Source organism: Trachinotus anak, unplaced genomic scaffold (genome assembly GCF_046630095.1).
Source record: "Trachinotus anak isolate AG129_WGS33_773 ecotype Australia unplaced genomic scaffold, CSIRO_AGI_Tana_v1 ptg000024l, whole genome shotgun sequence".
In the NCBI taxonomy this organism is placed as follows: domain Eukaryota; kingdom Metazoa; phylum Chordata; class Actinopteri; order Carangiformes; family Carangidae; genus Trachinotus; species Trachinotus anak.
The window spans coordinates 3,530,054-3,672,442 of NW_027273875.1; the positions used below are offsets into that span (position 1 = coordinate 3,530,054).

Below are 142,389 nucleotides of genomic sequence, written 5' to 3' on the forward strand. Positions count from 1 at the left end.
AACACTGGTCACAACAGTTCTTGTTACTACTATAACGAGTTTTAGCACTATTTTAATGAGCGCAAATACTCCTATCACTGCATCTCTATTATTGTTTCAGTGATGCCCATGAATATCCCTATATTAAAGGGTAAAGCATGTTTCTCATCACAGGGCTCATCTGGAGGCACATCAACCGTTTTCCAATAATTTTAGAGACCTGGTCCTGCTGCTCAACAGAGAGAGAGTGAAACAATAGCCTCAATCATATTAAGCAGTCATTATTATGCAGAAGGAAATAAAGTTGGCCAAATAAACCTCTTTAGTTAGAGGGTTCAATGTGAAGTGGTGAGAGTAATGTGAGCATTTCTGAAGAATGTTGTGTTTTTTTGAGGATTTTTTTTTAACTCCACCAAGGAGGTCATGTTTTCACTCATGTCTGTTTATTTGTCAGCAGGATTATACAAAAAGTCCCGATCCAATCTGCAGCGATTTTGGTGGAGGGATGGGATGGGGCAGATCTGGCTCATTTACTATGAATGTGAATTTCTTTCTCTGAAGTCTGGTGGCTGTTGTTTGACACTAGCCTTGGCTTTTAAGTTTATGAATGTGTTTTGAACTTACTGGAGGCTGCCAGGTCTCAAAGCACATTGAATACTTATTTGTGGCTAATTTAGTGCCTGATGGGTTCACCTTATTATATTTGAGTCGAGTTTGGTCATTTACGTACATGAATCTTTGGACACAGGACAAATATTTTTTTACTCCAGCTGCCATAACTGTACCTAATGCTATTAGCACTACTTCCTCTACTATTAGAACTGCAACTAATATGACTATTACCTTTACTACGCTACTGCCACCACTACTACAAACAGTGGTCTATAAGATTATGGCTTCCACTAACCTTTGAAACAAAGGTAGATGTGCATATTTCTGTGTAAATATTTCATGTACTGTACCTGGTAAATCCTCTTTTTCTGATTAGTATTAGTGCTACTACAACTATAAGTACTACTGCAACTTCTGCTACTACTGTAGTACAAGCTGTTCTGACATTTTGATTTTATGAGCTGAAATTACTTTTGCATTTCCATTCCTGAAATAAATTGGCAGTGGTGGGAACTAATATCACTACACTGGGGTGAAAATGTGCAGTGAAAAAAAAAAGTTTGTTTCCATTGAGCCAAGCTGCAGCTTTGTGGTTCATCAGTGTGTGAGTATGTTTAGATTTGAATCAGCCAACACTAATGTATGAAGCTTTAAATAGCAGGCACACTGCCTCAACTTAGGGAGACTACAGTCTTTTCAGCATTTTCTTTTTTGCAAAAGTGTGTGTTTCACACGTTCTGTGGTAGAAAGCTGCATGTGCATATTTGCGTTCACAAGTGTGTGTGTGTGTGTGTGTATGTGTGTGTGTGTGTGTGAGGAGCGAGGAGTGAATGGCTTGGCTCCACATCAAAGGCCCCTGCGAGTCTCTGCATTAACGAGGCCCTTTGTTTCCTGCCTCCCAGATTACAGCACGTCTGTGTGTGTGTGTGTGTGTGTGTGTGTGTGTGTGTGTGTGCGTGCGTGCGTGCGTGCGTGCGTGCGCGCGTGCATATGTGTGTGTATGTGTGTGTGTGTGTGTGTGTGTGTGTGTGTGTGTGCGCGCGCACGTATGTGTGTGAGTGTGTGTAGGGCACAGTAACCTGTAGACCAAAGGCCAAAGCCTGATCCTCCTCCTCTACATCTTCTTCATCTAATGTAACCAAAACCCAGCTGATCCAAGGTCAGTGTAACAGTTCTCAGAAAAGGGACCCAAGAGCTAAACTCAGGAGGCAGATGTAGAAGTAAAGGGTTTTACTTAGAGGGAAAAAAAACAAGGATACAAAACTCCAAGCAGTCAGGACATGTATGCATAAACAACTGGAATGAATGAATGAAAGAATGAATGTGCTGACTAAAACTTGAAAACGTGACAGAACCTCCCCCTCAAGGGATGTCTCCTAGCAACAATTGCTTGGCCAAGGAAGAAGGAGCATGAGAGGCAACGGCAACCATCTTAAAACGCATCTCTTTTGCTACATTTTCACCAACCGTCCATGTTATTCTGGAGTTTTTGAGTCACAAAAATAGAGTGTTTTGGAGACACTGCTGGCCCTGTTTTAGTTTGAAAACTTCAGGGTTGTATTGTAATTTGGACGCGCAAAATGGAGACCTTTGGAAACAATGACATAGTTGCACCCATCACTGGCTGATAGGGTCTTATCAGCCTTGACTACCAGTGGTGAAGGAAACATGAGCAACAAATTACGTGTTACTGACCTTGTTGTCTTGGCTAGCAGCTGGTGTGCATTGACGTTTTGCATGTTAACACTACAACGGCCTTTGCTATTCCTCATCTGTAGTATTTTCTGCAACTAATCAGCTGAGTACACCTGAGAGTAGACAATCTGCTTCCTATTTACACCAGCTCGTGCATACCCGGTGTACATGAATGGTCACGTAGGTATGCATTTTCAGGTGTGTTAGTATGGACGCAGATCATTTCTGATATGGAGCTATAATGGTCGTATGGATGGAGAGCATTTTGATTTTAAAATGCTGTTTTAAAATGAAAATGTAGAAGTGAGGATGTAGCCTCATGGTTCTTCCGTACAGTCTGGCCATTGGACTGTGGAGGAACAGAGGGGGGCAGACCAGTGACAAAGTCTACAGATATATGGGATCAAGGTCGATGAGGTACTGGTAGGGTCGGAGAAGACTCGAGGGCTTTGGTGGGAAAACTAGTAAAGAGTGCCTCCACTGGAGGACCTGGGAGTGGAGATGATCTGGGACAAAGAGGTAGTCATCTCAACAGTTTATGGATGCAGTAAAATCAGATCAAGACTGTTTGACCTTACCCTCAAAGTCCCGAAGCTTCAACCAAACAGGACATAGGAAGAATCTCCTCTGTCTCCGCTGAACTCTTCTCCCTCTGAAATTTGCAAGAAAGGGCATCAGGTTTGACATATTTGGAACCTGGGTGGTAGAAGAGAGTGAAATGAAAGCAGTTAAAAAAAACAAAGCCCACCAGCCTTGGTGGGAGTTTGTGCTGTTCAAGCCAGTGTCCCCATTCCTCCAATGCCAACTTGACAGCCAGAAACTCCTGGTGGCCTATGTCATAATTCTCTCTTGCAGATGACAACTTCCAGGAAAAGAAGGTACAGGGGTTGTGCCTTCTCTGCTGAGTGTTGGGAGAGAACGGCCCCACCCCTTTATCAGACCACCACAAACTGCCTGGACAGATCATAGAGAGTGAAAATGGGGGCAAGGGTGAAGCCTCTGTATCAGGTGAGCTCCTGATACACTATCTCTGCAGAGGGAGAACAGGAGAAGGGATATGGTGCTGTTATTCCAGATGAAGCATCTGTAGAAGCTGACAAATCCTAGTAAATGCTGAAGTTGTTTGCAGGATATGGACATGACAGCTTGGACTTTGGCTGGATCCATCTGGATGCTTCACTTTCTGAGCACATACCCCAAGAATTAAACTTCTGGGACATGAAATTCACAATTTCAGAGTGCAGAGAGCTAGTTCTCAGCAGTCTCTGTAGGACATTCCTGAGGTGTCTCACATGCTCCAGCAGGGATCTGTAAAAGACAAAATCACTGTCACTGTAAATTTGTTTAGCATGTACCTGAGTACATTGATCACTGGGGCTTGGTAGAATGTGGGGGCACTGGTCAGGCCATAGGGCATGACAAAGTATTTATAGTGGCCACTGGTAGTGTTTTCTCATTTCTAAGGTTCAGTTTTTCACTCTGATGTTATGTCCTTCATAATCAATGCAGGGACAGAGGGTCTTATCCCACATGTTCAATAAAAAGATCCCTGCTCCTTCTGAGGACAAAGAAGGATGAATAATGCCAGTTGATGTATTTTTGCTTGGCCTGCATCTCTGGAGCTGATAGAGAGAACAACCAACCCTTGGTGGAGAGGTGCCAGGGAGAAGGTCTACTGCGCATTTTTAGGGTTGGTGAGGAGACATGGATGTGGCAAGTATTTGGTCTAGAGCGGTCTGGGGACTCGGATGGGGAGGGAGAAGTAGGGACAGGAGACATGGCATTTCTCAGATAACATGACAGTGATCACCCAAGCCTAAAATCACCCCCGTGGTGATGGGGGTTGTGTTTAACTAGCCAGGGGTAACCAAGAATTACTGGACTGGAATTGATGGGCATGAAAGAAGTGAAATGACAGAGTCTTATGATGGTTACCTGACATCCTGCAGTGCACTAGAGCTGTGTGGTTGGTGACTGAGAGGAGGAGGTACTGTCAAGCAGAGTCAGCAGAGCACACCGGTGATGGCCTTTCCCTCTTGACAGTTCCTCACAGTTTGACTCACCCAGAGAGCAGGGAGATAATGGTGGCTACCATGGAGCATTCAGTGGGGAAGGTAGATGGCTGGATTTCAAAGGCCAAGCAGCAGCGAATCATAAAAGGCTAGCAACCACCGGTCTGACCGGAGTAGCGTTCTAGGCAAGAGACACGAGGCTCTGGAGAAGCGACATGGTGCAGCGAGAGAGGAGCCAGAGCCCATGGAGATGGTTGAGGCTGAAGTGGAGAAATCATCTGCTGAGCCCACTCCTAGGGCCAGTCATGTCAGATGCTGAAGTCCTGTATCTTTCCCATTGCCGAGGTGAGGTGCTGCAATGAAGGGCCTGAGCCAACAGCTCCATGCTGAGCGAGGACAAGTCCAAGTCCCAGCCAGATTGAAATGTCACAGTCAGAAAAGAGACTCTAGCACGACTCAGAAGGCAGATGTAAAAGTAAAGAGTCTTTACTCAGAGAAAAAATTATAATACAATACAAAATACAAAAATACCAACAGGCAAAACATAGGTAAAGTCAAAAACACCATCAGGATCAAGACAGAAACACAAAGAACCAAGCAGTGGAAAGTGAAGGTGTATATATACTGGGGAGCTGATGAGGGAACAGGGAACAAGTGAGCAGGCGAGTGAGGAGGAGCAGGTCAGGTGATTCTACTGGCAGGAACAGCGGGCAGGTGGGAGTGGTAGGTTCTGAAATGACAGCAGGATTACAGGATGTATACAGAAACAACTGGATGAATGAGCAGACTGAAACTCAAAGCCATGACAGTAAATTTTTCAGTCAGATTGACAAATTACATTTCTAAACACTTAAATTCAAATTTGTTGTATTGTCATATTTCACATATAATATACTGTATTATATAATTCGCCTTAATCTATGTATCTCACTGGCCACTTCCTCATTTTAGCTACAGAGACAAACTTATTCATTTTATAAGTAATGGTAAATTAATTGTCTATATCTGCTTTCCAGTAGAAAATGCCCTTGTGGTTCTTATGCAATACACAAAAAATTACATAAACTATTACAGCATGAAAAAGTTTCTTCAGAAAAGTAGATGTATGAAATAAAGACAGTAGCATTACGCATATGTAAACTGTCTTATTTTGGACAATCTATCTGTCGAATCCTGACTTTGATGTTGGAAAAAGAGGGGATAAACGAGAAGCAGTGTGACACTGGGTTTGTTTTAGGTATGATAGATATTCAGTAAAAAAAAAAAAAAGATAGAATCTGTTTATACTGTAGATACATTCAAAAACAGTTTCTATTTTATGTTTTCTGGATGACTCAGAGACATGTTGGAAAGAATGTATAAGTATAATCTTACATGCCCTAAAACGAGGAAAAAAGGAAATATTTATGACTTCAAAGCTACCCTCCTCTCTTGGTAACCGTTATTTCATTTCAGTCTTATATGATCATTCCAGGGTTACATGAATATTTCATATTTCAGGATAATCACTGGCTTGTCAGTGTGAAAACAGTCCCGTACAGTTTATTTGTGATTCTACTTGAAACTGTTAAGACATTTTAAGCAAGTTACCAGAAACCTATCGCGGAGTAAATTTCAAAAATAACCTTCCGACCTCCAGATCTGCCTGATGCTTCAACCTGCAAATCACCTCACTTCACCTCACCTCAATCAACTCATCAACACACTAAGACAAACCTTGTGGTGTGTGTGTGTCTTTGTGTGTATGTGTGTGCGCATGTGTGCGGTGACAGAGCGTGACGCAGACGCTCTTTTGCTGCTATTTCCAGTCACTATCAGACCTGTTTTTCATAAGCTGGAGCATGATTTGTTAATGCACGTCTTTAAAAAGTTCATGAACTGAGGCAGGCCTGAGCGAAGATGGAGCTGTTCCAACCACAGTTCGCTTGCTCTTTCCTCTGCATGCAGGCATCTTAAGGGTTTTGCTCCACGTAGAGCTAAAGATGGTTCAAAATAAAATTTAAAAAAAAAAGGGGTATCTCCCCTTACACAGTGACGGATAGCACAAAATGAAGAAAACGAAGCCCTTTCAGAGGAGGATCCTTGGAACAGACTCAGTGAAACACAGGAATCGAGTCCTCAGTTGCCCAAAGGAAACACGTTTTATAGTTTGGATGTCATTTATTTATTTATTTTCAATTTATGCTTTAAATTTAGAAAAATCTGCCATCCATTACATGAGCAATGTTCTTTAAAAAGACTCTCCCATTTCTTCATAATAAATGTATCAGAAACTGATCCTTAGTTTTTTGGGGGGTTTTTTGTTACATGATCTAGATTAACAACATTACATTATCAAACAACCTCATTTATGTATTATTAACTATACTTGTGAGATTTCTGCAGTAGTTGCTGAACTTACTGCTGGATATGTTTCAAGTTGCTCAGGATAAAATAAAATGTACATTAATTACATTTCAGATCTTGTGCTAGACACAAAGTCATAAATAAAGTGTTTGCTACTTCGTCCACTGATCCTCCACTGAAGACCAGCGATGTGTTTTCAAAGCTTTTTTCCTTCACTGTTTATGTTTGTTGATTTCACCCCCTTCACAGATCTGTGATATCAATTCATAAATGTTTGATAAGGAGCTAACGAAGAGGTAAAGGGACTGCAGTCTGCTAAATCAAACGAGACAGACACATTCAAATCAGCAAACATTCAGCAAACTAGAACTTGAACAAGCCTCATTATCTGGCACCAGATATCAAGTTCTTGCCCTCTTTTTTAATTTTTTTTATTTGGGCTTATTTTGCTGAGCCAGTATATTTCCTTTTCAGCACATTCATCCACATAAGAGCTGAAACCGGTGCTGTATTGTTGGCCAGTGAGTGCTTTCAGAGGAAAAGGTGAGGGTTGAGTGTTTTGGACATCTTAATGGTAGCTGCTGGAGAAAAGGACCACACTTCCCCGTTCCTTCACTTTCAAAGTGATCAGCTCCTAGTCTCAAGATGACTTCTGTAACCTTTATTTTTGGTGGTAAACCGTGTTACTGGTGCTACTCGTGTTTCCGCCTCTGTGTACCACTTCTTAAATAAGTGTTTGAAATCCTGAAATGATTCAAAGGTTATTCAGCCTCCTACACATATCAAACCCACCTTCACAGGTGCTTTGTGGCATCCCATCAGTTTCCTGCTTCAGTCAAACCATTTGCTCAAATGAAAAACCTTTGTACAAATTCTAAATGTCCCTTCATTTCAAATACAGTCTGTTGCTAAAGACATAACTAAAATAATAGCTGATGAAGGCAACCCTGATTCTACTGCACACAACCTAATCAACACAACATAATCCTCTGTAACTTATTAGTTTTTCTTGCATGCAGATTGGTGGTTATCTTGGACCACTTAATATTCAAAAACAATTAAACACAAGTCAGTCATAATCTTTAATCCCACTGAAACCACACTTTTGTTGAATATTTTATGTTTTAGATTGTCGTTAGATTAGTTCAGTTTCAGAGCAGAACCTTATACACAAAATAAAACTGTTGAAAAGATTTGTCGAGGTTCCACATTGCTGGCTGGATGCTGCCTTGAAGGACATGGTTTTGATTGTAGGAAAACTACCAATAAAAAGCACACAAGTGGTTCCAGTTAAGAGCTGTTCGCTTGGATGTGGCTTAACCCCAATGAAAGGACATGATTTAATTACTCTGCAGCTTTAATGCGCCTGATGTTGCTTTAGAAAGCACAGTATATAATCTTTTTTTGAACCGACTGTGATTCATCTTTGTAAAAAAAAAAAAAAAAAAAACATGTTATAGAAACGTTTCGCCCACTAATGATTAAGCAATGGAAAAGGACTCATTGGAATTATCTTCACATATTAAATAAGTTCTTTACACACTGACAGTGAAGTAAAGCGAAGTAAAGTGAATTTTGCACTGAGTAGCATTACTCATTTGCACTGTTAATCTTTCTTTAAAAACACATTTGGGTTCAGGCAAAAGGACAAGATGTTTTCCTGTTTCCCCTTTTATTTCCTATCAGCACTGTGTGTTCACTAAAACAGCAGTTCTCAACCTTTTTGGCTTGTGACCCCTCAAACTGAGGCAAGACCTGCCAGGGACTCAGCGCATGTGTCTTCCAGTTGTGACCATTTCAACCAAAGACTGTGCTTTTTTTCCTTGTTTTATTTGAATACTTTTTCGAGGCTTGAAGAGATTAAAAAAATATCAAGTAGTTCACAAGGAACAGAGCAAAAACGTGTTGGAAGTCTGAAAAAATAAACAAGTTTGTATGGCATAACAAAAAAATTTTATTTTGTCCTCCTCAAAGTCATTGACCTTCAGATTTATCCTGCAGCCCCCTGTGGGGGTCCAGACCCGAAAGCTGGAAACTGATCTAATAGAATGCAATATTAGCATATCTTCAATACTTTTTTAATTGCAATGCAGTGTTTGCATTTTGAGTAGTATGTTGTAATAAATATTTTTAGCTGGAACATGTATATATACCAACACTAGCTCATTTGTTTTCTGATGTAATTATGTCTTCAAAGTTTAGATAGATAGAGTCAGGTGTGTTTTGCTCCTCTACTTCTCTATGAGCTTTTAATGGCTGACAACATACACATCTTTACATCAAACGTGTTTCCATTATCAGAACAACCACACTCTTTGTCATGTGCAGATATAGAACTCATATCTGTGTCTGAGTGTGAGAGGCTCGCCTTCTTGGGTCACAGCAGCGATGCATCTTTTCGTTTTCTGTGTGGGCTGCTTATCTCTTCGATCTGCTCATGTTTCCTTATTTGGCCTTTCCTGCCAAACAGATGATGTCTAATGTCACAACAGTCATTAGAGCTCAAGATAAAAGATAATGAGAAAGGATGCACAAAGTGTGTGTGAGTCACAAAACCTGGTCTGGTACGGCAGAGTGGTGTGAACTTAAAATACAACTCTGATCTAACAAGAATAATCAAACGGGTCATAGCAAAGAGAGAGAGAGAGAGAGTGTGTGAGAGAGAAAGAGAGAGACAGACAGATATAAAGAGAAGGAGTGTGTTTGTAGGTCAGAGCGCCTCAAAGTATTTCAAGAGGAGAAAGCATGTGTAGAGCAAGTGTGTTCATTGCTGTATTTGTTTTGTGTATCCGTCTGTGAGAGAGACAGACAGGCTGAACACAGCTTATTGCCTGAGGTGAACCTGTGAACCCATGTGATGAATGTGTGTAAGTATCATCACAGATATTCAAGGGGATCTGTTAAGATCAGAGTGTGGCAAGCTCATGAGGCACTAGCCCACGTAGAGAGGTGCTGTCTCTCTGGAAAAACAGCTGTCTATATTTAATCAAGGCGAATAAACAAGGAGTTTAAACAACTCATTTATAATTTAGATTTGCATACATTAAAACTGCTCATTTTAATCTTTTTATTAATATGCATCAACGATATTGTATAAATATGCAGTTTTATGCAAATACCAGGCCCATTTTCTGTTTGTATTTAATTCTGTTCCCCAGCTGTGGATCATCATTTTCATTCAAGGCAACCGACTCAGATTAAGTCAAATATTAAGTCACTGCATGGGAGTGTATAAATATTTCTCAATTAAAAACTCTGAAGAACAGCTATGCTACTGTATCAGCATTAAAAATGCATTGGCATTGGGAGGAAAATAGGGGAAGTTTGAGTTTGATAAGACATCAGAACTTTAAGTCTACATCTTTGAACTATGTTTTTTTTTTCCTTCTTTCCCTCCTCCAATCAAGTAGTTGCAATAGCTAGCACTTTTTGCTGTTTTGGAGACTGTTACAAAATCTGGGGGATGTAAGGACCAGCCAAAAACATGCTGTGCCTCCGTTATTGATGAGCATGCCGTGCCTTCTGATGTTTTTCACAGAATGTCCTACATTTTGCTGTTTCTTGTGCGAGCTGCCATTTCTCTGTCGATGCAAATGAGGAGTTTTGTTCCAAAATGTGAAAATTACCAACTGAACAGTGCGACAGCAGCCACTACAAAAGGACTGCTGGGATAGAAGTAAACCCTACAACATATAATTGCCAAAGTTATCAACTGACTTGATGATGATGATACTCCCAAAGTACAAGACTGTGTATATCCAGTCACTCAACACACACAATCAAGACAGTGAAAATATGATCGATAAAAACAATAAAATGAAGCAATAACATATGGCTTCATGTTTTCCGATAGAGCTATATGACTGTTATGAATTACTAAAATGACGACCTCACATATCTTATGTACAGCACTCACAGGAAAGAGAGGGCGGAGCTTCAGGTAAAAGAGGTAGCTGATAGGATCTCCTGTTTCCGTCATCAGGCCGTCATCTCTTCTGTAAAACAAAGAACCCAAAAGTGAAAGTAATTTTGTGTGTGTGTGTGTGTGTGTGTGTGTCTCTGTGTGTCTGTGTGTGTGTGTGTCTTTTGTTATGAGTTTATTTTCATCAGTTTTGTAAAGTGACCAAAATGATGCATATTGTCAACAGCTGAAAACATTTGATTTGAGTATGGAAGTGAAAACACAGCATAGATTTATGATGTATTGTCCCACATGTTTATTTATTCATTTATTCAAATAATCAACTTATTCAATTAGGGTTGCCACTGACTTTATTCATTCTTATTGCCATTTTAAAAAAAATATAAATTTCAAACATTTGTTCTATTCAGTATCATAAAACATTGAATTCTCATATTTGAGAAGCTGAAACCATCGATTGTTTGTCTGATTAATGGATTATCAAAATAGGTGTAGATTAACTTGATTGGCTAATCAACTAATCCGGTAATTATTGTTCAATATTTAATATTAATATATAATGCAGATAATATTCAGTTACAAAAAATATCATACAATAATAAAAAGTATTTGGGATGAAGGATATGAAGATCAAAACAAGGTTCCATTTTTCTTTCTTATTTATTTAATGTTTATTTTATAGGAACAGACATGGACCACATGCCACGGTTTTTATGCCCTGTTTGCAAAGCCTCTGCCTAGATGAGCCTCACCAGTGAGCTGCAGCTGATAAAAAGCTACAACTATTTGTAAATTTCATGATTCCACTCTTGTGACTTTCAGTATTATGGGGTACTTTCCATTAAAATCCTGGTAAATCTACAATAACATCACCAAAACTAAAGTTCAGTTGGAGAAGAATGCAAAGAAACCTCAAAAAGAGCAATATAATGAACTGGCTCCACATTAAAGAAGAAAATCCTTTTCCCCGCATTTGAATGTAAAAATGGGTTTTAGCTCCTTAATGTGGATCATTATCATTTGGAGATAATTTGATTTTAAACCAGCTGACAAAAAAAGTGCAGATTCTGTGCAAACTTTGATTTAGGATTAAGGCTGAGCTGCAAGCTAATTAGGTAGTGATTACCATTTCAATATTGTAAATAGAAAAAAATATCTGAGTAATGTGAAATGAATGAAAAAGAAACTAACAATCTGTATTCATTTATTTTATTTATGCAATATCATGCTGTAAAATACTCAATTTAAAGTAAAAGATCTGCATTTAAAATGCTCTTGAAATAGAGAAGCATCTTTAGCACAGAATATTAGTATTAAAGTATTAAATTCAGAAAAATGTCCCCTGTGAGTGCTATAATATTATATATTTTTAGACTATTATGGATGCTTTAATCCATTGTGTAATTTTCATTATTTTTCTATCCTTTTGAGTAACAATGCATCATATTTTATTTCCCCCTCCATATACTTTCTTTTAAAGCAAACTTCTACTTTAGCATGTTACTATAGCTGCCAGATAAATGTAATGGAGTAATAGTATAATGTTGCATGAAAGGAATAGTGAAGTAAAGTACCAGTACCTCAAATGTGTATTTAAGTGCAGTGCTTGAGTAAATGTACTTAGTTACATTCCACTACTGGAAACAATGAAGAAAGGGTGCATCAGATGCATAATAAAATAAATCTGTTGCCTGAAACCAGAACACATGATCAGCAATCCTGACCACAATACTGAACTAAAGCATCGGGGTTAACATTTTTGCCCGCAGCCACTGTGTCTACCATTCCCTCAGAGAATATTTGTTTGTCTTTAGTGAAGGTTTGGTGGCAAAATGCAGCAGCAGACTCTTGCAGCCAGGGGACCGTGGATGGTGTGAACACGCCCCTGGAAGTCATGAATAATGCCCGTTCAGCTGAGCTCAGGGAGGTGATGTCTCTTTAAGAACTGCCTCTCCCGAAACAATCGTACAACCCCCCAACAAGTCATCGGACCTGTCAATCATCCGGTCGGCGCCCTTTGATGCCTAGTGTCTTGGGCTCAAATGAGCTGTTTGCTGTTGTAGGGAAACATTAGTCCTCTACCAACCAACCAGCCGGGGGACGCCACATCTCAACTTTTTTTTCTGCATGCGGTGGGGGTTTCTGCACTTTGGAGGCGCCCCACACTGAGGAGACTTAACAGAAAAGTCCCCCGATTCTTTTCTTTATTTATACTTTATTGTTGTTATTATATTTTTTCCTCCCCCCTCTTTTTTTTTTTTTTAAAAAAGTGTGAAATATCGCAAGGGGGGAAGTAGACATGCCTCAGCTCAGCAGCGGCGGCGGGGACGACCTGGGAGCGAATGATGAGATGATATCGTTCAAAGACGAAGGAGAGCAAGAGGAGAAAATTCAGGAAAACGCGTTCACGGAGAGAGACCTGGCCGACCTCAAGTCCTCCCTGGTGAACGAGTCGGAAATAAATCAAAGTCCGAACGCAGCGGTAGGTGGCACAGAGTGTGTGTGTGTGTGTGTGAGAGAGACGGAGAGAGAGAGTGTGTGTGTGTGTGTGTGTGGATATACACACGCAGAGAGAGAGAGTGTGTAAAGTGTGTATAAAAAGCTTGTTTTATTTTACACGCTGCTGACAAGCGTGAATGAATTACCTTCAGGGTTACAGTGGCGAGACTTCCAGGCTGCAGGACAGGGATGCTATAGCTCGTCAGAGGTGAACAAAAAGAAACACAACATAAAGTGTGCCTAAGTCAAAGTCACTATAGAGTCACCGCCGCTCTCTCTGGCACTCTGCAGCACTTTTGTGGTTGTTTTTCTTCGGGGTAAATCGCCCCTTTTTTCCCCTGTACTTGTGTCCTGGGGTTCTCTGAGCCTGTTTGTTGTCGGTCCCTTGCAGACGGTCAGACGGGGACAGCAGGGCGAGCAGAGGGGCTTCGCAGAGAAGCACCGGGAGCACCTTGACGGCGGTAAGAACAAAAGCAAAAACACGTACACGCTCGCTCTCATCCGGTTTGAGTAGCCACTACACTACCTCAGAAAACAGCTGAGAAGCGATGAACAGCCCCCCCACCCCCACCCCCACCCCCCAACCCGCACTGTGTCAGAGTAAGGGGTATTTTGGTCACAGGGACACGTGTTTCTGGATTAAAGCTACCTGCAGAGAGTTTGTTCTCAGGTGCGCACTGCAAAAAGACGTCCGTCACGTCTTCAGCTCCCCGCTTTATCTCTCAAATCTATCACTTGGTGGTGAGATTTCCTCTCTTTCTCTTTCAAAGTAGCTCGACCCAAGAGAGGTTCACGCAGAAACGAACTGCTTTAAATGTCCCACAACAAGTTATTTGTTGAAACAACATGGACTCTGGGAGTCTCCTGGCCTTAAAACAGTCACTGAGAGGAGCTCTCCTGCAGGTTATAGAAATTTCTAATAAATATTTTTAAGATGCTGTCTTTGTTCTGATACTGTGATCTTCCCTACATCCACCTATTTAAACACATTTTAGATGTACAGGCTTTTTTTTTTTCAACTCTTGACATTTTTTGCAGTGTAGCTTTTGCCAGACTTGCCCAAAAGTGGTGTCAGTCAGGGTCCTTGAGAGATTTATTTGAGCTTTTTTTCTCTTGAGGGTTACCACCCAACAGAACAGAGTAATTCCACTTTAACATGGCAGTTTAATCACAGGCCTCAATGTAAGTTGTAGTCAGTTCAGAAAATCATTTCAGTCATTTCTAAAAGGAAAAAAAAAAAGAAGTTCTCAAGTTGTTCCTTTGAACAAAATCCTCATCATACGTGGATTTGTGGTTGCAAATGCACCTATTTGAGGGGGTCTTGAAGAAAAAGTGAAACCCGCAGAAAAAAAAATTTGCTGCCCTGAATGATGCTGATGGCGTGATTGCATTATATCATTCTCTGTCACGCTGGTTCCAGCCGCGTCAAAGCTTTTCGCACCTTTGGAAGAGCTCAGCAGTGACAGGTGACCAGACTGGAAGAGGGGGAAAAAAAAAGTTTTGTGTTTCTCTGTGTTTCATACAGACCAGGTGTAACCTGGTTATAGCTTACCCACAGAGAGGCCCCTGACGCTTAATATGGGTGGTGGGGAGAGGTAAATTAACACATAGGCTACAGGAGTTCACGCCTCTCAGGCTAGGTGACGCTTGTAACGCTTTTGTCTCAAGTATTGTAGTCTGTGCTCATACAAGGATATAACATGTAGTAACTAGAACACTTGTAAATGGTTGACCTACTTTGTATGCAGGCTTATTTTGGATGTCAGGTTTATCTTTTTGTTCTGAGGCACAACAGCTAAATCTTTTCACAACATTATAGGAGTAAGTATCAGATTTTACTTTATTCTAATCCTTATATGTTTCGTCAGTAGCGCCTGTTATTCCCTAATTAACTTTTACTTTTATACCAGTTAAAATCAAAAGATGCCATACTGATAGCTGCCCTCCCAGAGACATTAGAATAAAGGAAAACTTGTACAAACTGGAATTAATAATGGTCCCATTTAAACATTTTTGAAGTTTTTGAGTTTCTAACTCTTGTTTGTTTTTGTTTTTTTGTTTTTTTGTCTGACCTCAGTGTCGAAGCAGCAAGATGGAGGCATGTACAAGACACCGTCGTATCCTGGGTATCCATTCCTGATGCTGCCTGACCCCTACCTCCCCAACAGCTCAGTTTCTCCATCTGTAAGTCCACTTCTGTTTGAAGTCCTCTGCTGGCTGCAGTGCACTGGTCACTGTTTTATCTCCGAATAATTTCTTGTGTTAGTAGCTGTGGGCAGTCTGAGGTCCTAGTCTGCTCCTATGTGTGTCCTACTTTAGGCTCCAGTGCAAGTTGGTGCTCTTCAGCTACTATTTGTATTCTCTGGTATCACGTCCAAACACTCAAGACAAGGGTTTTGTGCTTCAAGGAGGAAACAAACTTTATTTGATGAAGTTTTTTTAATATTATTCAGTGTTGGTGGTGATGCTCTTGCCATAGTAGCTCACCACTAGTGAGGAAATAAGAAAGAAACATTACATTTAGGGGTGGAAATGTCTCGAGCCAGAGTCCACTGGCTGTTTTTTTTTTTTTTCATTTTTGGCTGAAGCAAATACCATAATTCAGTAGTAACAAACAGAGACGGTGTAGACATAACAGACAATACAGTGATTTTTCTGGTCTTTTTGGATAAGGGCATGGACATTTCCTCTGGGTATTTCTGCTTTTTCCTCATATTTTTTTTTTGTGCATGTGATGTTGCAGATTAGTAAACTTCGACTCAAATCGGCCCAAAAATCAGCAAGATCCTCCCTGTTAGATTCTGTCAGCATACTCTGTCCTCAGCTACTGTCTCTCTAATACTTTACCTCTCACAGAAATAGTGTTTGAATCACTTAATACAGGGAATTCTTTTGTTGATAAATACGATTTGATAGATAAAAGTGTTTTGAAATAGCAGATTCATCTCAGTTACCTGCCTGGAAACAGATACTGAATGATTCTTTTTAAAATATTGATTGCGAGCAAGAGTTTCCTTGCAGCTGTGCTTCCTTTTGATATAGTTATGTGATTGAGATCTCCAGTGATTACACCTCCCTCACCACTTCAAATCGCTAAGCAGAAACATTCAATGTACAGTAAATCAGCCTGTCTGTAGGTTAACACAGTGAAGGTTAATTCAGGTTCCAAAGAGGCTCTGTCAGTGTGAGATCACGGTCGCACTGCAAAGTCAGTCACAAACTCGACATGTGTTCTAATTTGGCTTTGAACTGTGCTGTTTCCCCCTTAACTGCCTTATAAAATAACGCAGTCTTAAAAACAGAGGGAAATGAAATCAAAGCGCCGCAGCCTCTCGAGGGAGCAGCAGAAGAAGAGCCTGTTTTTGTTTACGCCTTTGCTGAAGTTGGAATATGATTGATGTCGTCATCACGAACCGTTTCACATGACGTGTTCCATCTGTTTGTGCCCGAGTGAATGACAAGACGTTTGTCGCTGCCTTAATAGCTGTTCTAAGTGTTAAACCTCTAAAAGAAACATCAGAAAGACTCGTGGAAGGATTTCAAGTATGCAGTATCGCTCGCCCAGCCAGACAGCCCTAAAAAATTAATCATAAAATCCCTTCAAGTCACCCATAAGAACCAATATCCATGGTTAGGCTGACTAATTGCACCAAACATGAGCGGTTGTGCCCAATTCATTTTTCACGTGCTGTGTAATCCTGTTGCCTGAATTAACCCCCTGCTCTAGTCGACAAGACGTTGCTAAACAGCAGAGACACCTGTTTGTGAAATCACATTGACTGTAGGCTGGTCTAACATGAGGCACAGTGAATGAGGAATCGGCTTTATGGCTGTGTGATTTTTTTTTTTTTTTTTTTTTTTTAAATGATACCTTGAAGTTCCTGAGCGTGTTTTGCACCACTTGTCTTCCTCATCGTCTGGGTTAAGACCCAGCAGTTAGTCATGGGACATTTTGAATGGGTCGTTGAAGGGTCAAAAAAAAAAAGAAGCTGATTGTTGTTACAGACACTCTCTCAATAAAATCCTCCCCCTAAAAATAGCTCAAGCTCCCCAGATTTATTTTTTTAAATAAAGATTTCAAGCTCTTTCTTTAGGAAATAAACTTTTATTTCAATATCATGTTACTTGTGAATCCACTTCTCCACCACACTTGGACAGTATAAATAATAAATAACGTATTATGAAACAGAGCTTGAAAGTAAACATAGGCAGTCCTCTCTAAGCCCTAGATTAGACTATAAGATACTATTTCTTTAATAATATATTTGTTCTTTGTATAGTTAAAACTTAAAACCCCCAGATTTGATCTTTTAGAAAAAAACTGTAACCTGAAAAAGGGTTAGGTAGTCTTTTTAGGATGTGTCTGTTTTTGATTGGAAAGAAAATCTGACAGAACAGTAGCTGCGCTTGTTCGGGCCTTAGTTTTACAGCTGAAAGCATGAAAGAGGAGAATACACATACAACATTTACGTTCGCATTCTCCCCTAAGCCTGTTATTCATAAACCTTCACACAGATTGAGAATATAATTGAATGAACCAGTAGTACGAGCGAGTGTACTCGTATTTCCTTAAACATACTTCTACTCGTCGTTGCATAACACAGTACATCCGGCATCGTGTTAGACAAACACGGTGAGCAAGAGTGATGGTATTTGTCGCTCATCAATGTGTCTCCACCTCTTTCATCTCTGTCTCACAGTCTTCTCTTCTCTTCTCTTCTCTTCTCTTCTCTTCTCTTCTCTTCTCTTCTCTTCTCTTCTCTTCTCTTCTCTTCTCTTCGCCAACCATGGAGTGCCAACCGCAAAGCCTCTCAGAGACTGTGTTTGTTGAGGGTGGGATGGTGGGGGGTAGGGGGTGGGGAGTTAGCGGTGGCAAGATAAAGAGCACTTTCTTTCCCTGTGTGTCTTCGAGACTCCACACAATGCTCACTTGTTGCTGCTTCCCTTGTAATTAGCCCGCTGGTTGTGAAGCGGTAGCGACGTATCGGGCCCCGTCTACCTGCCACTTGAAAGGGCTGAGAATAGTGGTTAAGGAGTTTTGGGGATGGTGGGGTGGGGGGTGGAGAGGGGGTGATGATTATGGATGGAAGAGATGGATCAGAAACTATAGGTCTGGGAGGCTGACAGAAAAAAGGGCTGTTTGGTGTTTTTCCTAGCGTTGTGGTGTTAATATGGGACACGACGATGCTTGTCACATCTCTGTGTGGCTGCTGTCCTTCAGTCTTGGCATTGTGAGCTTGAAAGTTTCACTCTGTGCGACTAGTTTTCTTATCACAGTGTTGGTAATTCTTGGAAGTGAAGAAGCCCCTCTATTATATTTTTGAGTAATCATTTAGTTTTTGAATATATATATATATATATATATATATATATATATATATATATATATATATATATATATATATATATATATATATATATAAATAAATGTGTATATATATATATATATATAAATGTGTATATATATATATATATAAATATCCAATGTAACCGTGACACAAAAAGCAGCAGATACTGACATTCAAGGAACATATTTATCATAATTGTTGATGATTTCTCTCCAGTTGATTAATTGACTAATTGTTTCCGCTTTAATAATTTTACGGGGCCTTTCCAGTGATGAGAGCGTAGACAGTAAATCATCCGTCTGTCCCTGGCAGATGATTTCCTCCTGTGCGTCATGCTGAAATCTTATCAATAATGAGTTTTATTTAAAAATGAAATATCAATATCAAATATAAATTAAATATCAATTAAATTTGGCCAAACTTGTCCCAGTGCAGAGAGATTGTTATTCAGTTTTGAGTTTAAATAATTACTCAGTAAATTGCTTCATCGATCTAGTGTAAATTGATCGGTAACCACATAGATAGTTGATTAATCGTTAAGGTGGTTTTTTTGGGTTTGTTTTTTTTACATTCTCTGGTTTCAGCTGATGAAATGTGAAGATCTTTAGACTGTTAGTCAGACAAAACATGACATTTGAAGACATTGCCGTTGGCTCTTGGAAATTGTGAGGGACAGTTTTCTGATGTTTAAATATGCCAAACAGTTATTCAGGAAAATAATATGTAGATTAATTGAAAATGAGAATAATCATTAATTCTGTTTATTATGTTGTTATCTGCTATTTTTTTCATCCAGTTTGTTGAGAGGCAGTGATGCTGATCTCATTTAAATCTGTGGGAGACCAAATGTTGTCAGCATTTACCAGCTAAGTCAAATGAACAGGAGTTTCTCAAAACCTTTGCATGTTCCCATAAATTGCTGTAAACTGCTAAACTCATTGTGAGAGCATCAGCTGAATGACTGTAAGACAGATATTAATTGTTATATTTGCCTGTGTGTGTCTCCGTCCACGGGTAAACCATGTGGGTTTATCGTTCATTGTATAAGTGCGTGGTTTTTTTATATGTGGTTATTCATGACATTTGAATAGTAGCCTGTTTGAATGAGAATCTGTCTGAAGACGCACGACCACGACCATCTGGGGTCAGATTGCATTTCATACAACAGGAGCAAAAAAAAAGTATTCTAAGAGCTGCTGTTGTTCTGAAAAGATTAACATGTTATTTTCCATGTTCAGCCAAACCAGATTTTCTGAAATGGACAAAAAGATGGATAAATTACACCCCTTATTTTTCTGGTGTTATTGTTAACACCGCATGTGGGGGGGGCTACTGTTCTCTGTTGAGAAGTCATTTTTACAAAGCGGCTGCACACTGGAGAGGCTCCTTCTCCCATTCAGCGATAAAACTGGTATTACAGCATTTCATGGGACATTTCACTGTTGTTATATTAATGGAGATATCAGCCATTCTCTCGGCGGAAGTGGCCAAAGAAGGAGATTTGTGGGATTCAGAGATAAGACTAAACTCCCTCAACTTGTTGTCTTTGGATAAAGCTTTATCCGGCGTGTGTAAGGCAGTGCATATTGTGTTTGTGTGTGTGCGTGGTTGCTGTTTAAGTTCATTACACTAAGTAATTTGTATGTATCTAAGGTTTTGGCATGCTTTGTTCGTGTGTGTGTGTGTGTGTGTGTGTGTGTGTGTCTGTGTCTTCATCTGCATGTTTTCTCCTCAAGTTTGTTGCCTTAAGCTTGTGTTTGTATCCAGGGTTCATGGTGTGTTTTGTGTGCTAATGTTTTGTGTGTGTGTATGTGTGTGAGTGTGTGTGTGTGCATGTAGCCAGACTTTGGGGATGCAGCATGTGTGTCAGACCTTCACTGGCTGTGCGTATAATGCTGTGGATTACCAGAAGACAGTGTTTTTGAAGGGATCATCAGTCTTTGTCGTCTCAAGGAGTCAAACCCCAGCAGAGGGGAGATTGTCAATAAAAATAACAGAGTGTTTCTCTCTCTTCAGCATCCACCCATCTTTCTCCAACTCCCTTTGCTGTTTGCCTTCTCCACCTATCCATCTCTTTTTTGTCATCTGTGCTGTTTCCTTCATCCTAGCTGGATCTAAGCATCCGTTTCCTCCAGTTCAGCTTTCTTTCTTCATTTATTTTTTTTTCACTCACACAAAGCTCCAGAATCCGCATTAATCTGGAGTTACAGGGAGGCATAATAAGTACAGGAACATCACCCTCAACCTGGAGGACCTGGCTGTCAGAAGGCAACCACCCCGCTGAAATGTTTTTAAGCAACTTGCTGAGTCTTTACCAGCTCAGGGAGTTCTGCAGTGCAGCTGAGCAAACACACATTTCACTTTGCTGATCTGTAATGTTATCATGGCTATAGTAGCTGCTGTTGTTCGTTGCTTGATTATGGTTTGTTCAAGAGTTTTCATAGAAGGTGGACAGAGAATGAGTGGACAGAAGGACCAGAGAGGAGCCAGGAGGAACAGAGGTTGATGGCTCGCATGCGGTTTTGGCCATCAGTTCAGTTTCTATGTTGTGGTCCGTTTGCATTCATTTTAGCTCACTATTAATCTTATGACCATACCTTTAAATAAAGATCTTTGCTCATACACAGATGAGTAAGAGCAGTGTTTCCCCTTAAAGTTCAGATATTAGTGCACAGTGTTGGTTATTAATAGGGATGGAGGAGAAACAAATGTTTTTAGTTATTAATAGACCAAACCTCATGCAGCAACTCACCTGTTCTTCTGTCCAGTCTAATATTTCAGAAGTGGTTGGTCAATAAATAATAATAGCCATAACTGAAGCTGCACTTCCTGCAGCTGCTTCACAATAAAGGCGTTTTAATGTTATTCTAGTCAATGTTACTCTTGCTTTGTTGCGCTTGACCTCAGCTCTGCTAGAACAAATGACAGCAAATCAGAAAATGTCAAGACTCCTCCATATGAGATCAAAGTGAGAACAGAAATAACGTAGTAGAAGAAGTCATGTTGCCTGATTCTTGTTGAAGATTGGTGGGTGCTTGGTCAAAGTTGGTGGTTATATTTTAATTAGGTATTTAGTCTGACCATCTTTTTATATGTTTGTCATGGGTATTGTGCAAATTGCTTAGTTTGAAAAAAAGCATTTTAGAGCAGCTTTGACTTGTTTTAATCAAGTCAGATTTTGTTTCTGAAAGCCTAATAAAATACATTTAAACGCATTAATCCATGAGGACCTTTTGGCAGGTTATTGTCTGAAAATTGAGAAGCAATGAAATGACTGATATTCAGCAGCAAGCAGTTTTATTCATTGTCAGAGAGGCTGTGAAACTCCCTGTGATGTGGAAGCTGTGGTCACAAGAAGACGTCAACAAGCTCAGAAGACAACACGCCGCTCTGAAACACTTTCCCGCTCACTGTGCCTGGACATTGACTGTAAAAGGCTTACTGTAAATTTGGGAAAACAGTAAAGTGTTTGTTTACAATGCTTTTTGACAGCATGTAAACTTAGTCACTGGAATTTACAAGTCAGAATTTAACAGCTCAGTGTGCAAAGAGCAGTATCTTCCTATCATTTGGGGGAATTTCCTGCTCATTTGACATCTCATTTCACAGACTAATATTGAAAATTGACAGGAAGGCTGCTAAGAGACAGTTTACATGTTTGGGAAAGGTAGGGGTAAAACTTCGTCATTTCTAAGAGTCTCAAGGCTCAATTGAAAATTTGAAGTATCTCAGCTGTCATAGTGTCAAAGTTTTTAGCAAACCAAACCAGTGATGTTAGAATTTCCAACTGATGGAAGGAAACAGCAGTTTAACTGTGTTTCCAGCTTCAACTGACAGCTTGTTTGCGTTTTCTTTTCTTTTTTTTTTTTTTTTTTTTTTATTATGTTGGGGGAACTTAAAGTCTCATGTTCTTAGCACATAAACTTTTTCATAGGCCTCCACCTCTTGCTTGCATCCATTCAGAAATAAGCCGCTGTTGCTAACAAGCTCCCCTCCCTGTCCCCTTTTCCGCCTCCTTGTATCTTCCAAATAATACCAGGTCGATCCTCCAAGATCAAGGGAATGGCATGTGTGTGTGCAAGTCTCTAGGATCTTGCCACTTCCTTGTTTCCCATTGTACTGTGGTGTTGACAGGGGGGTTATTCAGCCAGCCCCTAGTCCCTCGGTAAACAATGGCAGCAACACAGGCTGAGGCCTCCCTAATCCCCCCTTCACACAGACCCAGGGGCTGGGATGAGCGGCACTGGGGCCTCCCTGCCTCTGACTGGCTACGATAAGGACCCTGTCGCTTGGATTTAAGAGGCCTAAAAGAAAAGCAGCTTTCACGATAAGGCAGCAAAAGCTGGGCTTGGATGGAAACCTCGCATCTCCAAATGTTGTTTTAAGTACTGTATTTTTATTTGTTTTTTAAAATGCATATACACAGGTATATATATATATATGTATATATAAATCAAGACAAGTTTAAATTAACATTGATTTTACTTCTCATCCACATTGTCCAAATAAAAAAGTTTGCAGTTTGCAGTATGTAAGAGAGCTGTGGGATGGAGGAACTGGCAGAGTCTTAACTTGCCATTGTTGCAATGTATGTAAGTGCGAGATTATGGTTGTTTAGAGTCTCAGATTATTGTGTGAAACGAAGTTGACGATAGGGCAGCAAATCTCCGTTGTTGCTCTTTGGCAAACATGCAAAAATCCTTGTTTTTCTTTCCTCTCCTCATTCACATCAAATATAATGTTGTATGTTCTTTTCTCATTTATTATACATTAATTGCAAGATACTAGACCCCAGTGGGCATTTAAGCCTTGAAAATGCCCTGCAGAAGAATAGAAAAACACAGGTTTGAACAAGGTTATCATTATCACATTCCCATTATCCTTGACATTACTTGAAAGTTAGTAACTCTGAGAGAAATAAAATGCGTTTAGCCTTTGAAAAGCAGGTTCAGTGGTTTCCTGACCTGATGAGATTGGGAGTAGGGCTATAACAGAGGATAGTTCTTATTGTCAATTTTTATCAAAATTTGTGCCCATTAACTCTTTCTGAACAACTAATTGGTTAATGGACAAATTGCTTCAGTGATAATCTGGAGTAAAAAGCCAGTGAAGCCTCTGATGTCTAAATTTAACCAGTATCATGTGTCAATGAAGGACATAAAAAAACAATGAAAAGTCATGATATTTCTTGTAGAGAAATCCTAAATCAGGGCCTTCTCCTGGATCACAGAGATGCATTTAATGACAAAATATCTGTGTGTGTGTGTGTGTGTGTGTGTGTGTGTGTGTGGACTTGTTTGTCTCTGGTTGGCATGATCAGTCAGTCTCAGGGAGACTGGGGCCCCCGCTGCTTTGAAGAGGGACAGGAAATATGAGCATAAATAGCAAAAGATCAAAATAAATTTGGATGTAGACAGATAAATAGACCATAAAGAGAGAGTTTAAAGATGGAGGGCTGGAGAGGTAAAGGGAGCATTATAGAGGGAAGGGAAAGGGAGGGGGGGAGATTAAAATACAAATGACCATAAGAGCTTCCTCATCGCCCTGCCGACTTTGAAGTAGCGGGCTGTGAAGGCACCTAAAGAGAAACTGTTCAGAAGACTATTTCAAGAGGCGGAAATGTTTAAAAGAATATCAGAAGAGGAAAAAACCCCCTTGGATGGCCCCGAGGTGTTTACACCTGTAATTATTCATCCACTTATTTCTTTCTCACACATAGGGAAGGTGGGACAGGGGAAATGGTGGAGCCGTAAAAGACAGGTGTTGGCAAAGGAAGTGTGGGTTTGTTAGATTGATATTATTAACTGTTTTTTTTCCTTTTTATACATTCAGACACGTCAGTACAGACAGAATCTTATATGTTCACACAAACCATCTCTGTGCAGAACATCAAGTTCATTTTGATACCATGTTGTAGTTAGTATAGGGAAAAAATAAGACCAACAAGTGGAGACGGTTGGTAACCTCATGTGGTGTTGTTAGTGCTTGTGTTTCTCTAAAGTAAGACCACATTTCCCATAATTCCTCCCACGCTTCCTGTCACCAAGAGGATGCTAGAGGTCAAACATGTTGGAGGACATTTTTTTTTTTCCATGAGCCATTCACTTTTGCCGGCATCAGCCACTGAAACAAAAAGTGAGAGCTTCAGCTTCAGTGTAGTGGCCACCTTCCACTGCCATGCTGTAAAGTAATCTCCAGCCGTGCTGTAAAGCAACACATTGCACTAACTCTGACCCGGTGGTGTGGAGCGTGCAGTTCCTGCTCCAGGGAGTCTGATAGGAGTTTTTTTATGTGCTCACTTTCTTTTGGCCTCTGTCTTGATTCAATAAGGTGTGTGTGTGTGTATGTGTATGTATGTATGTATATATATATATATAATATATATGCAAGTCATTCTCTGCTTGGATTCGAGGGAGGGTGTACAAGAATTGAGTGATGAGTTGAGGAGTCACCTTTTGTTTCATAAGTCTGTTCATTGTTTGAGACCGTGTGAGAAGGGCAGTGAAAGGGAGAGGAAGAGGGACGATGAAGCCACTGTTTAACTGTTGCTTTTTTCCAATGTGAATTGATTCCTACAACTCTAAGCACTTGCAGTTCATTTGAGATATGGGGGTCACATATTTCATAAAAGAGGAAGTGAGAGGCAGAAATGGAGACAGAAGAAGACAAAAGAACGAGTTTCAAGAAGGAACTTATTGTTTTGGCCCCTGTATTTGTCTGTGAGGTCTTCAGGGTGTGTTTGTCTGTGTGAATGTGTGTGTGTGTATGTGTGTGTGCGTGTGTGTGTGTGTGTGTGTGTGTGTGTGTGAGAGAGTGAGAGAGAGAGTTGCGGGATGTTTCACCAAGGTGAGTCATTGGCCGGTGGAGCGAAACCATGCAGAGTTTCCCCTGTGTTGTTGTTTACAGAGTGAGCTGTCCAGGCCTCCCAGATGTGTGTTCTCAGCGTGCAGTTAATCAGTGACAGCATTGTCTCTCTCACACACGAGTAGATATCAAAGTAGTCACAACTACCGAATCATGCTGCACACCTAGTTTGTGTGAAGATTGTTGATCCTTTAAAAAAAAAAGATATGAAAACAACAGCAAAGTGTGCACAATTTCTAGCATCATGAAATCACTCTGAGACCTTCAGGTTGTGGATCGTAAACATGTTGCAGATTTCTGAAGCTTTAAAAATGTGGTTAAGCAGTGATGCAACGACACATAATCAGACTGTGACACTGTTAGACCTCGACATTCAGGATGTCCTCAGTGATAGTGATAATGCCCTTTAAACAGTTTTGTTTATCTGGTTGCTTAAATTAGACTTGTGAACACACACCCATATCACAAAGTTAGTGGGTTAGTGGGCCACGCTCACAACCTGCAGTGTTGAAACCCTCCTCCCTCCCATGTCCCAGGTCAGTGAGGAGTTTCAAAGTACACAAATAAATCTCTGCCTTTTAGCCAGCGTGTGTCATGTGACATTTGAAGTGGAAATACTGGTTTTTGTTATTACGCGCGTGCATGTGTTCAAATAAACAGTCAAAAAGCTTTAGGGAACATTTATGGAGCATTTAGCTGTAAAAACACAAAGGCCTTTTAATTTGTGTACATCCAGATGAAAAAAATAGACATTCCGACAATATCAAGCAGTTGTAATCCCGTGCATTGATCAGTCTGTAATGAGCACGTGTCTCCATCCACTTGAGTAAATCCATGCATCTGCCTTTTCTTTATTACTCACAGCAAGTTTATTTTGCATAAATAAAGTACAAAGTTTATATCTGTTTAATCCAATTTTGAAGCTGCACCACAGTCATTAGAAACCTGCAGCATCCAGTTTTGTCTTTTTAAAAACACTTTTGTTCTAGCTCTGTTTATATGAGAAGATATAAACTTTGGATTCAATGAGAAATCAGATTCCTGACATGTTTGCAGCTGTTTTGTAAGAAATCAAATGATATTCAGGTGATAATACTCTGCGGGTTTCTGTGAGATTAAGAGAAGTTTTTTTAAGAAATCACATGACCTGTGGGAATTAAAGTCTTGTTTCATTTCCTTTTCATTACTGTCAATAATCAGCCTGTTAAACACTCTGACATAGCCTTCAGTACCTCTCTAGATTAGTAGAGCTTTACACTCCACACATAGCAATGCTCACTCACACATGTAAACACCCTGTACTTTACATAAAAATGAAACCAAATAAAACCAGAGTATTTCAATGACATCACAAGAATTAACCTTGGGTGCATGTCCTTAACCAGGAATTTTCCTTGATGAGCTGTATGTCAGATAATTTCAACCAATTTGACTATAGGAGGTGGAATGAAATGATTGTGCAAAGTCTAATCAATAAAAAGACCCCGCTCAAGATCAAGACGGAAACTTAAGATCAGATTCAGCTTCATACTGAGGTCACATCTCACGTCTTGTACATGCAGCAAACAAGCGTGACTTTCACAGCAGCACTGCAGAAAGTTCAGTTGTTAAAACTTTTGAGTCGACAGAGAAGCTAAAAATATCCAACAAAAAAAATCTTATTTCTGAAATGAAATGTAGGAGTTAGTCAGTTACCTTCACTCATGTTGACTCTGACATTATATAAACCTGCAGTCTCTGCCACACATGGTGTGTTTGCCTGTGTGCTGGGGATTTTACTGTTTGCAAACAGAGTCAGTGTGACGTCCTTATGTTATCATAGATGACAATTTACCATGTGATCGGCCTCTTTCATCTATCCCTGTAAGGAAATTTACAACCTGTTTACTCTCTACCGCTGAGGGGTGTGTGCATGTATGTGTGCATGCGCGTGCGTGTGTGACTGTGTGTGCGTTTCTGGAGTGATTGTAACTAACTTCATGTCTTAATTTGACTGTGGGTGGGATGGTACTTTGATTCTTGTAGGTGCATGTCAGCGTGTGTTGTTCAGCTTTTCTCGTTCTTGATTCTTGATTATTACTTGTTGATGAAGGAGTTAGGGGAGTGTTTTGTTTATGCAGCAAATAACAATGGAGTCATTGTTTAGTGCTTAAAATGTCATGAAATATTAAAAAGATTCCCATTAGAGTTTTCAAGAGCCCAAGCTCACATGTTCAGGTTGCTTGTTTTGTATGACCAACACTCCAAAACCTAAAGATATATTATATAACATTATAATGTTATCTTATAATGGCTAAAACTATGATTTTTTGATTTTTCTTTTTTTTAACCTTTTTTCTAAAATAATGACTGATATGAATAATTCACTTTTTTTTCCTGTTAATCAATTAATTGATTAATTGACTAATTGCTACAATTATTCCAAAAATCTTACCTCTCTTGTTATGTGCACCTGTTGTAGTGATAATAAGGATACAATGGTTTGTCAGTCTTAGGGTCAACGCACAATTTGTTAATGTTTAGTAATATTAATAGAAATAGCGGGAAATTGTTTTTTTATTTCCATAAAAAATCATCTGGACATCCCTCTATGATTTTGCAAATAGAAAGTCTAAGCACCCAAAATCATGTCATAACCCTAAAGCTGGATGATAAAGTGAAGTTTATGAATTAATAATATTGTTACCTACATTTAATCTTACAGTTCTAAGCAGCTCACCAACCAGCATGCACACAACAGCTTACACGGGGTTATGTGCCAAACTTTTTCTTGGCTAGCCATTCCTCCCTGTTTCCTGTGCTAAGCTAAGCTAACTGGCCGCTGGTGGTCGCCTTATATTTAACAGACAGATGTTAGAGTGGTATTGATCTTCACATCTAATTCTCTGCCAGAAGGTGAATAAGCCTGTTTCTCAACAGCTCAAACTATTCCTTTCATCGATACAAACATAAAAACTCATCACATACTTAATTACTTCATTACATTAATCATTTCTCAGATGAATCTTTCAGGACATATCATCCAACCGTACGGTGAATGTACAGTTCCTCTGCTGTACTTGTGGATCTTGTTGGTTGACTCTTAACTGTCTTATCTCACAGCCTTATTAGTTAATGATCTGAGCGTCATGGTAACTGATTGGGCGGTCCACCTGATCCGTGACTCAAAAACAGACTGGAGGATTATTTGGTAGATCATCATGTTCTTTTCAGTGTGAATAAATGATGTTGCTAATTGATAACATCCCACAATGATCTTTTTCCCCCTCCTCCACTCAACTCACCCTCCAAACCTCAGCCTCCGTACCCGCCCTTTATCATCGTTTTAATATGCACTTTATTAAAATAGTGTTCATAAAAATAGTCGACTGAATGAAACTCAAACCCCATCCTCCTCCGCCCCTCTCCACCCCATGCCCGTGGCTCTGCCCAGACCAGCTGGAGCCTCCACAGCCGCATGAAGCAGCCCAGCACACATGGCTGTCATCTGAAGCACACACATGCACACACATGCACACACATGCACACACATGCACACACAGGAGCAGAAGTCTAATCCTCCCTCATATGATACTCATCTGCTGAGGGAAGGAAGCAGTCTCTGCTTTTATACGCTGTACATACACACACACACACACACACACACACACACACACACACACACACACACACACACACACACACACACACACACACACACACACACACACACACACACACACACACACAAAACACAAAACACAAAACACATAAATATACATACAAAAGTCCAACACACTCCAGTTTACACACGTTTACTGAAATCACACACACATTTACCACACGAAGAAACACACATAAGTACACCCCCCGTCCTCACACACACTAGTAGTAGTGTAAGCTGTACGTCTTCACTTCCGTCTTTCTCTCCATGCACCCTGACACACTAACATATATCATACACACACACACACATACACACAATACAGAATCAGTTTAACACACTGTGTGCATTGTTTGACAAGAACAGCCTACCGATCTTCTTATTGTTATTATTCTTATTTCCCAAGTGAAGTAAATTGATCTTTCAGATGTAATTGTTTAACTTGTGCACATGTAAAACACACTATATGTACAGCTTAACTATCAAATGACTTATGATGACTTGTTTTAAGAACCCTAACAAGATATTCAGTAATCTGATATATGCAGACGGGTGACAAATTTAGTAGTGGGAGAGTAGAACCAACAAATGCAGCTGTTTCCATACAGTAATTTCAAGATAAGACCTAGTGATGCATTTCTACGCATCTGCTGTCTGACAGAGTCGTCTCTGTAGAGGTGCTGGGAGGAAACATGCAGGACTCGAGGGGGTCACTGAATGCTTTGATGAGTATGAAAATGATGTGAATGATTCGCTCTGGCCTCCACAGTCACCATATCTCAACCCAGATCATCACTTATGGGGGATTTTGAGCAACTTGTTCATCTTCTTCCAAGCACCATATGAGGAAATATCTTATTGGATCATCCCTCCAGTAGAGTTTAAGGTGATGGTGGAGTAACATCTTCTACCACCCACTAAGATACTTTCAGTGTTTTACATTATCTGGAATTTTATAGATGAAATGATTCATTGTGTATTACACATTGAAAAAGTAATAACATTACTTTTCGAGTTACTCATCAGGAAAAGAAATAAGTCATTATTCATTAAATTTGCTGTACCTTACTCAGCTCAGTCAAAAGCAACCATTAAAGAACTCCAGCCCACACGTCCAAAACTGTATTTAATATGTGTGGAGATAGAAAACGTGACAGTTTAACATCAGTCTGTCTACATTCTACATTCTAGCTACCAGAGCCCTACGACTGCATTGAAGCAAGGGCATTTTTACCACATCAGGCCTATGGTGTCATTTCATCTCAGTACAAAATCAACTCACAGAGACTTGAAACTTGCTCAGCATAACTAATGCATTGTAATGAAACATAAGTCCACACTGTTTTTTTGTTTTTTTTGTTGGAATACTCATCAGACATGAGTGTTGTTAAACCTTGTCATGATACAGACAGTTAGTTGTACTGATGATGTAAGAAAGTTAATTTGTGGAGTGGAGCACAGTTTTAGCTTCACGATAGCACATAAATGCACCATTCCTCTACGCTGAACTCTGATGTGCGCTTTTATTGGGCAATCAGAGCTGAGGGGGCAGCACACTATTTATTTAGCAAACAGCAGTCTGCAAAAGAGCAATGCTTTCAAAAGAAAATGTCAGGCAGTGAATGATGACTAGGAGATGGTGACACTTTCTACAGAACAACAGTTTTCTTGTGCTCAACATGGCTGCTGTGTCAGCTGAGGAGCTGCCGTTTTCAGTAAGTTTCCAAGGACTTTACTCCTCAGGGTATTCTGAATACTGGATTGCAATGAGCCATAATCTGCGCTGGTCGACAATAGTTGGGAAAACAGTGAAAGTGGATGTGTTCAAGTGTGCAGCAGAGCATCCACATCGTTTTTCACAACGTCAGGAACCATGGTTCATTTCATGGTTTCAGCACCAGAATGTGTGCTCATAACTGTTAACCTCCTAACTGATCCACCGCAGCCAAATGCGAACGCATGTTTTGTAAGGCACAGAACTGAATTTTAAGGTTACCCGCTAAAATATGGCTGTATGTTTTTAGAAATGACTGGCACTGACAGAAAGTGTAAGTGGTAGCTCGGTACAAGGAAATCGTTTAGAAATCTTTCGTCTCTTTATAAATATTCAGTCTAATGGTATATATCATCATATCACACAATGCTAGCATGTGATATTGTTCTTGATATTGTTCTACTGGTTCCTAATGTTCCTCCACATGTCTTATCACAGATATCAAAGCCTGTCCTGTGTCCAGTCATGGCTCTGTCCTCTGGATTTGTGAAAGCTTTAGCTCGGACTGCGCAGAGAGGACCAGCGCCCTCTTCCTGCTTTGTGCTGTCAAGCAGATTTCCGCAAGCTTTGCCGATGTCAAGCCCATCAGTGACTGCGTTAGTAGTTTGCAGTGTGTGCATTAGTGATGTTAAAATGACCATGTCTGTGCCATTCGACGACTGCACAGAAGAAGTAAAATGAGGTGAATGTGTAGCAGCCTGCTGCTGGAGGTGTGTGCGTGGTATGATGTCTTCAGTCTGTTTTTGCACTGTGTCCATGTGTTAATGTAATTTTTAAGCCAGAAAAGGGAGAGGGAGGAATTCCCTCTTCAACAGATTTCCTCAAAAGGAGCAGGGCCATGCGTCAAATTGATTTCCTACCTTTGTTTCTAACTGTTTTGTAAAGTAGGGAAAGACACCCATCTCCACATTTTGTGGTCATGGGAACCTTTTCTGTAGGCCTACAGGGAGAAAACCCTCAGGCTTTCAAGAGATGTAGCACTCACACGCAAACACAGGCAGACACGCAATGAGAGCGTATTTTTATCCATCGGCCTTTGCTCTGTGATGGAGAGAGAAGACAAAGACATTGAGAAAATGTTGACAGTGCTTCTGATAACTGCGTCAGGATTTCAGAGTCAATGGAAAAGAGAGGAGAGTAGTGGCCTTGAGGAAACAAGGAGGGGTGATGTTGATGTCTCGAAAGAGGAAGGGAGGGGTTAAGGGAGGAGAACAAAAGGAAGCAGAAAGAGGAGTGGAATGTGAAAAGGAAGACAGAAAAAAAAACAAAAACAAGATGCTTCAGTGACAAATCCAGACACAAAGTTGTTGTCACTGACAGCCAGCACTTAATATGTGTAGTTTCAGGAAGTAATTAACAAAAAAGCATTTTAATCAGTGTGTGTGTCGGTGTGTGTGTGTGTGTGTAGGTGTGTGAAGGTACTGTGGCAGATCGGCTTGTGTGAGCGTTTTTCAGGGCCAAACAAAAACTAGAGCAACTGAGATGTACGCTGCACTGTGGTTGGTGTGTGTGTGTGTCACAGTGTGTGGGTGTGCGTGACAGTGTAGGTGTTGCACATAGTACAGGACATGTATGTGGGAAACACTGTATGCACACAAGGACAGATGAAAGGGAGGAGGTGGGTGGGCAGGAAGTGAAGAACAAAAGAAACACATCATTTGATTTATCAGATGGGTACAGATTTGGCCGATCAGATGCAGGAAAAAGATGTTGGAGAAAGAGGAGAAAGTGGTTGCAGAAGAGTCTGTGTGAAATTGAGAGCGGTAGAAAGACTGATAGAGCAAGAACAATGAAGGAAGAGAAGATAACTGCAGTAGCGGAAGGGAGTTAGCAGTAAACAATGAGAAGCCGGTAACCGCGTTGTGCACCTGGTAAAGCAAAACCACAGCCCCAGCTGAAATACACTCTGCCACCTTAAGAACACCTTTAACCGTTTCACCACTGCACTCAAGGAAAAGGAACACGAATCCAGGGCTAACTCGAATCTCGAAAGTCAGTTTTTACTTTCATCAATAGGAAGTGGATTTGTTTGAAGAAACCAAAGTGGGCAGCAGAGTTGCCACAGTCAAAATGATCGAGACTGAATCATTTTCACTTTGTTCGTCTTTGATAGATTTTTCTTCCCCTCGCTGGCCTGCACTGAATGACAGGATGCCTCTCTTTCAGAGCTTCTGTTTTCTATTACACAAATATTAAGCTTTTATTAAATATCAGATAGCAAACTGGGTCAACCACAGCTGATGAGGAGGATTTTCCCCTCACCACTGCTGCACAAGAATCAGCAAAGACACTTCATCCTCTTGCCACATTTTAATCATTGAACGCCCGCTTGAAAGTGCAACGTTTCAAACCTAATATTGTATGACTGTAAGAGTCGATTTGGGCTTCTTTTTTTTGAGATGTAATAAAACATGCATTTTAAAAAGGACAGTTTAATGTCATTCAGTGGCAGAGTTCACAGTAACAGTGTTTTAGACTCAGAAACTTAACAAAACACCACTAATAATAGTGAACCAAGGTCATATTATTGTGTTTTTGTGTGTGTGTGTTTTTTTAAGTTGTTGTTTGTTAAGCAGATCACTCTATTCTATTCATATTCTATGCAGAGGGAAAATGTCACAGCCAGGCAAGTAAAATATCATGGCTAATTTAAAAAAAAAAAAAAAAAAATTAGTAAAAATCATATTGATCAATCAATTAATATTGATGTTTTGATTTTTTTAGAAGAAAAAAGTTATGAAGTTATTTCTTTCACTTTAATGTCCCTCAGTGTAACTAGATAATTTGGGGGAAAGTACAGTATGAAAAACGGCTTTTTTGTGGAATGAACAGCTGCATTATTCTATAATGTCACATATTACTCAACTGCAACCACTAGATATTGTTTGAAGCGCCAGTCAAAACCTATGAAATCAATCAATCAGTAAATCCAAAAATTAAGATCTGAGCTAGAATAAAGGAAATCCAACCTGTGTGCATTATGTCACTGTAAAGCTGTCCATCTGTACATGTTTGTAGCGTTCCTGAAGAAATTTCAGTTCATGCTTATTGCATTTAGCCTGATACACTGCGACTCTGATTGTTGAAGTTATTGATAACGAAACAAACAATAAATATCATGCCTAAGTGTTTGTTTTAATCAACCAGGCGTCATTGATTAGGCTTTTTTTCTTCCATTCAGAGGGAATGGTAGGGGATGGGCTTTTTTCTGACAGACAGATACTCAGTCAGACAGACAGACTCCATCCATGACGTTTTTATGGTCCCCTTGCTGACTCTCCCCCTCCAGACAGAAGCAGATTTACAGCAGGCGGAGGCACAGTCAGCCCATTGTCAGGACCCCAGAGGACTCATACTCCCCCGCTGCGCCGCAAAGCAAGGCGACTATTGCTCCTCCTTGACTCTCTTTATGTCTCACAGTCGTTCCGTTGCCCTTCGTCTCTCTCTCTCCTTCACCTCATCTCTCGCTCTAGTTTCTTTTCAGTATTTCTTTAAAAGTAAGCCCGGGGTCTTAATACTGCCAATTAAAGGCAGCCATAACTCTGACACTGTCACAAACAAGCAGCGCAGTGTGAGTGCCATTCAGGCTCCAGTTGATCTCCCCGCAGAGTCACATTAATCCCAGGCCAATATGAGGGGATACTGGTTTCAATTAAGCATCCATTAACTGAACATCAAGTCAGTGGTATGCTGTTTTGATTAGAGGAAGCAAGGAACTTATTTTTTCACTTTCTTTTTCTTTCTTTTTTTTTTTTCTTTAGTGAATTTCACCACAGAGAGAGAAAGTCCCCAAACGTCCCTGGAGACTCCTCACTGCCACTTAGTTTGTTTAGAAGAGTCTGATTCCAAGATGAAACATCGTCACTGGAAAAAGAGAGACCAACAATAACTCTTTATTATTAGCATGAAAAACAAATCAAATAATGTATAATACCATTAGTGATCATTCCGAGTACATTAAGACATTTTGCACGTACAAGGAGGATGGATTCATCTGTTGCTGAAAAGGAAAAATGAATATTTCGTGTCCGTGTTGAAACTTCTTAGTTGTTCAAAAACACAAGATTTTTATTTAATAAAACAAGTTTCCATTGTGTGATTTCTGTTCTGGCAGTCTGGAAATTACATAAAATCCACAGATAAATAAGTCAAACAGACATGCGCATACATACACATGCAACTGCAGACATATATGTGTACATGCAGTTTAGAGCTTAATTGTGTATTTAAATGAAGCTCAGTGAGAACAGCAACACCTCAATTTTTAATTTGCTATACAAAATGTGCTGAGGGTCTTCTGTCTCATCCGCTGTCGGTGTGTATGTGTGTGTGTGTGTGCGTGCAAGTGCATCATTGAGGTGTGTGTCTGTGTTCGTTGTGTACAGTTAGACGAGGTTAAGCCTGTTGTGGTTTACCATGGAAAATAAAGGCCTCGAGTCTTATTGTCACCTGAGCAGCAAACACACACATACACAGGCACACCAACACTACACACACTGCTCCTCCCTGCGTGCTGCTTTTGTGTTGCTGGTGGAAAATTTTAAAGGTTCACTTGCTCAACTGCATCTCCTTTTTTTTCTTCTTCCTTTTGCTGCTTTAAATGAGGAGAAGTTACTGTCTGCAAAAGCATGTGACCTGCAATGGAAAATCATTTATAACAACAAGAGATAAATAGAAAAAAGAATTCACTCGTAGAAAGTCAAAGCAGAATTTAAATCAATGGGAAGCCTTTTTTTTTGTTTTTTTTGTTTTATAAACCTGCAACAATGTTTAGCTTCTTGTGGATGCATCGGTTGCCTTGCAGACTCATCAACCAGGCAGCAAATGTGTAGGAAACCCAGTTATCACGGAGAGACGTCACATTTAAGGTTGCATTTCCCAGGTGTTAAAGCGTGGCATGAAAGAACAGATAAGCAGCACAGCAAAGCAGACGTCTTGGAAATTCCAAAACCTTGTTGCACGACATCAAATCATCTTATAACATGCTGGCAGTGGATGAGGTGCCTCGTCATGAACCAGCGATGGAAAAATCACAGAGTTTGATCAGTGAAGTAATGGGATGAAAGCCTGTTCGTGCTTTGCAGTGGCATTACGTTCAGTAGCTAGAGGCAGGGAAGGAGGGAAGGAGTCCAGGGTGGGAGCAGTGATGTCTGGTTTGGCTTCAGTTGAGCTGCTTGGTTTTCTGGTTCCACACCATGTTTCTTTTGGACTAAGATTAAACGAGTGAGGGAGTGAGGGAGAGAGAGATAGGAGAGGGACTTTTAGACTGAGAAACAAATAAATACACATAGAGGGAGAGACGTCATGAGAGAGAAGAAGATGTGATGCAGACAGAGCTTGTTTTTTATTAGTGATGCTGTTTTTGAACTGGATTATTAATGTACTAAAAGTGTTCTGTAGCTGCTTGCTTAGTGTCGCTTCCTGCACCTACAATGTAGTTTGCCTCTCATTTTTAATTGAGAAGACTCAGTACCTCCAGAGTTACGTCTGTAAAGGTTGACAAGACAATCTTTTCTCAAAGTCCCTTTATCCATATCTGCTATGGAGCTTTCAATCAGGTCACATTGATCCTCATCTTTCAAATTTTCAGCCAACATGGATGAGAAATCCTGAAAGAGCTCAGGAAAAAATATTTCCATGACAGTTGTGCAAACTTAAGTCTGCTGATGAAGATCATGTGATATGAGCTGAAGCTCCGGGACAGCAACCAAATGAACCTGGAGGTGAGATTGTTTTGTCAACTGCTGTTTCCGAGGTCTTTATAGGTTCTACAGCAGCGTCACATTTCTAGTGATGACTGCCACCAGCACGAGTTTCACTGTGAGAAGACGCTGTGATATTGTTTGAACATGTGTTTCCAATGTTTCTGGACTGGCCTTGCAGGTCTTGAAACAAAGAGTTTTAGTCTAAAATAATTAGTATTTAGTAAATGTCATTGAGATAATGTTGCTGATGCTACCAAAAATTAAACGGTGTTGCAACAATTACTTCATTAACCAAATAGATGATCAACAGAAAAAAATTCCAAGTGATTCATCAAGTAAACATTTCATACAATTGTTGGTAGGATTCAGCTTTTCTCAGTTTCAGATTAAATAAGCAAACTGAAAAATGAACTCTTGCTCTTCAGGAGCTTGCGGTGGTCATGTGTCCTTATTTTCTGATCATTTACAGACTAAACAATTAAATGAAACTGTAACAAACAGATTAATCAATAACAGATAATCATTTGCTGTGACCCTTTAAAGAAACAGCAACAGCAAAGTTGGACATTTAAAATGTAATAAATACCAAGGACCTCCCACATGGCAGCTCTACGTCACCTGAAAGCTCTCTGGTCAGTAAATGATTAAATCATGTAAAAATGGAACTTGCATCTTTGTTTTCAAGTGCTGTCCGTGCTGTGTGCTGTATGTTGTGCGGAGACTATCGGCTCCATTGTGGGGTGGTTGGAGCCCGGAGGCGAAGCGGGCTGCTGATGGTTAGCCGCTTGGCTCGGGCGGACCAGCGCTGAGAGAGTAAAGGCCCGGGAACAATTATGGCTTAGTAGGAGTAACGGAGCTGAGCCAGGCAGCTGCTGGTTGTTCTCTGAATATGCAATGTCTGTGTGTGTGTGTGTGTGTGTGTGTGTGTGTGTGTGTGTGTGTGTGTGTGTGTGTGTGTGTGTGTGTGTGTGTGTGTGCTCACGTTTGTGTGTGTTCAGGGGACATCCAGAGGGAGCGGTGCTCTCATACACTGCCTCATATTTACATTACAAATCACGACTAAACAATTCAGTCAACCACAGATGCAAACATCAGACGTTTTTATAGACTGGAGGGATGGATAAGAATGATAGAGGGATGTGCTGAAGAATGCATGGATGTGGGCATGAAAACAAGAAGTGATGGAGTTATGGTGAGTGACTAGAATAAAGTAGTAGACTCTAAAAGGACCGTTCCAAGTTCCTTTGCTGAGAGGTTTGGATGCAGGCCATATAGGAGATCCTCCTGTTGTTCAAGGCAGCCTTTGAATTCCGTTCATTTCTGTGCAATATTAAATCAGTTAGTAGACTCTTGAAATTTACTTGAGTTTTGAAATCCATCACACTAAAGACAATTTTCATTATCAATTAATTTGCTGATTTTCTTATTTTCTTTTCAATTAGTCAATTAATCGTTTGGTTTATAAATCATCAGAAATGAAAGAAAATTGCTTTTTATGTTTGACCACTCTAAAACCAAATATATTCAATTCACTGTCATACAAGACTGAGAAAACCAGCCACTATACTGTGCATGTTGGAGAGGTGGTAACCACTGAAATCTTGGCATTTTCCTTCAAAGTTAACTTAAACTACTAATCACTCATCAAGACTGTTTCTAATTAATTGTTTGACCATCTTTTAATCATTGAATCCTTTTTGCTGTGTAATTTTCTTCATTATTGTTGCTCTTTCATGTAGATTCTTCTGACATATCTGCACTGCCTCAGCCCAGAATGTGAGTGCAGCTTTGATGTTCACAAACAAGTTTCAAGAGACCGCTAATTTATTTTTATACTTTACTGAAATGAATGGAAACCAATGGCTGTCGGTGTGGTCCTTTACCATTAAGGATAATATGGAAGTAGTGACATAGGGATACATAACATTAAGCCCTTTTCTAACACTGAACCTGCGACACTGAAGGCTTAAATTATCCAGGTAAAAAAAGTGTTGTTTGACTTGTCATAGGTCCCCCATGCAGGAAAAAAGTCCCATGTAGCGTCATGGTTATGGATAGACTGGGCAGTGTTTGTGGAGAAACTTTACTAAAGAGACATCATATGTACCAGTAAACCAGTAAAGTTTTGCGCACTTAACCCCATGACTCTTGCTGCTTTTGTTCCCACCACAGCTGTGGAGAACGTCTTACAAAAACGTTACCAGGTCCCGAGACGGAAAATTGCAGGAGTGTCTGACATAGAAAATCATCTACGGTCATGTTCCCACATGACGCCCACAGGGAAAATTGTCTGAGGATTTACGCTTTAAGGTGCATAGAGTGAACTTTTATATGAGGATCACAAGAGGAAGAAAAGAGTGAAGCAGATGACAAAAGCTGATTTAAAAGCAGGTCCCTTAGTAGAGCCAGCCACTTTATTTTGGGGTGATAATTACACACTCTAGGCAAGTCACCATGTTATTAGTACAGATGATCGATAGCAGAATATCAACCCCCTCTGTTAGTCAACCGAGCAGCTTGGCAGGCGCTCTGTAAACCACAGGCTTGCCATGCTCTCTAGGGGACCCCTCATCCACACACACACGCAGAGAAAAACACACTCAAACACATGAAGAGACACACACACTGAATTTTCTTCCAGATCATAGATGCACACATTCCTAAGTAGATGAAAGGAAATAAATGGGTACACATACACTTGCATATAACATGCCTGTACAGTACAAACACATAAATACGTGGACATGTATGCACACATATGCACAGTGTTGCAGAGGGAACATTGTGCCCCAGAGATGGTGAGTGGTGACAGGCGGCCTCTCTGATGCTGCTGCACAGTGAGGCCCCCTGGGCCTGTGCATGCAGCTCTGTGGTGGAACACACCAGCGCTGGCTCTCGCAAAGGTTTTGGACAAGCTCCACATGTGGTCAGCTGGATGGTAGCGCCCTCGCTTCACTCTCCCAAAGTACACAGATGACTCCAGTGGAGCTGTGCCATGTCGAAATCCCCGACACAGTTTATTGCCCCAAAATGAAGCGAAGTCTTCTCTCTTTCTTCTCTCTGTTTACGTTAGATTCAAGCAAATACTATAAAATGCCATGTATTTATTCCTGCACTTTCACAATCTAAAAAAAGTCAGGCCTGCCATCATCATGGAGGTCCACTGATGAACTTAGTTCTGATAATCCTAAAAAGCATCATTAACAACATTTTCAACAATCCAGGAGCAAAATTGTCTTGTGTTCTCATTCTATGAAAATGTGCAGACAGTCGTGTTGTCTTGATTTGATTTTGGGGATTTTACACTTGTGTAACATTGGTATCAGTTTGTAAGATTTAACATTTGAATGATGCCAGTGTGGTTTTGAGACATCACTAAGTGGAGGTCACATATACGAACCCACGACACTGTTTGCATAAGTGTTTCTTTTTCAAACCTTTTATCCTGCAGTCACTGGCCTTCCATTACATTAGATTAACGGTGCCAGATGAATAAGTTGATTTTTGCCTTGTCACAGTGGTAGATACACTAAAGATGACTGTTTAAAACATTTCCAAGGCCAGTCACTCATCCCTCGACCTGTCCAGAGACCTCAGACCACCTCGGGTTAAAAGAGACTGTCCCGAAGCACAAAACAGAATCTGCACTGTTAAACCTGGCGGGGAGTGCATCTCTTCTCTCCAGCACTTCTTTGAGTTCCTGGAGATAAAAGCAGCTGGCGCAACATCAAATCGATAGGCCCATCAATGGGAACATCTCCTGAAGATTAAAGAGAAACTCGCTCAGAGACAGAGAGGGAAGCTCGGGTGCTCATATAGTACAAGACCTGGAGAGTGGAAAGGGATTTAATTGATGGGTAGAAGGGAGATGGATGAAAAGGTGAGCGCTGACGTCGTTGTAGTGGGGTGGTGTGTGTTTGTGTGTGGAGGTTCCTTTTGTAATCAGTTAACACTCTACTCTTTTTATTCACCCATTAATATGAGTTAATATATCTAAATATGTATCAGTTCTAACGTCAAAATTATGCATCCACTTTTCAAACACGCATTCAGTACTATTTTATTTATTTATTTTTTATATCCTCTTCCTAAATCTCATTCTCGGCAGCTTTTCTTTTGTAGTGTTTGGCTTTCACTCCCTCCACATCCAGTGGCCTTCCTGCTTTCATTATCCTATTTTATCAGCTTTTCAAATCCTCAGTGTTTGATCTGTTAAAAGGCATCAAGCACAGATCTGCTCAGCAACATTAGCTCCCTCCAATGATAAGGAGATGCATAAGGACACGTGAGTCTGTGAATACTTACCACAGACTTTTTGCATACATGGCGTATGTACTGTGGAGAGGACTCAGATTCACACCTGACTAGAGCTGAGCTATCACTAATGTTAATGTTACAACTGTGTTTTTCCTGCACTAAAACTAAATGTGCCAGCACAACGTGTTGCAAGTGCTCACACTAGTGCAAATGAAGCGCTAAACAATATATGAACAGGAAACACAAAATGGACTAGAACTGGACCTCAGTATCTCTTGAGGTCTGTCATAGAGCTGCAATGATAGTTGATTATTAAATCGTCATTTTCTTCTATGCAAATTTGTGTTGAATGTGTGGAAATTTGATGCATTTACAGAGATACAATAAACATCTTTGAGCTTTGAATCGATGGTCAGCTGATCAGCTGCGGTTGAGGGAAAAGGCAGCAGCCATTTCTCACTGTTTTCTTACATTTTATAGATCAAGCTATTAATCGATTAATTGAGAAAATTATCTGTTTGTCAATAGTGAAATTAATTGAAATGGGAAAAAATATTATGTCTGCATATTTTCACACACAGCGGTCTCAAGAGTTTTTCCTCCGAATGGCGTGAACAATAAGAAAGACCCATACACATTTCTAATTATTTTGAAATGAAATTACTCTGCTACTCTTGAATGGTAAGAGAGTTCGAGAACTGCCATTGGTCTATCTGATACATGAAGTTAAGTCATTTATGTTATAACCACAAGTTCCTCTTTTCTAGTTTTCCTCAGGTTTGGTTGCTTCATGAGTTAGCAAACAGTCTGAAAAGAAGACGACTGTTGGTCTGCACCAAAAACTTTACTCCTGCCTTTAGGAAACAGAATTAAAACTGCAGTCTGCTCACCACCCTCAGCTCTGACATTGATTAGTTGTCCTTGGTTCCTCCCTCCTCCTACCAGAACACACCAGAACCTTCTGTCCAAAAGCAAAGAGCAATAAAATTCTGTGTGAATCCCTTCAGCACAACTTGTCACAACCACTGGCATACACTGCGCCCTCTCCCTTCCCTCCCTCCCTCATAAAAACCCCATCTAAATGAGAGCAGCATGTTGGGGGGGAATATAGTTAGGGAATGTACAAGGCATTCAAAAATATTCTGTCATAGCGAGGAGACCACAGGACGGGGCCTGCACTGAGCTGGTCTCTGTGGTTGTGGGCCGGAGTTTGTGCACTCTCTATCTGAAGCCACATCAGAGTCCTGAGCCCTGTGTAATGTGATCTGGACGGGCAGAGGAGGGTTCCCCCTTGGATTCAGAAGAACCGCCGCTGAGGTGCAGTGCAGGGAAGGGCGGTCAGTGATGTAAGGCAGCACTTGGCAACAAACAATTTTGTCTGTGGGTATTATGCCTTTTTAACGGGTCGTTTTCTCCTGCCATGATGGCGATCACAGCGTTTGTGCCATTCTGTTTTTCTCCATATCTTATTCTTGATTCTGTTCATCTTTTTTATCTTTTTCTTCTTCTTGTTTGTCTCGATCAGGTTCAACATCAGCATCAAAAACCTTGTCATAAAACAGCTCACTAAAACTTCACGTTTGATTTGTATCATCAGCTCTGTTGGGTCAAACGTTTCCCAGTCATATCCTGGTAGTACCATGGATTCAAACTCCAAACCTTGACATTGTTCCTGAAGTCCTCAACATGTTCTCTTTGGGTTCACTTCATCTCCTTTTTTGTTGCTGTCCTTTTTTTTTATCACTCTCCTCCTTTTTTCCTCTCTTTTTATTCATCCTCCCCTCCATCTCCCTCTGCACTCTCCATCCCATTTCATCTCTCTCTCTCTCTCGATCCTCTTTCATTCCCTCTGCTTACTCAAAGTCTTGAACAAACAAACAAGCAGCGGGGTGGCTTGCGTCTCCTATCTATAATTCAAGCCAGTCAAACTACAGCGAGGATGTTTGCCAAACACATGAAGTGCATCTCTCAGTGTCGTACAGAGAGAGAGAAAAAAGGGAATATGTTGCACCATCATGGCTTGGACTCAATTCACAGAGATTATCCCAGCATTGAACGGAGAGATTAAAATTATGTTTAAGGCATTTCTGCTTTGTTTTCATTGAAAACACACCAGGGTAAGGCAGGGATGATAGAACAGGGAGGATATTATGTGATCAAATTTGAGAGTGCAAGTCAAAGCCCCTGTGCTTGGAGGGTGAAATGCACTGACAACTTTAAGAGGTTTTCTCATAAAAATAAAAAAAGAGACCCCCTTCTTTACAAGTTGCATGAAATCACAATAAAATGTTCACGCAGTCAAACAGTACATAGCTACCATCTGCTTCACAACTTGAAGAAACTAAATCAAATTTTTAAGAGCGCACTTCTTATAAAAGGAGTTTTTTTTTTTTTAGTTTTTTTTTTTTTTACTTCAGGGCTTCTGTGTCTCACTCAAGGACAATGATGCAGCTGTGTAACAGTAACTGACTGCAGGCGTTATCCATCACACAGAAAAGCATCATATTCCCCCCGAGACCAAGCCAAACCACTTGTGGTAACAACAACTTATAACGATAAATGAGAGTCGAGAGGAAAACCAAAGCTGTTTTTCCAGGTGTTTGGACCAAACTCTAGTTTTCAAGTCCATCTGAGGTTCTCTGGCTCAAACTGTTCAGTCCTGGTTAAAGGAGTCGTGTAACATTCAATTTATTTACTTTTCTAAGGCGTTCAAACACATGAAGCAGTGAAGTGAGTGTCCTTTAAAATTCTTCGGGTTTAACGGTGAAATCAGTTTGTTTTGGTTGTGTAAACACAGAATAACATTCATGGACAGTTATGTGATCACAGTGTTTGGACGGGTTGCCATGGCCACCGATGATCGTGTAGTGTGTCATGGTTTGTGTGTGTAACTTCTTCCCTTCTGATTCAGTCACTTAGATTGTGTTTGATTTTTATGGTTTGAGGTTAGATGCCTGATCCTCTGGTCTTCTGGATGTTACTGATGCAAAATCACCAGTGTAGCAGACAAAAGCTCTAACTGATGATTATTTTATTATTAATTAATCTGTTGATTAGAAAATTTAACCACATAAACATTTTTTTTTTCTTCAACCACCATATAAGCAATTTACTAAAATGTGAGATATGGAAAAGCAGCCAATACTCCTCCAACAGTGACTGAAGAAAGTGACTGAAATGATTGGGATTTTCAAAATGTTTGCAAATCAATTTTCTGTCCATAGCTGATTGAACTGAGACTGTGGGTAGACAGAGCTGTTCTTAAAGCATCACTTCCCAAAAACAAGCTGTATTTTGTCACTTACTCCTAGCACTGACAAATCAAAAGCTTTTCACACAAAACAAAACTACCTACATGGATTAAAGTGAAAGTGATGAGTGTTTTTTTTCATAATTCATGGGTGAACTGACTCTTTAATTACTGATATCTGCACCCCTGATGGTTTTTTTTTTTCATTGTTTGCGTTCTGTCCGAACAAATGAAATGACTGGAGCGACAGATCTTACATCAAGAGCCGGGACTTTTTGTGGCCTGTGGTTGAAGCGGCGTTACGGTTACCAAGGTTACAGCATGCCTGCTCTGTTTCCTCACTGCTGCACGGCATGTAGAGAGGGGACCAGCCCAGCAGGTGGGCTGAGAGAGGTAGAGAGGAAGAGAGGTACAGTGTAGAGAGAGAGAGAGAGAGAGAGAGAGAGAGAGGGAGAGAGCAGGGGCTGCTGGGAGGTGGGGCAGACTGCACATCCAGAGGAATCGCTCCAGCCGCTGGGGTAAAAGGAATTAATCAGAAAGAATAAATTACAACATGAAAGGAGTGAGAGACAGACAGAGCACCTCTCCCTCCACTCTCCCATCCATCCATCTATCTATCTGTCTGTCCATCACTCTATCCTTTCCCCCACTCATTTATTTCCACATTCATCCATCTCTTCGTCTTCGCCTTATTGTGTCTCTTTTTGTTCTTCAGACCAGAGCTGAAATGATTAGTAGCTCAACAGAAAACAATCAGCAACAATTTTGACAATCACTTAATTGTTCTGGTTACAAGTGTCACTCTTTGCTGGTTTTCTAGGGTTGAAACTGTGGTGGACTTATATTTATTATTTATTACTATATTTTCTTGTTACTTTTATTTTAGACTGCATGATAAACTGAGAGTATAATCAGAAGATTAATCAAAAGTGAAAAAAATTGTCAGATGCAACAGGAGGTCTCTTCGCCTCCTGTTTGTAGTGACTCCTTCCTCTAGTGTATTTAGATTCAAGCTTGTCGTATTGGCAGAAAAAGTAATTATATTGTTATTGTTATTATAGATATGTTAATAAATCAATTGTACATATTAAAGGACTCAACCTTGAATCAATAAAACCCTTCATTGATTTAGGAAAACACTGCTGAGTTACTTTTTCTGTATAAAATTATTACTTAGGGTTAAACTTTAAAATTCTGAGGAGGTTGTTACAAACTCTTACAGAGAGGCTCAATTTTGCAAAGAATAAATGAAAACAATAGATGAAATGCAATGACAAAACAGTACAGAAAAAACTCAACTAAAAGCAGAAAAACACTGGTCTTCAGCCAGTTAGAAGCCTGCGAGGGTCAAAGGTCGTCACTTTGGGTCTGTAATAGCGTCAACATGCATCAGGACTTCTGAGGGGACTGTGTTTTGTGTCAGCACTCAGTGCGGACAGTGGTCATCAGCGCTGATAAATAACCAGCTCTCAAACATGGTTGCTGCAACAACTGTAATCTTTGGTGAAAGATGGTTCTTTTAAACGCTCCTGAGTCGGACTGCTTGATCCCTCTGAGAGACCATGAAAGGAATGAGCTGATTGGGCAGCCGCCTTGAGGCTCTGGTTCCTCCCTGATCTCATCTGATGACTCTCCTCTTCCAGACTGTGTGTGCATGTGTGTGTATGTGTGTGTCTGTGTCTGTTGGTTTGTGTGTTTTCTGACTGAGTTTGAGTTTCAGCTTCCTGCTTTTTTTCTCCTTCTTTCCTCCCAAATTGTCTTATAATGTTGGTCAAATTAAAGAAAAAAAAAAAAAAAGTGTAAATTGAGTCAAACTGTTAGTGTAACTCAATTATTGGTAAACCGCCACCGTCATCGTATAAATGTGTTTAAGTAATAAAGATGAATAAGAATGTTGAATGACATGTAGGTACCTATATTTGCCTCTTCAAGTAGTGTCCTACAAAGACTATGCAACAACTTATCTATTAGTCAATTGACAGAAAAGTAATCAGCAACTATTGTGATATTTGATTAATCATGATGGTCATTTTTCAAGCAATAAAGCCAAACGTTTCTGGCTCCAGCTTCTCAGATGTGTGTGTGTGTGGGTACATGAGTTAATTGACAAAATAATTGCCAGCTGAATGGATACTGAAAATAATGGCTAGTTGCAACTTTGAGTATTTATTCATTCAAACGTTCAGTAGTAAAGAGCAGCCTCAGCCTGACACAAGTGAAGCAGGATAATCTAATGAAGATGGTTTTCACAGTCCTTTGATGTCGCAACTGTTAATTTGCTGCTGCCACGAGTGTGAGTGTTGAGTAAGGAATGGGCAGTGGCTTTGTTGTCGTTTCTTCACACAGCTGTATGACGCACAGAGTGAGAGTTCAACACGCTACATTAGGTTTACACATCAGCGGCGCTTTCAAGTACCCCTGAAAATGGCATGGAAATTGAGTGACCTTATGACCTGCTTTAGTTGCAGGACTTTCAGTTTTTATATGCATGTACCAAATGAACAATTTCTATTTTTGTGTTTCTTCAAAAGTGATGCAAAAAAAAAACAAAATCAGAAGGTCAGTGTTTTAGTTGGGTATTATTATTTTTTTTTGGTTTATTTTTACGAGTTTGTTCTTTAAAAAGTGACGTAAATTATAAATTTAAATGCAAATTTGTGCAAAAATCATCTCACTTTTCAAAAAGCAGATTGCCTTTCATATTTCCTATTGCACCATAGACCTTATCTGTGTGTGCAAATGGGAAAAAAAAAAAAAGCTGTATTCCTATTTGAATTTGGGATGTTAAGGGCATTCATCACACTCTGCCCCCCAGGTATTTCTTTTGCATGGTCTTCAATGCTCCCATAACACACAAACACCCAGGGATGAGATTATTTTGATAGAAACATCAAAGCAGCAGCCCAGACAGAAAGAACTGTGCACATGAGGTGAAGCGCTGGCCCAGGGGGCAGAAGGCATGAAAGCTGATTGAGCTGTCTGCTTCCCCAAAACTTGACTCAACAACAGTTGTCGTACATGTAGAGTCAGCCATGTACGACCCCCTCGTCAACGCCCTGACGCCCACAAAACACAAAACACATTAGACTCCTGAGCATTGCTACAACTACACATACTCCACATGTACTGCATATGTACTCTCTGATTGACAGGTGTATCGCTTTTTATTTGAAGCTTTTCATACTTATAAAGACATGTAAACTTTTCTAGTTTCACATGTAGGGATGAAGATGAAGATGTAGCTGTATTTTGGGAGCACGATCTTAGTGTGCAGGGACACGGTCTTTCAGTTGTTGTTGCCTTTCTGCCAGTGCTCCTAAGACAATTGTGGTGAGGAAACACTTGCACTGAATTTTGGAAATATAACAAAGAAAGATCCATCGTGAAAGATAAAAAGTATCAATCACGAATTATAAGCACCCAAATTAAAATGTCTTGTTGTCAACAGTCCGAAGAATTAGAATAAAATTATATATAGAAAAGTTTTGTTTTTTTTTTTTTTGGATAAATAAATGAAATGATAAATCAACAGCTTGATATTGCTGTGCTACCTTCAAATTTGACTTTTTTTCCCCCTCCGAGTTATGTGTAGTGTTCAGATAAATGGATTGACTGTGGGATTTCTTAATCTATCTGTCACAGTTTAGATGATTAGCTCTCATCATGTCATCCCCAGTTAAACATTTCTGAAAACACAAAGGGAAGAAAACGATAAAGAAGAACTAAACTGGATTCCCATCTGGGGTTTAATTAAGTTATCAGTGTATATCTCTATCTAGAAAAAAAAAACTATGACCTGTGTGCTTCTTTGATTGTGGTATTCTGTGGCCATATTTGTGTAATAAATAGATAGTGGCTCACAGGAAACCCGTCACTGCAGGGGGGGGTTTTTTATGTGTGGCGGCATTTCCCATTTGGGCACATGGTCTGGTATATAGGCTGAGCTGGTTAGTGAAAGCTCTGCAGCCGTAGAGGAAAGGTTTCACAATGAGTGAGCGATAGACACACTCAACAGGGGACGGGACCACATAACCTGCGGATGGGGATTGCAATCACATTGGGGATCTTTTAGAAGAAAAAAAAAACCAAAGCTCTGAGGCCTGGTGTTTCCTTCCCTCATACAGTACAGTATGTAGGAGGAATTTCACCAAAAGGTCACTTTTATTTATTTTTTTTCTTTATGATGATTGGATAAAACTTTTTATCCTCAGACTGCAGCCACCAGATAAGTCACGTCAGATAAACATAGCTGTGGAAGTTTGACATTTCACACTAAAAAACGATCCCTGCTGGTTTGTCTGGCAATAAATGCAAAAACACAGACGCCCTCTCTGCCATGGCGAGCCCTTGGTGCCTTTTCGACAATGCTGCTATCAGACCGCCAGATTTTTTGGCTTCTGCTAACCGGCTCCCACGAGACAGACAAATATGGATGTGGCCCGAAGTAGTCGTAGTATCTATTGTTTGAATGAACCAAACCCGGGAGGAAGTGTGTCTCAAAGAGGATTTATGTCGTCTGTGGTCGCCTCATTTCCTCTCGACTCCCTTTGTCAATATTTTTGTTGCAGATGATCGCCCAAATCTCACAAACAAGTTGTTAATTCTGGAACGTCTTTATAGAAATAAACAAGTACACCATTAATTAGCTGTCTTAAGGACCGATCATTAGAGGTCATTCCTGCAGACTGAAACCGTCACCGCAGTCTAGAAGAGAAAGTTGCCTGCTTGTCTGTCTCCGTCAACTCATTAAGAGAGTGATAACTCATTTCGAAATGCCACTGCACTGGTTGGATTTGATTTTACACCCAGTCACATCCATGGCCCTGGAGCCAGCTGCAGCAGAGTAAAGTGCTGTCTCTCATAAAGGGCTCAGAGATTTTCTCACCACATTGAGCCTGAGCTGTGATGTCAGATTAAGTGTGAAAAGTGAATTTCCTTACACTCTTTCCTGTCTCTTTTTTCTCTTCCTCTTAAGTCTGGTCAATGCTACCACTTATATTACAACTACCACCACCACCATAATTTCTACATCTTCTGCTGCAGCTGCAACTCTACAGATAGTGTTGCTAGATTGAACAGTTAAAGATAGTGGTCTCATATGCATAAATAATACATATGCATGAAGAAACAAGTTGTGCAGGAGAGATGGGGAACTGGAGGCTTGCACAAAGATCTGTCTTAAAGAAATTACATTAATGCAACAAGTCCTCCAACCTTGTCCCTACCCCCTCATGCGACCCCAAAGAAGCGTCTCCTAAAATAACGCTCCTATATAGGCAGGCATACAGGACCAGTATAGTGATGGTTTCAGTAATCAACATGCGTTAATCTTATGGAACAATCATGGTTTGGTTCAGTTTAGGCACAAAAACAACTTGGTTCAGTAAGGAAAAGATCATAGTTTGGGTTAAAATAAGTGCCTCCTTAAGGGGAGAGGAGCTTCATTGTCATGGTTACAATAATAAATACAAAAGGTTATGGAAAACAAACAGCCTCCTAAAGCACACTTTGTCACTGGTACTGCACCACCTGACTTCCTCCTTTGATCCCGTCATAATTACAATAGAACATAACTATGGGTCGCAATAAGCTGCTGCACAGTTGACCTATGGGCTGGTTTTTCTACAGGCGAACAGTCGCCATTAATCATAAAGGATGGAAAAGTAATTGCAGGTGAAAAATAAATGAATACAAAAAGGTTAAAGGTTGCCCTCTCACTTCAAGTCTGCAAAACAAATAGTTGTTTTGACCCCTTGAGTACAACAATAATAAAAATAATACATCTATTGCTCCTTAATAATTCAGATCATATGTAAACATTTTTACAAATGGTAGTAGTAGTAAAAAGAAAATGTTATTTGCTTGATTCTTTTTATTATTATTATTATTATTATTATTTTTATTTATTTATTTTTTTTTAAATTTGATTTCTGGTTGGGAAATGCTAAATCCAGTATTTAATTAATCATTATTGCCCTGAAAGTAATAAAAGAAAAAGTGTATTGAAAAAAAAAAACCAACTTGATCCAGATCAATATGGATTTCCTTATCAGACCTTAAAAGTGCACAAGAAAGCACAAACCTTTACTTGTTCCGTCACATCCCTCTGGACACTACAAAGACACAATTACACCACCACACACACAGAAAACGTGATGCTGAGCAAAAACTGGACTCATCGTTCCCTGTGAGTATTACATTTCAGCATATTATGCATAGTAATGCATACAGGCTCAAAGCATTTCTCTGTTGGTTACAAGCAGTGGTTACTGATTCATCATGGCCACGGCCCAGATGTTCCAGTGGTGTGTGGCAACATTGGACCATGGTGTGTGTTTGTGTGTGTATCTGCTTGCACACCACTAGGCGTGTCTTTGCATACATGCATCCATGCAGGCATATGAACACGCTGGTGTCTGTGTCTGTGTTTGTAATTGGGGAGTGGGCGGGCTTGTTGGGGGTGGGGGGGGGGGGGGGGGGGTGTTTGGCCCTTTTTTAAACATAGCTGCGTTGTTATGGTTGCCTGGGCTTTGATGTCGCCCAAACCTCCAACTAAGAGGCTCTCATTTTGGGCTCCTGACTCTAGAGAAGGCAATGACTTCCAGATTGGGAGACCTACTCACTACTCAAGACTGAGTGCTGCGGTGGGACGGGCTGTGGGGGGTCATGACGGTCAGGGCAGGTCAACCTGGTGGTGCTGGGGGCAATGCAGGGGGTTGTGGATGTACTGAACACAAGTGTAGATGTACAAAGCTCAAGATGTTGACGTGAAAAACCTGGGTTTCCATGTGATGTTTTTGTTCAGGCTACAGTAATATAATGCACCCTGCCTCATGCTTTAAGTGAGTGCTTTTTTTTTCTTATGTATTTTACTAAGACAAAGATATTTGGATATTTTCATAAACTTAACCAAGAGCTTTGAGTTGCCTGAACCGTAACCCTAACCATAAAAACTTTTCCATATGAACATTTGCATGGGCAGTGAACAGTTTGCAGATGCGTTCAATATAGACATTTCCTCTGTATGTCAGTAAAAAAAAAACGTATTCCAGCAGCACTAAAGCAGATTAGTTGTTTATGAACATAATGTCTTGTGACATAGGGTTGTCTGTACAACTTATGCTGAAGTAGTAGACTATTGTGACAACAGAAGCTGTTGGGAGTCTGAGTTATTTTGTGTTAATAAGACTGAACATTAAAGTAGCAGCAGCAGTAGTCTAGCTCCAGAGTTTAATGTATACGCTCAAGCAAATGTGCTGAAAGAAAAATCATTATTCATGAAATGTGGTTCATATTAATGGTATGATGCATAAATGATGCATACACACAAAAACCATGTGTACGCCATTTCCTGCACATGAATTGATATTTATGAAGACACTGATATTTGTGCACACCTCACACACTCTTTTGACCATGTGTACACATGGTTTTTTTTTTTTAGAGCAAGCCAAGTTAGACACAGTAAAGTGAAAATGCAAAATAAAGAGGAGATGCAAAATTTAACATAAAACAAAGAAGCCAACTTCACAGAGCTTCATTCATTCATTCATTATTATCATTATAAATTTAGCTGTTTACACTGCAAAACAATTTGACAATTCATAAACAGAACTAATTGTGTGCTCATTGTTTCTTTTGGCATTGTTTAATATTATATCCTATTATGTCTTTCTTTAAACTGTTTTAATACTATTTTAATATTTACTGATCACAATTTTGGACGCCTGATTAATTAAGTCTAATTAATTAAGTCTCTAGTCCCGACAAATGAAGGTAAGAGTAAAACAGGACTTTACGGTTGGAGTTGTACAAAAGTTTACTGATTTTCATCCTCAGAAATCAAACGACATACTCTATAGCCTTTTCCTCTCAGCAAAGTCAGAAACCTTTTCTTTTCAGAATCTTATTTATGTTTTCTTAGTCATACAGGACAGTTTCAGAATTGGTCAGTGTCAAGAAGTTCATGTATTTCACACAGCTGTGCCTTTTCTCTTCATTAACCTTCTTTCTGAGAGTCGATAAAGTCAGATCAGGTTGAATCTAATACCAATGTAATCTAATATCAGGTCGATCTAGGCCAGGAGTTTCCATGGGATCAAATGCTCTGAGATTCTGAGGTCTTTTTTGTGAGGAGTTGCCACCTCATATTCCCCTCTTACTCACATGTTTTCTTTCTCTTTTTGCATCTTTGTTTCACTCACTCTCTCTTTCTGCAGTTGTTCTCTGTGCATGCAGGTGTGGGGAATTTTACCGCGCTTTTAGACTCAGAGGTTTTTTTCCCTCCTATTCACCCACAAACCCACACTTGTGTATACATTGTATACCTCTCAGAGAAGGCCTCATTGCATTTATAGCAATGTATCTGTGTCTCTTAAAGGACACTTAAGAGCTGCAAAAAAATCTACCTCCAACTACCCTGACATTTGACATGCACGAATACGACAAAGAAAAGAAACATGGTGTGAAATAACCATTAATGAAATGGGTTTTCTCCACTGAATAGTTCTGCCCTAATTGAGTGATGGCGCCCCAGGCTGCATCAGTTGTCCGGCTTTGGATGCTGCTACAGCTTCATGATTCATAGAAAAATCCACATTCTTGCTCCAATTTGTTCTTTCACACTTTCATAAAGCGCAAAAATGTCAGTTGTTGGGTGAGATTTGACGAGCAGGGCTGAGGAAGTGAGGATACACATATAGTTATTTTTCTTGTCTTGGAAGCTGCTTAATAGGAAGCGCAGTGGTAACTAAGTTGAGGATTAGGGGTTACATCCCACACAAACACTTTTTGTTACATGTTTAGATTTACTGTGTGCTGGATCGTTCTGTCTGGTCTGCTGGGTTGGTGTCAATAGTTCAATATGCTTGCAAGCAAGCTGAACAGATGGTTATTAGAACGTCTCAAGAGAATCAAAAGTCAGAGTGAAAAGGACACTTCATTTCAGAAGTGATTTTTATTTTTATTTAATTTGTTAGTATTTCATTTCACTTGCATTTGAGTTCATCCAAGAAAACAAAGAATCAAAGCTGGAAACCTTTCATGACAACAAATTCTTGACATATCCAAATTGTAAAGAGACTCTTCAGTATTATTGACTTTTATAGACACTCTGAATGTAGTGCTCAAACATTGTAGAAAGTAGAAATGGCATTGTGCACATAATGTGAAAATTTGAGCAACTCAAAACAAGAGATGAGTTATTCCTCCATACTGTTAAAATTTGGAAGCAAACTCTAGGATTGGCTCATAGATTTAAATGTTTTCCAAGTTGCACCACAGCCAAAGCAATTATTCCCCACAAGGAGCCATTAGTTTCCTATTTCACAAATGGCACATTTGTTGTAATAGTTAATTCACAGATCCGGTTTGATTCACAAACTAAAATGTGATTTATAAATTGTTGTTTTCATTTTTCTTGAGGGATGTTTTATTAAAGTGCGGTCTTGATTCATGTGATGACTAAACATGATGCCGTCATGCTCAGATCTCTTTGTGCAAAAGCTCTTTCCTGCAAAGCAGTTTGATTGCAGCCACTTGAAAGGATTGCAAAGAGCCAAGGTGAATGAACCATTAATTTCCAGCGACTGTCTATTTTTATTTTATTTATTTTTTTAATTTCTTTTGCCACACCAGGGCAAGGACGACTGTGAAAGAAAGAGAGTGAATGAGTGTTTTTAATGTGCCATCTCCGTGAAATGTGAGATTAAAGACGTTAGACTCAAAAGCTAGAGGGGAGGGGGATGGACAAAAGAGAGGACGCTTTAATTTCCGCTTCAAATATGAAAAGAGACGGATCTACTTAGTGTGTCATCTGAAAACTAAAGAATACATTAGAGGTGTTTTATCAGCATAAGGTCCTCCAAATGAAGCTGTGTGCGCGCACTCATACGCATGCAACTGCGTTTCTTTGCACACTTGTGTATGTGAAATGCATATATACGAGTGTGTGCGTGTGCGTGTGTGTGTGTGTTTGTTTGTGTGTGTGTTTGTGTGTGTGTGTGCGTGTGTGTGTGTCAGGGTCAAGGTGGAGGTCATCATTACAAACAAGTGATGTCTGGGATCCCATTAACTCTTTTATTCAACAGCAGATTTCTGTTCAAATAGAGTGGAGATAAAAGGCAGCAACAATATACTGATAAATCAAAGGCCTTTCAAGTGAAATGAGACTACAGAGAGACTGAGGGCTACATTTACGATTGCCCGATGCTCTTAAAAAGGTGTTGATATCTAATTGGAATTTTTAAGGTAGTCGCATCTTTGAAGTAATTATATCTTTGATGTAATCAACAAACAGGGGATTTATTATTCTGTGCTGCTGCACTTGGCATTTGACAGTGAACTCCTTCATGTGTATGTGCATGTGTATGCTTACATGATTAATGTATATGCAGTGAGATACAGTATACTGTGACTAGGTAAATGCAGCTGGTATATAAAAGTGGCAACTGCCAACATGCAACATCATCATTTTCAGTTCAATCTTTCTTTTAAAGACATTGTGTAACTTTATTTAAAAGTGCCCTGTGGAGTTTTCTTGTAAACAAAGATACATTTACATTGAGTGTTTCACTTTAAAACACAATATGTGTATCGTAAATGTCTGACAAACAGAATGAATGCATCTCTTTCCTCAGATATATATTTTATGCATTTTTTTTTTTTTTAAATTGTACATTGTTTACATTTTCTTTTTCACTGCTTTGTCGGTGCATTGTTTTGTTTGTGCTTTACCGCCACCAACTGTTGATCAGCAGAATAATTTGAAACCGGTGACCAGGGTGTTTTAACAAGTCACAGCAATAACTATGACGTGTCAAAATGAGTCCAGAGTGGCACCAAGGTCAACACAGCAGGATGACACGCTGGCTAACGAAGTTAGTCATCGAAAGCAGAATTTTCATAACAAGATGCTGTGCTAGAATTGACTTATGCAACAGATCACATTGAGCATCTTTTTCCTTTTCCTTTTGTACTAGTTTGCAAACATTCAACAAACATTTAGAATTTTAGAAACATTATTACAGTCCAATGCAACACAACCGGAAGCTAAAATGACCATAGAGTTGTCTGTGAAAGGCAGGGCACACACATTTAAACACACCTGGCTGACACAAATGCCACACAACATGGCCTGTGTGTGTGTGTGTGTGTGGCCCTTCAGAGTGGTGTTCATCCTTGTCACAGTAATATCTTTAATGAATCCAAATTTTCGGTGGACAGTGAATACAGATGTGGCAGAAGCAGGATTATGAGACAACATAGCGAGAATTTTCACACCTGTGTTTATCCGGCCAATCACTGCAGAGGGTGGGTGTGACCATCTTATTGCATGTTTGAGAAACTTACACAAATGACATGTAAAAAAAAAAAAGTAATTTTCACCCCATTCATACTGTATTTATGAAACAGCTTGTATTGGCTCCTCATGCATCCTATTAAAACAGAATAAATCAAGGTCGAGTTGGTCACAGTTACAAACCCCGTATTTACGATTGATTTGTACTATGAAGTTGTTCCCTCACGATTTATGTCAGCCTGCAAGGGTGGGTAACTCTACTCCGGCAAATTAAAGGGTACGTGAACACTTTTCCCTCATCTGTGTGTGTGTGTGTTTGTGTGTGATTGTGTGAGTGTGTGTGTGTGTGTGTGTGTGTGTGTGTGTGTGTGTGTGTGTGTGTGTGTGTGTGTGTGTGTGTGTGTGTGTGTGCACCTGAACATATGTGTAACTCCTCTGGTTTCTTTTGTACCAAAAACCTCGCTGTGTGTTTCCGATACAAAGATGCTGTGTTATTCGATCTTTTGCAAGTGTGCGTGTGTCCCACTCGTGCATGTACACACTCGTTTGTTCCAGCTAAGGTTAATTATGTGTAAGTTGTGTGTGTGTGGTGGGGTGAGGAGGGGGGAGGGGGGATTTTTTTTTTTTTAAATACAGAGGGGTTGATAATTATGGGTTAAATGAGTGCTCTCAGTCAGCCTCCCTGAGTGTGTGTAAAAAAAGGAAGGCGCAGCGAAAGCCACTTCAAGGCCGGCTAATTACCCCGAGGAAGAGAGGAAACATAAATGGACGATTTTGCGGCTATAATGTTACAGCAAAACGGCTACATCAACCTCAGCACGTGAAATGGAGCCACAACTACGTTTGAAGGCTCCTAGCGACCCTGCACAGATGTGTGTTTGTGTGTGTGTGTGTGTGTGTGTGTGTGTGTTTGCATCCATATGTGTAGAATCTGTCGAGACGCAGAATAGGTGTGTGTGCATGTGTCTGTACATGCAGTGTATGAAGAATGTGTTAACCAAGCGTGATTTGTGTGCAATAATTCACACTTGTGTATATTCTCTATGTGCGTAGTGGTCACATCTGCTCTTTTGTGTATCTCATCAAATAGTGGTGTTTTTGCAGCTGCATTGCATTTCTTTTTAATAATGTGAAAACTAATTTAGACATTTGTTGACTCTTGTTTTGACATTTGCAACCATCAACATTCAATGAACATCAAGATTGCTTTTGATTCTGATGCATTCAAGGCTCAGTCAGATTTTAACATCATAAAAAAACTGTGTGCCCTCTGATGGAGCTCACTGCCGGTGCTAACTACCCAGTTTCAGGATTTTCCCAGCAAACGCTTGCTACTTTATGTTAGTAGATGTTAATGATAATCTATGATGGCAACAGAGTTGTTAGAAAACCAAACAGAAGGGAAGCTGCCGACAGAATCCTGTTGATAAAACCACAGTGTAGTGTAGGGATTACATGTCTTCTTTCAGTCAGGAGTCTTAAAGGAGCGCAGGTAGAAAAGTGGCAGTTTGCTTGTTGGTCATTTTCAGCAATAAGTAAGGAAGTAAAACATTATTTATAAAGCACCTTTCAAAACATGACTTACAAGGTGCTGCAGAATACAAACATTCAAGAAATGCATAGATCATGAGATAAAATAAAAAAGTGACTAGAACAAAGGTCATCCATGTTTTCTCAGTAGATCATTCAGACAAAGCAGCTGGAGCTTCAAAGGGCTTAGGGTGATGATGATGATGATGATGATGATGATGATGATGAAAAATTAGTGGGGTACCTGTTTTCATAGGTAAATTAATCATCTGTTTATATTGGGATAATTTAGCTGCCTTTGTTCTCTCATTACGTAACACAGCCAGTGGACCGTTCTGTAATGTTTTTCCGTCAACTTTTTAAGGTATTTCGATATCTTTTCAAACAACATATAGGGTGAGTCAATACCATCTACATCAACATATAGTTTGATGTTACGTTACATAACTCGTTTCTTCCATAAAGCCGTGCCAGCATTTGCATCTCCTCTCCCTCCCACTCTCGGCAAAACCCCGCCCCCATTCTGCATCTGCCTTCAAACCTTGCCCCACTTGTTCTCAAGTCCACCTACAGCAGCGTCAGTCTACACTGCCCAAGAACACCATTTATCAAAAGAAAAACAATGGTTCAGTCATTTAGAGATGAGCCCACTTAGGAAAAAAATACCAAGATAAATATTGGGTATGACCACTGAGCCTAAAAATACAGAGATATGGTTTTTGGCCCATATCGGCCAGCCCTATTCTTGGTGGATTTCTAAAGCCACAAGGGTCAGAGTCTGATTCTGCTTCTTCAGGGTATTATGGATGCAGACCACCTCATCTAAACTTCGCCACGTCCTCCACCCTGCTCCCACACTACCCCCCCCCCCCCACCACCACCCTCACACCTCCCACCCCTGGGCTCTCCAGTACAGAGGCAGTGCGTTTTGTTTTCATGTGTCTCGACATTAAAAGCGGTTTAGTAGTTTGATCTTAGCTCCTCAGCTAACCGTGTAGCATACACATGAGAATTGGTTTGTGTGTGTGTGTGTGTTTGGCCAGTGAGAGAGAGTTTAAGATGTTGCTGGATAGGAAAGGAGCTGTTGAAAATGTGTGTGTGTGTGTGTGTGTGTGTGCATGTGTGTTAATGTGGAGTGTAGTGTGTGAAGCTCTGCCTTTAAGTGATAAGGTATTCACTTTGTAACTCAGCAGGAGGCTCGGCAAGTAACACCAGATCTGCCCCTCTGTAGTGCTGATGTTACACACACACACACAGACACACACACACACACACACACACACACACTCATGCAAACAGACCAACACACACATACACATGCACGCGCATACAGGTTTGTCCATCTCAGTGTACAAAATAAAATAACTTATACTTAAATAACACTTTTATCAGACGTATTCATATACATGAAATATTCAAATACATGAAAATCAGTCTCACCCTTCGAAGACTTAATACAGCATGGAGACAAACACACACGCGCACTCACATACACAAATATATCCTTCCATTCACATCCACCCCCCTCACAAACACGCATTCACACTCGCACAGAAACACACATATTTATACTTACCTCCCACAGAAACAATTATAGTAGCCACACACACACACACACACACACACACACACACACACACACACAGAGAGCCTGTTCCAAACATATGCAGTGTAACTCAGTCCAAGGCTTCCTGGTTAGCTGCCTCCAACACTGCAAACCGCTGTGACATATCGTATGTCAGCCTGCATGCTGTGAGCATTAGCAATAACTAGATTTCACGTAAGTTATTGAAAGCCATTTGTAAACAGAAACATGAAAGCAAACAAGCCCGCACGCAGCCTCACTTGATCATCAAAGGCTTATCGATCAAATGGTCCTCCTCCTCCGCCTCCTCCTCCTCCTCCTCCTCCTGCTCCCTTCTCCACTGAAAACCAAAGGGAGCAAAGTACAGCACATCTGTTTGTTCCAAGCCATGTTTAAACTGTCCAGCTCTCTTTCTTTCTAGCTTTCATTTTGTGTGTGTGTGTGTGTGTGTATGTGTTCTGTTGGATTGTTATATCAGTGAGCAAATGTCAATGTCCCCTGAAGTGTGGACAAAAGCAGAAACCTTCTGAGAGACTGACATCGGCACCTTCATGTGTTTGTGTGATTCAAGTGATCCAATTAAGAGAAGAGAAAGAATTGAGAGAAAATGCTGAGAACATTTCTTGCAACAGTTAAATTGCTGAGATATGGGAAATAGGCCCCTCTGCACAGGTGCTTCCAGTTTCAAACATGACCCACCTTTTTGATCTCAGGAGCTGCATTTGCAGGTTTACACTGCAGTAGATGACTGTAATGAGTGGGTGAAAAAAAAAAAAGTGCAATGAAACCCACTAGTTGCACTGACCTAAATATAAGTGTTTCAGGTAAACCTGCAACCGCCTAGCTCAACAGTTCAATCAGTGTGAAAAAGGTAGAAAATTGTGCAAGGTCATTATTATCTCAATGAATTTTGTGTTGTTGTTTTGTGTTACAGTCCAACAAAGTGTCGGTGGTGCAGCAGTCTCACGGGATGCACCCCCTGACATCCCTCCTGCCCTACAGCAACGATCACTTCAGCCCAAGTCCTCCACACCTGCCCACAGACATGAGCCAGAAGACAGGTGAGAGCAAACACACACACACACACACACACACACACACACACACACTCAAGACAGAGGTTCATGTACACACTACATGCCTGCACTGTAGGTTCAGACATGGAGACACAGAAGAAGATGCACAGACACACACAGTCATCTTTCCTGATGTTGAAAAACTGAATTGCACACATTTAAGGTTTCTCTTCTTCTCTTCTTTAAGGTGAGGTTTCTCTCACACACACATGCACACACACACACAAATATACATGCACAAATAAACACAGACATATCCCAGACAGCTGCCGCATTGTTGCTGAAATCTGTCTACACACTTACTTGTCTGTTTGTGCTGTCGACGCATCATTCATCACTTCTACACAGATGCAGCACACACACACACACACACACACACACACACACACAAACACACACAAACAAGTCGCCTCATTTTAGCAGACACAGAGTAGAGATGCAATGACAAATGCAATATATTCATATTCCTCTTTTCTCTCTCTGTTTTTTATCCTCTCTCTCTCGCACACACGCAGTATTTGTTGGTCTCTCCTCCCGTCATACATGGACACACACACACACACAGGCACGCACACAGTGTGTGAAGTGGCAGCACCGGCTCCGTCAGCCTGTGGCGGTCCCATGGCTGCTCTGAAGTGGCCTGTTCCTCTGAAGGGACCGCCAGCCACACACACACACACACACAGACACACACACACAAGGATGGAAACAATTAGGGTGACAATTGCACAAGCCATCGCAGCAGCACACACAAGGTTCTCCTTAGCAAGCACTGTACATACAAACACACACAGTACTCTGTTTGGAAGTCACAAACAAACGCACCCCGACATTTAATCACTGTAGGATTGTTGTGCTATAAGGGTGACAGTGTCTGTCTGTCTGTCTCACACTTTGCTCAGCTATTGACCACTTATTGATTCACCATGATTCACCATGAGTTTCGCGACATCATCATGTTTTGACTTGCAGCCCAAGCCAAAATCATCACTGTCACATCAAAACTTAGATCTACGAGGCAGGTTGTCATGGAATTTTTCTGAATACGTTCATGGTCCGCAGATCAATAACTACACATGCATTAAGAGAGCTGGATATGATGTCAGCCCAGCCTTTCTTTCATGAACAGCTGTGGGGTCATTGCCTCGCATGGAGGCTTCACGGCCACTGATATGTGAATATGTAAATAGTCGTCAGTAAATGTGAAACAAATTGGTTGTTACAAGTGCTGTGTGAGTACAGTTCATTTCCCATTTACTGCTACACCTGTACAGCACAAGATGATGAGATGCATCAAAGGGCAGACAGTACCAGCAGGTTCAGGGAAACAGACATTAATGTACATGTGCTGTGGCCTGCATATTGAGGAAGCTAATAGGAAGAAGGCTTTCAGTGGGTTAAATAAATGGGAACCGGCTTGGTCTCCAGTATTCACACGTTCATGAGACTAAACCTTTTTTTAGTTTAGAAACTTCATGAGCTTTGCCATGAAATTTACAAAGCACATTTACACTCCTATGAGAATAAACCACATTAATTTTAAAGTAACTATGGCCTTTCCTCTAGTGCCTAATATTGCTAGTTATGCTAATAAATGCTAGTAATCTAATGGTAAAGTTCTAATATCCCACCCAGACAGACATCATGGGTGAGCGCCCATCGGTCGACCCTCCGCTGTGTCCCTCCTCTGGACCAGGGTTGAACACAGGTTCTACACTGTGTGGTTTTGATGAACTGGCATTTCCTTCAGGGATAGATACGAACTGATACTGATGTCTAAATGTAACTCAACCAAAAAGTGAGAGAGAGAGGGAGAGAGTGAGAGAGAGAAGGAAAAAAAGGCAGAAAGGAGAGAGAAATTAAGGCCAAGAACAGTGGAAAGTTCACACATGTGGGTAAGCAAGTGATTATAGGAGTGTGTGTGCGTGCGTGTGTGTGTGTGTGTGCGTGTGTGAACTAACAGAGAAACGAAACTAAGAAGTAACTTTTATTTGGTGATTAATTGATATAATTCTGTGGTTTATTAGTGAACTGTATTAACTGCCTATCACCGCATACTAAGAGTTTCTGAAACAGTAAGAGCCAGAGTCCTATGTGAGCAGGTCCAGCACACATCATGCTCCCTTTTCTTAGTATTAAAAGAGGTAAAAAGAAACTCCCAACTCATTTGTGTGCCTTTTTAACCACCCATCATTTTCATGTTATTGTGTGTGACCATAGCAGCTTTAGGGACCAGTTGTGTGACATACAATCATGCTCAGCGACACACACATTTCAAAATGATTAATAGAAGAAAGTTGCTTCTCAGGAAACTGATGAACACTTGACGCAGAATATAACAGAATACAACCAAAGGTTCTGACAATGCAAAGAAAAAAAGGCCTAGACAGCATAGTAACTGTAGTGTGAGATAAGTCACAGTTGAATACAGCTGACAGCGCCCTAACTCTGCCTGGGTCGTCCTCAGGAACTGCTGTGTTAAAGACTCAGGGTCTGAAGGAGAAAATCAAAGGATTTTTGACAGTGATGTTGGTGATGATGACGAAAGCAAGTGCTTTTATTCAGAAAAAGGAGAAAAGGGGAGTAGAGACAGAGGTTTAGTGCAAAATGATAGAGTGAAGAAAAACAGAAACAGGAGATAAACAAAAGTCTTTTCTCAGCTTTGATTAGATATTAGAGTTTGACCTCAGGCAATCTCCTGCCTGCTGTGTCTGGAAATCCCCCTTTTCCTACAAACACACGCTCTCCTTGTCTGGTCTAGACTCTTTGTGTAACTGTGTGTGTGTGTGTGTGTGTGTGTGTGTGTGTGTGTGTATGTGTATGTGTATGTGTGTGTGTGTGTGTGTGTGTGTGTGTGTGTGTGTGTGTGTGTGTGTGTGTGTGTGTGTGTGTCCATGACTCAGCCCTTAATGACAGACTGGGCCACCTGCTTCTAACCTCTTAGACAAAGACACACACACACACACACTGCTAACACCTGGCTGCTGCACATAACCACACACTATCTCATCTGAATTCTGACTACGTTTCCACACACACACACACACACGCATCAGCTCCTCATATCCTTCATCAGCTCGTCACAGGTAGGGGTTACCTCATCAGTGATGTCATTTTGCGCCACAACTATCTACTCCTCTGTCCTCGGACTGATCTCCCACATCATTGAGCTCAACTCAGTGTGGATCGGTATGGTTTTGTTCCTGCTGACAGAAAGTGAAGGAAGCACAGAGGGCTGGTCTTAGTGCTGAGTCTCTGCAGTAGAAGTTAACTGAGATGAAAACCCAGCAATAGTATGTGATTTCAAGATGTAGAGAATTTGTTGTACAACTGGAGATGTTAAAGTTTTCGCTAATTGATTTGTTGCATCAAAAAAATCTTTCATTGAAAATACATAACTTTTTATATGAAATGGCCACAGGTTTTAATTGAAGTGTAGATCTCCAGTTCTCAACCTTTTTTGGTTTGTCACCCATGAAAAAATAGATTTTCCTGTTTCTCTGTATTTGATTTCATTTTTTAGTTTTGAAGAATTGAATCCACAAGAAAAGTACAAAGACTTGAGAACATTCAGGAAAATAAATTAAAATATTTATAGCAGAAATACTAGAACTCCTTCCTTGTCTGTTAATCCTCTCATGACCCCTCAGATTTATTTTGCAGCCCCTTGTGTGGGGGTCCTGACCTGTAAGTTGAGAACCACTGGTTTAGACGTCTCTGGTCTATATCAGAGGCTGGATATGGAACAGTGGCCAGCAGGGACTGAGAAGAGGCAAGGGCCAAATATTCAGCTGTAGTGTCGAGCACATTCAGTCTTATTTGTTTGCAGCACTTTTACCACATGACATAAGTGCAGGTTCATTTCAAACAATATGAAAAAAGCATTTATTTATGTTAGTGTTCTCCAGATTTTTAATGCCAGTGCTTGTTAATCAAACTTTTGTGACCTCATATAATATTGAACCCTGACACGGCGCCATGTTTGTTTTTAGAAGGAGCATGTTTCAGGCTTTGGTATCATCCATCAAAAATGATTTTCTTTTTAGTGTAAAAACAGCAGACATTTGTTTCCTACCTCAACACACTCAGTACTGTCACTATCTAGTCACTCTGTCTTCACATTAGAAGTCTAGAAAAATAACCATAGACTTGTTGAATCTTGGTTAAAGTCTTTATTATATTTCTGCTCAAAGTTGAAACCACTCTTCCTTTAACGGCCTTTATTGCACCTTGAGCTCACCACTCACTTAATTCTCACTTTACTTCCTTTGTTGTTTCCATCTGCGCCCACTCTCTGCTTTCACTGCCTAAAAAAAGTTACTACCTTTAGTAGTATTTCAGCTTATAAATCCCCTTATTTTCCCTTTAATTCATTGAAAGTGAAAGCTATAAAAGCCTGTCTGTGTTGTGTATCACTACTTAATCTGTATATAATACATTTTATATTACTTTCCTCTAAAATTGGCAGCTGCAGTAGAGCTATTTATTGCAGCTGATGGTTTAGTTCAGTTTCACCTTTGAGGGCATCAGAAGCACCGTAATAATCCAGCCCAGTGAAAAAATAAAGTATTTGCAGAAATTTTGGCAAAATAAAGATTTTCCTGATCCCAGTTCTAAATTTAGCTGCAGTGCATTTACAAGTCATGACAGTAGAGGTGCAGACGCTGTCACACCTAAGCCCTGCTTTACGCCATCACCTCACCGATACAGCAAGAGACTTAAAATAAGAGACTTACAGTGACAATGACAGGGATGCTAGGATGCTAGTTTCCATAGTAACCAGGGAGCTTGGTAGCATTTTTTTTTTTTTTTTTTGTTTCATTCCTGTTTTTGTGTTCTCATGCAGCCACAGTAGTTCAATCACAGCCAAGTAAAAACTCACTGATATGTGATCTCTGACAACAGTGCAGAGCAGTAATGGTTCAAATCCCCATCACAGAAAACATCTGCTCTGCTGAAGTGTCACTGAGCAAAACACTCAGCAAGGGAAGAATTTTCTCATCAGGATAATTTGATAGAGGAAGGACAAATGACAACATAGGATAGTTTTCATACATTATGTAAACATATGTCACAAACAGTCTTATGTCATGTCATGTTTGATAAAATGATGGTTGATAATAATAACTCCAGAGCAGCAAAACTTAAAACTTTCTAGTATTAAGGCAGTTGTATGATGATAATAATAATAATCATCAGAATTATTAGTTTTATTTAAAACAAACTTTATTCATATAGTGTCTTTCATACACAAAATACAGCTCAAAGTGCTTTTCTTTTAATTGAATAGCTCCTTGTTACGACTGTGCGGCTGTAGTGCCCTCCTGTCAGCTTGTGTCTGACATGCCACCCAGCTGGTCAGTCAGTTTAGTCTCCTGTCAACCATAACACCACATTCAACATGTGATTGAAAAGTCGAGCTGCTCACAGTTGATTGAGCACCACCACATTGTTTTGACTGTTTTTCAGATATGACTGTTTGCTCGGACATTCGAGCATAAACTATAGATTGGATAAAGCAGAAGTGAAACATGTCTGCTCACTCTCGCACTGTAATGTGCAAGATTAACACTCGCTGTGTTGTTTCATATGGTCTTGCGATATTACGTGTGAAAACGGAGAGTGCAAAGTAACTAGCTGCATATAGCATGCATCAGTTAATGGAACAGATTTTTGGATCACCACTGCATTTTTCGATAATTTTTACAGTATTCGAGGATAAATCTGATGGTATTCTGTATTTCTTACATTATCAGCAGATCACTTGAAAAGATCAAAACGAACAATGAACTGATTTTACAAACGTGTATAGTCTCTGTATCCAAAGCCTGATATGTCTTATTCTTCAGTGCCATAGAGCTGTGTTGTCCAAAAACTATTAAAACCACTCACTTGATGACAAATTTGCATTATTCTATTATTATTTTATTATTCTGCAGATGAAAACGGTCCTGAACAAATGCATAATTTACTCATGTTGGTGTATTGTTTGTTAAAAACTACAGTCCAATTTGACCCTTTTTGACCCATTTGGGCTCGGTGCATTGCAGGACAGATTAGGTCCTTTCATTTTGTTTGTTGACAATAAGATAACTAAAAATAAAAAAAGATTTTCTCCTTTTGTAAGTACAGTTTTTAAAGCATTGGGTTTTTTTTAGCTTTATTTTTAAACTTCACTTAAATTCATTGCTTTCTAATCAATTGAGGGGAAAAAAAACTTTTTTACCCTTTGTTTACTTTGATGTTCTAGTCTATACTTTATATGTCTTTACATGTCTCATTTTCTTTAGTAGACAATAACTTTATTTGTCTGCAGAAAGCAAAGAAAAAAATCATAATGCACAAAAACGCATCAAAAGTAAAAAAAAAAAAAAAAAGAAAAGGAAAAACTGAAGTAATTATTTGTAAAAATCACAACATAATAAAACAATTCTAATTAGGTCCGGCATGGCTGTATGTGCTTGTCTTATCTTTTCCTTTTACATTGTAGATTTAATGGAGAGAGTGTGAGTCAGAGTCACTCTGCGTAAAATCATGAGAAAAGGAGAAACTGTGTATTGTAAATCAAATGTGAACGTGATGAAGAAGAATACAGAAGAGTCATATTTGACGTAGCTTTTATAATCTGTAGTTTTACACTGTAAAAAACAGGAATTGTACTATTACTGTGACTTTTGATGTTTGTTCCTGTACTTAATTTAAAATTTGTCAGCACTTATTACTGTCCTTACTGTAACAAAACACTACAAAGTTTCTTCTGGTCTTGGGCTCTTTTATGTACACCACACAGTCAGGTTGTCAAGTCATTTAAAGGCTCAGATGCTGCAACGCTTTCACTCTCAGTGGTTATAACCACCACAACACATTATCAGTGGAGGAATACTATTTTCAGCTCCTCGACTCTCGGTTTAACATGCACACATTCTGATAGCAAGCTCATGCTGAGCCGGTTTGACTCAAATGGTTTCCCTTTGAAGTGTTTCCCGAGACGCTAACATGGAGACCGTGAGATAGTTGCTGTCGTTGTTATTAGACGGCTGCTTTAAAAGGGGCATTCCAAAGAAAACTGCCCCATTACTTCTGCTAATTTCCCCCCTTCACGTTTCCCAACAGCAAATAGTGTCAGAGCTGAAGCAAAAACGTGACTTACAGAAAACAACGTCATCTTTCCATCAGGTTGAAGTGTGACAGATTAACAGATAAAATAAAACCTAAGCAGGTTGTGTTTGGGATTTGTGTTTTGAGTTTTGTTTAGTCATACAGTCATCTCAGGAAACGGGGGTGATTTCGAAAAAGGATGTAAAGTTCACCATCTCAATATCTCAAAAAGCATTAACATTCATTATTACTAATTCTTTTTTTCTTCAGTATTCTTCAAATTTTATGAATAATTATACATATTTAAATGATGCAGTCTGTTTCTGTAAGTTCATCAGATTTGAGTCAGAGATTTTTATCAGTTCACTTTTAACCTTGTACAATATTAACATAGACAGAAAATCTATACTAGCTTTAGGGCATAGCCCAGTAGCCCTGTGGCAATACAACATAATGTTACATGTTGGTGTGTTGGGTGTGATGGAACAGGATATTGGTGAAACAATAAAGTTTAGTTAAGGCTGATTTAAGAGCATTTTAGATTGCACTGTTAAGTTGTCATGGCGACAAATGTTTTCTCTGTTTCAATGCTTGCAAGTTCAACTGTAAAAGTGGCACAATGCTACATGCTACAAGGTGTCCTACCTGATATAGAGATGCATGTTTTATTCGCATATTGCAAATACAGAATGGGGAACATTTGCCATCTTTTTCTTATCTTCACAATGTAACAATCCTGTAGGTTTTGTGTTTTGGATTTAATTGGTGCTGCTTTGTCTCTAAAGAATCATGTTCTGTCTTTTAGTTTAGCATTTCACGTGGCTCAAAAATACTACAAAAGCCATGACCCTCGGCCACCATTGCTACAGAAATGAGCCAGTTAGAGGCACAAATCTGAGCAGCAAAGTATTCAAAACATTTTGTCGTTGCATTTGAGAATAAAACATGATAACAAACAGGTGCGGAATTCATTCAAATTTTAATTCATTTAAGATTCTAATTGTGTTTTCAGTTTTCTCAACACGTAATCTGTAGCTTTCACCGGCTGTTGAGGGGCATGTGACAGCATGCCCCTCAAGCGGGTGATTGGATGTGTTCCTTTGACTTTTTAACAAAGAACCTATATATATTTTGCTATTATAGAATAAATCTTTATTTTGCTTCGGCTCACTAAACGCAAGGAACAACACAATAAGAAACAGCATCCAAACTGTCCAACCAAAAGTCCCTTCACTTTTTTTGCTGTTGTTTTTTATGTGTGTGTTTGTTTGCTTGCTTCAGGGTCACGCTGCACCTACACACTGCTCTCGTGTAAATGAATGAGGAGTCTGTGTTTTGTCACACAGTGCTGTTGTCAGTCTGAACACAGCTTTAGGGTAAACCCTGTCTTTACAATCAGTGGAATTCACCCTGATAGCGTCCTCTATATGTTGGGCCTTGTTTACGCGACTGAGTTAGATACACGCGGCTGAGAAAACTCCTCCATAGTGTAACTGTGACACATGCACAACTCTGATGGGAAGATGTTACAGCAGGGATCACAGCGCCAAAAGTCCCTTCTGGCTTTTGGTGCTGTCTTAGCACTTCTTAAATGCATTTATCACATGTCTCAAAAGTAGCGCACTGAAGCCCTCAGCTGGTTATGTTTGTCTGATGAACATGCTTGTGTTGACAGATTTTAACTTTTTGAATACCAGTGAAGTCACGTGTAACATCTGGTGAGGAAACATTACTGTCTTATTGTCTACAAGCAATAACATTTAATATTAGCTGTTTTGCTCAGTTAGCCTGTCACATCACTGAGTATTTCATTAGAAAAGAAGAAACTTAAGCTTAAACTTGTGTTTTTTGGACCAACCACATTATTAGAAGAGTAAATAAATGAAGAAAAGAAATGATAGACTAATAACTGATTGTTGATAGGACAGCATAGCTTCTGGTGAGCAGTCAAATGCAGTCAAATAGGCAAAAAAAGAGAGAGCACAAAGATGCAAATAAGCCAGGTGAGGTAGAGGAAAGGACAAGGACAAATGAGGGAATACAGGGGGATTGATACATTTTGGGAACAGATGATAAGAAGGATGGGAAAGGGAAGGAAAGATCTGTAATGAAGGCAGGGGAATGGAATACAGGATGGAGGCAAAAGATAGGTTAAAGGTAAGAGAGGGGTGAGAATGAGGACAAAAACGAGGAGTTAGGGAGCCTGGATAGTGGGAGGGACGGAGGGCAGTAAGGAAGGATGAAGGAGGAGGGGAGAAGAGAGGGAGGAAAGGCGTGGTGGGATAGACGGAGGGAGGGGAGGAAGGATCGGAGTGGTGAGGCAGGTTGACTGACTCACTCACATTCCTGTCGTCCAGATTTATGGCGGCTCGGGGTCCTGAAACAGGCCCGGAGCCGCGGCCAAATTACAGTCATCTACAGCATTCCTCTGCTGCAAACACAGGTTAGCAGCCGGGCCGCGCTAAGTGCTAGGTACTGCCTGTTGACAAATGACTTCCTTTGAAGGGCACAAAGAGAGAGACAGAGAGAGGCTGGATATTTACTGTGTGAGGGCAGAGAGTCAAACTGTCTGTGTTTCTTTTGTTGGAAAACATTTTTGCTAAAAGTAGAGATGAAGAATGTTTGTTTGTGTGCATGTCTGGGTGTGTGTCTACTCGTATCTGTGTGTGTTTTTGAAATGTGGGTTTTACTGTGGAACCCTAACTTGTGTAAAATAAACCAGTGAAACCAACTGGTTACATCAGCTCCCAGTGGAAGGTCCCACACACACACACACACTCTCTCTCTCCTCCTCTCACACACTCACACACACACACACACACACACACACACACTTTAACACAATCACACACTCAGACACACACTGCGACAGGATGGGAATCTGAGTGTGTGACCTGTGTAAAGGGCATCTTTGTGTTTAATACCAGGTTCCCAGACTAATAGTGCTAATTGCCCAGTGGACTCGGGGCCAGGGCCAGGGGCCACTGACCTGACCTAATGTGTGTGTGTCTGTGTGTTTTAAAGAGCCAAAAATATGGAGAAATTGCAACATTCATGAAATGTGTGTGTGCTTGTAAAGTTATTAGGCACAATATGCAATACAGAAACGTTGTTAATGAGTGTTGATTGTGTGCGCGTGTGTGTGTGTGTGTGTGTGTGTGTGTGTGTGTGTGTGTGTGTCCTCCAGGCGTTCACAGGCACCAGTCCCAGGACCTCTCAGGGTACTACTCCCTCCCTCCAGGCGGCGTCGGCCAGATCACTCCCTCCATGGGCTGGTGAGTCTCACACACACAGCTGTACACGCTGTGACTCAAACAGTCCTTTGTGTTCTTGTGATGACCTTGTACTAAGTCATATTCATTCCCTCACATCAAAGGAACGCACCAAATCTATTGTAGGGCGGAAACTATTAGTCAATTAATCAATTAGTGAACAGGGACAAAATTGATCTGCAACTATTTTGATAACTCATAAATCATTTGAGTTTTTTTATTACCTAACATTCACTGGTTCTTGTCTCTAAATAGATTTTCCTGATAATGATTGTAAACCAAATATCTCATCATCTATTGGTCAGACAAAACAAGCAATTTGAAGGCATCACTTTGCGAAACTGTGATGTACCTTTTTCCCCATTTTTTGATATTTTATAAACAAAATGATTAGTCAACTGATCGAGAAAAGAATCATTAATGGAAGAAGTAAGCATTAATTACAGCCCTAAATGATGATACACACTAACGCTGAGCATACATGAATAACTACATCAAAAAGGGAGGACATAGAAGATTGTAGCAGCTGTAACTTGCTGTGCAGCAGTTTTCTTCTGAAATTCATAAAACATCACACAAGATAGAAAAACTGCAGAACGTATTTCAAAAACATATTAACTGATGATACAGATAATAAAAAGCACTCATCTTTATTACTACGAGGATAGTATTGAAATGCTTGTTGCCCCTGATGGCATGATGTGTTACTGCTAAAATGTTAGCATGGACAGTTCAATAAAACAATATTTTTGAGGCACAAATGGCAGAAGTTCAAGCAGAAGTTACAGAAATGTTCTTGTTCCAGCTTCTCAGATGTGAATATTTGCCTCTTTTCTTTGGGTTTGATAATATTAAACTGACTATCTTGGGGTTTTTTTGAACTGTTGGCCTGACCAGACAAGGAATTTGAATGTGTCAGTCACATGTTGGGAAAGTGTGATGGGAAATTTTCAACATTTCAGTTGATTCAATTGATTGGGAACATAATCAATAATGAAAGCAATGATTAGTCACAGCCCTACAAACATGCTTCGGCTGTAGCATGTTTCTCACCATTAACCTGTAACTAACTTCTAACGAAGCTGTAATTTTCTTCTGTCAGTCTTCCCAAACACCATCATCATCATCATCATTTCACAGCATCACACAAGCACACACACACACACACACACACACACACACACACACTCTGACCTAGATGAATGGTGCATACATCACTGTCTCACCTGGTGTCGGAGTGGCTAACCCAAGGCCCCGCTGTCATGGAAACCTCCTCCTTTGATCCTCTGTGTTTTGCACTTCAACCTGTGGCCTCTGGTCTAAACAAAAGGAATGTGGACAACTGCAAAATTAAAATGAAAAATTCAACCAAAGTATTGATAAGTAAAAACTCCCAGTTAACACAAACTCTACTAAACTGTGTTATAGACTCTCTGTATCTATCTAGCTACAATCAAGTCCTCCAAGTACATGTTTATACTGACTAAAATCAAATTATCAATAAAGAGACTTAATGCGATTTAATGCTTGATGTGGTTGCCAATAAATCATCGCACAGAGGAGAAAACTCAAGTCATGCAATATCGTGGTCTTGCTTACAATAATACCTTCACATCTAAATATGCAACTTGCTGTCTCCCGCAAGATGTGGTGGATTCTGGGAAATGTTGACAGACTCCTGGTAGATTCTGGCCATCAGTAAACTCCCCAAACCCCCAAAACTGTATATAAAGTGTGTGTGTTTGGCTTGTATCCACTGCAGTGTGTGTTGGTTTATAGTGGCAGAAGTCCTCTCAGCCGATGTCTGATTTTCACAATAGTTCCCTGTGGGGACGGAGCAGCAGCAGCGGAGATGTAGAAAACTCTGCGGAGTGGGGCATCTAAAACGGCCACATCTGCTCCACATTCAGTCCTTTTTCATTTAGGCTTTCCATCATTTCGGAGTCGATTGTGAGCACACGATGTCATGCTGGTTGATTGTGAACTTTTAATGTCAGACTTGCATTGATTTATGGATCAAGACAAATCCATTTATTACAACCTACTGTATCTGTGCCTGGACAAAATCCCCTGCAGGAACAGTTAAAGGCTTACATCAAATGTCACGGAGATTTGGAAAGGAGGCTTAAAACTTTGCGTGTGCATTTGCTTACATGTGTGTTTATGTCTTCTTTTTTTTTTTCTTTATGTTTCTGTAGGATGAGCTGTCTGTCCCCAGACAATTCTCGTGTCTGCGATTCACAGACATTTTATCTTTTTCAGACAAGAAGACTTCTCTATGGATTTTCACAAGTACTATTAACAGCTAATCTGCTTTAACCCAGATTATCTACTTGTTTTGGCCCCTTGTAGAGCCCTTCTTTGTTGAAGGAAGAGGAGGAGGGGAGATTGAGAAAATGAGTGGTTAAATGTCAAACTGTTGTTTCCTGTTGTTTTGGTGATTAGCCTGGTCTCACATTCTGTCCCTCCATGACCACCTCCACGTATCCCCCGCGGTCTGTCAGCTGGTCGGTTAGTTGCCTCGGACCAGGACAGCATCAGGAATTACTTGTGACTGGTTCTGTTGTTTGTAAGGACGTCGCTTTGCAGTGGCAACATGAGTCTGATGAACATGTTGTATTATGAAATACTGTGTGTAACGAGGGCTGGGGGGGGGGGTTATAAAGCTTCTATTGTAGATAGCAGAGTGTCGGAAGGTGGAGTAAAAAACGGCCGTCGCAGAGAGGAGAGATGCTCCATTTTCAATATATGGGGATAACACATTTTCATACACACTCTCCTGGAAAGCATTCATAGAGTTGCACTCAGTTGTTCACATGAGATGTGACAGAATTGTGTAATGAATGAAAAAAGAGTGAAGTCCAAAGCCTGTCTTTTTTTTTTTTTTTTTCTTCACCTCCACACAGCATGACATGGGTGTGAATGTCAGATTGTTGGTTTCAGACAGTTAGAAATTGTTTGTGTTACAAAGGTGTTTGGGTTGAGGTGGGGGTTTCAGAAAAGATCCACCCTGAGGGAGTATACTGGCACTCTGAGTGACACAAACAGCTGAATTTACATTTCTAAAGCTTGCCATTTTAGAAAAATGTTAACACATCACAATGTAAAATAATGTGTAGTTAAGCAGCTGAAATTGCGGGAGGTTGAAGATTGAGTGTACCCAAAAATGCCATTTGAGAGAGACCAGATTCAATTACTGTCAGGAAAAAAAAGAGTAAAATATCACATTTTGGGTCACTTTTGCTTATTTGACCTTTAAATTCATACCTGGAGAGTGAACAGATATTAGCAGATATTTTTGAGGCCTACAGTGTCAGTACAAATAGTTACTGTTGGAAACAAAAGTCAGTCCCCTTTCTCTGTCATTTACTGTCATTTTCAAACTTAGGGATGTAACGACTTTGTTGTCACTAGTAAAACTGTAAGAAAGAAAGTGCACAAGACGCTGACCAGGACAACATTGCAGTGTGCCTATCTTTTCATTTCATTCCCAGCATACCTCTATGCAGCCATGCCTTTCACATGGGAGATATTTTTCTGTCTGAGTGTGGCGTCACCATCACTCCAGAGCTGCTGTCTGCAAAGAGTTTGTGTATGATGTTGTAAATGAGGCCTGTTGATCAAAAATCAGTCAGATTGATCGATGGATTTACTGATTCTGATGACCTGGTGTGTGCAGCCACCTGGAGAAAAGAAAAAAAAAAAAACAGACCAGCTGTTTAGCTTGAACCGTCTTTATCTGAACAACACTTGACCTGTGTTGTAGTGTGACCTTGGTTGAAACAGGATTATAGCATGAATGGTCCTCCAGGAGCTGATCCCAGTGATTTCTGGATCTCTTCCCAGGCAAGGGCCTCCGTTGCTGGGCTTTACTGTACATGTAGTGCTGCCTCCTGTGGCTAATGAATGGATACAGTTGAGAGGAAGAGGATGAGATGTGGAAGTGTGTGCGATGATGATGATGATGATGATGATTAAAAGGGTGGTTTTAATGCAGGATGTGGATTGTGTTACATGTGTGAGCATACATTGAAACATAAGGATGAATCGGTTGAAAGTGGGGAGGGGGTTGTATTGGCTCTCAGGAGGTAGAAGTGTGGTCTTCTACATATCAAAGGGTCCTGCTTACAGCCCAGCTCCACCCTCGACCCCCAGCGGTGTGTGAGCGTGTGTGTGCTTCTGCTCCCGGTAAGCTAAGTATTGACACACAGCTGTCAAGAGAGCTGATCCGCACTCTCTGTGGGGGATTTGCACGCATCACAGCAGCAGCACAGAAGTGGCTAAAAAAAATCAAAGAAACATCAAACCACAAGGTTTCACTCACTTTACTGGTTCTGAAGTTTATTTTTTTATCATATTTGCACATAAAAATGCATTAGTGTAAAAGATATACGCATGGAAATGTTATAAAATTTAATAAATATTATTGCACATCTTAGCACATACAGTATACTTGAACATAAAGATAAAAAAGACATTAACAGAGAGGAGGCTGAAGGCCTCTCTTTAATCTCAAAGAAAGTTCAAAAGAAACGTCGATTGTATTCATTATGAATAATCAGAAATGGAACATACATTGCAGGACAAAAAAAAAATGGGAAGAAAATTGGCAAGTATGTCTCAGTCTTGCATTGTAACTGGGAGGAAACTAATCTTTGTTTAAGAAGTTTTCTAAATACAAATGAAGATCGTCATGATGATGAATGATGGACAGTTTGAACTCCACAAAACAGTGCCTCTGTATCGCAGTAGTGTCATTTTAGACTGTTCTTTAATTGATCTTTATGAAATGAATATTACAGTAGAATTAAACTGACCTACAGGGCTAAACATCCCTACAGGGATCAACAAACTTTAACCTGTAAAGCTAAAAGGCACCAACTGTTGCCGTTTCTCCCCTCTGCTGTGCTGTGGCAGGCAGAGCCAGTCAGTCTATCCTGGCCTGTCCACCTGTGGATTCAGGCAGCCCTACTCCTCCAACCTCCCCAGCGCCTCCTCCTACTCCAGGTACCGTAGCTGGCTGGTTTGACCGCAGAAAAAACAACAACAGCAACAAAAAAAAAATCAAGCAATGCACTGCATCATCAACTCCTGTTTATAGCACATTTAAAATGCCTGAGCAGGAGTTTTCCACTCACCGTGGCAAACCCCTGCTCTCTCTCTGTGTCAGCTTTCATTGGGCATCTGCTGTAAAAGTCCTATTAGTCAGCCAGTGTGCTGTAAACAGGACCAGTTCAATGTTTCGCCCAAACAAGCCGAGTCAAGGCAAACTGAGCCGAGCCAAGCTAACCGCTGCTGCAGAATACAAAAAGCTGACATGCACATATGCACACACGCATACACACACACACACACACACACACACACACACACACACACACACACACACACACACACACACACTCTTTTCCACCTTGAGTACCGTCAGGGCATTAACTGCTTTTTCCTTATTGCTATCGCTGGCTTTTATCTCTTTTTCAATATTTTGTTTTTCACGTTCCTGACCTATAACACTCACTAATAAAACTACATTTAAAAGGCTAATGTTCTGTCAGATTTTTTCATGCCGTCCAATGCAGCAGGTTTGCTTTTCTTCCAAGGAGACACAGGAGCACTGAACCTATTAGTGTGAGCCCTGTGAACCCACTGTGGGTTTGACGTTTAGTTGTTTTCAGTATTTACTTAAGACTCATTTGAACTAGAACCACAGTTAAAGTTCTCTGTATACACACATTGGATTTAAGTACTCGGCGCTCACAAAAGACAGGTGCTTTCTCGCTGCGGCGCTTTGCCTGTTTGTTAGGTTGTCTGCTGGGTTTCAAACACAAGGCCTCAGTCATGTGGGGTTCAGCAGCCTCTCACACGGTTTGTCATAGACCTGCGCTGTGCTGCATAGGTGGGGAGTTCTATCTAAACTCACTCTAAATGTATGAATCCAAAATGTTTAATTACCATCCATTCATCCATTTGGTTTTCACGTGGTCTGGAGCTTTGATGCCACACCTTTACCCTGAGCTCCCAGGGGAAATGCATCCTCTGTATTTACAATAAACATAACTTAACCTACAAGTCTTTATTTATACATGTTGTTAATTTTGTATTTCTGTTACCAGCACCTGAATTTGTCAAGTGCAGTAAACCCCACCTATGAGCTGCTACTCCATGCAGGTTAAAACAAACATTATGAATATTTTTTACTTAATATTTGACCCTGACGCTCACTTGACTGCCACCAGCAGCTGATGCTTATTGCTGCTTTCCTGTCAGTCAGACTCTACTTTGCCCCATTTCTCTGCAGAGCATTTGAAGGTGCTGAAAGAAACTTGTTTCTCACAAACTCATAAAAGCATCTACTAGTTTTTCCACCTGAGAAACTTACGGAACAAATATCTGGAATTAAAATCACACAAATTGTGTCTTTTAGACTAAATGAATAGATTTGGATCTAGTGGATGGTAAAATGCATACTGACTAAGATGGTTATGAGTGCACTGAATTCACTCAGGCAGTGTTTCAAGATATGAGGGACTACTCTCCTTGTCTCCCAACATCTCAGTAAGGCAAGGGCACCCTCTAGTGGTGAACAATGCTTATATCTTTACTGAATAAGGAACCAAGTCACACACTTTAAGCTCCATGAACAACCACAGCCACCAGATGCATTTCTCTTTTACCTTTTATCCTTTTAAAGATCTTTTGTGTCGGTCAGTGAATGTGTGTGTTCACACAGACAGGAATCAAGTCACACTGAACAACAGAACAACAGTTCAACAATAGTTGGCCCTAGCAAGGCAAAGGTCCCCCCTCACACACCAGCTTGACATAACATCACTTTCAGCACCAAGATTATCAACCAAGAGGCTTTTCGTGCTTTCAGGCTCATCGCTTACCAAAACTGTCGCTCTTGCTTTGACACCCACCGTCCTCTCTGTCCCTGACTCAATGCATTTCTCTGAACTGACTAAGGCTTTTTTTTGTCACTCTGTCTCTTGTCTATCTGTCTTCCTCCTCCTTTCTCTCCTTTTTCTCTTTTTTTTGCCTCCACCAGGTTCCCTCACTCTCTGATGCTGGGCCCCTCAGGCATGCATCCTACAGGGATCCCCCACCCAGCCATAGTGCCCCCTACAGGCAAACAGGAGCATGAACAGTATGACAGGGGCATGTACGTGTAAGTATTGTTCATGTTTGTTACCGTCTATATGCTAATTACCGCTTACCTAATAAATGTTTTTATGAGATTTTAATCCTGATTTCAATATGGAAAAAAAAAAAATTAGCTACTTCAGTCTTTAAATGGAAATTAATTTACAAAAGGACAATTAAACGAATTACATTCATTTAATTCTACATGTATTTTTCCTAAACATCCCATTATCCTCTTTTATTTACACTGAAGTGGCTTTAGGATTTGAAAAATCCTGTTATTCATGCTGTCTGACAGTTGTTCCTGTGATGCTGTATAACAGCCACTGTTGATGAAAATATATTAGATTTAAAAAAAAAAAACTCATGATATTTCAAAATAAAAATTGCAATATTTAGAGAATGAATCCATAATGTTTTGAGAAAAAAAGTAGAGAAAATGTATTATAAGTTTGACCATTTTGTTAATGATGGAAAGCACTTTATGATTTTTTTTTTTCTGTTAAAGGTGCTATATAAATAAATAAACTTTACTTTAATTAAGCACCACATTATCCGAGATTTTAGCACCACTAAAATGAAAGCAAAACATTACATGATAATGAGTCACATGTGTTTTGAAGCAGTGACTAGAGCACAGTAGGGGACTTGGTTTCCTCGAGTCAGACATCAAAACAAGTTTGCTTAAGGATTAAAGCTCAGTGAGTATCTAGAAAATCTGTGAAAGGTAGCCAGTATAAACTCATGTACTCGTCTGTTGTGTACTGAGTGAAAGTGCTAAAATCCTGCTAATAGCCCAAAGCAGAAAAAAAACAGGAAAATTGGGCTGCGGCTAGAAAATGCCTCCAGTCTACCTGTTCAGTCATTTCAGGTGATACTTTTGTTCATAAAACAACTTTTTTTTCTCAAAATATCCAAAGTTCATTCTTGAAATCTCAGAATTTAGTTTCTAACAGTGGCCCTTATACTCTGATGTATGTTCCTGATCTTTACTGAAGACGATGATGATGTACAGTGTCAAATATTCAAACCCAATACTCAACACAACGGATACATGGATGATTTATGTATCTGTGTTGTCTAACTGTGTAAGAGCAACACACCAAGTCTAATTTCCTGTGTACATAAACTGCCAAAACAAAAAGATTCTGACTCTCTGAAATTCCTTCATCCTCCCCTTCAGGAAGCAGCAGGTGGAGCCCAAGCGGGAGAAGGAGCCCAAGAAGCCAGTCATCAAGAAACCCCTGAACGCCTTCATGCTCTACATGAAGGAGATGAGGGCGAAGGTCATCGCGGAGTGCACGTTAAAGGAGAGCGCCGCCATCAACCAGATTCTGGGGCGGAGGGTGAGCAAACACACACACACACACACACACACACACACACACACACTAAATGGAGACAAATCCTGTTTCCAGGTCAGTCTGTAATTTCACACATGAGGAACATAAGAGGACTGTAGTAATGTGAACTCTGTTCCCCTCACATACTGGTGCTTATACTGGTGAGATTATACAACCCAGACTGGTGGTTCTGGGATCCTAACGAAAGATATATGTGATAAAATTTGTGGAATGCATAATTCATCACAGTCTATGTCTCTATGTCTGTATTTTCTTTTAAATGTCAGATAAAAACACACCTTTTTAAACTGGCTTTTAACTGATGTGTATGATTTTGATCCTGATCAGTATTTGATTAGTGTATTTAGAGACTTTTCAGTTTAGTAGATTGTACGGATAAAGACATAATGAGGGGTGATTAGATGTAAATACTAAGGTTTTCTGTCACGCTTTGTTGTTATTTTTCTTTTTTTTCTAACGTGTGCGTGCATGTGTGTGTGTTTTTGTGTGTGTCCAGTGGCATGCACTGACCCGTGAGGAGCAGGCCAAGTACTACGAGTTGGCCAGGAAGGAGAGACAACTCCACATGCAGCTCTACCCGACCTGGTCTGCCAGGGACAACTACGTAAGGACTTCCTGTTGTTGCTTCTTCTCTTTTCTCCTCCTCCTCATCTCCAGTTTTGGGGCGAGGAGGCACTCCGACTTTGTGACGCAAAGTTGTGGAAAAGTCATGAATTTTATACTTGGGTTGTCATGGGAACCATCTCTTGAGTAAAGAAGTCATTTGGTTGCTATGGTCATAACACTGAACTTGTTGCAAATAGAGATGTAATTAGAGTAGAATAGTTTGATAATTTATTTTTAAAAATATGCGTAGTGTTTTTGATTTCTAATATGTTGTTGTATTATCTCATAATTATTATTTGGTAAAAATGTATGGTTTTTAATCATTATATCAAAGCTATTAAATTATAAACATAATATATTAAACATAAGTTTTCATTACATTGTCGGCCCATATCTCAGTAAATGTTATTTAAAAAATCCAAATTTCTTTTAATTATCTTGTCCATAAAAGCAACCAAAGCACTATATCTACATTGGTAGGTTATAATATTGTTCAATATTTATTACACGAGTAGTGACACACTCACTGACTCAGTCACCAAAAGCTCAGCTTGACATTAAACAATTCCCAGAACAAGAGAGCTGAATCTGAGAAACTGATCAAATGTGAAAAGCTCTGGAAAGAACAAAATATTTGATGAAACAAACACCAGGAACCAGTCCAACCACTCGACTTCTTTTCTCTTTGCTTCAATTCCCTGTAAATAAAAGAAAGATGCAAAAACAGAACAGGGCCTGTTCAGTAAACCAGATCTGGGTTTCATTATATTTGTTGTTCTTATCTCAGAGCTGAAGAAATTACTTACTTCACCTACTGGCTACTGCCTCAACAACCTGCATGAATATTCCCAGACCTGTCAGTCAAAAGTTGTAAAACCTAAGGACACACTTTTATGGCATTGATTTATTACATAAGTTTCCCAGAATCCAGGGGTTAATCAAACCTGTGGTGCATGCATTTTAGTCTAATGTTTTGGGTATGTGCTGTGTCTGGGCTGCTGTGTGCCTCTCACTTGTCAGTTTGCTGTTGAACTCTTGCAGGAGGCGGGCCTTAGCGGGGTCGCAGGGGAAAAGAGTAAAGCTGATTGGGTAGGGACACGTCTTATGGTGGATTTATGCCTCTGTGGTGGAAAAAATGAATATGTGAAGAGCTGCATGAAAGCGGTTGTGGGTACTCTTGTGCAAAGTTTGCATGCACCTTCCAAAAATCTTAATGACTCACACACATCAGCCTCACAAACAACACATAGGCAACAGCAGCTGCAAAAAGAAAGTCTGATTGGTCAGTTATGGATCCATTATACTATGTCTTGCACGCTGGTTACGACTGTGACACACAGAGGTATAAATCAACCCGTTTTGCTTAACTAACAGAGAGCAGGGCCGCATGGCTGGCCTCACTGCCTCACTGCCTTGGTTTTTCATTTACCTATTATCTTACTTTTTATGGGAATCTCTTTAAAATACAGCACCTCATGTTTGTCAGTACAGCTAGACAACAATGACACATGGTGTGAAAATACAGAAACACAACCTTTTGGCACAGCACTTCACAGTGATGTGGTCGTCATTTCTTTTCCTTAAACTTCAGGTTTAAGTAATATAAGTAATGTGTGAAGATGATGAAGAAAATGTGTTATTACCAGCTGAATCAAAAATTTTCATTGTAAAACAGGCTGCTTTTTAGTCACGTTAGATATCTGGTAGAGTGGTAACTTATTTCTGCTTTTCTCTGCTGTACTCTTGTTCCACTGTAGCTGACGGAGCTGAACTCTGTACACAGCCAGGCATGGCACACAGGGTATGGTTACACTTGGGCTGTGGTTTATAACACGTTCGTCACGTTTGAAGGAGTGCATCATGTCGCAAACAAGGACACTGATTCAGTTTTAATGTCGTTCTTCATTTGTTTTTGTTTATTTTAATCTGTTTTCATGAGATATTATCAGATATTTCAAAATAAAAGTCCCAACCCTGTCGTGGAGAGTTATTTCTCATCCTTATGCTCTGTTCTGAACATGTTATAAACCAGAGCTCTAGTAAACTGTGTGGAACCATAGGTGGAGCAGCTACAGCTGCATGCATTGAGCTTTGAGTGCAGCGTAAAACTCTGGACTCTGCTTAGTTCATATGGGCAAATGTCATGATAAGTACTTTATCGAAACATCATCCTCACTTGGTGGCTTACTTACTGACAAGTAGTGTTTACTTCTGCTGTATTTAACTATAGGGGCAATGGGCAGGGCAGCTTTATACTGCATGTTTAACCTTTGTCAGATGATAATGACAGTGTGCATTACTCTTTATGACCTGTGATCATTCTGCAATAGTTCAGCAGCAGCCAAAATCAACCAGTTATTCATGAATGCAAAAAAAAGAGAAGAAACATCTCACAGTTTTTTCAGTGTAGTCTTTTTAGGTGTAGAAGCAGCAGAGTCTGCTGGGCACATGTATGTGTGATGACGACATATACACAAGCATGCGGGTCTTCTAGCCTTTGCTTAAAATGTTGCCTGCTGTATTTTATGAAACCTCCTCACACCCTAACACCTCTGCGGTTAAAAGAGAGAAGAAAAAAAAACAAAACAGAACAGTCACTGGACCTACTAGCAAAACAGGAAGTGAAGAAGTTCCACATAACACCCCCGCAGCTGTGGAGGGTCTCTCCTCCAACACACTAAAACCTAAAAAAAAAATCTACATGTAGTATATGCACACACATGGACACAACCATATACACATACGCCCACAGACATAAAGCTTCAGAGAGGTGCAGTTGCAAGAGGAGTTGTTGTTGTAACCACATAGACACAATGCTGACAGCGAGCTGAGGAGGGCAGACATTGACGCGTAGGCGGCAGATTTCTGTACCCACATCCTTCATCTCACCCAAATATGAAGCCTCACCTCACCATCACTGGATCGGTGTGAACAGCTCTGATGTTTATCTCAACAGCTACGCAGTACAGTCAGCCCGGTGACAATCAAATATGAGTACAAATATGAAAACGCGATATCTGCTTATAAGATGATCCAAAAATCTTTTAGCTTTTTAAAGCTAATTTTTGGAGGGTTTCAGATCTCTTTTTCAAGTGTTACTTTTGACCACAGGTTTTTGCATGAATGGTGTTTACAATGACCTCGGTAACTTAGATTTTCTTTATCTTTCTTGCTTTTTTTCTTGCTTTTGTAAAGCACTGAAGGTGGTTGCCTGTTTTCTGCTCTTCACTTTGCACTTTTGCAATAGATTCAAATCAGACCTCAGTTTTTTATGCAGTGCAGATTTCTCAAAGGGAGATTTCACATTTGGGTAGTAAACAAACATATTAAGCTAACGAGGAAAGTAAAGAGAAACCCAGAAATTCTTTATGGAGGTCAAACCAGACAAATCAATTCATAAAGAAAAGAGAGAACAGCTGCACAGTCCCATTATCTCTGCTAATGACTGGATGACAACTAATCAAAGTATGTTATCCTGCTTGAGACAAACCAGGAGAACTGGATATATCAGCTACAGTCAAAAATCTGCTAATAATTTTCAGCCCTTTCAGTTCAGTCATTTCAACAGCTGAGCCAAACTCATGTTTTTGTGGGATTTTTTTTTCAACAGGGCAAGAAGAAGAGGAGAAAAAGGGAGAAGCAGCAGGACTCCAACACAGGTAAACACCCAATGGCAAAACTTTCCTCTGTCTCTTAAGGCCAGACACCATGACACCGTGTTTCAGTGTGAGGAAACAAATAGCCAGTGTCAACTCTGCAGGATTTGAAAGAATTCGGTTAAGCTTGAACTTGCGTTGGCGCAGTGTAGCACAACATTCTTGGTGTCTTTGAGGCAGGATGTGTCTCTAACGTCAAACCACCCACCCACTCTGCTTTCCACGTAACCTGAATTACAATCATTTAAATCCCCGGTGCACAAAACTTTATGTCCTTATCTTAGCTGGTTCAAGTTTGAAATGTCAGTCAGACGTCAAAGCAGTTTTCGTTTTTCCTTCAACACATTAAGGCAATCAAGAAATGTTTTCACCTGTTATCTTAGACTGATTAAGTAATGAAAGCACACATATGGAGGTCTTCCACATGTCGTCAGTGGATCACATACTGTACGTGAGTGTCCATGCTAACACTATGGCAGTAACTAGCATTAGCACGGAGCATCCAAAGTGAGAGAAGAAGAGCTAGTAGTAGTTCCAAAGCTAAATAATGCAAATCTTAAATGGCATGTAGGCCAACTCTGGCATTTCATAAAAGAGACTGGTAGAAAAACATAAACATTGGTAGATGTTAGTAGTCAGCAGGAAGCCAAGCAGCTGATGAAGGAGCAACTGATGGTGAAGCACAAATGAATGCAGGTACGATTTGAGGGATCGGCCTGAACACTAACGCTACTCCAAGTACTGTGCAGCTGATTAAAAATCTGAGTCAACAAATGCAGAAAATGCCAAGATTTCCAACAAAACATCTGGTGTGAATCTTAATATTTATCCTAAGCATCATCCAGCCCAGCTCCTATTTCTGGATTTCCTCCAGAGATAACGCCGTTTACACAGACTGTTCTGTGTCCAGTGGCTGCGATCCTAATAAAATCCTGTACTAACAGATGCCACAGCATGGCTGCCCTCTCTGAGTCTCTCCGTATCTCTCTGTATGCCTTAACAGCCTGTTTCCAGGATGACTGACGTTTTTGTTCAAAGATGGTGTGTGTGTATATGTGTGTTTGTGTGTGTTGGGTGGTTATTCTGGTGGTTGTTGATGTTTTGCTGTAACCAGCTACTAACAGTTTGACTTGATTGCTTTCTCTGAACGGACTGCCCTGCCAGTGCTTCCCCTGCTCTGACAAGTCTCTTTCTTCTTCTATCCTCTTCTTCTGTCTTTACCTCTCCTCTCTGTGTCCTTGCCCTCTAACCTTTTTCTTCTTCCTCTTCTTCTGCTCCTCTGTTTTGCTTTTTTCCTCCTTCTTGTTTTGCGCATGCTGTGTATTGTGCTCAGACCCGGGCTCTCCTAAGAAATGCCGGGCTCGCTTCGGCCTCAACCAACAAACGGACTGGTGCGGTCCTTGCAGGTGTGTACCAAACATTCACACACCCCCTCCCCCAATCACTCCATCGCACCGCACTGCTGCCATCCAGCAAACTCCTCATCTCTCCTCCCATCTAACCATCTGTTCATCGCCTCATCATTTCTGTCTGATGCAGTTATTCAAACATTTCTCAAAGGCAGAGCTGCTCTTGAGGTTGCGACAATGTCCTCAATTTAACAACCTTCACAACCTGTCATAATTTAGTTCCTTCTCTCTTACCTTTAAGCCTTTTCAGTAGTTTTGCTCCACGGCGAAGATACTGAATAAAGTTATTAATCCCCACCCACCAAACCCATGAGATTATGTCTGCCTCTAGACCAGCTCTACCTCCAAAAAAATGTTTGAAAACCCAAACTGAGCTCTGCATGCACATCTGTCACTAACTTGCTTCAAGCTATAAATATGTAGTTATATAATATATTGTTATATAATAAAATGAAAACACTATAGACATTTTCACAGTTCAAAAAAAAGTATCAAAACCTACTCCTCCAGCATGGTCTACTTCTCTGCTAATTTTGAATGGAATATCACTTTAAATAAGTAACATCAGGCTTATAAAGGCTTCTTGTCAGGATTACTGTTCCAGGATCAGTAATCTTGTCAGGTCCAAAAACGTATACCTTCGACTTTAAGCGAGGCATCACAGGTTACAAGAAACACTTGACCCAGATTGTCATTTTCTCCTGTTTCATCAGTTTTTCAATGTCTCGTCAAAGGTCAAAGGTGGTTTGGATTCTGCAACACTGTTACAACGCATTGCATCATATCGGTCCTGTAAAGTGAATGTGGTTAAAGGGGAATGCCACTCAATCAAAAAGCTGTCAGAAAGGGTTTGTAGAGCAGTTATCTGGTACATGTCAGAGGAGTGATATCAGAAAAAAATGCTGATCTTTTTGACCTTTTTATTACAGAACTGAAATCAACACTGCACCGAAATGAGGCTTTTTTTTTTTTTTTTTTTTCCTGGCACCTCCACATTGTCTGACAGGTTTATGAATTCAGACAAGTTAGAATCACAAAACGTCAGACATTGCTAGATGTAAAAAACATTCAGATTCTTATTGAAACTTGTAAATTCAGGATACGGTTAGCGTTCCACTGGGGTTTATAGAACATCTGAGACGAAGCCATTACAATGATGGATCTTACATCATGTTGTTTAGCATCCCTCACATAAGCATTAGCAAATAATACCAATATGTTTATGTGTATATGTAAATGTTCCAATTTGCATACAATATTTCAAGCCTAATATTGAAGTTATTGTATCTAAAGCCCTAATTCACCAGCAAATGTTGCAAGTTAATGCTTGGAACCATGTTTCTCTCTTGTTTGTAATTGTGAACTAAAGCTGGGAATTTCCCAGTTTCCCCACTATGAGCACACGGTTAGTCTCAGCCAGCAGGAATAACATTTGAAATACTCAGTGTTATAAAAGTAAAGCAGGAAACTTTGTGGACAGGGTTTAGTATAAATTCAGTATCAAGTACCCTGGCAGCACAAGGAGATTTATTTATCTGTCAGAGCTGTGCATCCGTAGTGCAGGAGCTACAACACTGATCCAAGTGTTTTTTTCCCAGCCTTTTCTCAAAATTGCAACAATCTCAGTTCCCGTTCTCTGTAATAAAACAGACACATGGTAACAGTTCAATATAAATCTTCAGAAGGGGGCCTGTCATCACCTCACAGTGCTCTGTTTTAGTCGCAGCAGAATTTACAGTAGATGACAGTCGACAGCTTCGCTGCAGGAGTCAGGAATCTGTGTGGTTCTGCAGAAAAAGCTTCTACCACAACAGCACTGTAGCAACCCTGTCGTCTTCCCCCCATCACGTCATGGAAATCTGAGTGTTTGTGTGTGTGTGTGTGTGTTTGTGCGTGTGTGTGTGTGTGTGTGTGTGTTTCGGTTTGAGAGAACAAAGGGGGGTGAATGTGGTTAGAGCAAATCCTTATCACCACAGCTCAACGCACATACACACTCCCTGCAGCCTTGCATTTTGACAGTGTTCTCATGCCCATCTGCTTTCAACTTTCTCCATTCATGCGATGTGGTAATGGGCGCCGTTTGATGGTGAACTCTAACATTTAGAAATCACTTTCTGTTGCACTCTTCCTCCCTCTCTCCCTCTTTCTATGTCTAAATATGGCCTAGCGCCTTTCCTTGCGGTTAAACCTGGTGACTCATATCATATTCTGGTAATGATCATGGGATCCTGTTAACTGCTTTGATGCTGCACTCAGTGGTACACAAGTCTGCTTTTGAGTATAACACCTCACTAAGCACAGCACATCACTGCTGCTGTATATTAGGCAGATGCAGTATGTTTGGTGCAGACCAAGGGGTGGTGTACATGTGAGTACATGGGGTGGGCAAGAAACGTCCTGCACGATAAGTACAACCTTATAATGTTGAAGCACACTGTGTCAACACTATGAGGCTGTATGTGTTCATTATTTCATACCAACAGTACTCAATCAAAATAATAACACTTGTATAGTATGTTAATCATATGAATAATAAAGTTGAGTGGTATTCCCTGCTCTCAAATAAAACACAGTGATATTTGCATTAAGCAACATAAATTCCATTCTTGCTGCAAGTTTGATGAAAGGATCAACATCATTATTAGTCTCTGCTTTAACTATGGAGCTATAGCCTGGACGCAATTAGCTTAGCTTAGCATAGATGCTGTAAGCAGAGGGAAACAGCTGGCTTGAGTGGCCAGAGTTAAAATGGTAAAAAAAAAAAAAAAAGGAAGATGTTAGAAGTGCACTCATCTGACTGGGCTCTTATATGTCTAGAAAATAATCAGGAGCCGAGAATTTAAAAACTTTTGCAAAATGGATCTGTGGTGTTTTGGACGTTCTCCTTCATTCACAGATACGTAGGCTGACACTAATACATCTCTGTTGTTCATGATGACCATACAGTGTGTGTCCATCTGTTCGTTGTCTCAGTGTGAGTGATGCATCTTCACTGAAGCCTGCTGACATTTACCATCCACACTTTATTCACAGATAACTCTCTCTGACTGTTCCTAGGAGGAAAAAGAAGTGCATTCGCTACCTTCAAGGAGGAGGCTGCCCCAGCCCAACTTCTTCAGATTTAAGTGCTATAGACTCTCCCCCCTCCTCTTCCCCCGCCCGCCACCCCCTCTACCAGCACCAGCGCCAGCGCCCCCACTCCCCGGGCTGCTCCCCACCGCCCACCTCCCCATCAACGCGCCTTCCCTTGTCTCCGCCAACGCACACACGCTCGCACACACGTTTGCCCCTGGAGCAGTCTGCTGGCAAGCGCAGCGACCTCCAGCAGCCCACAACCAAACACACCCACACACACCTGGAACTGTCCGGCAAGCAGACGCACAGCTCGATGACTGCGCTGTCTGCTGCCAAGGCCGCGGGACTTTCTCTCAAAGTGCTAACAGAGACTCAGTGATCCAGTCCGCACACATTCCTGACCCTGTTCAGCTCAACGTCCTCCAGAGCCATGAAGGTTAACTTCCTCACCTGCCTCCATTCTTACACACATACATACACACGTACCTTTTGACAGATTTAAAAAAAAAAAAAAAAAAAAAAAGGAGTGACTGAGGCAGGCAAGATGGTGGGGGCATCCTTCAGTCCATGGTGACAGCCAGCATCTGCCCTGCTGGTTTGTCCCACAGTGAGACATTAGCTGTGTCTCAGCTCAGAGGCTGATTTCTCCAGAGAGACTGTGTTTCTAGGCCAAGTACATCATTAACAGGTCAACAAGGCTTAGTCCTTCTCAGAGCCTCCTTCACATGGTCAGTTCTTTAATCAAGCATTCAGGAAATCCTTGACAACCTGAAAGACTGGAACTAACATATGAGCCAATCATAATTACCAGATATGTGGTTCACCAGTCGCCGGGAGATGTAACACATGATCGAAACCAGTAAAAAGCCACTGCAGGAGATAAACTGTTACCAGCCTGGACTCGTTGTTAATCAGAGCCCCAGGTTATTACTCACCAGAACAAGAGGCTGTTTAAAATTCAAAAAGAATCTATTTATTATATGTTCAAAAAGAAACATACACACGGCTGTTTACCGGGTCATCATAGTCCCTACTGTAAATTTAGTTATCATTTATTTGGTTATCCCAGTTTTGTATTTTGTGGTTGTATGACAACTTCTCTATAATGAACTTGGAAATTATTGTTTTGGAATTTGACAAAGAGCAACTGAATGCTCCAGAGTAATAGCCCGTTAGGCTGAACTGTCATTTGGAGGAGAAGGCAAAGACTTAGTCTGGAGGGTCCAGCTCTTGAATTGGTGACTGAAACCCTGCCAGCTCCTGACCACACAGTTCCAGTTGTACAGAGGCAGACCTGCGCTCAAGGCAGAATTCATCTGGAACCTAAAGCAAATGGTTCTTTGGCTCCATCTGCCGCAGTTAAAATGATTAGTTTTACCTTGAGGATTGCTCTGCCTCTGAGGAATCATTTTACAAATAAGTCATTAGCACCTTGGCGCCTTTTTTTTTTTTTTAGTCTTTTTTTTTTTTTTTTTTGTTTGTCTTACAGCTCACCCTGTGCTTTGACCTCAATGACAATCATAAAATATTTTGCAAATGAGCTCTTAATCAAATGAACCACATCAACACAGACCTAAAAGAAGGCCAGAGTCACCCTGCAGAGAGAAGTCGAGCAGCAAGAGCTAATTTAGCATCAACTGAGAGAGTTGTGCATGTAAACACACGTTTTCCTCCACATAGTGAGAAGGGAGATGCTACTCCCCCTTTTACACATCACCATCACAGCTATCACTCTGACTTATTACCCACCAACCATCACTGTTACTGAGACCAAACCATTAATCCATGAGAGTGGAGCAGAGACCAACAACCAGCCAGCCTGACCAGCAGAACCTCAGCTCTGAAGAGGGACAGATTCACTCTCATAGCTGCCAGCTGTTTGACTTCAGTTTCATTGGATTTGCAAACATTTCGATAAATACCTGTGCAGCTCCCTTGACAGAAAAAAAAAAAAAGATTTGCAGCAGGTTAAAAAAAAAAGTCTGATTCATATGAGAGAATTCCCTCTTAAGTTACATTATTTTTAATAGGCACTTTCAGTCTGTCAGTCTCTCGCTTTATCATCTCTTACATTTTTGTTGTTTTCGCCTAATTGGAGGTATTTTTGTATAAATCTTGTTTTGTTTTTTTTGTTTTTTTTATTAAAGGTCAGACGTTTTTGCTGGTGGGAAAACCCTTGGAGAAAGACGAGGCTGTTTTTCTATGACTGAACATTTTGCAGTTCCATTAACTAATCTGAGACCAAATGGGTACTATTATATTGCATTGTGTTGTAAAGTTTTATAAATGTTGGAATTCCCTATTATAATTAAACTTTTATATGTTTTTATGTAAAAAAAAAAAAAGTGAAATGACTAAAAAAAATATTGGTTTCCATTTCTTAAAGCAATACATTTTGTGTTTGTCCTCCTGTGCAGAATTTTACTTTTGGTCAAGTGTTACTGCAGCAGCGTTCAAATGATATCTTATGTTCTCAATCTGTGCATGTTCCAACTTTAATGTAACAAGAAGACATTTTGACTACAAAGGCTTTAATTTACCGTTCGGCTTGCAGCTTCAGACTCTGCTTCCAACTCTGTGGACAAACTGTAGGCTGAGCTTTTGTATAGCAAAACTGTTTTCGTCCAGCAGAGAGAGCTCTTGTGCTAGAAATAGCTTGTTGTTAATATGAGGACGTTCATGTAATTTGTGGAAACGCCTCAAACATGTCTTTTGTATTTTTCAAGCCTTGAACGCCTCTGATGTATTACTTTTTTTTTTCGGTTGATGTATTAAAAGTGTTTTGAATATCTTGTCCATGTCTATTTTAATTAATAAGGACATTTCTGGCTATTGAGCCAATAGCTATGACAGTGCGTAAACACCCCAGTATAACAGGTATAAAAATAGGAGATGTTGAACATAGGATGGCCCTATTCGCAGATGACATCATTTTGTTTTGTTTCAGCCTAGAACAAACTCTCCCAACCTTAATTGATCTGATGGGTGGTTTCGATATCTTCTCAGGTTATAAAATAAATAATAACAAATGAAAGGGAGTGGCATAATCCTCCAATCGTAACTCCCTTTGTAGTGGCACAACACAAATGTACTTACTTGGGCATTAAAATTACTCCTACCATTGACAAAATCATTCCAGCTAATTATGATTCCCTTGCAGCAATAATGCAGCTCATAAATAGGTGGACAAAATTACCTATTTCTTTGATTGGACGTATCAATGTTATAAAAATGACAATTTTACCAAAATTTTGTATCTATTCCAATCAATCCCACTTTCTCCTCCAGCCTCCTTTTTTCAAATATTTAAAGAAGCCTCTTCAAATTTCATCTGGAACAATAAACATCCACAACTCAGGCTCTCCTTGCTGTACTTACCATATGACAGAGGCGGATTAAAATTGCCAAACCTCACATGGTATTATTGGGCGGCAAAAATCAGGACAGCCATGTTTTACTTTCTAGATTATTATAAAGTAAAAATATTACAATTCCTCCTAATTTGTACTTAGCAGGTAAGACAAAACTGTTGAAACAAACGAAAAACCCCTTTTTGAAAAATAATGTAATGATTTGGCATAGTGTTCTCACATACCTGGGGGTGACACAACAGTTATCTCAGTTCTCACCAGTCTTTGGTAATGAGGACTTTAGGTCAGGCAGAGCAGACCCTGGTTTTAGGATGTGGTATGTCCATGGTATTGCTAAGGTGTCTGATCTATATAATGAAAGTACCTTTATGTCATTTGAAGAACTTAAGAGCTTCCCCCTCTGACCAGTTTGGAAGATATTACCGTAAAACATATTGAAGGCAGGGGACAGATAGCCCTTTTGTATAATTTATTCGTAGATAATTGCAAAGAGTCCTCACACAATATTCTGCAGGCATGGAAATCGGACTTAAAGGTGGATATCACACAGGAGGAATGGGCAAAGGCGTGTTCCTTAGCACAAACACAAACAGCTAACACTCACTCCAAATTACTGCAATATAAATGGCTAAGCAGACAGTACATCACTCCTGCTGCAATTCACCACTTCAATCCTAACATCTGCATAAAATGTGGCCACAAGAAGGGGTCGCTGTTCCACTTTATGTGGGAATGTCCACGGGTATTTAGCTTTTGGACAAAGGTCCTGGATCTTGACAGCCAAATTGTAAATAAAGAGGTTCCTCTTGATCCTACATTATGCTTATTGAACGTCTACCCAAGGGCCTTTGTAATTTCAGGTGACATACACTCCTTGCTCAATATGAGTTTACTGAAGGATAAACGTTGTATTGCATGTTCACGGAAGAAGCAAGAGGTTGGTGGAGTTTCCTACTGGTTAAAAGGCATGACTTTGCACTTTGCTTTTGAAAAAATAAGTTATTTTATAAAAGACAAACTTGACAGGTTTTGGAATATCTGGAACGTTTTTCATGTCTTTATGGAACATAACAATATACCAAGTGATGATTTATATAATGATGGTTCGATAAAATCTACACTGAGGCTTTTTTTTTTTTTTTTACTGTTCTGTTGTTTTTGTAAAATGTAAAGGAATAAACAGATGTTTTAAAAAAAAACAAAAAAAAAAACAAGGACATTTCAAGAATGATTATAATGGGACATAAATCTAAGGCCCTGCTGCTCAGCCCCTGGTAGCTTCAAAACAAAAATAACACACGCCAACCTTTTTATACGTTTTATTTACTCCTTCAATATATGTTTAACCATCCAAAAAGCCAGCTTATCTGAGAAGTTTCCTATTCAATACAACATGAATTAGAAATGAGTTACCCAACACTGTGTGACAACACACACGTACTTCAAGTCCAAAGGACATTATGCGAAAAAAATATTAGACATTTTCCACCTCAAGCCTCACTTTTCCTTTAAACAGCTCATCCTCCTCTTAACATGGTTTCACAGAACAAAAGCATTCACAGGGCAAAAATAATATTCACCCTTTCAGTTCCATTGTCAAAAAAGCCATTTTATTTAATCAATTAACCTAAAAGAAAACAAACATGTCCAGTAAAAAAGACAACCATAGCAATTAATAATAGGGAAAATATGAAAGGACTGTCTTCTAATCTTTGAGGGTACAAAGCCATGAAAGCGGGACTTTTTATTTTATTTGAATACACAACATGAGAGTTTGGAAACAGAAAAGAGCTTCTTTACTTAAATTAATAACACCACACAGGCAAGTTAAAATGGTCATGCTATTGGTATACAGAAAATGAGGAGAGCGGATTTGGGGGGCATGTGGCTCTAAATATACTAAATGTAAATATTAACAAGTATGAACAACGCCAGTGCAACCAGTAAGCAGGGACAATCCTATTCAGTGTGGTAGTGTTGGCAGGATCTTCCCCTTACTTCTCTTCACACCACTGGTTCTCTTTGCGTACCTGTGGACGAGGAGGGACAAACAGGCTGAGTTTCTAAAACAATGTGCAAGAGAGGTCAACTGTCAAAGCTCCGATTCCTCATACAGGTTAGAAAGTTTGATTTATTTATTATTTATCTTGAGCAACATTCAAAAGCCATTAAGTTCTCATGACTTATACTACCAATCAAGTTTTATAAGCTGGTTTGGGATGAAACAGACAAAAAAATTACAGCAAAGCAACCTGCAAGTGCAACACAATACTGGGAACTTCTGCAACGGTGTTGTAATAAACTTTCTGAATATTTGAATGCCATTGTACAAAGAACAACACTAGTATGATTTCTGCTGAATTAGTCGAAGATTAAATGTAGGATTTAAGATTCCAGGATTTCTCTTTTTTTTTTTATCATTATCATTTATGCTTGGACATTACATTTTGTAAATTTCCATAACAACCTTAAAAATGTAGGTGCGACACTTTTGACCGGTAGTGTATGTAAGACCTTTTCTGACAGACAAGTGATGGATAGAATAACTACCTGGGCTTCCTCCTCCTCTGTGAAATCATTTTTGATGTTGAAAGTCTTCCTGATCTCCTCTGGGGTTTTGCCTTTGATCATGTTGGCCACCGTCTTGCAAGTGACATCTAACAGGCCTTTGATGTCCAAATAGTTGGCAGCCTAAACAGAAAAGACAACAGTGAGATGAAGAGGAGCTGAGGGAGGTGGCAGTGAGAGAAAGGCTATAAAAGACTGACTTGACACCTTAGCATTTCAAGGAAAATATCAACACTTACAGGTTTATTAATCAACCAACCAAGGCCTTTTGTTTTGGATTCATTTTAGGCACCACAATGAATGGAGCTAGATAAGGAGAAACATATGCAAGTGTAAATCCACACAGAACGCACTGTGATCAGAGTGCGATCGGATCAGCCAGAACACATCTCGAGGTTGTGATCGAAAGAAGAGAATGCACCCAGAAAGTTGAAAGGTGCTGAGGTTACGCAAGCCCAGGAAAAACTAAAGTAGTAGCAGTAGTGAGTGAGTTTTCCTTTGCAAAAAGATATTCAACATGAATGATGTCATCCATGTCATAGCTTCCCTTGACCTGGGACACACCTGCCCTGTCAAATCATTAGATATTAAGATTGAATTGCACTTGGTCAGAATTGAGATAATGAGAAAGATCCTGGAGATCAGACGTCGTCATCCAGTCATTTTGTATTTATATAGCACCAAATCACAACAGAGGTGATGTGAAGGCACTTTCCAAATAGAGGAGTTGTAGACGTTCTCGTTACAGTATTTTTACAGAGACCCACAGAGAGAGAGAGACTACAGGGGAAAAAAAGACTGTGATGCACTCAAAGTAATAATAGTAATAAGCAGTAACGACAACAGTAATGTTATTGGCAACTATAATACTGCTACTGACATTAGTATAGTTAAGTATAGTATTAATGTAGTAGTATATATAGTATTATTGATAATAACAGTAAAAATCATTTATTATCCAGTTAAAATATCTGGATCAAATATTAAATCCAAGTCTGAATGCAGCCTCAGGCTTATCACACACAATAACACAGCACAGCTGCTTGACACTGATAAGTCTAGTAGGTTATCACTTTGTCCTTTGCCTCAACAACCACGAGGTAAACAGAAGAAATGCGGTGCTGATGTTACAAAGTAATCTCCCAGAAATGTGTGCTTTCATGTTTTTGAAAATTAAAAACAGACAAAAGCAGCACCAGACTGAGATCACCCAACAAAACGTTAATTCCCCTCCTGCTGTGTTCCAGTAAACTCTCATCCGTAATAACCTCTTGAACTTTACATACACTATTTGGTGACCCCCTACAAAGCCTTGCATTCATTTTCATGTCACGCGAGCACCTGCTGAGCTACTTTCACACCCCTGCCTCTTCAGCATCCTCTGGCTTTGTGCATGTAAACACATTCAAACAGCCGGGGGGGAGGTGCAGGTTAAATCGACTCAAGTGACGGGCAGCGTGACTTGTGTTTCACTTCCTGGAAGACTACAGCTAAGGCAACACCTATTTCCCAATCTCTGCTTAGGTGACCTTTCCGACGTTCTGTATGATGTACCTTCACATGTTGCCCAAAGAAAACTCCCTGATGTTTTTCACCTTAACAGTCCTCTCAAATCCCTGCCTCCTCTGCGGCAGTCACTGAAACCACCCCTCTTCCGGCTGTTGCTAAGCAACTTTTATATCTCTGTTAACAAAATGAAAACTCTCAATACTCTGCCACAGCAGTGAATGAAATAAAGAGACCACAGGAAAGGAGGGTCACAAAAGAAATGCGCACCTGGAGATGACAAAAAGTGGCATTTAAGTGGAAGAGAATGTCACAGCAAATGTGATTCACAGGAAATGAAGTTAAATGTCAAATTAAAGCAAGCAAAAGGATTTCAGCGGAGTTTCGTGAGTTACTGACTCCTTTTGCTTCCTTACACAATCAACAACTCAAGGGGATAACATGGGATCAGTACTCCAAAGAACGAATTCAAGTAAGGCAGGAGTTTTTGTTTGGCCACCTAAACTACTTCTGCCACAACCACCCTGAATAAACATTTTTGAAAAGGTTCTGGCCCAAAACTGGAATGTTAGTGGACAGAAAAGAGCAATATCCTCACTGTAGAGACATTCTGGTTTGTCTTTGGGTTTCACAGGGCACTCAGGCTTATTAAATTTAAAATGTTATTAAAATTCAAATACATGAAAACACATGGTTAGTTTCTCCATAGACTGAGGCAGAACATAATGTGGAAAACTTTCTACTTTTGGAGCTCGGGCTTTTGAACCAAACTAAACCCACTTCACTGACAAAATGAGCGAAACGAGGGGAACTGGGTCATCATCATTTAAGCACTGACATGCTTAAAAAAAGTGCATAAGTGTTCAGATCCTTTGCTATGACACTTAATAATAATAATAATAATAATAATAATAATAATAATAATAATAATAATAATAAAAAATTGTATTTATAGGCACCTTTCAAGGCACTTATGCTATGAAATTTAGCTGAGGTTTCCCCCATTTCCTCTTGATCACATCTGAGATGTTTCTACAACTTGAGTGGAGGCCACCTGTGGTGAACTCATTTGATTGGACATGATTTAGAAAGGAATATAAGGTCTCAAAGCTGACAATACATATCAGAGCAAAAACCAAGCCATGAGGAGGAAGGAACCTCCTGCAGAGCTCAGACAGGACTGTGTCAAGGCACAGAGGAAACCAGACATGACGTTTAGAATTGGCGGTCCTCCTGGAAGTTTCTCTCATCTCCACGCAGGATCTCTGGAGCTCAGCCAGGGTGACCATCAGGTTCTTGGTCACCTCTCTTTTCAAAGCTCTTCTCCCTTCACTTTGCAGTTTGGCCAAGCGGCCAACACTAGGTAGAGCCCTGGTGGTTCCAAATTTCCATTTAAGAATTACGGAGGTGCAGCAGAAACTTTTTCATTGCCTTCCCCAGATCTGTGCCTCGACACAATCCTATCTCTGAGCTCTGCAGGCAGTTTCTTCAATCTCATGTTATTTTAGCACAAGGCTGTCTGAACACTTTCAGAAACACTGAAATTCAATGTAATGCAGATGTTATATAATGTAAACTGTATTTACCAGAATGAGTTCAAACAAGGTGCCTTGGTCCACTTTGAGGAACTCCTGGTCCCACACAGGAATGTCATCCGTCCTCTTCTCCTTGTTCTCATCGTCCTCAGGGGGAGGGGGGTCATCTTTGTGATGAGTGCACCACTGAATCACCTGAAGGAAATGCGCGTGCACACAGAGGCAACTTTAGTCAAGGTAACCAAACATGTCTGGCATCCATCATCTCCACTTTTAAAACTGTACACAAAGGTTTAAATACCACACTAAAATTGTTTCTCCTCTAGTGTAGTATCGCTGTGCGACTTGTTTCACACTTGTTTGTTTTATTCTTTCGGTTTAGAGAAGTGTGTTAAATAACTTAATGCAAATTATAATAGATTAAAATAGATTCAAGGTCGCTAAATGGCTTGAGAGCAGTAGAATCTTAAAACAAGTATGAACTTGTAGAAGAGACATAAAGAAACAGGCCTTTAAATCCCTCTGCTCCCATGAATATGAGTAGTCAGTTTACTGACAGGAACAATTTAGCAGGGCCAAAAGGGAACAAATAGCTCGTGCTTCAGTGAGTGATAGATAACACTAAAAAAATATATATATCATCTTAAAGGAATGTTAAGGCAAACCACATGCACACTCAGTCACCAAGTTGGTAACCGAGTACACAGGACTTGTATACAACATTCAATCTGTGTTTATAATATTTTTGATTTAAAACAACATCATCTCCCTTTCACATACAAGTCACATTAAAAACACCCATGGCAATCAGATTCGTTTGAACCTGTCATATGTGAATGTAAATCATCATTGTCATTATTGACAACATAGAATCCATTCAATATGAAATAAACCAGTCCAAATGTGTTTGAGCCCTCAATGTACTATTCAATGAAACTGAACTTTGACAGTACTTAAACAAAACTAATCTTTTATTAAATACAAATCTGCCATAGACAGTTTTGTCATCATGGCTGTGTATGAACATGTGCAATATTGTTTGTGTGTGTGTGTGTGTGTGTGTGTGTGTGTGTGTGTGTGTGTGTGTGTGTGTCTGTACCTTCTTGAGGATGGCAGCATTGACATTAGGGAGGGGAACTGGGTCATCATCTCCTTCATCATCCATCCCCAAATCTGTCAAAGAATCAATGAATGTCACACATCAGTCTACACTATATCTACCAGAAGATCTGGTGCACTTATTAAAGTACAATATATAGTAATGGACTTGAAAGTTTGTGATGATTTTAAAGTTATACCTTCTAACATGGTCTTGATGGTGACAGACTGCTTGGCTATCTCAACATCCACCTCGAAGATCTCCCCATCAGAGCTCTGTAGTTTTATTGTGGGCATTATCTGTAGAGTAAAACAATTAGAATAAATAAATAAACGCAGTCAATTAGCATATGTGTACACACTTTGATAAGCCTACAAAATAAACTCGCCTTTCCATATGACACCAAAAGTACGTCTGATTATTGCTAACTCTGCAGCTACTTAACTGCTTGACAACTTATCTGTTATCCCAGCATAGACAGTTCACATCATTAATAATTAAAATGTTACAGTAGTAGCGACACACTGGGGACAAATGCTAAGGTTGCCTATGCGGGCGTTGTTATTAGCAATCTATACAAACAAGTGGTTAGCGATAAAGCGCTAACGTTACCAACAAGCTAACGAACGATACATTTAGCCTCCTGTTAACACAGGCTAACCCACAGTAATGCTAACCAAGTAGCTAGCTTGATATCAGATACTTTACATTACTGACTATAAGGAATCTTTGTTAATGTATAAAACACAAATGTGTTTTGTGCGTTTTGGACAACTAAAAACAATCTAGGTTCAACAGTGAGCTAACCGGGCAGCTAGCATTACCACGCACAATGCTAGCATATTAGCTTAACGTTACGCTAGCGCCCTACAACGTCAGTGAGGCCTCTTAGCAACCACATCCAGGCAAATAAATATGCAGACAAAATACAGAAATAACTGTTTTGAACTCTGTCTCCACGGGCGAGCAAAATGTAAAAATGACATATTCGATTTTACCGTAAATGTTTTAATTCAGATCCAGAGGTGAAACTCCTCTGTAGTCAACAGTGTGGCCTGGTAGACGCGGAGGCACCGAGCAGCGGCTGGAAGTCTCTGGATCGACCTGGTGAGCCTGCCGCTCAGAGGCTGACGATCGCTTTATCAAACGCTGGAGGGAAAGAAGGGGGGCGGCCGCAGGAGAGCAGCGTTTCCTGTTTATCTCACCCCGTTTTCAAAGCTTGACATGTGACGCCCTAGTGTTGGAAATATTTTACTCATTTACGTTTATCAAATAGACAAATGGTCAAGTTTAGAGATCAAACAGACTGAAATATGATGGAGTTTAGCACTGAGAGGTGCAGAGAATGTGCACGATGCCCTACCCTTTTCTATTTTAGCGACAGAGGAGCTAGAGATAGGTCTTAGTTATTTAAATGAAAGTATCCGAGAGGTCTAGAGTGTCTGTCTGGCGGAACTGAGACTAAGAGACATTTGAAACACAAGTAGACACAACTAGACCCTGTTTTAGGGGATAACTGCGAAAATATTGGAAACCAGTGGTTTATTCTTTGACAATGTGCTATGTTTTATAAACTTACCATGTGTGTTTTAAATAAGATATTAATGTGAAAAAACACTACAGCTATCATATAAATGTAGACTAAAAGGTAAAAAGTACAATAATTCCCTCTGACATGCAGTGGATTAGAAGTGTAAAGGACTACAAATTTAAGATAGTCAAGACTACAAGCACCTCAAAATTGAGTAGGCCTACAGTAGTTTTGTAAATGTACTTACTTACTTTCCATCGCTGTATTTGAGATGCAGTATATCAATTAAGACTTGTCTTGTTAAGTAACTTTGAGTTTTGGAAAATGAGCTTTAAGTGTGTGCTCGCTGAGTGTGGTTACTGCATTGTTCAAAGCCACCATGAGGTGGCGCTTTTTCCCGACTGCGTATCCCTTCGAGTTGATTCCATGGTGCTTTCAAGTGCTCCTCGAAAGCTGATACTCCCCAGATTTGAGTGCAAATATACCATTTAACTTATTTCTATATGTTGCATCATTACTGCTTTTTTCATACATAATACACTAGAATGTAGAGTGTTTTTTTCCGTCCCATGTTATTTTATTTAAATGTTAAGCAGCACAGCACTTCAGCTGCTGCTGTGGACAAATACAAGTGAGCATGGCATTATGTATAATGTATTTTATAAACTACAAGTAATATTAGCTAAGCCAAAATAAAATGTCACACTTCCTCAACTCAATGTAAATCCTTTTTTGGTTGGTTCATATATGTTTCATTCATATTTACATTTATTTCTGGTAGTGTTTGGAAATAACTTTTCGGAGGTAAAGACTACAGAATCTTATAGTCTAGACTTAATAGTAAACAGCTATCCAGTTGACAGTTCAGTACCATTACACTGACACTATGAAGGCAGACTGAACCCTGAACTAATTCCTTAAGTGTAGCACTGCCGGCCAAGCTGCAAGCCAGATGGCTGACCTACTCACCAGTTGGTGAAGTGGCGGATTTCCTGGTGGTTAAAATAAAATTACTTACAGTTGATAATTACTGTAAAAAACATAACAATTACAGGTCATAGGTACCTAGTTACAGTTATCATCTCATTCAGGGCAAAGTTTTTCAGAATAATGATAAGAAAACAGCACATTCACATCAAGGAGCCACCTTTGTCTTTATTATTCAAATGGTTTGGTTAATACAGACTCTGTGGTTCAGAGGGAGTCAGTGAGTTGATGTGGATGAACACTCCATCATCTGTCAATCATATACACCAAGCTAGATAACTGCATAAGAAGTGTTTTGCTTAAAAGTTACACAGGACAAAGAAACCTTGTGTAAAACTTTCCTGATGGGGGCTTTATTTGTAATTAAAAAAAAAAAAAAACATCAAAAAGAAAAAAAAACATCTGTAGTGTGAAATCTTTTTCATCTTTTGACATATGATACATTTCTTTAGATTTACAAAAGTGCAAACAGATCATGTTCAGATCTCCTAAATATAATAAGCCATGGCATGTGGAATTCAAACAGCCGCATCTGAAATAGCAAATATTTGTCTTGGACCTCGGTGCCGTCAGTCAGCTACACAGGTACAGGATGAGGAATTTAAACATCACTGTTGTTTTACATAGTGGGAGAGATTTTCAATACGAGTCCTCAGCAATGAATATTGTAATGATTATGGCACACACCTTTTGGTCCATCCATAGACACACAGACATTGTTTTCGCTAAATGCTTAAATAGGTCTTTGTGTGGATATACAATGTGCACTGCTGTGTAGCCCCCCCCTAGTCTCCCACCCTCCCCTTCCTCATTCATGCTGTTATTGGTTGAAGGTCATATATCATGGCAATACTGGACTTGACTGTACAAGGGCCGAAGGTCAGAGTTTACAGGAAGTAGTCTGGGGTGCGACGAGTGACATGCGGCTCCCCTCTGCGAGGCGCAGGATCAAACTGCAAGCTGGGTAGAATGAGAGAGGGAGGGGGGGAAAAAAGCAGAAAAATTATTTTCCAGTCATACATATTCTAAGCATAATGCATGTCAGCATTGATATTGATATTTTGCACATAATTTGAATTTAGCAAAGCCTGTAGCTCTATCTCATATGAAACATTTACTCTAAAGTCATGCAGAGCTTCAGCTTTTAGCAGTCCACAGAATTACATGCACAAACTCCATTTTTTTTTAATATACTTACAATGAGTATTTGAGAGTGTCATCTAGTTCCATGATAGCTGCCTGGTTGCCACAGCGGTAGCAGTAGTTGGGAGCACTAAATATTGTTACCACATTCCTCTCATGGCACCAGTTGTAACCCTGGGGGAAGGAGATTTATTATTCACTAGGGATGTTTAATTCAGGAAAAAGTGCTACTGTAATGCAAATCTAAACTGCACACCATGTTCTTGAACTCAGCATGACAGAGTTAGCTGGTGAAACATGCATGGTGACTCTTAAAATCAAACAGCCACTGTAGCCAGTTGATAATAAATCTAGTTTCCTATCCCAGACTAAACTCTCAGCAGCAGACATACAGAACAAAAAATGAAACTACACACAGACACACACCTCCATAACCAGCTGGTGGGCACGGGACACCAGTGTGAGGCGGTTGGCGTGGTTGAAAGTCTCCGAGATGTCCTGACCGAAAGTGTAGCCAGCTCCTCGAGGAGAGATGCCCCAGCCGCCGCGGTCGTCAGGGTCTGACCACAGCAGGTCACACATGGGACCCTGTGGAGAGGAAGAGGAGGAGGAGCATGTTAGCAAGGAGACACTAACACAGCCCTGCTATTGATTACCTGAACAGCCACCATCATATCTTAACTGCAAATATAGTGAGTTTTGGAGAGACCAGAATATCAACACATTACTTCCTTTGTGTCTTTTAGGTGTTGGCCCTGATAAAGTGATGACAGTTATTTTCAACCAAATCCTGTTGTTTTCTGTCAAATTCTTTATAACTTAATAGCTTTGCTTTTATAAACACATTTTACTAATATCTTTACCTCATGTGGCACTTCCTGTAAACGGTCCAGTGCTCTAATGTGATCCAATGTATCTATGGACGGTGACAGGCCTCCATGAAGGCAGAAAATCTGGAAGGACGAGAAGACAAAATTAGAGTACTTCACTTGGACCATCAGCTTCTGAATCAATCACACATTCTTACTATCTAACCAATACGTCCTAATAATGCTAGGTGTTTCATTCCAGAGCAACATTAAATTCTATCAGAACATTAACATCTGTTCAGTCACTGCACTGCGGTATATAAGTATAACTGTGAAGCCAACCGTGTATTCTCACCTGAGAGTCTACCAAGGCAGTGAGGGGGAGGTAATCGAACAGGTCTGTGAAGTACTTCCACACATTAGCGTTACCATATTTCCTTAGGCACTCGTCATAGAAGCCGTACACTTGTGTGATCTGTCTGCTCTCATGGTTCCCTCTGAGGATTGTGATGCGCTCCCGGAAGCGTACCTGAAACATGAGCAGAGAACAGAGCTGGGTGTTGATTTTGTTTTTTCCCCCTCGAGAACCCTATCAAATTTCAGTTTTGAAATAAGTCAAATGTGTGAGCACTTTTTAAATTATTACTCACCTTAAGCGCTACTAGTAAAGTGACTGTTTCTACAGAGTAGTACCCTCTGTCCACGTAGTCTCCCATAAACAAATAGTTTGTGTCTGGAGATTTCCCTCCGATTTTGAACAGCTCCATGAGGTCATGGAACTGGCCGTGCACGTCACCACACACTGTCACTGGACATCTCACCTCCTGGACGTTTGACTCCTTGGTGAGGATTTCTTTTGCCTGGAAAACAAACAAACACACATTTAACTGTGGTTCATGGATTGAAAAATCCAAAGGAGCTTAAAAGATCCCAAAGGTCAAGTAGTAAATATGATCATACTGTCTATTTGGACATCATGTAATTATCTTATCAATAACCTAACATTTAACTTGTATAGCATTTTCCCCTGTTATGTAACGTGTGCTGTTTTACTGTGTTCTACTCATTCAAATGCAGGAAAATGCATGTGACCCAGCACCGTAATCACACGCTCTATACACTGTTATTTCCCATCTCATTCTTTGTTCTCCATCTTTATTTCAGGGACAATCAGGAACAAACAATTTCCACATCAGCCTCCAGTGGGGTCTACATTAAGATGCTACACAGTGATTAAAACACAACCCCCAACATCACCACCATAATCTCTCCCAGGAAATAAGCCCCTGTGACACAGAGAGAGAGAGAGAGAGAGAGAGAGAGAGAGAGAGAGAGAGAGAGAGAGAGAGAGAGAGAGAGAGAGAGAGAGAGAGAGAGAGAGAGAGAGAGAGAGAGAGAGAGAGAGAGAGAGAGTGTGTAGTTTCCTGTGAGCCTGCCTTGCAGCACTTGGAAAGACAGCTCTGGTTGCACTGCAACATTTCCTGAAAATCAATTAGTGCAATTCTCCAAAAGAGTGGAGAAGAGTCACTGGTGTTTCTGGGTGAGACACTTGGTTTACTCTGATTATTACTTTAAAACAACTCAGCTATAGCTAGGAGAGCTGTGGCAGCCACTACACCAAAAAGTCAATCTGAACTAAAAAAAGAAGTGTATGACTCAGTAAGTGGCCCACAGCTCTACTGTTTTTAGAGGAAACACTTGGTTACTGTTGTCAGCTGATTCAGTGCAAACGAGACACAGTCACACACTGATGGAACACTCAAAATATGTAGAGGATTTTCTTCTGCAGGTCAGATGATGCAGGATAAAAATAGGCTACAGGACATCAGTTGGCTTTGTTTAAACAACCAATTGAGCGTGAGTAGTGACAGATTCTCCTTATTTTATACCTTAGGGGGGTTTTAACTTGAGTTGTTCCAATTCCAATACTAATCAGAAAAGCCTCTGGTACTGTCGAATATATTGGATTGGGAATCAGCGAGTATGCCAGCCTATGCACCGTTCCAATTGCACATAATGTATTGATAAACTTTGTAGTTTCACACCCCAGATAAAATGGTAGTTTCCCCTGAAATCAATTCTTCTTCGCTGCTCTAAAACAGTACCCTACACGCAGCTTACTGTTATAGGCTGGTGAAGAAAAATTAATTTCTGGTAAATAGCATGAGCGTTTCTGTTTTGACCAGCGCAGCTCTTCTAGCATTTACGTTCATGTCATGCTACTCGGCCAATCACTGCGACTCAAGTCATTGAGCGAGATACACGCACGCAGTGAGACGAGAGATGGTCAGAGCAAAAAGTTAAAGAGCATACTGACAGCTTTCAGTAGTAGTCTACGACAGTTTTACATTCTATTTCCATATGTTGTCAAGTATAAAGTTTGTCAATTGAACTTCTACTATAAGTGAAGTATTTAAACAGTATTTGTATAGGAATGATTCTGTCCCAAGCTTTTTAATCCATATCAGGGTTAGTAGTACATAGCTGTTAAAAATATTTTTCAATGCATTGGTATCAGATCGATACTTGGTATGAAGAGAGAAAAACATACATTTCTGTCTGATTTAAGAAGGAAAGCAAACATTCTGTGAATAGTTTTCGATAAGCAGGTGCCTTATGGTTGTGCTGCCTTTACCAGTACTGATTAAAACAAAAGCTAAAAATAGGGGAAAGCTTTAAAAAGTACTAATACTAAATCTGGAGACCCACAACAAGGCCTATTCCTGGAATCAGTCTAGCTTGGCAGGCTGGTCCGACTAAGGGGGTCGGTCAGCTGGATGAGCTCTTTTAAGAAGCTTGGGAGGGAACAAATCTCAGCCAGAGAAATGCTCTGAGCTGAATGACCACCAGACATGTCCAACTTCCTAATCTGCGTGAGAGCAAGAAGAGAAACAGGGTGACATAGGGAAATAGGGAGGTTAGGGTGGGTTAAGAATCACACCAGTTTTTTTATACTCCAGTCATTTTTAAACATTTACTGATGTGTGACTCTAGAGAAAAGGTCATTGTCCATCCACAACAGGCAGAGGCAGGGGTTATTGTGTTCTGTGTGGTTCATATAATTGTTATCACATAACAGACTCTTTGAAAGCAGCTGCCTATTTGGTTTGGGCAAGCACGTGTCTCCTTCCATCTAAATCCCTGTTGTTTTATTGGTGGCAACATTTTGAGCAGCCCCCAAACATTTCACATTGATCCATTAATAAAAAAAAATTTAAAAAAACTAAATGCGACCAGGGTGAGAGACACAGAGAACTGACATCGACAGAGTGCTGAAGTTGGCCTGTCACGCCAGCAGATGGGATAGAGAGAGACAGACCCACAGTGACCGGGACAGGACCGCAGCGCTGCACAACGCTGACCTATATTACACACACATACGTACAAACCGTCCACGTGCCCATACTACCATGTGGCAGGAGGCCTTTTAGTGACTGGATGACAGATTGACCTGGGCTTCCAACTCTAAAGCAATTGACTCGCTAATCCAGAGAGAATATTCTACATGCCTGTATTAAAGTGGAACAGCAGTATATTTTTCATCTGCCCCTTTCCTCCCTTCCTGATTACTGAGAGTTAGATGAGGGGAAATAAATAAATATGGGCAGGCAAAACGCATTTCAAGTGGGCCAGGTCAGCCTGTCGGTGATCCTGCTTACTATTCACTGTTATAAATCTTCAACTGCCTTTGTTAAGTATAACATGGATTGAGTTGAAATGAGCAAATACATGTGGCAAACATAATTAGGTTAAAAAGTATGGTAGGTTTGGATAGTGAATCATGACTTTTTTTGTCATGGTGCATAACTTTTTGGACGACAGAGAGCATTAGAAATCAAGGACACTGTGGTCAGGACTATTAAAAGGAGCATAAACATAATGTAAATCAATCCTCAGGATTTTTTAATGTTATTGCTGCAGTGCTTTTTGGTTCAGTTCAGCCATGAAGGCTATCACTGTTTAACTATCCAACTGGTCCATGCTTTAGGTGGAAATATAAAGGATCCTCTGATCTATATTGATTTTAAATTCAGATCAGTGGACTCCCTGGAAAAAACAAACCAGACACTGGGTTTAAACAGAAGTAGAGATACCCTGTCAAAGACAATATACTTTAAGTGCCATTTCCACCCCTAATTCATTTGGACATCCTCCAAAAGTTACTTCGCCAGTGCATGACACAGTATATGGCCTGAAGCTCTGTAACCTAACTGTATGAGTAATGTCCAATGACACATCAAGTACCACCTCTGTGCCCTAAATTGGCTCAACTGATTATCACCTATTTAATATGAACTTTGTATGAGGCAAGCACACTGACAACTTGGTCTAACAACAGATCCAAGTTATATTTTCTCACTGTATGCTGTATTAACTATTTTATTTCGATCCTCTTATTTCTGATCAAGAGATTTTTTTTTTCTTTAATGAAAACCCTGCAGTAGTAAATTAATAAACCAAATTGTTGTTGTTGTTGCAATGATTCAATTTGACATCATAATCAACATCACCTGCACCTTATTGTAAAAATATCTTGTAAATAGCCTTCATGCCATTTCACTTCATGATCATGTAACAAAACAAGGACAGAAAACAAAACATATCAGATCAAATGTTAGATAAAACTAATACAATGTGACCAGCTGCTTCTGGCTCCAGGGCAACGTCTTCATAACTCACAATTTAAACTTGGATTTAGTGATAACCTCAAAACTTTGTGTGCGAGAGCGCCATTTATTCACGAGGCGGCAAGTCACAGCTCGTACCATGGATGCCAGTCCAGGGGTGAATGAAAAAGATGACGGTGGTTGTTACGTAAGCACCTCGCCCAAAGTACTGTGTAGCAGAAATGACCACAAAGCAGCTGTAGGGAGGGAACCTCTGCCCAGATTACAGCTGTGCCCAAGACATTAGACGCCTCACAGTCAACAAACTGCTTAGTCGAGCGCTGAGAACTGAAGTCAGCATTTTCCCGGCTTCCGCAATATAATCCCATTAAAGTGAGATAACACAGCCAAAGGTTCTCCTGGAGACAACTTAGGGCAAATTAAGCTTGACGACTAGGCAAAACTACATCCACAAACGATGACCTCACTCAAGAGGTTTATGGTGGTTAGAGGTTAAGCATCTTCCTGACAACAGCACTATAATCAGTGTGGAAATCAGTACCACAAGCAGCTAAATGATGGCAGACTGTGTCAGTATTGTCACCTTTTCTACTAACAGTTTGTGAGTTTTACTGAGATGCCAACAACAACCTTTTAATCAGAGTCAGACATTTTGACTGGAGTGTGTTCAGGAGGATCACTGTATTGCTGCTGCTACTACTGCTAATTTCTCTAAATAAAATAGTGACATCAGTTAGCAAACAAAGCTTTAGTCACTGCCCTGACAAGCTGCATCAAACTGGTTTGAACATAGACAAGGGTCATACAAAAGACGCCACATGACAAAATGATTACATCATTCTGATACACTTGAGATGGTGTCATGTGATATTTACGTTTGTACATGAACTTGGATGAAATAAGAATTTCCCCAGCTTTCATAACTTAAATTTTCTATTTATGTTTCTGTAGAATTTCTGCCCTTTATACATCTCTCTTTTGTGTGCAGCACTTTGTAATCTCCACTCGAAGATGATTTACCTAACACAAGACAAGACAAATGAATTGGATCCAGCTGATGGTTAGTAAACGGTGCCTCATAAGGGTGTCAAATGAGCAAAGACATATACAAGACAGGGCTTGACCCTTAAAAGACAGAAACAATGTCTGAATGGTTATATAACTCTCAAAAGATTTATTTTTGAATAGAGGGGAATAAAAGGTCATGAAAAGGATATATCTCTGTCTGAAGCACATGTTATTCATCTAATTACATTTACTCTGTGTAATTGGCAGGGACATAAAACCAATTTCCAGTGAACAGAGCCTTGTCTGCAGCCACGTAATTTCAACCTGTCGACTAGATCAAACACTGTTAACTGCACAAACAGATGACCTCACAAATCTGTACACAGCAAACAATATTTGCAAAATACATCTAGAGCCTTGAGATGGGGAGATACTGCAATGCTGGAAACTCGAAAATCTGCACTGATTCTGATCAACAGGATAAAGCTTACAACCTTGTCCCTGTGCTCCAGACACCAGACAGGAACTCTGATATGTCCTGCCCTTTCTGGGACAGCTGGAGAGAAGAGCTGAAAAGACTGAGGACAGATTGCACAGCACATCTCATTCCTCCGCACCCCCATACATCCCAAAACAGAGACAGCCGTTCTCTGAGTCACAATGAACAGTGTTATCCTGAGTCACACACTCTGATCCCCTTAGCAACAAAGGCTTTGATAGTGTTAGTGATGCAACTCACAATCAATCATATCCTCTGCTATTTTTAAATCAGGGAGGATGTTGTGTAGGTACATTCTGCTGGAGATATCAAGAAATTCACAGGGGGTGGACTGATAAATGCAGGTAGACAGTTGTTAGGAGCAGCTGAGTTCAAATAAGCTGTGACAATGATACAGCCTCAGGGTGAGGAAACTGTGCAGCTTTCCTTTTTCCTCTCGTCTACTTTTATGGCATCTTTGCTGCATTAGGGAGGAAACCGTGGCGAGCGAGAGGAAAGAAAAACACAACATTATTTGTAGAGCTTGTTGACTGTGCTCATTTTTCATTGTATTTATAACAAGGCTCACCAGTCAATCTGTTTTCTTGATCATCAAAGACAGATGTATGCAGAGCCAAATACATGCCCACAGCTTAACTAGTTAAACTTCTTGAGCTCACACACGACTGCTGCAGCATGGACGACGACGACGACCACCACCACCACCACCACCACCCTGCCCCATGGGGAGGGTTCATGTCCCAGTTCTGGATCTCAACCCATGATGAAAAACAGGGCTGAATAATGCATTTGAAACTACTGGAACTGACTGTATCAATGCTGAGAGAAAAAAGAAAACAAATGCTGGGATTAACGAGCCACTTGAGAATAGCGTGCCCTTAACCCTCAGTGAACAGCACTCCAAACATGGTAGTGGGTCTAGTTTTTGTGTCCTTGTAAGAGCTGGGAAGGATATAGCCGCAGAATAGAATGAAAATCCACTACAGCAAATGGCAACAAAAAAAAAAATCTGTCCAAATGTAGTCTCTGTTGTCAGGTTTAAATTTAAATGAATTAAAGAAAACCAGGATACAACCGAACTAAACCACCATAAACTGAAGGCAGGTTTTGTTGTCAGCTAGGATTTCTAACACTGACATCCAACAATCAGAGACAGAGGTGTCAATTTCTCCAGCAATGATGCCTAAATAGACCATTACATCAGGCAGCAATAATATATTGCGCACTTTGGGAAAGGGGTGTTGGACTTTTTGGAAAACAGAAATATTAAATTAGATTAAAAAAAAAAAGACTTGGCTTCAATAAATAATAAACAATAAATAGAAATCTAGAAACAAGTGAAATCTGAAATCTTCCTTGAAGTCCATACATCTAGAGCTGGAGGTCAGCAGGCAGCATAAAGGATATTCAGGAAAGACTGGGGTTAAGCTCCAGCTTAGACCAGAGAAGTCTGGAGAATCAGTTGGCTGCTTACCAGCCAAAGGAGGAGCACAGCAAAAGTCTAGCTGTCGAATAAGCTGCACGATGTGACTGTTTGGTGGTCCACTTTGCTTTCAGTCAAAGTAATTTGCTTGCATTTGTCTCCATGTTCCCCTGAGTGAGTAACATGTACAATGTTGATCCAAATGTCCTCAAACATGGAGAAGTAAACCAGAAACAAGGGCAGAGGTTTAACAAGGGGTCAGAGGGGCCATTCACATGATGTATCTTTAAAACCAATAAAGTCATGTTTAAGTTTGAAAATTGACTACTTTATGGCCTAGTAAACATGCCTGCCTCACTACTTAATGGCGTCACAAGTAAATGAGAAGCCAGACGAAGGACAAGGGTCAGAGGTTAATTGCAATTTTCTTGACAACCTGTAAGAAATACAGGGTAATCATACAGCATACATGAACACTTACTGAGTAGTGATAAACCACGATTATCTACCTCAGTTCGCTCATATTTTAGCTGTACAGTTACAACTAACCAGCTTTTCCATGGCTTCAATCTGCTCCATATTACATAAAGATAGATTTTTATGGTTTTTTGTTTTTTTTTTCCTACAAGTGTGTCTTTGCTGTCAACATTCACCTATCTTTTTCGTTTCCTACCACGTACCTGTTTACATACAGACAACATGAGGCATAATACGGCGCAGTAATAAGTAAGCGGCCAGTCTCTACATGTACAAGTGGACTTTTCCTGCCACATCGAGCTAAAGGAGATGCTACAGGTCATGGTGACAGCCTGAATGAGGGGGGCTGTAAATGTGGAATGTGACTTGAATTCACAGTCTGGCTGTGACCCTGTCAGCAACCGACAACATGTGCTTGTAAATCTGAATTTCTAGAAAGTTCTGACAGGCAACAGCCCAAATGCCCTAAAAATAAAAAAATAAAAAAAGAGAGAGAAGGCTAACTGCTCATTATGATTGTCAAATATACGCACAGCGCAGTGAAATGTACACTATAGACGCCATTTTAAGAATGTCTGGAAGGCGGCGGTAAGGAGAGAAAAGACGTTGACAGTTACTTCGGGGTTGAGGGGAGAGGATTTGTGTTTTTTAAATATCTCACCTTTTCACACAGTGTTTTCACTTGTCCCTCCGACAGCTGCTTGCATTCGTTGAGCTGCTCGATCCACTGATCAAGTTCTTTCGTAAACGCCTTTTCGTCCATTTCTGTGTTTTTCAAGGGTCGCTGCGGTTTCGTTTGACGAAACGTTAGTTAGTTGGTTTAGGAGTTGACTCCCTCGAAAGTTCTTGTCTTTTCCAGAGCTTACGAAACGGCCGCAGAAGGTGCTAATTGCGCTCTTATCAGCAGACGCATGGACCTCCGGCTGCCAGATCGCTATGATTTGACTGAATTGCAACTGAAGGGAGGGAGGGAGAAACGTCAGTTTGTGATCCACCCTGGAAATGAGTCTGCGTCGAGTTACCTCGCAATAAAACGCCGTACTTCCGGTCCGTACCTTCTAAATAAAAGCATTTCCGCTAAGTGCGATACAAGGCCCCAAAACGAATATTATCAAAATAATAAATAATTAAAATAAATAATTAATAATTAATTAAATAATAATATTAATAAATAATTTTAAGAACATAATAAATAATTAAAATAAAATAATTTTGTCTGCAAGTGAATATTTACAGCAGCTGGTGGGTGTATTTGTAACTTGTATTACTAGTGGGGCCTTGTATCACACTAAACTAATGATATATATATATATATATATATATATAGGTTGCAGTGCATTCATTTTTATATCTCTTTCAGTTGAAAAAATTGCCATTGCCAGGGCCCGTGTAAAACCTATAAAATGCAGGTACTACACTCTTCAGAAAATCTTCAGGGACTTCTAAGAGAAGCTGCACTATCTACCAATTCTCTCTTTTTAGCCTAGAGAATTAACAATGTATGTTTGTTGAATACTGGCTCAATATTGTAAGTCTATACAGTTTTTGAGAGGAGCTGAACTGACTGTTTGGATGACCTTAGTTCATTTTGATTTAAAAACACTGTCAAAATACATTTCTGTGCACAAAACGAGAAAAAAACCTAAAACACTCTCATGAAATCTGACTAATGCACATCAGTCTTCACTGCCTGTTGAAACGGTTATAATATTATAGAGAGTAATTGAAGCAAAGTTTACCGCCCAGTGTGACTGATCTTACTTCCGGTCTCCTTCTGGTTGATTGTGTCCAGCTTGACGCAGCAGCACGGTGCCGCCCGACACAAATAGCAACCGAAAACCAGTGACGGCAGCTCTGTCATTGGTTCAGCGGGCTGCTTCCTCTGCACTTTATTGGCCCACCGTTTAATAGAGAAGTTACCAACACACACCAGAGAGAATACATCATCGCTCCCTGGAAGCATGTTGTGAATTTTATGGCTTGGCCATGATGTCACTGTTTTACATGTAGCCTAGCCCACATTAGGTAAACAAAACAAAAGGCAACAAGTACCTGTGAAACCTGATCGCCAACAATATTTACGTAAGCTTCTGTATTCAGTTCACAAAATAATATTCTATATTTCTTTTTTTTTTTTTTTGTTTAATATTTCTTACATGTTTTTTTTTATGTGTAGCCTAAAGAGTGTATAGCCAACACAAAATTATTGATTCCACCGACCTTACTAACAGGTGTTGTCTGTTTATACAAAGCTTTATCATTTTCCTCTGTGCCACAAACTATTAAAAACCCTTCAGTGAGCCACATCATTGCACTGGTGACATGATCCTTCACTAAGATCAACACTGGCACTAAGTAGATACGAATACACCCACCAGCTGCTGTAAATATTCACTTGCACACAAAATCCATGGCCGACAATATCCCCCAACAAATGGTCTACACTACTATGTGTGTGACAGTTGCTAAAAGCTACATTGCTCAGATGTTTTCAGCAGACAGCGACTGACAGGCTAGAGAAGTTGGAAAATATCAAGAGCCGGACTGGTACGCTGTCGGTTTTCTGTCTCTTCATGGGATTTGTGGAGACAAAGCTATGGGGTAACACCGGCCTTTTCATCTGTTCATTACATCGAAGCGCTCTGGTTTGAAATGTTTGAATGTAACAGCAAACGTCCAGAGCAGGCCTTTCCTTGAATATAAAAGTGCTTTCTATGGAGAACTGAGGATCGCTTGCTTATTTAGAAACACACCATAACATAACAAACCAAAATCATTTTAGATGGGCGTTCAGGGTGGGGCAGTGTTATCAGACAGAGCTTTCGATGACATGTGAAACCCCATTTGTCAGTAGTTTGTCTTTATCTTCCCAGTGTAAAAGATTCCCTCCAGCCTCAGACTGTGATTCAGTGATTCAGAGTCCCCCCCCCCCCCCCCCCCCACCTCCTCCTGGGGAAAGAAAAATACTGAGAATAATTTCCCTTTGTCTGGACTCCATAATGCCAACAGGATACACATGTCTGAAGCTGCAAAGGGAGTATCACAGGTACAGTCTGTTCTCTGAGGAAAATATTTTGTTCGTGAGCTCAGCATGTTGTATGCCCTGCCCTTACATGTAGTTTACACTAGGAATGATTCTCAAGTGAATAATCCGCAGCATGATAGCACCAGTTTAATTAATGTGTGAGAACATGAATAATTATCCTCTTAACCTATGAAATCACAGAACAGAGAGGCAGATCTGTAACATAATTCATAATCCACAGACTGCGGACTGATCTCTCAATAATGTGGAGGAGACTGACAGATGTTAGGGGCCTATTTGTAAAATGTTCTTTTTCAATTTTCAGTCACAATTCCGGCTGTGATTCACAAGTTTATTGCACTTTCCCCTCTAACGGAATAGTTTGACATTTTGCAGCTGGTCGTCTTATTTTTGCATCCCAGCTGGAAACAGGGGTAAACAGCTGGCCTGGCCGGGGACAGTGAATTAACCCCTCATTAAACCAAAACTGGTCTTTTTTGATTTCTTAGTTTTTGTATGGATTAAAGACACAAGACAGTCGGTGAACATTTTTACCTCCCCTGCACCGGGAAGGAAAAGAGAATGAAAAAACACAAATACTTTACAAATGCAGTTGATCATTCATCAGTTACTTCCCCCAAAGTACTGAGATTTCTGCCTTTCCAGCCTGAACTGTTGGAACAAAAACTCCAGGACGCATTCATTCACAATGACACGTTCACATTTCACAATCTCGAGCCAAACATATGAGACATTATTGTTCCATTATTTCACATGTACAGTTACAAGTTACTAGATCTGCAGGATTTCTGCTCCGGCTGACCACTCTGTAGAGAAGATGCAGTGTTACCTGGTTCTGTGTGTTAGCAACAGACCACAATAACTCAATGAGAGGGACCTGTGCCAGAGACTTGTCAGGGATGCTGCAGGCAGAGGCCGACAGAGGCCATAGGTGTCACTTTACACTGAAGAACAATACACCACCCAGGGAAGTAAGAATACATCAATGTGACTTTCGTTTCTTTACTGTCCGAGTACTCTTGTGTGACCCTGTTTGTGTGTGTATGTGTGTGTGAAAGGTTGACACGAACCCAGCTACAATATATCTTTGGGTCCATTTGCCCCACCGTTCAAAATGCAAACCTGTGTCTCTGCCAGCACAAAAAGGCAGCACACATCAAACAAAAGCAGTGATCAAAGGCTGAATCTGCTCTTCCTTTCAGGGCCGCTCGCTGACGCACCGAGAAGTATCACGTTAATTAATAATCATCATGTCTTAAATGAAACCTGTTAGGTTCCTTTGTAAACATGATGAAACGCCAGGCGAGATGAAAGGGGGTGAAAAATGGTGGGGGCAATATGCTCAAATGATGCTGCCTCCCCGATTCATTTCATGTTTCCCTGCTGGCACACGACCCAAGACTGATTACTTACAGGAAAGCGCTTTTATCTTCATTTACAACCATCAAGCATCAGGTCAAAAAGACAATTACCATCAAAACAGTTTTGTTATCATAAACACAGTTTTCTTGCAGATTGTAGTTGTTGTCCCATGTTGTCCCCCTGAAACCAAAAAATATTTTTGGTTCAGCTCTATTTTAAAAGAAGCAGCACTCAAACAGTCCCACAGAGAGAGAGCGAGAGAGTGTGTGTGTGTGTGTGTGTGTGTGTGAGTGAGCTAGAGAGGCAGTGTGTGCTGTAATGACGCATCTCTCAATAAGTTCTTTATTAAAAAACTGATTAAAATGTGGCAAGCAGAGCAGACGCTGCTGCACTGTGGTTCTTCTGTTTTTCCTGATTGAGCCTCTTCCGCAACAACAAACCATCTAATCACCCACATTTTCCGAGAGCGCTCTTCCCATGATTGAAAATCTCTGTTTGCAGGTTCACAGTGAAAACAAGCAACCATTTTCTGCTTTGCACAAACTTGAAACAAAGGCATCAGCTGCGTCCCTGAAACAGAAAAAAATATCTCCCTCCGGATCACAATGATCAGTTTTAGACTCAAATGTCAGATCATTCTTTTCATTATCTGCATCTTTTTCCACATTATACTCCACAGCCTTCTGGCTCACGATGAGCCTGTATGTCATCAAGTCTCTTTAAGTGTGACCCTGTAGCCTATTTTAGATCATGATAAGCATCCTCTGGATCGTTGTTTTCCATATTAACATTTCATCGATCACTTTGGAAACAAGCTCATCTGGGCTGTCTGTTGTTGTAGCCCTGGCTTCCCCGGCCAGCGGACTGGGCACTTATCCAACCTGGCAGACCCCAGCAGCTCATTCTCCCTACTCGTGACCATCTTGCCTTTGTTTAGTTAATCTCTTTTTAGCCAAAACTGCGTTGTATCTTATCTTATCTAATCTTATCTTGGATTTTATTCTTTAAAAATCCTAGTTATTTGTATATCTTTTTATATTTCCTTGTGTTTCTTTTATATCCTGTTTTGATGCCTTTTATATCTTATACACAGAACTTTGAACTGCCTTGTTTTTGAAAGCTGCTATAGAAATAAACTTCCCTTGTCTTTCTTTGCAGGCAAAAAATAAAATAAGGTGCCGTAAAACTTTCTCATGTTAAAAAAAATCTTTTTTTGGTCTGGGGTCAGAATCTAATTTGACTTTTTTTTATTTCCTTTGGAGTTACTAAAGTATTTTTTATCTTTTATTTATTTCTTTTCTTTTTTTTAGATGAAGTATATGTGACACTTTGCAAAGTAGGAATAGACAAATTACATTTTTTTCTCGCTCTTTTCCTTTACTTTTCATTTCTTTTCCAGTTTATACAGATCTACGTCTATGATATTGTTAATGTAAGTGTGTGAATGACTAATGCTACACAACAAAATGGTATCTGTCACTTTAAAAATGTGAACAAAATTGAATCATAGGAAAATCCATGTTTAACAGGTGGATTACACAATTGGTTAGCTTTCATCATTTACCTTCATCCAACTACATGCATGTCTGCAGTGATTATAGAGTGTCCCAAAAGGCTGTCTCTCTCTCTCTCTCTCTCTCTCTCTCTTTCTCTCTCTCTCTCGCGATGACATGTTGACCATCACTGTATAAAGAGGCAAGAGACAATGGCAGGCAAAACAGTTCAAGAGCTTAATCCAGACTAACATATCTCCCAGCTGTGCGGTGTCAGGACGGAGCCACTGTGAGCTCCCATACGCCATTAAGGATACACCAGGATACATGATTCTTTTATCACCACCAATCAAATAGCTGCATTCTGTCAGGATGCTTTAGTCTCTGTTGTTGTGGCTGTTTGATTGAAAAAGCCATTTGGATACCTGCTGCTGCTGCTGCTGCTGCTGATCAACATCTAAATTTAAATTCCCTGTGTGTGCCAAGGAGGTTTGCATAAAAGCCCTTTTAATTCCAGGCGAGCAGATGCAGAATGCATGCTTGATGCTGATGCCAAGCTATCAGGTTGGCCCAAGCCTCTTGTAAACAACACTACCAGAGACATGTGTTTGTCTGTGATGTGGCAGAGGGAAAAGCTCATGATAAATGGCTTGTTTTGGAAAGTTGGATGATGATACTGTTTGTGATATCAGAGGAGAGGATGAGGCAGTTAAACCTGGAGGTGGGTGGGATATTGTACATCCCCGAACAACCAGCCACTGGTTGTATAACAATAGCTTACCAGGCACACATAACATTGCATCAACGGTGCACTGTGAGGTCATGTGATGATTACCCTCTGCATAACCTTGAGAAGCTCCAAATAAAGATGAGAGACAGACAGACTGACTGCAAGAGACAGATACACCCATTAAAAGAGAAGAAGCTGACAGTTTATTCAGTAGTGGTTCTAGATGTACCACAAATGAGGCAATTTGAGACTCTTGAGGATTACTTTTAGGAAATTACTTTGGTGCAGTCACATGAATTACACAAATCAATACAGAAAAGGTATAAGAAATAAAACAAGGGAAAAAAATGTGGTGCATACATTGTGCATGAAACTACCACATATGGCATATAATGGGCTTTTTCTCTTATTTTGAAATCTCGCTTTCACTATTTTAATTTCATTGTTATAACAGGTGTCTGCTTTTTTCAGTTTTCCTTCCTCCATCTGATCTCATTTGGAGTAAATGATAGTGACTGTTTTTTTGTCTGTCTTTTTTTGCATTTCAGACTAAATATAGAGATACAGAAAGAGAAAGAAAGAAAGAAAAAAAGAAAAACAAGAGAGAGCAACAACCTCTACCTCACTCTCTTCCTCTTTCCACCAATTAGCATCCAGTATTGTGTCTCCAGGATACCTGAAACCATGACAACAGCAGGCTGCTCTTCCCAGCTGAGATCTTGAGCACCATCTGCAGTTGGTAAAGAGGAAGTGCAGGCTGCTTATTCTCACTTCGAGGACAGACTGAAATCCCTTTTACTGACCAGTGCATAGGCAGATACATATAGTTCAAAACAAGTTTTTGTTAAATGGAAGCTCACCCACATCACTCATTTATGTAACAAAGAGCCTTTTTATGTACTAGTCCTTTTTGTTTACTGGAGTATTCCTGGTGTTTCTGGAGCTTTCACTGCATCCTGTGGTCTTCATCAGCAAATTGAGCTTTCTGAGTTGGCATGGATGTGGTTCAGTTGTCATCATGTGACTGAAGTATTAGCGAAGTGACAACAGGTGGTTATATATGCAGGCATGATCATAATCCCCGTTTTTTGTCAAACTACCATTTTGGTAGTCAGTTAAGAGTAGTAAAACCCAAAGCCACTGAGTTATATTTCGGAGAGCACATATTCAGTATATTGAAGAAAAAAAGAAGACAGGTACTCTGAGCTTAGTGCTCTCTCTCAGACTGCATTCACATTCAACGAGCTTTGAATCATTTCTGCTTGAAAAGTGCTCAAAACATATTCCCTTATACGTATTTGCAGATATTACATATTTCAGCCACTTTTATCTTTTGCCCTTTGTGTGCACATCAGAAGCCATAATAAACATTTTCAGTTTTGCAAAGAAGGTGCTTTCAGCATTTGTTTTAATCATGTTCATTCAAAATTTTGTCTTGTCCTGTCCTGTTCTGTTCATTTCAGTGACACCTCATACCTTGTCTTTTTCCAGAATGATCCGTGCTGTGTAAGACGAAAATGAAACCACTGTGTAACCACATGGTGAGTCTGACAAATTAACCTGAAACCAATAATCCAGTTAGATGTGGGAAGCCCAAGCCTTAATTGTGACTCGGTTTAAAAGGAAAGGAGTTTGACAGAATGCAACAAAGGTGCAACCTGCACAGGTTGTATTTGTGGTCTGGTGCTATGACAACAGTGAACTATGTACTTGTTTGTGTGTATTAACATTCAGTAATAGACCTGTCACCACCCAGGGTTAGGTACATCTCCATTGTTTTTCATGCCTCACTGATACAAACCACATATATGTATTGCTACAAACTGGCCTGTTGTTGCATCAGTAATGAATAATGAATTGCAACTCTCAGTAATCCACAGTGGTAGCTGTCTTTTTGGTTTTGTGCATCTTCAAAGTTGCACATATCCCCCAATTATAGAGACTGTGAGAAGCTTTTATAGCAGCAATAATAAAAAAAAAACAGGAGCACTCTGTTGCCTCATTAGACACAGCCCAGTGATAGTAATAGTTTAGTTTCAATCATCCCTCTGTCTTATTTTCATGACTCCATATCTGTATCTGTTCTACTTGCCAACATGCTCGTATCTTGCCCTACAGATCTTTACCAACCCAAACACTACAACAGAGGTGAAGGGTATTTTCTTTTCAGACCTCGCTGTCAGCAGTGTTTCACTATTTCAACATGTTTGACAGGAACAGTTCCCAAATGAAATCTCTCAACAGTGAGGCCAAAGTGGACAAAATGGGAGCTTTTGGAGGGACATTTTGGACAGCTCTCTCCACCACCATCAATCAAAACACCAAATGAGGGAATATTTTCAGAGACTGTGTAAAGGAGCACTGAATCTGCTCTGTTCTGCTTGTGATGCGGTCCAGCACCCTACTAAAATGTTGGTTTCTTAATCAACCTGGGTGTCAGGCACCGTCCCACCCCACAGGATATCTTCAATGAAATAGTAGACAGGTCACTTCAGACCCCACCCATGCCCTCCACCCAGAGTACAAGCTTCTCCCCTCCCCTAAACTTTAAAGTCCCCAAGGGCGTACTGAATGGTTTTCAGAACTCCTTTGTCCCCTTGTCCATCATAACTTTAAACAACACGCTACCCAAAGGCACATAAGCTGCTCGTAATATAAGTATTATTTATTACTTATTTATCTTACAGTTTTAAGAACTCTTCTCCTTTGGTCCATCAATGCCTTCAAACGATAAGCTAGCCAAAGCTGTGTGAACTACCTTTTATTATTATTATCATAATTTTTATTATTATTGACTTAATGTAACCTCAAAGTGTGTTTATTCATTCCGGATAAAGACATTGCATGAAGGGAATGAGTGTGCTGATTTGCTATGTGTGTATATGCATGACACATGAATGTACTACATATTATGTTGTTAGTTTTTTCAGATCAGATGCAGTATAGATCCTGGACAAATTTCCTTCAGGACAATAAGTTTTTTAATCTTTGATCTTATAATATTGCCTGGACTGACCAATTAACAAGATTAGCGATGAGAAATGCGAATGCATCGTACATCAGCTTAATATCTGTCGCTTTCCCTGAGGCTGAATGGATCCACTGTAGGGCAAAGTCATTAGCATTTGTGCTACTGTGTCTGGAAGGAGTCCATTTACTCTCTTTATCCCCCCCAGACACAAAATGTTTCATACTGGAAGACTGAGATTCAGACAGTCTGTGCTACATCACCAAGAGACAACCCACATGATAACAAGGCTGTGAGTCTGCAGCCGCATTAGTGGCTCTATTCAGGCACATAGTGCTTAGAGCAAAATTCTAACATCAGCATGCTAACATGGCCACAATGTCAATCCCTACATGTTGACGATTTGTTCACATGTTCATATAAGTTAATATGTTAGCATGGTAATATGCCAATTAGCACCAAACACAAAGTAACATGCAATAGTTGTTGAGCCATTCTACTAAAAGCCAAAAATGTCAATCCCACTGGGGCACTGGAGGAAAAGTGAGATGATCACTAAAGCCAGTGATGACTAAAACATGGGTGTCCTTCACAGACGCAGATGCTCCAACAGGCCGCAGGCTTGAGTGACTCCCCGAACACTCACCCAGTCAGCTGTGTAATTTAATTACCACCATCGCCCGTGTAGATGTAACAAGACATTGCAGCTCTACTGAGACAATTAGCTTGTACCATCTTAAAGCTTCACTCCTCATTAGAGCTGATGGCTGTTCTACACGGTGATGGCTCCGACCCGCCCTAACACTCAGACTGCTGTCTTGCAGCCACCGCCAGCAGGTTTCTGCTGAGACTAATGGGTCATTAGAGTGAGACTGATGAGAGAGGTAAAAAGGCATGAGTGACCTCTCCATCCACACAGCATTAGGGAGAGAAAGGGAGGGAAACCTGCATTATGGCACATTAAGGTTTAACTAATATGAATGCCAAAAGAAATACAAATATTGCCAGACTGAAGACTGCACCTGTTCAGTTGCAGGGAAGAAATAATTAAGCAATACACTGCATTAGGCCTATCTTAATGAATATTACGTTCACTTCAAAATCAAGTTGCATTATGTACTGTATAAGTTGCTTATACAGTATATTAATAGGGTTTCTCTTAAGCAGTTCTTTGGCTTCCAGAGTTCTCACACTACTATAACCCTCCTCAAAATACATGTTGTTTCACATGGTGAACACTTTCATCACAGTCTCATTCAGTCTCTCTCAGTATCTTGGTGATTTCTCTGCCCTTTCTATTAAAAGCACCTGATCTCAGCAGTGATACTCTCTTCCTGCCTATTTTAGCTGGATCCAGGCCTTTGTCCAGCCTCTGACAGACGCACATGAGGTCTTGTTTTTCTGCACGAAGCAGCCGGGCAGCGAATTACAAAACAACCTATAACTACTTCAAGAAGCTTTAAAATGTTGCATAGTTGATTAAAAACTTGATGCATTGCAATCAGCTTCTCAGTCCCCATCAATCTCACATACTAAACTATTTCCCAGCTGAAAAAAATCACATTTTTTCACTGGTGATAAAATTTCATAAATACTTGTTTCCTCCCCCAAGAACCCAGACAGCAACACATGATGTAAATGTGTTTTGCATTACAAAAAGGAACATGCTTTTCATTCCTGGCTCATGGGGGAGCCAGAAAAGACGCTACAGCCAGGCCCTTTTGTCTATGTGTGACCTACATTCTCACAATAGTGAAATGCTAACATGGTTGTGTGTCTATTGATAGCTGCATTCTGGACTCTCCTGGGGAACTAGTCAAGAGAATGATTAAGATAGATTAGATTGCCAGTTATATTTGCTGCAGCTTTGAGTTGAATTTCACTGAAGCCTTGCAGTAAGGCTGATGCTCCAGCTCCATGTGATCTCGGTCCGGGTCCGTTTCTCTGACAATTTCTGACATTGAAAAGGCTAGTAAATGCTAAATTATTTTTGCTCAAGAAGAAGAGACAATTTAGATTTATAAAAGTCTGCAGTAATTTTACCAGATACTTTACAGGCATACTACAATTTGATTACTGCCAGTAATCCCATAAAACCATATGTAATCCTGCATCATTCTATGAAGTCACACTCTCCTATTCCTCTATATCATATCAATTTTAATGTAAATGCAAAAGTCATGACAGGACAAATTTCACTGGTCTCATTGATCTGCAGATTATTTTCACAATTACTTGTTTGGGCTAAAAAATATCATTTTCAATGTTATTTTTATTATTAGCTATCATTAATACTATACTTATATATCAGTAGCAGTATTATAGTTAATATTAACATTACTGCTGTCGCTGCTACTATTATTACTGTGAGTGCATTGTGGTCTTCTTTCCCTGCAGTCTCTCTTGGTCTCTCCCTCTTTTCATCTTTCTTTCCTTCTCACTGTCTCTCTCTATATATAGACAAAAATTGACTTGACTTGAAAAGAAAAGCAGCAAATTCTCATTTTCACCTTAAAAAATGATATTGGATGATAGATTTTAAAATATATTGGATATTCAAAATATTTGGCGACTATTTTTCTCAAAATCAATTAAACAGCTCTACAACAGATGTAACTGCGTATCTTTACTAATAATGACAATAAATTCTGAGTGACTTCTGGTTTACGAAGGTGACATTAACCCGAAAGGCAAGTCAATTAAAAAGCCCAGGCATCACAGTAAATATATAACAGGAGATAGGAAGAGCTGTTGATGGGAAAGTATAAAATCTTTAAAAAAAAAAGATGAAAATTTTTTTTTTTTTAAAAAAAGGAAAGAAAACAAACAAAAAAACAGAACACACAAAAAACCCTCAAAAATTTCTCATGCAACAAAAACAAGAACACCACTAAGCAATTTAAAATCCATGGTACAAATATAAAACAGCACTGATAGACAAATATTTTTTCTTTGTTTCTCCCTGACTGCAGAAATAATCACACTAACAGAGCACTGTGTTTACAGGGGGTCTGTTGAATTAGCAGTATTGTTCTAATCATAGAGAACTGTGCAAGCATGAAAGCAAGATGGTTAGTGTTATCTCATGTTATTTGTAATTTTCATGGACCACTGCTGTACACACACACACACACACACACACACACACACAAGGCCTGTGATCACACATCAGCGTCAAGTACGATAGAAAAAAAAGGCACAAAAACATTTGACTCCGTGAATGCTTAGTAGTATTGCTTTTATTTCGCTAATAATGTGATGTACTGTTATTATTATTATTATTATTAATTTTAAATGCCACTTATTTTTTCTCGGTTCCACTCTAATGATAAAACTGCTGGGTGCCTGCTCTGATATTGAGACCAGCAGAGGGATTTCTAATGTCATTTCCATGTATTTTTCTTCAGTGATTTCCCATGGCTTTGCACTGACTGCACTCCAGTGTAAAGTAAAACAAAAAAAAAATTGAAGAAAGCATCTGCATCTATCTATGATGTTTAATGCCTTCCAACAAATGGTTTAGGACACCATATATATTCACTTCCCTGCCAATTTCCCTTTTTTCTGATGTCTGATTATCTAAACTGACAATCTTTGAAACTTCTATGTTCTTCGACTATTTACTCTTTTATTATTCCCTCTTGTGCAGTTTTATTTTTCTTTTTCTGAAGCAAAGTCTAATTGCATTATACAAGTTGCAGCATAACATCAACCAGTGAAGCAGCAGTACTTGATTTAAGTCCACCCATATTTTCTCGGACTTGATGTTAATCACTTTACGGGCAGAGTACATTAGCTACAGATGGATTATGTAGATTGAAGGTAAGCCACTTACATCTGAGTAGATTATTAGACTAGTGCAGATTAATTTTTATTTTCACATGTCATCTCCTCAAGAAGTCAAAGGGGAATGATTGTATTAGGTGGATGACAGGCTGCATTCTCTGTAATAGACAGACTGTTCTCTACCCACACCAAGAGATGGATGACATGAATGACACTGCTGAATGATACAGCTCTTCTCCTCTACGCCATGATTTATTCAGCTCACCAAATGTTTGCAGCTACGTTGCTGTCATCTAGTGAAAAAACAAAAGGCTGAGGGGGATACAAAGGAGAGGAGTAAGTTCGGTGAATGAAGCATGGTGTGCTGAAGAAGAGTTGTGCAACGTGTTTTCATTTTTGGTGCACTTGCACTGATGCTCACACTGTCCTGCGCTTGGTTGTGTGTGCATTCTTAAAGTCAGAAAATGAATTATACCGTTACCATGACAACAGACAAAGTTGATCATCATGTGACCATATACCTAATGCCTATGTATATACAGTATAAATAGGCTATAGATTTCTTTATATGTGTGATAAATGTAATCTACAGTCAGTGAGGTTACGCTAAGTCAACAGAAAAATTTTGATTACCTTCAAGAATATTATGGGATACTGTGGGCAAAACTCAATATCGAGTACCACAGGCACTATATATGCCACTATAGAAACTACAAATATTGGTGATAGCACAGGCACGGATGTAAGGGTATGGGCCTAGGGGACCAAATGGTCACGCAGCCCCTAGCCCAGTGCCTCTGTTTGAAATCACAGCTATTAACATTTTTCAGGAAAACAGTAGGGATGTCTTTTTCACATTTTTTTTGCTCCTGACCCTGATCTGAGTCTGCCTATACTGAGTATGTATCTTGCATGTTCTGATATTAAATTGTACCTGCTTGGCAGCAGAGAAGCTCTGCAGTGAGAAAATATTGACTGCATCATAGGTTTCCTTTGATGGTTTCTTATAATATTCTATGCAGTGTCTCGTAATATGCGGACTTGCTGTGGAAGGAAGGTAGTGGGAAGGGTTCAGACTCTAGCCTCTAACACCATCTCCAGCATTAATAAAATAGTGTGATTTTCAACGAGCAGCCTACAGTCCAGGGGCACCTTTGTCTCTAAATCCTTCCATTGCTATAATGGATGCAAAGGTGTAACCTACCATTAAGCATCACGAGATATGATGCAGGGATTTTACAATGATACTTGCTGCGATAATTAAAAAGAAAAAAAACCTTGATAGGAGTATCTCAGAAACACTCTAATTTCTTTTCTGAATTTGCAACAATGTGCTGTTGTCTTTATGTTAGATGTCACACAATGGGGGTTTAGAGTTCAAAAATGTTATTGAGACTGCACAATTTCTAGACTTGATGTCATTGGAGGTCCTGGATAAAACAATTTAAATGTATCCTATATCTTAAATCATCAGAAACATAGTTGGCTTTCGTTGGGGAAGCGTTATAATTGACATTTTTCCATCACCATCCTTTCTGACATAAAAGGGGCTGTACCTCTGTTGGCCAGCTCTGTAAGCAACCTACGTCACCATAAATAGCTAGCTAGCCAGTTGTTTTGGGAGAAGAAGAAAAGGGCTACAAGCGGAAGAAACACCGTGTTTGGTTTCGGGTCGTATTCGGTTTATGGTCCTGGTTTTTTAAAACACATTTTGAATAATGTCGACCCCGGCAAGGAGACGGCTTATGAGAGATTTTAAAAGGTACCGCGATTTCTGGCAGTCATTTCTTGTGTTTGAGTGGAGCTAGCAGCGTTAGCCGATGGAGCTGTCGGTAGCTAGCTTAGCTTAGCGTTAACTGCTGGTGTGTAAAGAATAATGTATAAAAAGCTAGGCTGGGATTACTGTGACATAAACTTGTTAATTTACATGGTTTGTCCCGATATCTGCCGTCTATGGGACTGACAAAGGCACTATACGATACTTAGAGTGTTATTTGACGATATCTGAAGAAGGCAGTTTGGCTTTATGCGGTGTTTCATACCCAGGGGATAACATTAGTCTTTGTTTTTTATTTTTTTATTTTACCTGTGCATACAGTTTGTATGTTTGTTTTTTGTGTGTGTGTGTGGGGGGGGGGGGGGGGTATGTGCAGTTTCAGCTGAGGTTACCTGAGGTGGCTGAAATCTAACTGGACAAAAGACTTGTGGACAGTTCAGCGAACCCTTTGTCTTGGCTGAACTGGCCACGATCAGATGGTAAATGTGACAGGGTTTATTTTAAATCAGTCAGCGCAGTCTGCAAAGCGGCGGGTTTTAATTTTGCTGGTTTAAAGGTGGCAACATGATTCTACCAGCCAGCTGACATATTGGTCTCAATCCCCCTTGGCAACAACGTGGCTTGCAGGTGTTGCACAACTCGGAGTGTGTGGTCCTGGGGCGCTCGGTCTTAATGCTCAGGATGGCTAGATATGTGCCTGCCGAGGTGGCAAAATAAAGTATAAGTGTAGGTAAACAGTCCATACATTCATTCTCATGTAAACGATAATGTCAGACTCATGCTGTGAAGACAAGAGAAACATGTTTGGGCCTCTGGGGAGAATCGCACCTGGCAAGGGGCTGCTTGTAATACCTGCGATCCTCAATCTGTTGCCCTGCTCCATATGGCACCCCACAGTAGGTGTGTGTGTGTGTGTGTGTGTGTGTGTGTGTGTGTGTGTTTGTGTGTTATTCACACACACCTGTCAGTGGAAAAAAAGATGCTAAGCTATTCCACTAAGAACAGCCGTTGAAGCAGGGGGGATAAGGTGTCACTGTAACTCTACTCTGCTGTGCCAGTCCCCAGGTGGTAAAGAGTAACACACTGAGGCAAGGAAAACACAATAGCACATTCTTGGATCAGCCTGCTGTGTCCACACCGGGGCTGGCTGATTGAGCTCAGCCCTGCGTGATATTGCCTAACCTGCCTTGGTTGATCTGTAAGTCAAATTATTTGCACAATATGTGTCTTGAAACTGAGCTATGTCACTGATTGAACAGCAACACATTAGTGTGATGTTTTGGCTCAGTACTTTGGACTTGAAATGACACTCTGCTGTTGAACTGTTGTATGAACTGTTCTAAAACTGTGGTCCTTTTTTGGTAAATAATATGTTCAGCAGTAAAGCATGACTTTCGTTTCTTCTCCAAATATATTTTTAGAAGTGATTTGACGTTGTGAAACCAGCAACCATCACCTCACAGTTTCGTACCTTCACTTTTTATGTATTCAGCCTTGTTAAGTGAGGATTCAGCTTTAAAATAGTTTACAGTAGTTTGTGCCCTTGTCTGCCTTGGGTTGTTTAATCTCACTAAACTAGACCATTTTTGGCAGACCTTAGTCAGACAAGTTGTGTATGTGCATCAGTTACTGAATTGACTGCAAGATATATTTTCTTTTGTTTGTTTGTTTTGTTTTATATAAGACTTACAGGGTTAAACAAAAATATCAAAATAGTATTTTTTTGACGATTCATACAAAACCGTCACACGTCTCCCCCTAACCCTCAGGACTGCTCCCCACTGCTACTCCTAACCTGCTGTCTGCAGACTGGTCAGTAACCCCTTGTTTCCAAGTAAAATGAAGTATCTCTCAGTCTTTCTAGGAGGGAAGTTGAATGGTGCATCAATCTACCAGCAGAGAGCTCAGGCAGATTACGGTAAATGAGGTTAATTGCAGTGGGTCGGTCTGCAGCTCGGGACTTAGACATGGATCTACACTTGCACACAGACACACAAATCAGCCTACCTTGTTTTATAGCTGTAAGCTCTTATTAAACCAGCTTTTATACTAGGCGTCGTATTGCAGGCCTAAATAGTCTGTGGTGATTCCGGACTTGGCCTACATGTGTTGGTGATCTGAACCAAGACCTTTAATGACACAATAATGTGGCCTGAGTTACAGGTTAGAGTAAATAGAAGTCTCCTGCACACTGCCCACACTTAATTTGTAGTGTGGGTTCAATCCACTAGAAACCTGCTTTATAGCCCGCACTTATCAATGGTTTAACAAACCAGTGAGTGTTGTCGGAAACTTAATTTAAAATGTTGACCTGCAACATTTGTGTGTTTTGATTTGTTGACATCTTTGTTGCTAGGCAGTTGTTGCTGTGGCGTTTTTGCTCTGCACTTTACACAGATCACTTGTCAGTTAAACAGACCTGGGCGGTTTTCTTCGAAGCTGAAGCTAATGATGAATTACATTAATCTTTAATCCATCTCTTATTATTTTGGGATATGTGATGAATCACTTTGGCTGTAAAATGTCAGAAAATAAATATAAATACCAATGCCATGTTTCTATATTGTCTATTTTTAGAAAATGGAAAACCTAACAAGTATTTAACTTTTAAGTAGACAGAAAATTCTTACCAACAATTTTGGTAATCAGCTGGTTCCAGGTGCTGAATTTATGAGGTTTTGCCCTTTTTTTTTCCCTTTTTTTTTTTTTTTAAATGCTTTTTTCTAAAATTTGGGTTTTCTGGACTGTTGGTCATTCAAAACAGGTCATTTGGAGACTTAGACCTTAGACACATCATGATTATTAGTTGCAGCCCTTTCTAATCCTCACATTAGTAAAACCAACACGTCTACATTGTTAACATGATAAATTATGTCACCAATTACGTAAGTAAGCAATTATCAAAACAGTTGTAGACTAGTTTTCTGTCGCTTGGATTTCTTTGGATTTCATGTTGTTGGAGTTGGACTTTCTGTAGTTGACATATTGTTGTTTCTGTAGTTGACATTTCTTTTTGGCTGAACTAGTCACAGTCCAGAGCTACATCCCTGAATGTGAGTGTCGAGTTTGTGATGAAGTTACACCACTGGTCAGTCGAGTGTCCTGTTGCTCATTGGCTGTTGCTCTGTCAAAATGATTTGATGCAAACATTTCACACACATCATCACTGGGTGCATACAGCAGATCCACTACAGTCCTCATTTTGAGACCCCTTTAGTGACTTTTTATTTTCTTCAAAAAACCCCTAGTGACAAATCTAGCGACTTTTTTGAACAAACCTTCTTGTTGCAGAAGAAAGTTGTCAACACTGCCCCATGAATGAGTGGCACACTTCTCTCTGTGTCTGCTCTCTTCAGTGAATGGCAGAGCAGCAGTTTGTTACCCGGACAGAGACTGCGCTGTCTGACAGACAAACATAAGATTCTATTCTGTCCCTTCTAACGGTCTCTCTGGTAAATATAGCTGAAATCACAACCATTGCCTTTAACTTATGTGGATGGTGATTTTGTCAGACCAGTGTTGCTGCTGCTGCTTCAAATATAAAAACACATCATCACCGGTTTGTTTTTCCTGGGGAAAGGGGAGACACTGTACTGTCTGTCCCAAAGGTCGACTCACTGGCTAAAGCGTAGCACCACCAGCAGTACAGGACTTTGATGGTACAGCGGTGCTTCAGAGGAGTGTTAATGGTGTAGCGTATGTTAACTGACATGTAAAAAGCAGGATGGACACTGTGCACCTGATCCTGCAAGCCTGACTGTCTACTGAAGTCATGTTGATACAGCAGTTTGTGTTTTGACTGATAATTATCTTGCAGTCAAGGTGCTAATTAAAACCCTCACGCTCTCTCCCATCCTGGTCTTTCTTTTTCCCCTCCCTCCTTTTTGTCTCTTCCTCTCCCATTTGTTTTTTTCTTCATCTATTTCTTTCCTTTTTGTATTTCTTCTTTTCTGTCTTCCTGCTTTCTCCTTTCTTGCTGTCTGTCTTTTCATGTCTCCCTCTGTGTTTCTCCTACCATGTCTCTTTCTCTCCGTCTTTACCCAGACTTCAAGAAGATCCTCCCACCGGCGTGAGCGGAGCACCATCAGAGAACAACATCATGCTTTGGAACGCTGTTATTTTTGGGTGAGTCATGCTCTAAATCCAACTCCGCCCTGCTGTCTCTACTGTGCCGCTGTGATTGTGATGCACAGGTTCCCCCTCAAACCCACCCTGTTGCATTTTCAGTCGCCACGTTCTCCCACATTTCAAAAATACTTCTGATTACAGCCCCGATTGTGGCACAGAGCAGTCTGGAAAATCAGCATGTAGAGACACAGTGGGTGTTTGATGGAAGAGCGGGCTGAGAGACACTGTTGAGGGTAGAGTTGATGAGAAAAGGAAGGAAGGAAGGAAGGAAGATTAGATAATACCAAACCAAAAGAGTTAGTTTTCACAGACATGTCCAATTTAAAGTGCATTTGAAAGGGGAATGAATCATGAAAAAGCAAGAAGGGACATGCTTTTATTAAACTGAGAAGTACCAGTGGTATGAAATTCAAAGGGGATGCAAGAAGTAATAAAACATCAAGAACACAAGTAAATTGGATTGCTGAAAATAATTTCAAAACTCAGCAGAAAGCAACAAGGTATAACAAAAACAAACCAGGGAATAACACACAGGTTTGGAATTAAAAATAGACTTGTCAATAGTTCCTCACCTAAATTAAATTCAAAGTGGAAGCTGTTAGAAATGTAAAAGGTGAAGTCAGCTGTTTTAATTGGCCCCTTCACACAGACTGTGAATGTGAGGGGCTGAGTAAATAAAGACTCAGGTTTCATGTGTAGAGCATGCTCATGCAAGTATAAATGGTAATGGTTATGTTTTCTACAAGCCAAAGCCTTATTGGTAGCAGTGGGGATTTTTGGAAATTATTTTATTTCTCTCTCTTTTATTTCTCTGTCTGCAGGCCTGTGGGAACACCATTTGAAGATGGTAAGTTATTCAAGATCTGGATTTGATTTAACTGTCTCCTGCTCCGTTCTTATTGTAGAGTTGTATTATTCAACCCATGTGTTACAGCTATCTGGGCAGTGTGTTATAAAAACAATCTAAGTCTGAGGGTGATGGTGGATTACACACCCAAGCAATCAATATGACTGAGCGCAAAATCACACACTCAAAAACATCCTGCACCTATAAATAGAATTTTTCAGAAAAGTACTATAGAGATCAAATTATTACGCCTCAAGGCCGGAGGCAGCCAGGGCCAGAGGCATTATTATTTCAGCCCATCCCATTCTCGTGAACATGGTATCTCAGTAACGCTGTGAGGGAATTTCTTCAAATTTGGCACAAACGTTCACTTGGCCTCAAGGATGAACTGATTAGATTTGGTGGTCAAAGGTCCCGGTGACCTCACAAAACACGGTTTTGGCCTTGTGAATATCTCAGTTACACCTTGAGGGAATTTCTACAAATTTACTTGGACTCAAGAATGAACAAATCAGATTTTGTTGGTTAAAGGTCAAAGGTCAAGGTCACAGTGAGGGTTTATAACCTTATTCTGATTGATTTTGTTTTCCGGTTGATTTGTAGCCTTTCTCTGATCAGTTGTTTGGTAGGCTCGTTCTGATTGGTTGGTTTGTAGTCTTATTCTGGTTGGTTTGCCGGTAGCCTTATTTTAATTTATTGTTTTCCAGCCATGTTCTGATTGGTTTATTTGTATAAACTAACCAGTCAGAACGCAACTACAAATAGGCACATTTTTATGGATTATAATATGGCAAATACGCAAAGTTCATATAAAATAATATAAAAATTCCATGGACGTTTCAGACAGGAATCAGTCATGTGTTAAATTTCAAAGGGTTGTGTTGGTGGGATGTGCCACATGAAATGCAATGAAATGTATTTATGATTTTTAATCAGAGCCTACTCAGAATTACTACCTGGAACAACAGAAATTTCTATAACAATAACATTCTTACAGCATATAATCACAAAAGCTGATAAATTATATTAATAAACAATCTAATGCTCTCAAATTAAACCTGCAGGTCTGCTCTTTACCTTTTTCTAATCATTGAATTCATTTTGAAACGCTCATTCGACTGAATAAGCACAACAAAGTTTTTCACGAAAAATGTGTCACAAGGTTTTACATAACTATGGCACCAGTATGTTCAAGAAATTTGACGCAAAATTGAAATAGGAGTGATGTTTAGCTAAGCAATGTAGAACACAAATTGACAGGGATAGCTGTTGGGTTATTTCATTTTCTGTTGTATGATATTACATGTACTTACAGTTGAAGATTTTCTTACTGTGTATGGGTCAACTCCTGTTATTAGCACTGATCTGTATCAATCTGCCAATTATTAATTAATTAATTATTAATTAATGTTCACTGATTTCTTTGAAGAAATTACTGACATCAGCACTGCTTATTGAGTAGCTTAACACTCATTAGATGTGTTCAGGTGGTCACAAAGTTTTGCAGTTTTTCAGTAAAACACATGCAATACAAGAGACACACACATCTATGTACATACTCCCACTTTTTCTGCCCGTAATTATGACTGAGGTCAGACATGAGAAGTGCTGACTCAGAGTTTAGTTTTCTCTTGTTAGCCACCTCCCTCCTTTATTTTCCTTTTTAGCCTGCAGTTGACATCTGTACCTCAGTGAGGGATCGGTTTCTCTTTCTAGTCGAGCTGGTGGTATTTTTAGTAACATAATTGTTTCTCTCACTTTGTTTGACCTCCTCGATCCATCACACCTGCATTCTCCTCACAAATTACTCGTGTGGACCCCTCAACACACTCTCTCCCTCTGTGTTTCCATTCTCTCTGCCTCTCACCTTCTTCCTCCCCCCTTTATGTCTCTGCAGGAACCTTTAAGCTTCTGATAGAGTTTTCAGAGGAGTACCCAAACAAGCCTCCCACGGTTCGGTTTGTCTCCAGAATGTTTCACCCAAATGGTAAGTGGCACAGCTGCTCAAACACACTCATACTTGCGCACATTCACTGACTTAAACCATGCCTTTGTAAATAGAACAAAATGTCTGGACTTGCTTTATTTATAACCAACTCTACAGTTTACAGTTATTTGTGTATGACGTACATGATGCTTGAACTTTGGATGCAGCACAGTTTGTGCCTCCTTTATCTCAAGCCATGAAGTTACTCCTTTCCTCCTCATTCATGCAGTTTCCTCCCATTCATCTCCCTTCCAGTCCATAATGAAAAAATTTAGTAGGTCACATCGGGCTAGCTGTGTACACCAAATGAACCAAATTTTGTGTGCATGTCTGTGGAGGGGGTTGGGTGGGGGATGTAAAATGACTGATTTGCAACCAAAAATATATGTTTATTGTATTTGCTGATTCCACCAGATCACAAGCACCTTTTATTCACTGGGACTTGCAGTGTTTCTTTTCCACAGAGCTGTAATCCTCCGAACACAGCACATTTGTCTATCATTTGGAGTATACTTCTAGCTGGAGAAATGACAACAGTCTGTGGGATTCGTCTTCACCATCTGTTTGATGACGTGTTATACATTCGGTCTTTACCAAATGTTAAGATATTTATCTGAGGCACAGACATAACCTGTGATGTCTCTGTGGTCTGAAGCTTGAATGTGCTGTATTTTCCAGTTTACGCAGACGGCAGTATATGTTTAGACATCCTCCAGAATCGCTGGAGCCCCACGTATGATGTGTCGTCCATACTCACCTCCATCCAGGTCGGTTGGTTTGACTGCCTTTACACAAAGCACAATAACATGGTTCATCTGGCATCTGTAACTGATGTTTTACCTGTACTGTATTTGCCTCAGTTGCATTTGCACACATGGGATATTGTCTGTTATTTGATGCATCTCAAGTCCTTATGTGAACACATTATGAAATATATTTTCCAGTAATTCAATCACTGATCAAACCTAACATACTGCACAAATCCTTCCTTCAGATTTGTAGCGCAAAATGTGATGAGTTACTAAACAAGTAGGAGGTAGATGAGAGTCACAGACCACATTTGGATGTGTACATTTCAGATGGGATCTTTTTTTCTGCACTAAAGACATCTTGACTTACTTCAGTTGATGCTAAATTATTAAATCAAATGTGTTTTCTTTTTTTAGTTGATTATTCCCTTTCATGTGTAAATTCATGTGCAATCCAATCTATGTTTTCTGTTCCAAAGGGAGGGAAAAAGATCAAGGATGAGAGATCAGACTAAATGTGAAGTAGTATATGCATAGATCTGTATCTCCTCATAAATTAGGTATATGTAGATTATATTTTTTGTATGCATTACATTATATACAAGTACATTTTCAATATGCCACCCTATGCAGAGAATCTATCCTGGTATTTTAAAGCTGAGGACAAGTGAATTATTGATCACACGTCTTATTTTCCACAGTCGTTGCTGGATGAGCCAAACCCCAACAGCCCGGCCAACAGTCAGGCCGCACAGCTCTATCAGGAAAACAAGAGGGAGTACGAGAAGAGGGTGACGGCCATCGTGGAGCAGAGCTGGGTTGACGTCTGAGCTCTCGCTCTCCTTCCTTCCCTTCCATCATCCTCTCTTCATTATCCCAGTACTTCAGTCTCTCATTTTTTACCTCATCAAGAAGAAAAAACAGCAACTATATCAGAAGAACTCAAGTGCCACCCAAAAAAAAAAAAATATCCAGAGAACAACTGAACCAGAATGGACATTAACTTGCTTGCCAATACATTTGAGGAAAACGAGGGATGGAAATCAATCTTGTATTTGTTTCTTGTCCTTAATTTTACTTTTTTTATTGCATGATGTGAAATAAGTTATTGCTAACAGAATTTGTAATATATCTTTGTTGTTTGGTTGGATTTGGTTGGACTGTTAGTGTTTGAGTTTTACAGATTGTTTTTTTTTTTTATTTTATTTTATTTTTTTGTAATGTCCGCTGGTGTGCACAACCTGAATGTTTGGAAAAGGCAGGTTGATGACCAAATCAGCATATTTTAAAAGTCATGAAAAGAACCCAAAAATGCCTTTTCAGAGTTGGTAATATCAAAGAACAATGCCCAACCTGTTCCAGCATATCTCTGTTATTTTAAGACACTGTAGGTTTGGGCTCACAGACGTCACAGGCAGCAACAGCGCCAAGTCTCCCTTGCACTCATGAATCATGACTCTGTGGCTCGCCAGCTTCCAGCTTCTCCAGCGTCTCCAAGGTAGAAGATAATAGATGTTCCAAAGGGAGTGTTATACAAAAGTAAATATTAGCATTAGGATGGGGCAGGGGAAACGCGGACTTCAGATCCCACAGTGGAGATCAGGGTTAGTTGAAAAAGCTGTGGGAATCCCAGCTGAAATAAGTAAATACTGTGTTCATTTCGATCAACATTTAATTTTTCCATCATTCAGCTAACTGAGCCAGACTGCCAGTCTTGTATGTAGGGCATAGGATCCCATGAGCTGAGGAATTCAACAGTTCTTGTGTGTATTATAGTTCATTCATGGCTAATGGAATGACCAAGATGGCAAGCAGAAATCACCAAAGGTTAAAGACAATTAGAATCGGTGTGAAGTTGATAAAAATATTGTGTGTGTTGTGTGTGTACTTCTACATCATGTTCTCCTTTTCTTCTTCTTGTCTATAATACACCTGTTTTAATAATAATCATTTTTATTTTAGTCATCAGAGTTAATAATTTAAGAAAACAGAGGATTAAATGCAGGACTGCATTTAGAAACTAGAGTTGAGCTGCTCTCCGCTCCCTCTTCCTGACAGCTCATCTTACGCTTGTGCCCACATGGTTTTCTTATTTCACCCGCCACGCAAAGTAAATGACTTCTGAACGCTTTGTTGCCGGTGACGTTTGTCCGCCCGAGTGATGTTAGTGCTTTTAGATCCTTCTCTTAAAATGACACAGCTGACATATAAATTAACAAGCAAGCAGAGGATAAAAGCAGTGCTGTCATTGCATATATTTATTTATTTTTTGCTTTAAATGAGAGCAGTCGGAGGATTGACAGAGCAAATTGCTGCAGAGAAGACCACACTCGCTTGCAGTTCGAACCCCGCTTCAACAGTTTTCATGCCTGCATTTGTCTCATGTTTTATTTGTGTGTGATACCCAATTAAAAGACCACTCAAGTATAAAGTCATGACTTAACCCTGCCCAACTCCAGCTAAATAATCAATGGGAGACAGTCATCATAAAACAGAGTTCCTCTTTTCTGAGACAGTAAAGGTCATATTGTGGTTCGTGACTTATTTCATCTAATGAGCAGAAGGGATATGTTATAAAAATTTTGTGAATTAAACAAGAAAATGAAATGTATACTTATAACAATATGCTGTATAAACATAATAAAACACATTTTTCAGACTTTGAAACAAGTTTTGCTCTTGATTGTTCTGTTTTTTTCTTTTAAAAAAAAGTATTTCCCCTTCCATTAATGAATACATGCATCCTTCATTAGTTCATCGGCAGCATTCACTCCAGTAATGCACACAATAGTGCTATGCTGTGAGAAACAATAAGCCGAAGCAATGAGGAAATGGCAACAGGCAACACTGACTGATGGGTTGTTAAGATCCATGTGTGATTTAATGTTAAAACTGACCCTACGACTGTCTTCCTGCTTTCAGGAGGTCACCATCACATCACTGGTTCACACTACACGTTCCTTCAGGCTCACATCCAGAAATCACTATGACCTATGATGCATTTTATTCCTTTGCTTTGTTCATGAAAGTATGAGTTGTCATCAGAATTGGTCATACTGTCCTCAGCCCAAAAACAAACAGCCAGTAACTGTAAAATGGTGATTTATTTTGTTCAGTTAGGTGGACACTGTGTGCTGATATACAGCTGCCAGGCTGTGCAGCTTCCCTCAGTTTTATTTGTAAAAATGTTACCTCTTTTGAAGCCAGTACTCCACAGCCTTTTCATTTGATTTGCTATTATCTTGAAATGACAGGAGAAAAGTTATGCTCTAAATTGTTTATGATCTCACAGAATATCTGAAATCTCAGGAGAAAAAGACAAAATACGATCCCATGAGAAGAAAACACAAGTCCTTTATTCTCCAGAGAGAGACATGAGGATGAGATCCAGTGTCATCTTGCATCTGAACTGATATAAAAAAAGCACTAAAAACAATGAATACACTTTTAAAATTTTTTTTTTTTTTTTTTTTTTTTAAATCGCACAGAGATTGATGAGCAGTGAAGCCACCATACTGCCAAAACATCTCACTGTCTCTACACAATTAAACTCTAAAAACCCGGTCTGTGTGTCTTATGACAAAAGATTTTAGATGTCCACACTCTTATCACATCCGTCATAAACAATGTAGGATGGTTTAAAAAAAAAAAACACAGAAATGTGGTTCCACAGCCTGTGTGTATATAACAGTCCCATCAGTTTTGATCCAACCAGCAACCAGGGGAGAAGGTCACCGACCCTGTGACAGAAGAGAGAAATACATGAGGATTTTTTTTTTAAATCATCTACACATCTGCGAGAGCGAGCGTGTGAATGTGTACGTGTGCGTGTGTCCACAGGCGCACCTGCTGCTTCTTAATAATCTCATCTCTTGTCTTGAAGACCGGTGCGTCCTCCACCACGATGCCTTCGGCCATCTCCTTCACTTTCTCCAGGAGCTCTGTGCTGTACCTGCCACCAGTGCATAATGACCCACAGTTATTCAGCATCCTGAACTCACCTCCGTGGTTCAACTTATTTCCCAGAGGATGTAGCGTTGTGCACAATGACAGTGAGATGAAAAAGATGTTTGGTCTTTGGCCTGTTGACTGGAGAAAACACTTAAAACAATACAAAACAAATAGGATGAAATATTCTCTCTTAATGCACTGGTATGATGGCCACAGAGTCTTGAATTTAAAATATGGGCCAATCATCATCATCATCATCATCATCACTCTTTCTGAAGAAAAACCCAGATCTTATTATCTGCATGTGATCATGGGGACTCAGGGGGCGGTAGTGAGCCCGTCGTGTGTTGAAAGCATGAGACGAAGAAGACTCCGCACCTTTAAACATTTTTGAACCAATGCAAGTTTTGTGGCTCATCGGACATAAAATCAAACAAGATGTTTGACCTGTGGAGGAGGAAGGGCTTCGATCGTGAGGACAAACCGACGGGTTGTGTAAACATATCTAATGTGACGCCGGCCTGATCCTGGACTGAGGAGCTTCAGCAGCTCCGCAGTGGCTTTAAATCCTTCAGCTCTGGACAAGAACCAACACAAAAGGCCTGTCCGATAAAAAAAAAAAAAAAAAAAAAAAAAAAAAGTGCATTTGTACTATTTAAAAAAAAAAAAAGTGACAGGTATGAAAGCATGTTATGTTCACGCACCGACAGCCGAGGAAGACGTTGTTGGCCCAGACCATGGACAGAGAGAGCAGCTGGTCCAGCTGCTGCAGGTCGTAGTCGCTCATGTTCCGCAGGAGGAACTCTCTCCTGGCCTCCCAGTGTTTGTCGCTCTCCCAGTAACCTCGAAACTTCTCCACCTGGTCGGCCCGAGCTCGGTTCTGTTGAATAAAATCCTCCACGTCCAGGGCCGACATCTTGCTCTGCTCCCGTCCGAGTCAACAAAGGCACCTTCCTGTTTTCGAAGCGGGTTTTTGAAAGTGGGTTTTCATTTTTCTTTTTCTTTTTTTTTTAACAGCGCCACACGGTGGTGGAGGCGAGAGCTGCGACTGAGGGGGAAGAGCCTCTGCACGGAGCCCGCAGGGCTCAGGGGCCTGAGGCCTGGGCCTGACGGTGCAGTACAGATAAAACACCAGCATTCAACAGCTTGTTCAAGTAAAATTACAAGCATAGTCAGCAAAATGTCTTTAAATAGCCCCAAAGTAACAAAGATAAAATACTCATTATGCAGAAAAAAGGCTGCTTTGATGCTGTTGTGTTTTATATATATGTAAATATCATATTATAAGATGATTATTATTATTATTACGTATGCATGTGTAAGTTACCATTTACTGCTATAGTGGGTTGAGGCAGAGCAAAATGTAATGATATTGTGCAGTGTTGGACACTTTCATCTGCAAACCCCCCCCCCCCACTCAAAAAAACATCTCTGAATATAGCTACACTGTAAAAACCTCATTTCACTACTAGTCTGTCAGAATGCTGTTTTCAACTGTATCAGTTTCTTTGAAAAACTCTCTAAAAGTCATCTCTTCAGCAGGTCTGTAGCTTGAAAACAAAACAGAACTGATGTACAAGTAAGTTAATCTTACATGGAAAAAATTGGAGTGCGGCAAGACAGAATGAAAACTCACAGGATGCTCTGGGTGTGATACGTTTTGAGAATACAAGAGCAACGGTTCGACAATAAAACTGCACAATCATTAACTGCAAATTGTTTAAGGCGTCTCTTTTTTTTTTTTGCCTTGCATTGTGTGCTCCACTGATACCTCCCTATACTGAAAACTTATATAAACACACACACACACACACACTCTGATAGGGAGATATGCATAAGCAAAAGTGTTTTTCTACCTTCTTCTTACTTGGGGAACATCTCTCTCTCTCTCTCTCTCTCTCTCTCTCTCTCTCTCTCTATCTATCTATCTATCTATCTATCTATCTATCTATCTATCTATCTATCTATCTATCTATCTCTCCTTTTCTCTCTCTCTCTCTGTTGGCACTTGGCCAGCCTTCCAGGAATATGATCACAGAGAAACACTGGACTTTTAACCTCCAGTCTAGGCTCTCGGGCAGTCACTCAGGCTCACAGAGATGTACAAATACACACACACACACACACACACACACACACGCACGAACAAGGACACAGTCTTCTTTAGTGTGCACATACCCCATGCACATATCACCACACAGATATGTGCACAAACACCTGCAATATTCTTTTTTCTTTCTAGCCCTCACTCATTCACACACACACACACACACACACACACACACACACACACAGCAGAGTGGAGGATTTGGGGCTTGTTTTGACATGAAGTCATTGATATGCAAAGGGATTCCAGAGGAAGGCATGCCAAGGGAGAGGGACAGACAGACAAGCTCACTGCTCTGTCACTGGTTTTGTTTTCACAGTACAGTAAAACCAGATTTAACTGTAAATAACTGTCAAAATGTCTCTAGACTGTCATTATAACAGCCACAGGAGATATAGAATAATGAGCTTGGCTTTAAAGATTTCCTGTGAACTCAAAATGAATTAACTTTTATATTAAAAAAAAGAAAATTTGATTTGTTTCATGAATGGGAGCAGATAATCACAGTCTGTAAGAGATTTGTTTATATTTTGAAATGGCAGATTGAAATCAAAATGACTACAAAGAATACTGACAAGATCATTATGGAAAAAAAAATTGTTATCCATTATTATAATTTTGACAGTAATTTAAAAATGTTACATGATGTATATATATATGACAGGTGTGCAAATGTTCAAATTGAATGAAAAAACATTTGCAAACTGTGCATCTTTTTTATTTGTCAGTTTTTCGAAAAAACCCGAAATGAGTTTCCCAGCAGCTGTAAAGGAGCAGTGGAGACGCAGCCAGAGAAAGACAGAGCAGGTTGAAACAACAGTCAGACATGCAAGGATGAAATAATGTCTGTGCAGATCCAGACAGGAGTCTGTTAATGTGCGAGGTTGAGATGATGAAAGCTGATAAATGACGGTCTTACCTTTAGAAATATACTGCGTTCATTCTTCTAATATGAAGCAAACAAACACCACATACAGGCTCCAGGCTCCAGGCAGGCTCACTGGTGAGCTGCAGATGTAAATTTATATTACTGCGTAAACATAAAACCTTCTGAAAAACACAAGCATACCTGCACAGTTAACTTTGATATACTAAGCTGGAGGCCAAGAAATCAAACAGCAGGCCAGGGTTTTTTTGTTTTTTTTTTGTGCATTTATGACCTTGCTGTAGGTCTGAGCATTAATTTTCACTTGCTTTTACAAGTTGCATGTTGCTCAAACACAAAAACAATTTCGGCCTAGCCAGGTTTGTCTAGGTTTACAACAAATTCAGATTTCAATATCCGAGCCAAAAAAAAAAAAAAAAAAAAATCTGGTGTGGGGGGGTGGGGGGGCTGTTTTTAAACATCTGACAGATGTTTCAGTTTCATCTTGTTCTCCACAGAGCTCTGAACATTGTAATTCTATTTCCACACGGTCTCAGTTTACTATAAGTGGTTACAAAACTTCTTCCCAACAGGCTCCTGATGCTCACTATAGAGAAGTGAGACACGAACAAACTCATGATCCCGTCTGCATCTTCCCCCTGCCTGCTACATTTATATGCATGTACACATTAACATACAACCACTGTGCACCCAACAGCACAATCTTTCTCTTAGGGATAAACATAGTATAGGTTCACTTGCACATATATGTAGATACCTGAACACACACATTCACTTCTTAACTTGTCACCCCTGACCTTAACCCTAAACCAGTTTCTGTAAAAAGTGTGGCCTTTAAAATGTTCTTGCCCCAGACCTTTTTTTTTCTCTGTTTTCTTTCCTGATGAGTCAGTCTTAGAAAGACAAGAAAACGCACGAGTAAGCACTCAGAAAAACACACTTTCACCACCTCTCAAATTCCCCCAGAAAAAACACCAGCGGAGTATGTTATATTTTGGTGGGCTTTCAAGTCATACAAGTCGCCGCTTTATTGAGTGAACTAACCCATTAAGTTTATGGCCTCACTTTCACTCTCTCACTCAGCCTGAAATATACACTGATGCTGAAATAATACACTGCGTTCCAGCCAGCCCTGGCAGGCAGCCGTTCTTGATGAGTCACCTAATGTATGCTTACTCAGGAGAAAACTATAATTGGGAAACACACAGACAACAGGTAGCCCTTTCAAGCAGAGTCCTGAGGGACTGTCAATGAGAAAGGATTTAAGGCGCCACCCTGTTAAGCGTCTCTGGATATCAAGGTTGCTGTGAGGAGGTTCTTATTTGCTGTTTTTTCTTTTTTTCATTAGGGAGGTGTTTTGAATGGTGTTCCCAAGAAAAACAACAGCGTCCAAAATGTCCAAATGCGACATAAGTTTACATTCACATGACAAAGCGCTCTAGCAGCTGTAGGGATTATGACTTTTGTCCATCAGGAGCAACGAGGACATATGTTGTTATAGAGCCACAAAGTCCACACAGGGAGGAGGTCAGGGTGGTTGGATTGGTCAACAAAATGTCAGACTTTGACATATGAGACTGGTCACTTCCCATTTCCTACTGACAGTCAATGCTGGTTTCTTTTAACCATGAACATTATCCCTCCCTGACATTAAGCAAGTTGTTTCAAGCCTTAACCCTGACAAACCACAACCACAGCAGTGTCAGATCATCTTGTCAATAGAGCTTATTCTGAAGAATAGTTACAAACACTGTATTTTACCTTTTAATTTGACTTGCTGGCTTAAATGTCAATGGGATCAAGTAGCAGCTCCTTTCAAGAGTTAAGGAATACGCCTTTCAATGTCTCCAAAGAAGGCCAGCTGGTCTAATTCACCAATTGTACTATTAACAAAGGAAATACATCATATCGTACTTCCAGTTGTTCTTCCTGTTTGCACCCACACGCATAGCAAATGAATCCAAATATTTGTCTCATTTTGAAAGGAGCTGATTCCTGTTTCCATTTAATCAGTACAACTTGAGCCAAACTGAGCTACAACTTTTAACTGTTAACATCAAAACTGCTCACAAGAGGAAGAAATCAGACGTCTAATAAATCTGTGTTTTTATTGTCTTTAAATGCCTTTTATATTTTTCCTCCTTTCTGCCTTTCCTCTGTGAATGTTCTATCTTGGTTAAATAAAGTTTTGTTTTTTTTTTAAACTTTCAAACCTGTGTAGCTTGGTTTTACACAACATGTCTACATGTCTACATGTCATTTCATCAGTTTTAAAAGGTTAATCATGGTAAAACCCTAAGCTGTAATGGTGCAGCATTACTCCCCAGATCAATAATATTTATGTAAATCTTAATGATAGATTATGATTATTCTCTTTATGCTCTTTTAGTTGTGAGCATTAGCATGGAGGAGGTAATGCAAGAAAAGTCGCACATTATTAATACAGGGACTGAGCATAAAAACAATAATGATGATAATAATAATTTGATTTCATATGTCACCAAAGCAGGAGGAGCGTCTCTGAAACTTGTTGAAAAAAAATATATTGCAGTTTGGAGCAGGACTAACAGAAATAGGCTACACTTGACATTGCTTTGACTTTATTGCCCTACAATGGAGGGGTGCTCACACATTTTAGGCTTGGGACCCAAGTGATAAATGTAGTCCGTCATCCTGGGACCCAGACTAATTAAAAACTAGTGCTCTTGACATGCAGGGATGCTGGAGCAGTAGGGCCTGCCAGCTATTTCAGGTCCTGAATCCTGACCCATTGTTTAAAAAATTAGGATATATACCCATCTATTGGCCTAATTGCACTTGACATGGATATTGGGGCCATGATACAGTGCATGTATCTCCTCAGTCAGTAGTATCCATACAGGACACCAACTTCATACTAACAGCACCACACAGCTACTTGTAGATGAAAACTGTCATGTCTGTATTCACACACTGATCTTATTTCCTGG

General features: G+C 40.1%; 5 protein-coding genes and 1 long non-coding RNA gene across 24 annotated transcripts; 2 read left to right on the forward strand and 4 right to left on the reverse strand.

Moving 5' to 3' along the window:
- Positions 1-4,812: 4,812 nt before the first annotated feature.
- LOC139607417 (uncharacterized) lies at positions 4,813-14,341 on the reverse strand. The gene is made up of 4 exons (XR_011684850.1): positions 13,212-14,341; positions 10,561-10,639; positions 9,013-9,103; positions 4,813-5,028 (listed from the first exon to the last, which is right to left on the reverse strand). It is a non-coding gene; the product is annotated as an uncharacterized lncRNA (long non-coding RNA).
- tcf7 (transcription factor 7) lies at positions 12,522-89,813 on the forward strand. 19 transcript variants are annotated; one of them, XM_071460225.1, is made up of 14 exons: positions 12,522-13,048; positions 13,457-13,526; positions 15,143-15,249; positions 59,255-59,381; positions 69,682-69,769; positions 74,684-74,773; positions 76,815-76,934; positions 78,093-78,255; positions 78,770-78,877; positions 79,921-79,968; positions 80,637-80,680; positions 82,490-82,538; positions 83,869-83,941; positions 87,002-87,210. In XM_071460225.1, exons 1-14 carry the CDS (start codon positions 12,866-12,868, stop codon positions 87,067-87,069), a joined length of 1,338 nt encoding a protein of 445 aa, XP_071316326.1. In that variant the 5' UTR covers positions 12,522-12,865; the 3' UTR covers positions 87,070-87,210. The 19 variants fall into 19 exon arrangements, with proteins under 19 accessions (XP_071316326.1, XP_071316321.1, XP_071316322.1 ...); XM_071460227.1 differs by having other exon boundaries at positions 12,523-13,048; positions 86,978-87,128; XM_071460220.1 differs by lacking the exon at positions 83,869-83,941 and having other exon boundaries at positions 87,002-89,813.
- Positions 89,814-91,694: 1,881 nt separating this feature from the next.
- Positions 91,695-98,373, reverse strand: skp1 (S-phase kinase-associated protein 1). The gene is made up of 6 exons (XM_071460240.1): positions 98,097-98,373; positions 97,298-97,397; positions 97,099-97,172; positions 96,051-96,194; positions 92,941-93,081; positions 91,695-92,420 (listed from the first exon to the last, which is right to left on the reverse strand). The coding sequence occupies exons 2-6, from the start codon at positions 97,392-97,394 to the stop codon at positions 92,385-92,387; spliced, it is 492 nt and encodes a 163-aa protein (XP_071316341.1). The 5' UTR covers positions 97,395-97,397; positions 98,097-98,373; the 3' UTR covers positions 91,695-92,384.
- A 1,391-nt stretch (positions 98,374-99,764) lies between these two features.
- Positions 99,765-110,550, reverse strand: ppp2cab (protein phosphatase 2 catalytic subunit alpha b). Its single transcript, XM_071461043.1, has 7 exons — positions 110,265-110,550; positions 102,219-102,428; positions 101,924-102,097; positions 101,623-101,712; positions 101,186-101,347; positions 100,815-100,933; positions 99,765-100,576 (listed from the first exon to the last, which is right to left on the reverse strand). Exons 1-7 carry the CDS (start codon positions 110,364-110,366, stop codon positions 100,504-100,506), a joined length of 930 nt encoding a protein of 309 aa, XP_071317144.1. The 5' UTR covers positions 110,367-110,550; the 3' UTR covers positions 99,765-100,503.
- Positions 110,551-124,576: 14,026 nt separating this feature from the next.
- ube2b (ubiquitin-conjugating enzyme E2B (RAD6 homolog)) lies at positions 124,577-135,146 on the forward strand. The gene is made up of 6 exons (XM_071460760.1): positions 124,577-124,750; positions 128,810-128,890; positions 129,715-129,740; positions 131,638-131,727; positions 132,406-132,494; positions 133,178-135,146. The coding sequence occupies exons 1-6, from the start codon at positions 124,707-124,709 to the stop codon at positions 133,304-133,306; spliced, it is 459 nt and encodes a 152-aa protein (XP_071316861.1). The 5' UTR covers positions 124,577-124,706; the 3' UTR covers positions 133,307-135,146.
- Positions 135,147-135,810: 664 nt separating this feature from the next.
- On the reverse strand, positions 135,811-137,384 carry cdkn2aipnl (CDKN2A interacting protein N-terminal like). The gene is made up of 3 exons (XM_071460761.1): positions 137,132-137,384; positions 136,323-136,428; positions 135,811-136,216 (listed from the first exon to the last, which is right to left on the reverse strand). The coding sequence occupies exons 1-3, from the start codon at positions 137,341-137,343 to the stop codon at positions 136,208-136,210; spliced, it is 327 nt and encodes a 108-aa protein (XP_071316862.1). The 5' UTR covers positions 137,344-137,384; the 3' UTR covers positions 135,811-136,207.
- Between the last annotated feature and the right edge of the window lie 5,005 nt (positions 137,385-142,389).

Bases quoted from the DNA above. Each gene is read 5' to 3' on its own strand.
- tcf7 (XM_071460220.1), top strand. From the start codon at position 12,866: ATGCCTCAGCTCAGCAGCGGCGGCGGGGACGACCTGGGAGCGAATGAT. The intron at 76,935-78,092 runs GTAAGTATTGTT...CCTCCCCTTCAG, and splicing joins TATGACAGGGGCATGTACGT to GAAGCAGCAGGTGGAGCCCA. The intron at 80,681-82,489 runs GTATGGTTACAC...TTTTTTCAACAG, and splicing joins AGCCAGGCATGGCACACAGG to GGCAAGAAGAAGAGGAGAAA.
- skp1 (XM_071460240.1), bottom strand. From the start codon at position 97,394: ATGCCCACAATAAAACTACAGAGCTCTGATGGGGAGATCTTCGAGGTG. The intron at 97,173-97,297 runs GTATAACTTTAA...ATTCTTTGACAG, and splicing joins CATCAAGACCATGTTAGAAG to ATTTGGGGATGGATGATGAA. The intron at 93,082-96,050 runs GTAAATACAGTT...TTTTCTGTTTAG, and splicing joins CCTTGTTTGAACTCATTCTG to GCTGCCAACTATTTGGACAT.
- ppp2cab (XM_071461043.1), bottom strand. From the start codon at position 110,366: ATGGACGAAAAGGCGTTTACGAAAGAACTTGATCAGTGGATCGAGCAG. The intron at 102,098-102,218 runs GTGAGTAATAAT...CTCATGTTTCAG, and splicing joins CTTTACTAGTAGCGCTTAAG to GTACGCTTCCGGGAGCGCAT. The intron at 101,713-101,923 runs GTGAGAATACAC...TCGTCCTTCCAG, and splicing joins CTGCCTTGGTAGACTCTCAG to ATTTTCTGCCTTCATGGAGG.
- ube2b (XM_071460760.1), top strand. From the start codon at position 124,707: ATGTCGACCCCGGCAAGGAGACGGCTTATGAGAGATTTTAAAAG. The intron at 128,891-129,714 runs GTGAGTCATGCT...CTCTGTCTGCAG, and splicing joins TGGAACGCTGTTATTTTTGG to GCCTGTGGGAACACCATTTG. The intron at 132,495-133,177 runs GTCGGTTGGTTT...TATTTTCCACAG, and splicing joins CCATACTCACCTCCATCCAG to TCGTTGCTGGATGAGCCAAA.
- cdkn2aipnl (XM_071460761.1), bottom strand. From the start codon at position 137,343: ATGTCGGCCCTGGACGTGGAGGATTTTATTCAACAGAACCGAGCTCGG. The intron at 136,429-137,131 runs GTGCGTGAACAT...CACTGGTGGCAG, and splicing joins AACGTCTTCCTCGGCTGTCG to GTACAGCACAGAGCTCCTGG.